The sequence below is a fragment of the Aedes albopictus genome, chromosome 2 (genome assembly GCF_035046485.1).
Source record: "Aedes albopictus strain Foshan chromosome 2, AalbF5, whole genome shotgun sequence".
NCBI classification, from domain to species: domain Eukaryota; kingdom Metazoa; phylum Arthropoda; class Insecta; order Diptera; family Culicidae; genus Aedes; species Aedes albopictus.
The window spans coordinates 189,409,177-189,535,090 of NC_085137.1; the positions used below are offsets into that span (position 1 = coordinate 189,409,177).

The 125,914-nt window shown below is 41.5% G+C and overlaps 6 protein-coding genes, 2 long non-coding RNA genes and 1 pseudogene across 9 annotated transcripts; 5 read left to right on the plus strand and 4 right to left on the minus strand.

Moving 5' to 3' along the window:
• Positions 1–1,136: 1,136 nt before the first annotated feature.
• On the minus strand, positions 1,137–9,275 carry LOC109408103 (alkaline ceramidase). Its single transcript, XM_019681316.3, has 5 exons — positions 8,931–9,275; positions 8,571–8,752; positions 2,288–2,544; positions 2,087–2,224; positions 1,137–1,957 (listed from the first exon to the last, which is right to left on the minus strand). Exons 2-5 carry the CDS (start codon positions 8,664–8,666, stop codon positions 1,642–1,644), a joined length of 807 nt encoding a protein of 268 aa, XP_019536861.2. The 5' UTR covers positions 8,667–8,752; positions 8,931–9,275; the 3' UTR covers positions 1,137–1,641.
• Positions 9,276–12,742: 3,467 nt separating this feature from the next.
• Positions 12,743–19,939, plus strand: LOC109429247 (U3 small nucleolar RNA-associated protein 6 homolog; annotated as a pseudogene).
• A 523-nt stretch (positions 19,940–20,462) lies between these two features.
• LOC134287834 (uncharacterized) lies at positions 20,463–21,402 on the plus strand. Its single transcript, XR_009997573.1, has 2 exons — positions 20,463–21,158; positions 21,262–21,402. It is a non-coding gene; the product is annotated as an uncharacterized LOC134287834 (long non-coding RNA).
• A 9,094-nt stretch (positions 21,403–30,496) lies between these two features.
• LOC134286295 (probable ATP-dependent RNA helicase DDX43) lies at positions 30,497–31,599 on the minus strand. Its single transcript, XM_062847900.1, has 3 exons — positions 31,244–31,599; positions 30,818–31,099; positions 30,497–30,761 (listed from the first exon to the last, which is right to left on the minus strand). Exons 1-3 carry the CDS (start codon positions 31,597–31,599, stop codon positions 30,497–30,499), a joined length of 903 nt encoding a protein of 300 aa, XP_062703884.1.
• Positions 31,600–43,008: 11,409 nt separating this feature from the next.
• On the plus strand, positions 43,009–60,311 carry LOC134287835 (protein shuttle craft-like). Its single transcript, XM_062850855.1, has 5 exons — positions 43,009–43,129; positions 43,518–43,867; positions 57,119–59,408; positions 59,492–59,840; positions 59,906–60,311. The coding sequence occupies exons 2-5, from the start codon at positions 43,633–43,635 to the stop codon at positions 60,032–60,034; spliced, it is 3,003 nt and encodes a 1,000-aa protein (XP_062706839.1). The 5' UTR covers positions 43,009–43,129; positions 43,518–43,632; the 3' UTR covers positions 60,035–60,311.
• A 13,385-nt stretch (positions 60,312–73,696) lies between these two features.
• On the minus strand, positions 73,697–96,765 carry LOC134287836 (DNA-directed RNA polymerase II subunit RPB1). The gene is made up of 5 exons (XM_062850856.1): positions 96,550–96,765; positions 96,159–96,466; positions 77,694–79,843; positions 74,279–77,625; positions 73,697–74,210 (listed from the first exon to the last, which is right to left on the minus strand). The coding sequence occupies exons 2-4, from the start codon at positions 96,325–96,327 to the stop codon at positions 74,281–74,283; spliced, it is 5,664 nt and encodes a 1,887-aa protein (XP_062706840.1). The 5' UTR covers positions 96,328–96,466; positions 96,550–96,765; the 3' UTR covers positions 73,697–74,210; positions 74,279–74,280.
• A 3,271-nt stretch (positions 96,766–100,036) lies between these two features.
• On the plus strand, positions 100,037–102,124 carry LOC109419070 (uncharacterized). The gene is made up of 4 exons (XM_019693281.3): positions 100,037–100,246; positions 100,336–100,650; positions 100,718–101,103; positions 101,173–102,124. Exons 1-4 carry the CDS (start codon positions 100,228–100,230, stop codon positions 101,836–101,838), a joined length of 1,386 nt encoding a protein of 461 aa, XP_019548826.3. The 5' UTR covers positions 100,037–100,227; the 3' UTR covers positions 101,839–102,124.
• LOC134286389 (uncharacterized) lies at positions 101,868–103,474 on the minus strand. 2 transcript variants are annotated; one of them, XR_009996888.1, is made up of 3 exons: positions 103,049–103,474; positions 102,714–102,782; positions 101,868–102,655 (listed from the first exon to the last, which is right to left on the minus strand). It is a non-coding gene; the product is annotated as an uncharacterized LOC134286389 (long non-coding RNA). The 2 variants fall into 2 exon arrangements; XR_009996887.1 differs by having other exon boundaries at positions 102,714–103,474.
• Positions 103,475–116,849: 13,375 nt separating this feature from the next.
• On the plus strand, positions 116,850–118,020 carry LOC134286390 (uncharacterized). The gene has a single exon (XM_062848002.1). It carries the CDS (start codon positions 116,904–116,906, stop codon positions 117,882–117,884), a length of 981 nt encoding a protein of 326 aa, XP_062703986.1. The 5' UTR covers positions 116,850–116,903; the 3' UTR covers positions 117,885–118,020.
• The last annotated feature ends 7,894 nt before the right edge of the window (positions 118,021–125,914 follow it).

Below are 125,914 nucleotides of genomic sequence, written 5' to 3' on the forward strand. Positions count from 1 at the left end.
CACCGATACAAGTTAATTATGATAAAGCCATGTGGTGATCCAAGTTAGGAAACAATTTGAGCTCACCTATTGAGTGTATCTGTATCCATTAAAGTAAGTTTCATTTTTATCGTCAAATCGTTTGACCATATAAATAACAGATCGGATTTATCGACCGATGGTGGAATCAATCTTCTTTGACACTACACTAAAATTGCTCAAACCTTCACGTAATACACACTGACTGACAACACATTTGGTATCACAAGAAACACAAATCCACACGTTCTCCACTTATTCATATACACGCCCACACGATGAATGGTGAAGAGGATTTTGAAAATAAAACCTTTCACTGGTCTTCCTTAAATCTGTACTCCTTATATTTATCGTTGTTAGACAAGTTCTGCATCACATATAATCCATTCGACACCGACCGTAACAGTTTACAACGCAAAAAACGCAATTTAACCACGAGTAATCTTTACGGACATTTATCACGTTTCTACGATGATCTCTTGTTTATGAATTCTTGTTGAAGGCTTATAAGCTACACCGCATACTATAGCCTTATTCTTCGCCTACATTTTTTCTACGTAGACCATAGGTTCCCAAACTTTTTAGGTGCGCGACCCCCTTTTGCCGGTGGACGTGCTTTCGGCGACCCACCATAGAAATTACCTCATTTGTTTTCTGTTACAGTAAATTATTCAACTGTCCCTCGCGACCCCCTGGATGAAGGCCGGCGACCCCCCCTAGGGGGTCGCGACCCACAGTTTGGGAAACCATGACGTAGACCATTGCATCATGTTTTACAAGTGCAGCAAGCAATCCTTCAAAATGCTGAATGAAGATTTGATCGATTCCGACGGATTTGTCCAAAAAACTTACACTATGCTCCACTCTAATGTCGTTTTTCTTTATTAACCTGGGTTGGAACTGGATTGGCGGAAAATGTGTAAACAAACGACGTCAAACAAACTTTAGTACAAGCGAAACCGAAATCGGGTTGGGGTTGAAACTGTGATCTTATCCAGTTCCAACCCAGGTTGGAACTGGATCAAAAAGAAAAACGGCATAAGACAGTACCGTCTGATGGCGAAATCGTTAGGTTCTAGAGAAGGCTATCGGATTCGAAAAAAAGTCATTTGAGCAAGTTTAATAAATTAAAATCGGCTTAAATCGCTTTATTTAACACCTTTCCTTAAAATCTTTTTCTAAAACTAGAAATAACTTTTTATATAAATCGACGATTCTATACACCATTCTAAGGCAAAAAGTAGTACAATCACTAGTTAGATCACTTCGATAGCTAATCGAGATTATTTTGTTTGGAGAGAGAATAAAGCAAGGATTTTCGCAATCTAAAACGAATTATTATACTACTGCTACTCTTGGTAAATCACTATAAATCTCGCTATTCTAGTATTAGTACCGCATTAATAAGCTCACTACAATTTTTGGAAACTTTATTTTTGGCTTTATGACACAATCTTCTTGTGGCAGTAATGAGTTTCTCCGTTTCCACTTCAATTCTCATTGCTGCTTTTGTACTTATCTTTCATACTATAATTTAAGCAGATATCCCATTACTTCAGCTGTTACTGTTATAATGCAATTAGTACGCTTTTCTAACACAGATCGTTCACCGCGCACTTAAACCTAAATGTGATCGTCCAGCTTCTTGTAGCAATTGACCGACACGTACGGTACGCCCAGTTCGAAATTGTTCGACGGCCAATACTTGAGCTGCGGTCGGCTCTCGGGCCGTTCGTCACTGACGAAAAAGTACGCAAACAACACGCAAGCCGTATAGGCCGAAATGAAGATCAAAATGTGCCAAAACCCGTGCAGGTATGGGAAGTTCATGCGCGACCACGCATCGCAAAACATCCGGTCGTTGATCCAGCACACGATGGCTACCACCAGGATTGTGGTATTGCGGACGCCCAACCGGTAGACCCGCTTATCCGCAACGCTACGGAAGTTTACAAAACGAAAGTGATTCGTTGCTACATAGACAGACCTCGCATCGGCCCATGTCAAATAAAACCAGGCCTGAATGTTCAAAGTCCTCTTTGTCATTGGAGATTTACATAATACTTACATTTGTAGTTCCTTGTACAAAAGATAGGTGGCAGGGATCGCCAGCAACATCAAAGCAAACGCATTAACTGCCGGGTAGCACACTGACAAGGCTGTTGCCGTAAGAGAGAACACAGACATAGAAATACAGAAGCGTTTCCTGAAAATAAAGAACCATTTGATATCAAGCCACCAATAAGAAAAACTCTCAACTCCCAACTACCTAGAATATTTGAAAATTCGCGGAAAGTGTCGCCTGGGGCAGAACAAACTCAGCGTGGCCATGAACACCCACAGAATGGTCAGCTCGTCCAGCAGCTGACCCAGTAGGCTAAGCGTGGCATGAAAGTAGGCGGAGCTGAGACCAACCACGATCAACAGGATCCATATCATATGGATGGCCGGCTGGATGAACTTCCCGTAGTCTTTGAACAGGTAGATGAGAAATGGCGGACCGACCAGAAACAGGATGTTGCTCACCTGTGAAGATAAGAAGATGTCATAGGCAGTGTTGCGAATACTCATTAGGGAAAAACTATACTCACTTGCTTCAATCTCGGTCCAGAAGCATGCTATCAAAAAATGATGTTTGAAGGACTTTTAGATTGTAGTTTAATCTACAAGTTTTCCGAATAAACTTAAGGTCTCAGATGCATACCAAAACCGTCAGAGAGATGTGAGCACAAGGTGAGTATGAATTACACGAATTTTACTCACCTCGTACTCACAGCTCTCTCACAACTTTGGTATGCGTCTGCGATCTTTACTTTATTCGGCAAACTTTTAGATTAAACTACAATCTAAAAGTCCTTCAAACATCATTCTTTGATAGCATGCTTCTGGACTGAGATAGAAGCAAGTGAGTATCACTCTTGCAAGTGAGTATTCTCAACACTGGTCATAGGGTATTGGTTCCCTTATTAAGTATGTGGCTCCCATTTACATCCTATATGAAAAACAAAGGATTGAAGTGTTGTTTGTTTTGTTTCTAATTTTTGTTTTTTTTTTGTTGGAAGTAAGCACGCTTAAAAACAAAAAGAACGGAGTCAATCGGTGCCGTAATCGTTTGTTTTCGATGGCACTCGTACCTTATAACCTCACATTTTGTAAAAATATAAACAGTATAACAAAAGTCTCCGGCTCCGGAAGCTCAGTCCAGTTATCAAGCGGAAGCTGTACTAGACGGAGCGGCTGACGAAATGTCGCCGTTCTATAATTTATTTCAATTGTATTCAATAGCGCTACACAGTAGGCCTGGCCGCTTCAATACTTGTAATGCATTTATGATGCGTTGCAAGTATTAATAATGACAATAAAAATGATAGAAGTAGAGGATTCTATCATTTTCCAGGACTTTTTGTGTAGACTAGACTAGACCACACACCTAGAAAATATCATGTAATTTTGTCCTGAACCTGACATATACGAGCATCCTCAAAAACACAAATTTAGAGGTTGAAACATGTAAATTTACGTCTTTCAAGACACCCCAAAATAAAACTTATTTTTTCTTAGCGTCTAGCAGCAATCGCTAGAACCGATTTGACAGATAAAACATAGAAAAGTAAAATTCTGCCATGCATGGATTCGAACACCGGTTCTGCTGATCGTGAGCCACATCTCTTACCTCTCGGCTATTTTATCGAGTTAGAAGGTGGCTGATGTACGTGATACTGATTCTACGTTTCTGGTGAAATGAATTTGTTGACACTTACATGATGCGCGTAAATTTGAGTCCAATGTGTGATTCAGTCTTGAAAACGTTTACGCTCTTTGGTGATTCCGTTTCGTGCAAATTTCAGAATTTTTAAATGTGGCCAAGTATTTCCATACAAACATCAAGCTCGTTGAACGCCCCCTTAGACTTAATCGATTTCACTCTAATTTTGAACGGAGCTTCTGGAAGTCCAAAAAATTTGATGCAGGAGGTAAGACTTGGCATGTTTCGATTTGTATTGTTCTACATATAAGTGTGGGCAACCCTAGACATATTTCCCAAAAATTCCACAATGGATCCGGAAGAGTATATTTACAATATTTTACAATAATAATAATCGCATGGAACAAACTCATCAATTCAAATGCATCTCATCAACATTCCAATGCTAGCAAAACGCGTAAATGGCGAAAGGTGTGTAACAGGGGAAAATCAAGCAAAACAACTTCTATGAAGGAAAGCCGAAACTATGCTGCACTGCACGAATTTATGCTGGCCTGCTTATTCTTACTCGAAATTTGACGTTTGAGCGGTGCCGACACTTCTCAAACGTCAAATTTCGTGTGAGAGTAAGCAGGCCAGTACAAATTTGTGCAGTGATCCATAAGCTTTTAATTTTTTATGAATTCAAGATAAAATGTTAAAAGTAATAAGAACCAGTTGATTCAGGGGGATGACAAAGGGCCCGAATCATCTACCCAGCATGCAATTTAACATGGCGTCCAATGTTTTTGTTTTGATTGCCTAATTTATGGAAAACATGCGCTGGAAACATCGACACTGCTTCGCTGCTACATATAATATCGTGCAAAGTGATAAGGAAAGAGAAACAATCATCAAAAACAACGATTTCGTTTGAAATGTGTAATTTCTGAAATAAGCACTAGCAACACACGAGCCACACACCCGAAAATCAGGAGCAAGTTAGGGTAAACCGACCAGAAAGTGGGTACCAAAACGCGCCGTACCAAAAATGATGTTGGGTCAACCCCACTGAGTTGATTCTCGATCAAACACCATTTGATTTTCAACAATATTGCTGACTGCACCCCAAATTGGACTGACACAATAGTGTGCACACACCTTCAAAGTGTGATTACAGCGCAGGGATACGTCGGATCGAATTGAGGTCTTCGGTGCACTTATTCCTTGTAAATGGAGGAATAAGTGCCCCGAAGACGTCGAGACGATCCGAGGCAAATGTGCACTTTTATCACACTTTTTAGGCGTACCATAAAAAGTGTGATAGTCCAATTTGGGATGTAGTCTGCAATATCACAATAACTGCATATTCTGAGGGCCACTATAGCTGATGCGGTAAGCGCACGGGTATTCAGCTTGACCATGCTGAGGGTGACGAGTTCAATTCTCGGTCGGTCCAGGAATTATTTGTAATGGAAATTTCCTTGATTCCCTTGGGGAACAGTATATAAGGCTTTTCTTGAATACGTTAATACTCTACAAAATCACCTAGGAATTGCCATATGAAATCTGTGCATAAATGTAATATTTGAACGAGCCCTAGGGAAATATTTTATTAAAAATATATTTTCGCCATTTCAACAGAATTATTTTAATAAAAAAAAATCATACTAAATAGGTACCAATCTTGTATCACTTAACCTTAAAAGAGAGATAAGGTGTGCAGAACCAAGTGTGGAATTATTTACAACGCAGATTAGCGGGACAGAGAAATAGTAAATATGTACATATGTAGATCGTGTTTACTCAAGTAACACGTCTCTCAAAGCAGCTGCTTAGCTTATCGCAGCAAGGTGTATCTTCTTCTCTTCCTGGACGTTCTCCAGCTTTTAGTGTAATCTGTTGTGGTGCAATATTTCAAGAACTAAAAGAACCCCATTCAAAGATGTGTCCTTAGGAAATAAACAGCTTTTCGTTAACTATGGTACTCGCCGAAGGTTGTACCACAGACAAACAGACGTAACACCCAGAACTATTTTCGTGAAAATCCATCGCCCACTTTACACAGCTATCACCTGGTGGAAATATTTCACGAAACACTGTGTTGTGCAATATCATCAATAGAAGTCGCTAGTGTGAAACGTCAAACACTAAGAAAAGCGTTGCTTGCGCCTCTAGTTGTGAAATCCAGAACCATGTATATTTAAAATGATCGTTAAAAGCGTGGTCGATGGAATTTTCGCAAGTGTTACGTCTGTTTGTCTGTGGTTGTACCGTTTGTCAATCTTAAATAGCAATGGAATAATGCACATATACACTCGTTTTCAGTAGGAAGCGTGTTTGTTTCGCATTGAAAACAAAGCCACAGACGTAACACCTAGAACAATTTTCGTGAAAATCCATCGCCCACTTCACACTACCATCACCGGGTGGAAATGTTTCACGAAACACTGCGTTGTGCAGTATCGTCAACAGAAGACGCTAGTGTGAAACGTCAAATGCAAATAAAAACGATGCGCATCGTTTGTTTGTTTTTTTAATTCACGACGCGCGCCCCTGGTTGTGAAAGCTACAACTATGAAGATTTAAAATGATCGTTAAAATGGTGGTCAATGGAAATTTCGCAAGTGTTACGTCTGTTTGTCTGTTCCGAGAAATACGACTAATATTCGAATGATCTTTCGGTGTGCTTCAGTGAAGCACGACTAGGACTAGCATCTAAAACAACAAAAATAACCGAAAATGGTTTGCCGGTCAAGCTATTAATCAAAGAGAAAATCGATGAAGAGAAATCGATCATCGTAGATACGCCTGTATGATAACTAAACGCGAGAAATATTCACCGGAATATGATCAATTTCATCAACACCATCTTGCTTCCCGGTTATAGAATAGGAACGCCCACGTCTTCCATCATGCTAGACACGAAATTTGGATCAAGCAAGCCGTGCTATAACCTTCACATTTTTTCAAGCTCTAAAGGTGAAAACCCGAGTTGTTGATCAAACAATTGCATTATGATTCATAATGTAACTGCAACCAAAATGAGTTGCATTATGAACCATAATGCAGTTCTTTAGTATAGGGGTAACTCTCGCTGAGACCGTCCCACAATTTACACCATGTCTTCAAAAATGTTTAAGGTGGCGATTTTCTGAAAGTCCTTCCCAAAAAAGTAAGGAAAATGCATTTGGTTAATCAAATTGGTGGACCCCCCGTTAGTTAGAGCCACAAGCTTTTTGGTGAACCCCTCGATTTTGGTCAATTGTTGGCTCATTCAAACCGTTATAACTCGAAAGTTTCACCAGAAACCACTTTAAAACTATAGGTTGTTGAAAAGAGAAAAGATAGAGGTACTCTTTGCAGTTATAAAAAGTTTGGTCGGCCATATTGATTTCGGCCGCCATCTTGAATTTATGTACCAAAACATTTTTTTCACCATGTTGGCAACCACCGATTTTCAAATTTCTTGCGTCAATCGAAAGCGGGGACATTTTTACACAGCATATCGAAAATTTAGAGGTGTATCTTTTTCCTATCAAAAGTTATCTGCACTTTTGTAAATCATGACACGTTTTCTCCATACATTTCCATGCACACCGGCAATGACACGCAACAGCATCAAAGTTGGCGCCTGCTTGTATACACAAACGCACCTGCAGCAAAATTAGGGCAAATCGGAGGATCGTTCTCATTTTTAACCGTTTCTCAACTATGCGGGCATTGCTTTTTAAACTTTTTTGGTGTTTTGAAAAGCTGAAACTTTCAACTTTTCATTAGTGGGTTCAGATTTAGAATAAATGTTCGTAAACACTGTGAAATAACGCTGCATTTATGTAAACAATGAGCACCTGGCCCAGTGCGCAAAAGTGGCATGATTCACAAAAGTACAGATAACTTTTGATAGGAAAAAGATACATCTCTAAATTTTTGATATGTTGTGTAAAAATGTCCCTGCTTTCGATTGACGTAAAAATTTGAAAATCGGTGGTTGCCAACATGGTGAAAAAACAGTTTTGGTATAAAAATCCAAGATGGCGGCCAAAATCAATATGGCCGACCAAACTTTTTATAACTGTAAATAGTAGCCCTATCTTCTCTCTTTTCAACAACCTATAGTTTTTAGGTGGTTTCTGACGAAACTTTCGAGTTATAACGGTTGTTTAAATGAACCAACAATTGACAAAAATCGAGGGGTCCGCCAAAATGCTTGTGGCTCTAACTAACGGGGGGTCCACCAATTTGATAAACCAAATGCATTTTCCTTACTTTTTGGGGAGGACTTTTAGCCACCTTAAACATTTTTGAAGACATGGTGTAAATAGTGGGACGGTCTCAGCGAGAGTTACCCATAGTGCAGAAAAGTAGGCCGTATCGGTGCCGAAACGGCAGGTATAAATTTTGATTTATAGTGCCGAGTTGCAAAAAAAAAATATTGTTCTTATTTGCATAATTGAATTTATCCCGAAATTGCAATTTCGAGAGAGCATTCTTAACTGCATTGACTACCGTAGCTGAAAATAAAATTTCCAACCACCCGAAGTGGATATTCTACTCACTACAGCTTTAGGTGGCACTAATTCACATCTGTTAAACTCGTTCAACTCAGCGATATGCAATTTAATCTATATAGCTACTAGCTTGATCTGTGTGTACTATTAAAGTATATCACTGCACATCGAATCGTTTGTTACATAAGGGTTTATGATTTCTGACTCTTGCTATTAAACCTTTTAGCTATGGCACACAGCTCAACCCAGCCAATGCGTATGGCCTTTGAAAACAACAAAGCAGGCATAGGTAAAGCCTTAAATCATATGCAATACTTCAATCATGAAACCCGCGCGTAAAGGTCAAAATCACCTACCGTGTTGACAAACTCGGCTATATCCGGCGAAATGAGATAGTTGCCTTCGCACCAATCAACGGGCGAACTGCCACGTTCCAAATGCTCCCAGGTCATCGCTTGCTACGGTTCCAGCCACCACACCACCACACTATACTGTTCCGTCCGGCCCTACTGTCGAATGAATGCGTATCTGCGATGTGCTGAGAGAATCGGATAAAGAAAGTTTAATCTCATACACAGTTCCCACGGTCATCTAGGTAGCTAGGTATATTGATGTGCACGAATGAAACAAAGATTAATTGACCTTGAAATGCTAGAAGAACTGTAACAATGGAATGATTGGCACATTAGAATCTTTGCTCCGGCTCTATGCCTTACCTTTCGCTCAGTAGGCTAGTCGCTCCGTCCTTCTGATGCGATTTCGAAACACTACCCTACGCAGCAACCACTGCACAGCTCAACCTTGGATGCACTCGATTTTTTTCTATTCAGCCTACTAATCTGTCCTCCGACAGATTAGAATGCACTTTACACCAGATGCAGTGCGCGAAAAAAGGAAAATCCACAAAATTCACTAAAGAACAACATATACGGGAAGGATAGACACGGCTTCAACCACCAAAAACTTGGCCCTCCTTCCGCAGTAGTTGGTTGCGCGGAGTGAGGTCGCGAAACGCGATGTAGTGAGTGTTTGATGCTTGCGTATTTTGGTTTGGTTGGGCGGCGGAGAGCGACGTTCTCGATCTCGCTTCGCTTCGCTGGTAGGGGAGAGTGACCCAGTACGCACTTATATGAGAAGGACATTCATATTATGACTTTCAAATCATAATATTTAGGTCATATTCGAAGTTTTTTTTAATTTATATGTAGTATCTATGCTTTTGCGTACATATGAGAGCTTCAACATTACAGGGTATATTAACTTTATTAACTCAGAAAATAGTATATTATTACAACTATTTTTTAAGCTTACAGTCTCGATTATAGCCCTAATAAATTGCTTTGAGATAGTCAAATAAATGAGGGGGTGCCAACTTTTTTTCGTTTACGAAATATGAATAAAAATGAGTATTTATTCAAGGCTAACCAGACTTGAGCAAAATGAACTATTTTAGCATTTACTCAAATCCGTATGAATGAAGTGTTACTTTACTCAGAGTGAGTTTGAATTTCGAACATAGTATTTGCTTTGTCATAATTGGTGTTTACGTTTTGGGTTTTGAATTGAAATCAGTAAATTTAGGACGAATATCTGGATTCAGCTGAAAGTAAGGAGAATTTGGAACAATCTGTGGCCGTGAAAGTATGCTAGAGATTTCTTCTGAGATTTATTTTACGACTTCCTATGAGTTTAATGGCTGTACTTGGGATTCCAATAGGATTTGTCCCTAGGTTTCCGCCACGAGTTGCTCCAGGGATTTCTTTTATAATTATTCATGGGATTCCTCTAGATCCATCCAAAAGTTGTTCCTCGGGTCTCCTCCAGAAGTTGTGTTTATTGGATTCTTCCAGCAGCTTTTCATTTTGGGATTGCTCCAAGATTTTCTCCTGGGACTTCTCTAGCAGTTGCTTCTGGAATTTTTCCAGGTGCTCTTAGGAGGATTCATTCCTACAGAAATTTTTTCTGGGATTCATCTAACGAGTTTATTCTAACATTTTTACAAGAGTTCCTCCTGGGATTCCTCTAGAAGTTCTTTCTGGAATTCCTCTAGCAGTTCCTCCTAGGGTTCCTCCTTCCTGGGATTCCTTCAGGAGTTCCTTCTAGGGTTGCTCCAGGAGTTCACCCGGCGGTTCCACCAGAGATTTCTCCAGAAGTTCCTCCTGAGATTCCTGTAGGTCCTACTGGGATTCCTCCAGGAGGTCATCCTGAAATTCCCACAGAAGTTCCTCCTGAGGTTCCTCTTGAAATTCCCACAGAAGTTCCTCCAGAAGTTCCTCCAGAAGTTCCACCAGAGACTTCTTCAGTACAGTGCATGAGGATTCGCTCGTTGGGTCACGACTGCGCCCCGATTAGCGAATCGTGTTCGCTCGTTGGGGTAACTGACATCTGATCAAAATGCTCTAGACACACGCGTGACGAGGAATACGTCACGATACACTCACATACTTGCACCAAAAGTTATGTATATACACTCAGAAGAAATAAAATATTAAATTTAAAAGTTCTGCACTTAGATTGTTACCAGTTGCTTTTGCACTTGGAAAATAAGTGCAGGGCTATCAAATCTTTGCCGATTCAATCATGATAGAATTTATGTGCGTCGCTATTGATTTTCAATCGTTCAGTACATAGTTTTCATTAGGACAAATAATAACATGATTTGCAAGTGGAATTAGCTTCAAAATGTAAATAAATCAAAATTTCGCTTAGTCTATGCAATCAATCAGATTTTATTGATCTTAACCGCCATCTTAACACTTGACTTAGATACTTTTAGCTGTCCATATAGCACGTCGTCACTGGTCACTGCAAGCTTCCAGTCGCAGCTGCATCCGGCAGCTCCCAAATCGTTCACGAGCTCATTCCTGGTGACGGTGGAGAAGTGTTCGATAAAGTGCGATTCTATAGAAAATACAAAAGGGATGCATGTAGTTTGATAAAGTTTCTGAATAACACGTTGACTTCTTACCTTCAAAAACAGCAGCGACTCGATCCACGGAGCCCACGTATGAAAAAGAAAATTTCTACGACAAAATGTATGTCGTCTGCGCGCGCCATGTTCGTTTCATGTTTGTTATGCTTGTGCTTGGGTTTTATGTTGAAACGGTTGCTTTTTATATTGCTATACTTCAAATATATAATAAAAAGAATGAAATATAAGAATGTAACTTTTAATTTTCATAAGTTGCACATAGAATGATTTTTTTCTCTCTCGTTCGTAATCTATGTGCTTTCTGCACTTAGATTCTATCAATAAATTAATTTGAGTGAGTAGCTGCGATGCGACGACGGTCAGACGTCAAACTCGTTTTGAAATCGATTTTGACATTGACAGTGCCTTTTAATTGGGTTTTGCCCCAACCAGCGAACATCCAACCATCGAGATATCCCATCTAACGAGCCGTCAACGAACGAATCAGAACTGTAGTTCATTCTGAGATTCCTTAAGGAGGTCCTCCAGGGATTACTGCAGGAGGTCCTCCTGAAATTCCCACAGGAATTTCTCCTGGGATTCCTCCAAGAGTTCCAACTGGGATTCCTCCAGAAGTTTCTCCAAGAGTTCCTACTGGAGTTCTTACAGGATTTCCTGCTGGAAGTCCTTGTGGGTTTACTCCAGGAGAATAGTTTAATACCCATATTTGAGATGATTATACCCAAAACAATTTTCAATAGCCATATTGGTTTGTTTTTGAAAATGATAAAATTCGATACAAATATATAGGTAAGCCTAAAGTCATGCACTTTTCATAAACATGGGCACTTGTGGCCTCGGACGGTCATCAGAGCTTCCCTAAGTGTGGTAATTGCACTTCAAGTAACATCCTGTGATCATAATTCGACGTTTATGTAACATCCCAAGTATTATGCCTCTCAAGAAAAATCAGAATATGGCGATTATCTGCCTCTGGCTTCTGATATCAGCGCGACAGTCACTAATCATAACAGCGTCACCAGATTTAAAAGTATCTAATTCCACTATATGGGGTTTAACAGCAAGAACACTCATTCCACTGAGCTACTCTTGCCGTTCGTCACAAATACATTCAAAAACATCTGTCACTTCGCGAAACCCACGTGCTTTTGTTTTTGGCGGGAACACTTTTTCTTTTGTTTTGCCTTGCGACTGTCATGCGGCGGTATGCCTTGCGAGCGTACGACCGCCGCAGGACTCTAATAAAAGATAAGCGCGACAATAACCAAAAGTTCAGATAAAAGGGGACTTTATAAGCTAAGCAGCTTGATCGAGGTTGCTCATTAGCCTTCTAAGCAGCTTCATTTTTAAGTAATTTTGAAACTTGAATGTTCACATAAGCACACTGGATAGCCTTCTAAGCAGCTTCTGACAGAACTTTGACAAAATTCATGCAGAAACAAAAAATGTGTTCTTCAGAATCACAACTCTGTTGATGGTTTGTAATAGACCATTCCCGTCGAAAATTTTTATGTGCTCTACGGCTTTCTGTTAATTTATTGAGCAAACTTTCCCAAAGAACCCATATCTTTTGGAGCCCCTAACTATTGAAAAACAATGAAAAACTTGCGAAGTAGTGATTAACCCTACAATCTCCTAAAATTTATTTCACCTCATTTTTCGTCGGACCCCTTTCTCTCCTACGGTTCGGCCGCATTGACGTGGTGAGTTTCTGATCAGCTGGAGAGAAACTTCTGACGTTTCATTTCAAAACAAACTGCGCACCGTACCGTCATCAGTCACCGTGTTTCGTTCGGATTATCGTAAAATTTCATCGTTTCGCGCGTTCAAAAGCGATAGAATTTATCCAAAAACGCCGCGAGTTATTCACGAAGCTGTTCACGGGCAATGAAATCCACGGGATAATAACCAAGCGCTTCCAGAACGAGCACAAAGTGGAACTCCTGGCCAAGGAGCTGCCGGACTTCATCAACTACGTCGTGTATAAAAACAATGTGCTGAAGCTGTTGGCCGAGCGGCGCAAGAAACTGAACTGCGAGTGTACAACGGGCGGCACAATCAGGAGAGTGTCATATTCAACCGGATTAGAAAGCTGTATAAATGGGCCATGGACCGGTTCCCAGCGGAATACCGACGTAGACGCATTATTTGAGGATCTACGAGAAGCCAAGCTCGTGACGGAGGTTCCGCGGAAGTTGCACAAGATGTTGAACTACCACGGGGATAAACCGAAGGCGTGGATCTCCGCGGCCTACTGGGAGTCCAAGCAGATGAATAGTATGGAACGGGCACGGCATTTCATGTTCCGGGGGCTGCAGAGATATCCGGAGTGCCGCGTGATGTGTGATTTTTTTGCAGCTGCAGCTGCAGGAGGTGGAGAAGATTTTGGAATCGTCGGAAGAGGATGTCGGCGCTGATGGAGAAGGATGAGTCGCCACTGAAACGAGCGCTAGATTGTTTGAAGGTGGTTTATGAGCATTATGCGAGTAAGGATCGTGATTTGGAGTTTTTCGTTGAAATTTTGGATAGTTTGAAGCCATGCGATGTAACCAGGGCGTCAGAAGCTTAGACGGAATGTTCTTGGAGTTTCCGTTTTTAAGCCTTCAAGACTGGTTATCTCGATGAAGATAAATACGTTCAGTACCTGAAGCTACACACCGACAGACCTCAGGATTTATTTGTTACTGATGTTTTGGATAAAGCTCTAGAGGCATGTCCCAGTCTCGGTCCCAGTTCCGTTAAACTTTGGGAATTACGTCTAATCTATTTAGCTCGTAAGCAAGAATCGACGGACGAATTCGATGGGGGTGTTCAGTCAATCTCTGACCAAATGCAGCGGGGACATGCTAACGCTTTGGATTGCCCGGTTCCAGTAATATCACACGCATCCGAATCACGCTCGAAATCATCGCGATCGAAGAGACGCAATCGAAGGCCCGGCGGCCTCGGGTGCATCAATTGGCACTGCATAACCATCGCGTGCATAATCGAACGGCTTTCCAAGGCGTTGAAACTGAACGTGACAAGTGATGAGCAGGAGCAACTGGCACTTCCCAACGAAAACTCCGATTTCATTCTTTGCGGAAACAGAATTTTCTTCCGTCATGAAGCGAAAGTCCATTGATAAGCCTATCGTTACTGAGACATTAAAAAGGTTGAACCGAAACCGGAATCAGTAGTTAAATCAGGTAAGATACACTTAAGGGAATCTTTCAGTCCTGTGATCATTATTCCCAGATCTGTTCCTGCAGATAAAGTTAAGGAAACACCGAATAGGGAAAGCCAGCAGACAAGGGAAAGGAAACCAAATCCAGGAAGGAAGGAAAACACGATAATCGTGAAAGCACACCCAACAGCCACAGAAACGTACTCGAGGATCGCTTGAACAGAATGCCGGCAGTCCTGATAGTCTACCACCGAATGCAAAAAGCAGCAAAGGACGACGAATTTTGGAACTGGCAGATTATTAATAGGATGAGTGCTTACATGAGGGTTATTTTAGGTAAGTTTATAGTGCTTCATCTATTTATCTATAGGGGAGACTGGGGAGACTTGATCCCTTTTTCTTAATTTGCCTGTAACATTAAGAAAAAACACAAAACTAGACCCATTTTTCGTACAGAATGGCAGGTAAACATCTATTGCAAGTTTATACACAACAGAAGGACTTTAAATTATTGTTAAAGTTTTCAAAACTGCGTTTTTATGGAGGCATGTCTTATGATGTATTTTTCAAAAATGGGTCACAATTGATCCCCTTTTGAGCACATGTTTAATTTAAAGGGAAAGCAACTCCAGAAGCTTCCTGTTCATTTTCTTTTCAAGTTTTCTTACATTTTTGATGAATATGGTGTATTTGAAATTATAAGATTTCCTTAAATTGTTAAGGATATGCCGTATTTTGAAAATGGGGAGACTTGATCCCCCTTTTAATGGTGTGTAATAAAATAATAATTATCTGACACGTTTTATCATTGAATATACTAGAATTCCGAGTAAATAGAGGCTTCCAATTAGAATTTTATTTTTCACATGTATAATGTGTGTGTAATCCTCGAGGGATCAAGTCTCCCCATGCCACTGTTGTGTATACTAAGCCGAATAATTTAAAATATGTTAACAACAGCCTTATTTGGATAAATAAGTTTGAAAGTATTTTATTTATGCTATGTGCTGTGAAATTTTGACACGATTTGGTTCAATTTTCACAAAGGTATTGAGATTTTTCGGAATCGCCTAAAAGATTTCTGAAGGACTGAAAACAAACCATCAGCCATTAAAAAATAAAGCAATACACAATTAAAATCAATTGTAGCCAAAACATTGTCGTCTGTCCAGATGTTGTTTTGGAAAAAAACATGCTAGAAGAAAACTGTTTTTGATTCCGAGAAAATATGGGGGGAACAAGTCTCCCCAGGGATCAAGTCTCCTCAGTCTCCCCTATCTATCTATCTATCTATCTGTCTATATTCTATTCTATTCTATTCTAGTGCTTGCACAGCCAGTATTGAAAAGCATCCTGGATCTATCTATCTATCTGTCTTGTAACGTGCTTGCTCATCGGGATGGATTTCAGGGTCGTTCGAAACTTACTTTCCTCATACACAAACCGTGGAGCCGTATCAATTCGAGCAGGAACGGGTGGTGAAAACCATGCCCAAATAAGTTGCTGTTGTAGAAGCACAGATGGCCAAAACGGCATAAAAGCAAAAGCAAAGGGGGGGGGGGGGGGGGGGGGGGGTGCTAACACCCTACACGAAAGATCTAACGAATAGCGAGGAATGAATGTCCCATGTTGGACTAAAACGAATACAGGAAGAAGTGAAATTCATATAATTCAGGGCTGCTTTCTTAAATAAGCTAACGCTGAGGCAAATACATATTTACAATTTTATTACATATATGTACTTATACTATGACGTCACATTGGGTGAATCTTACTTGTGTGCTGCAGCTTTAGTACTGGATCCGAAATACGGGTATGCGGAGCGGGCATACCGGCCTGCGAACGGCGAGGTTCATGGTTATGTTCGCCTTTAGATGGAAACCCAACCTTTGCCAGCGGGTCTGATGTTCGGCGTGAGGTTTCCGAGGTAATTTCGGCCATCAGACTTCCGAACCTAAGAACGGAAGAATTCCGGTGGTTGAACGGCGGAGGGTTCGACCGTGTCCCCAAAGCACTACATCCAGAGCATTCCCGGTATTGTTCCATAACAAACACTAGGCGGCTGACGTTGATCGGATTTTCAAAATGGCGGTCGGGGAATGTTGCCGCCGAGTATCAGTGGCCATCGACGCTCGTCCTTAGCGGAGACAATCCGTCCGGAAGTTCTGGAGCTCTGTCGCAGAAAAAGACGCAGAAAAGAAAAAGGCCCTTTTCGCTGGACCTGATCACCACATTAACCCTTTATAAGGCAGTGGCAACTATATTGCCACCTACTGTTTGTATTTTTTTCTGTTTTATAACAATTTATTTCGAACTTTTTTTTGGTTTACGCAAAATTGGGAGTACCGTCTACCCCCGTTGGTTTGACCTCATCTAATCTGAACACTTTTTAATTTGACCCCCTCTAATCTGCACATCGTTCAAACTAAAAATGGTTCAAACGTCATTCTGCTCATGGAACGGGGTGAAACGGAACGCTGAATCAAAACAAAACAGCGAAAAGGGTTACCATCAGTGTATTTTTCGATGCCCACAGGGTTACTAAAAGTTCAAATTAAAAATCAACCCCGTTGGTTTGCATGAGGTGTCGTTCAAACCAACGGGGGTAGACGGTACTAACAACGCCTGGTATTTTTTTTTTTTTTTTTTTTTTTTTTTTTTTTTTTTTTTTTTTTTTTTTTTTTTTTTTTTTTTTTTTGAAGAGTGACCAGGTGGAGCTGCAGGACAGCTGATAGCAAAGCCTGGACCCTTTCCCAACTTTCCCCCTACTAGGACTAATACTCACGATGGACTAGACGATGTCGTCAACTTGAGCAAAGTGTGTAGTTATTAGCATTAGGTCGTAGTAGTTTTTAAAAATACTGTTTTTAACTTTTCCCATCGCACTAGTGTTTTGATCGAATGGAGGCTCCAAAGATGATTTGATAATTGAACAATATTTCAATAATCGAAAATCTCCGAGGTCACTGGACAACATTCAGAGATAAAAAAGGATGTCTATGTCTATGTTAACGCCTTCAGAATACTATTCTTAAGAAATATACAAAGAGCAAAAAGAAAAAAAATGTGTCGTAGCTAATTTTTAAAGATTTGATATTTCTGAAAATTATTCGAAGACAGCTACCAGAACTAGCGTTTTTAGCCGATATGGGCAACTAGTTTTTCTGACAGCTTCCCCAAACAATAATCAGATAATATCCCCAGTTATTTTATAATACATTCTGAAAATTATTTCAAGCTGATTACCAATAGTGTCAATAACCGATGTTAGTCATTGACAGCACCAGCATCATCTCCAAATAACTCTCATATTAGTGTTAGATAACACTTTTTGAGCTTCCATTCGATATTGTAAAGAAATTTGTCAAACCCTATTTGTCAAAATATAGTCAATAATGTAACAAATTGTGTTTCTAATTTCGCTAGTCGTCTTTTGCATATCTGTGATCATCTCAGTCCAAAGTAATATTATATCCATCGTAACCCTTTACAATGTCAACCGTCCTAAGTCCTAACTAAATTCCTGCTTTTTTTGATCAGTGAAATAATACCGTCTAAGAAATAAAAACAAAAAAAGTTCAGTCAACTGATTTTTGTCAAAAATGAAAATGATAATGATTATTTGTCAACTTTTACAAATTCACAAAACCCATAAAAATAAGAAATACAAATACAAACTCCTATAATCAACAGTTTTATCTTAACCTAATCAGTACATAATCTTCTAATTGTAATGAATCTAATCTGTAAGGCTGTAAGTCAACTTATCCTAGCGTCCCCTGTCCTGTGTACTAACGAATTCAAGTAACGAATGATGAGTGTAACGCAGAGACCTCCAACGCCTGGTATTTTTTTGGTACTAAACAAAGCTTTAACAACAATTTAGGAGCCATTTGTAGTCTCAAAAATGACTAATTTTGACCACGTTAAGAAAATTAGCTCAAACTTATTGTAAAATTATAGATTTGGTAAATATTTTAAGATATAATCAAATTCTGGGTTGACATGAGCTGAACTACACAGTTTATATTATGGATTAAGCCCCAATCCACTCTAAAATCTCTTTTCCGGCTTTTTGTCGAAGTCAAAAGAAGAAAAGTACCCTAAACGGGCAGTGGCAAGAATATTGCCACCAGCGCTGGTGGCCTAAACGGGCAGTGGCAACTATATTGCCACCTCAAAAGCTCGTTTTTGGGGTTAACGGGCAGTGGCAACTATATTGCCACCAGCGTTTTTGGCCTAAACGGGCAGTGGCAACTATATTGCCACCTAGATTTTTGAGAGTTTCTTTTAAACAAAAATTGATTTGTATATGTAATCATGTATATAATCATTTGCATAATAGTATGCGATGATAACTCTTCTAGTTTTCTCGGCCTTATAAAGGGTTAATCACCTGTGACGTTATTCCTAGCTTCTATACCTTTTGGCACAATTGTACACTGAAAATTTACCTTTTTCTTGTTTTTAAACCGTTTTGTGTTTCGTTCTTTTGTTGTCCTTTGTCTAACTTCGTAGCTATAAGTTTTTAATCAATTAGTTTTAGGTTATAACTTTCCGTTTTCTTCACACTAACCATTTTTAGCATGTAACACAGTGATTTTAACATTTAACTAGTAGCTTTTACATTTACACATTTGCTTTTACATTTACGAACACTTGTGCTTGTACTTTTTAATCCTATTTTAAGAAAAGAAAACCAAGAATTAATATAACTTTCACTTCACGAGGTTCTATTGTTCTGACCTCAAGAAAAGATCTAGGCACGCGCACTGCACTGTTCGAGGATCAATCGTGGACAAAGAGAAAGATTTTGGTCAAATACAGCCTTTTATAAGAAATCCGTTTTCATATTTAAGGTTGTATTTGACCACTATGCTTTTATGCTGCATTTTGGCAACCATGATCTATCGGTGCACCATCTGTGGGTTGGTACAAGAATCGGTCTAGTAAATATTTTTAGACCTTGTTCACACTACTCAGGCTTTGACACACTCTGACCTGGCATGATTGGAAAGCGGAACGCTCACTCACTCGCGACGTATCGACTATAGTGAGTTCGATTAGTTCCTAGTGGTACTTTTCAAAAGGGTATATTGGGGTTCGGGAGGAGAATAAGGATTGATGGTGGAGCCAGCAAGAAACTATGGAACCACCGGTTACAGTCTATATGTATAAAAATGAGTTTGAAATCCCTTTGAGGCACCAAAACTCACAAACGGCTGAACCGATCAGGATGGCTCTTGCACGGTTCGATTCGTATTCATGGCGCCATTTTCACATGTTAGTCTAGATTTAATATTTTATGAGTGAACGTACCTGATAGTTACAGAAATATGTTTCTAGTCAAGGAACAAATCGTTTTAAATTCATTTCAGTTGTTCCAGTTAACCATCGCAGATAGCACCGGGGACTAAACCAGCTGCTAAACAACCGCCATTCATAAAATCGTAACATGTATGTCAATTATGTTTGAGTATTCAATAAATAAAAAGTTTTCGGGGGGAGGGGGACGATAATGTCACCAGCGAGCAGTTTCGCCGGAAGCTGCAAAACATCCGAACTAACCCAATAGCCCATTTAACGTATCGTAGGGACGCTAACTTCCATAGCGCTTTGGAAAGAAAACATATTGTCTATCCGGTTGGAATCAAGACAGACATTCAGTCGAAAATTGCTATTTTCTTGGTCCACAAGTGTCGCAACTGTTTCGCATCTAGTGCGCTGTGTTGCTGACAACAACGGGAAAGATGCGCACCACTTTTGACATGATAATAAAACGTCGCGAGTTGGGTCGCGTCGCGACTTGATTGTGCGAAGTCCGGTTTGGTGGCGGCCCGACAATATCTTATGAGCCCTCTGTTCCATTAGATATACCGTCTACCCCCGTTGGTTTGAACGACACCTCATGCAAACCAACGGGGTTGATTTTTAATTTGAACTTTTAGTAACCCTGTGGGCATCGAAAAACACACTGATGGTAACCCTTTTCGCTGTTTTGTTTTGATTCAGCGTTCCGTTTCACCCCGTTCCATGAGCAGAATGACGTTTGAACCATTTTTAGTTTGAACGATGTGCAGATTAGAGGGGGTCAAATTAAAAAGTGTTCAGATTAGATGAGGTCAAACCAACGGGGGTAGACGGTATGAACATTGAGCAATACGGTGTTTTTCGTCCTAGTCATCAGAACGTTGAGAGAAGGTTCACCAAGTCCTCCGAAGTTGTTTGGTGACACACAATACATCTGCTTTAAAATTAGATCAGTTTGCTTTGTAGTTATTCGTCCTAGTCATCAGAACGTCGAGAGAAGGTTCACCAAGTCCTCCGAAGTTGTTTGGTGACACACAATACATCTGGTTTAAGATTAGATCAGTTTGCTTTATAGTTATTCATCAGTACATGTCGAGAAATAGGTTCACTAAGTCCTCCGAAGTTGTTTGGTGACACACAATACATCTGCTTTAAAATTAGATCAGTTTGCTTTGTAGTTATTCGTCCTAGTCATCAGAACGTCGAGAGAAGGTTCACCAAGTCCTCCGAAGTTGTTTGGTGACACACAATACATCTGGTTTAAGATTAGATCAGTTTGCTTTATAGTTATTCATCAGTACATGTCGAGAAATAGGTTCACCAAGTCCTCCGAAGTTGTTTGGTGACACACAATACATCTGCTTTAAAATTAGATCAGTTTGCTTTGTAGTTATTCGTCCTAGTCATCAGAACGTCGAGAGAAGGTTCACCAAGTCCTCCGAAGTTGTTTGGTGACACACAATACATCTGATTTAAAATTAGATCAGTTGGCTTTGTAGTTATTTGTCCTAGTCATCAGTACATGTCGAGAAAAAGGTTCACCAAGTCTTCCGAAGTTGTTTGGTGACACACAATACATCTGCTTTAAAATTAGATCAGTTTGCTTTATAGTTATTCATCAGTACATGTCGAGAAAAAGGTTCACCAAGTCTTCCGAAGTTGTTTGGTGACACACAATACATCTGCTTTAAAATTAGATCAGTTTGCTTTGTAGTTATTCGTCCTATTCATCAATACATGTCGAGAAAAAGGTTCACCAAGTCCTCTGAAGTTGTTTGGTGACACACAATACATCTGGTTGAAAATTAGATCAGTTTGCTTTATAGTTATTCATCAGTACATGTCGGGAAAAAAGGTTCACCAAGTCCTCCGAAGTTGTTTGGTGAAAAGGGTTCACCAAGTCCTCCGAAGTTGTTTGGTGACACATAATACATCTGAATTAAAATTAGATCAGTTGGCTTTGTAGTTATTCGTTCTAGTCATCAGAACGTCGAGAGAAGGTTCACCAAGTCCTCTGAAATTGCTTGGTGACACACCAGGCTTATTCTGCGCGGCGTGTGAGGTGAGACGGACGGTTTCGTCTCACGTGACGTGAGACGACTAATGTAAATCAAATGGGGCGAGTCGACTTTTGTCACCTCGTTCGACTCGTCTCACCTCACACACCGCGCAGAATAAGCCTGAATATATCTGTCCTGAAAGTAGATCAATTTGCTTTGTAGTTATTCGTCTTAGTCGTCATCAGAACGTCGAGAAGAAGCTTTTACCAAGTCCTCCGAAATTGTTTGGTGACGCACGATACATCTGCTTTATAATTAGATCAACTTGCTTTGTACATGCTTTTCTGTAAATATTAGCAATTGTCTTCGAAGAATATTGTGCAATATGTAGAATAGGCACCTATTCTGAAATGATTTATATCAATCGACCGACCGGATTTAAAAGTAGCCGCCTATAGTAATCGATAAAGTAAGAGATGGTTATTCGAACTAACCTCCAGAGTAAAAAGAAAAATTCGGCTCGAACGTCGATAAAATTTATTCAATATACATACAACATGAAATAACAGAACGCGACAATTTGGTAAGTGTAGGAATTATGTGTGTTACAAAGAATGTTTATTTAGATATACCAAAGATTTAGATTTAAATATCTGTTTGGAAAACCTTTACAAAAAATATTAGAATTAAAATCAAATTCAATCACATGATTTGCGCTAGTGTGCTAGTTCACAATTGGAACGATTCGGAAAATGGACAGGCTCGAAGGATGAAGAGGAAAGAAAAGCGTGTGTTGCTGCACGAGCAAGTTTTCAAGAGCCGACCTGAACGACGCCGGCCAGCTAATGGATGGTACGCAATATGCGGAGAGGAGAAAGAAAAACAGGTAGAAAGAGAAAGATTCATTTGAATGGGCATAAACGGGAGAGTGACAACAGATGATGAGTTTGTAGAATGATGTTATGGAGTAATGATGTGCGCGTTGTTAGTGAGTTGAAAAATGTGTAGAATAAAAAAATGGAGTGTGCAAAAGTGGAATTCTACTTGGTATTTATTTAAAATTCACGAATCCCGACAATGGCACAGTCGGTAGTGTTAATTGAAATGTCGGTAGTGTTAAGTGAAATGATAAAAAATGTCCGAAAGATTGATCAGTTGGGTTTTATTTGATTTTGGTGGGTGCTTCGAATGGTTGGGTACAGCCATCCGGCGGACGGTGCTCGATGAGGTGAGTCGATATTTTGTTTAATTTGATGGAGGAAGTGATTGTGAGTAGGATTGCTCTCGGTAAGTTTGGTAGAAGCGAGGGTGCTAATGATGGAAAGTTATGCACATTTTTACTAGAGGCTGTAGAGTATTAGCTACGAGGTGATCTATTTCTATTTTTCGATGCTTTTGAAATCTTCGCTAAATAAGTAAAATATATAAATAATGATTTGAGAAATTATACAAGGGCAAGGTAGGGCTGTTACAGCTGGCGCGAATTTTGCGATTTTTAGCGCTTTGCGCGGGTTTCGTGCATTTTTTTTTACTAATCAACGACGCAGATTTTATGGAAATGGTTTTCTAATGGCTGGGCGCGGATTTTGCGGATTTAAAATCGACACTTATGTATCAGCCCTGGCAATGTAAATGAAAAACCAATGGATGAAGATGAAGAAGCTATTTTTTACAGGTGTTTACTGTTTCTCTTCGGGTACCATTGGGCAAAATGGTGATCATTTGAAATATTTCTGAAAAATATATAAAATTTATGTAACTTAACTCAATGTAATGCTACAGTTTCAGGCTGAATTTCTAAATTTCGCTGCATTAACCATGGGATCGTGAAATCACAGCTGGGGGAACATAGATCAGAGATAATAATTCGCTTGAAATTGAAATGTTTTGTTAGCGAAAGATTTTACGACAAAGAGACATGGAAGCAGTCACTGGAAAGTTGACAATCTTGATATTTGCCGGCAGTTATTCGTTGTCGAAATGGGTTGTCATGCAAATGGAAGAAAATACTATATTGAAGAAGTTTAAAAAATCGGCCACGATTGTTGAATAATATATTCCGTAAAGTCTGGGATGTTAAATCCAACTCTGCTTCGGAGTTGGTCAATGTGTTTGGATGGGTCAAGAAATCCAACTTTAGACCCGAATTGAAAAAGTTGGTCGTCGCTTCATTGGACGTAGATCCGGATGGATCAAAAAGAAGGTCAAAATCCAATTCTAGATCGGAGTTGGTCAGTGTGTCCAAGCTGAGCACTGGACCCGGATGGGTCAAGAAATCCAACTTTAGACCTGAATTGAAAAAGTTGGTCGTCGCTTCATTGGACGTAGATCCGGATGGATCAAAAAGAAGGTCGAAATCCAACTCTAGATCGGAGTTGGTCAGTGTGTCCAAGCTGAGCACTGGATCCGGATGGGTCAAGAAATCCAACTTTAGACCTGAATTGAAAAGTTGGTCGTCGCTTCATTGGACGTAGATCCGGATGGATCAAAAAGAAGGTCGAAATCCAACTCTAGATCGGAGTTGGTCAGTGTGTCCAAGCTGAGCACTGGATCCGGATGGGTCAAGAAATCCAACTTTAGACCTGAATTGAAAAGTTGGTCGTCGCTTCATTGGACGTAGATCCGGATGGATCAAAAAGAAGGTCGAAATCCAACTCTAGATCGGAGTTGGTCAGTGTGTCCAAGCTGAGCACTGGACCCGGATGGGTCAAGAAATCCAACTTTAGACCTGAATTGAAAAAGCTGGTCGTCGCTTCATTGGACGTAGATCCGGATGGATCAAAAAGAAGGTCGAAATCCAACTCTAGATCGGAGTTGGTCAGTGTGTCCAAGCTGAGCACTGGATCCGGATGGGTCAAGAAATCCAACTTTAGACCTGAATTGAAAAAGTTGGTCGTCGCTTCATTGGACGTAGATCCGGATGGATCAAAAAGAAGGTCGAAATCCAACTCTAGATCGGAGTTGGTCAGTGTGTCCAAGCTGAGCACTGGACCCGGATGGGTCAAGAAATCTTACTTTAGAACTGAATTGAAAAAGTAAGTCATCGCTTCATTGGACGGAGATCCGGATGGATCAAACGGAAGGTCGAAATTGTCAGAGATGAATGTCAGAATGAATAGCTCTTCAAATGCAAATGAAAATGGAAATCTGTTAGAAGAAGTTTTCAAGCAAATGTTGGATTTTTTTCTGAGCCTGATCACCTCAATCCAAGATAGTGTAAGTGAGGTCAGAGATTGTGAAGAGCAAGGACTGGAAATCTGTTAGAAGTTTTCAAGCAAATGTTGGAATCTTTTTCTGAGCTTCACGCTAGATAGGAGTAATTGAGCCTGAACACCTCAATCCAAGATAGTGTAAGTGAGGTCAGAGATTGTAAAGAGCTAGGATTGGAAATCTGTTAGAAGAAATTTTCAAGCAAATATTGGAATCTTTTTCTGAGCTTGACGCTAGATTGGAGTTATTGAGCCTGAACACCTCAATCCAAGATAGTGTAAGTGAGGTCAGAGATTGTGAAGAGCTAGGACTGGAAATCTGTTAGAAGTTTTCAAGCAAATGTTGGAATCTTTTTCTGAGCTTCACGCTAGATAGGAGTAATTGAGCCTGAACACCTCAATCCAAGATAGTGTAAGTGAGGTCAGAGATTGTAAAGAGCTAGGATTGGAAATCTGTTAGAAGAAATTTTCAAGCAAATATTGGAATCTTTTTCTGAGCTTGACGCTAGATTGGAGTTATTGAGCCTGAACACCTCAATCCAAGATAGTGTAAGTGAGGTCAGAGATTGTGAAGAGCTAGGACTGGAAATCTGTTAGAAGAAGTTTTCAAGCAAATGTTGGAATCTTTTTCTGAGCTTGACGCTAGATTGGAGTTATTGAGCCTGAACACCTCAATCCAAGATAGTGTAAGTGAGGTCAGAGATTGTGAAGAGCTAGGACTGGAAATCTGTTAGAAGTTTTCAAGCAAATGTTGAAATCTTTTTCTGAGCTTGACGCTAGATTGGAGTTATTGAGCCTGAACACCTCAATCCAAGATAGTGTAAGTGAGGTCAGAGATTGTGAAGAGCTAGGACTGGAAATCTGTTAGAAGAAGTTTCATGCAAATTTTGAAATCTTTTTCTGAGCTTGACGCTAGATTGGAGTTATTGAGCCTGAACACCTCAATCCAAGATAGTGTAAGTGAGGTCAGAGATTGTGAAGAGCTAGGACTGGAAATCTGTTAGAAGAAGTTTTCAAGCAAATGTTGGAATCTTTTCCTGAGCTTGACGCTAGATTAACGTTATTGAGCCTGAACACCTCAATCCAAGATAGTGTAAGTGAGGTCAGAGATTGTGAAGAGCAAGGACTGGAAATCTGTTAGAAGCAGTTTTGAAGCAAATGTTGGAATCTTTTTCTGAGCTTCACGCTAGATAGGAGTAATTGAGCCTGAACACCTCAATCCAAGATAGTGTAAGTGAGGTCAGAGATTGTAAAGAGCTAGGATTGGATATCTGTTAGAAGAAATTTTCAAGCAAATGTTGGAATCTTTTTCTGAGCTTGACGCTAGATTAGAGTTATTGAGCCTGAACACCTCAATCCAAGATAGTGTAAGTGAGGTCAGAGATTGTGAAGAGCAAGGACTGGAAATCTGTTAGAAGAGGTTTTCAAACAAATGTTGGAATCTTTTTCTGAGCTTGACGCTAGATTGGAGTTATTGAGCCTGAACACCTCAATCCAAGATAGTGTAAGTGAGGTCAGAGATTGTAAAGAGCAAGGATTGGAAATCTGTTAGAAGAAATTTTCAAGCAAATGTTGAAATCTTTATTTGAGCTTGATGCTAGATTGGAGTTATTCAGCCTGAATACCTGAATCCAAGATTGTGTAAGTGAGGTCAGAGATTGTGAAGAGCTAGGACTGGAAATCTGTTAGAAGAAGTTTTCAAGCAAATGTTGGAATCTTTTTCTGACCTTGACGCTAGATTGGAGTTATTGAGCCTGAACACCTCAATCCAAGATAGTGTAAGTGAGGTCAGAGATTGTGAAGAGCTAGGACTGGAAATCTGTTAGAAGAAGTTTTCAAGCAAATGTTGGAATCTTTTTCTGACCTTGACGCTAGATTGGAGTTATTGAGCCTGAACACCTCAATCCAAGATAGTGTAAGTGAGGTCAGAGATTGTGAAGAGCAAGGACTGGAAATCTGTTAGAAGCAGTTTTGAAGCAAATGTTGGAATCTTTTTCTGAGCTTCACGCTAGATAGGAGTAATTGAGCCTGAACACCTCAATCCAAGATAGTGTAAGTGAGGTCAGATATTGTGAAGAGCTAGGACTGGAAATCTGTTAGAAGAGGTTTTCAAACAAATGTTGGAATCTTTTTCTGAGCTTGACGCTAGATTGGAGTTATTGAGCCTGAACACCTCAATCCAAGATAATGAAAGTGAGGTCAGAGATTGTGAAGAGCAAGGACTGGAAATCTGTTAGAAGCAGTTTTGAAGCAAATGTTGGAATCTTTTTCTGAGCTTCACGCTAGATAGGAGTAATTGAGCCTGAACACCTCAATCCAAGATAGTGAAAGTGAGGTCAGAGATTGTGAAGAGCTAGGACTGGAAATCTGTTAGAAGAGGTTTTCAAACAAATGTTGGAATCTTTTTCTGAGCTTGACGCTAGATTGGAGTTATTGAGCCTGAACACCTCAATCCAAGATAGTGAAAGTGAGGTCAGAGATTGTGAAGAGCTAGGACTGGAAATCTGTTAGAAATTTTCAAGCAAATGTTGGAATCTTTTTCTGAGCTTGACGCTAGATTGGAGTTATTGAGCCTGAACACCTCAATCCAAGATAGTGTAAGTGAGGTCAGAGATTGTAAAGAGCAAGGATTGGAAATCTGTTAGAAGAAATTTTCAAGCAAATGTTGGAATCTTTTTCTGAGCTTGACGCTAGATTGGAGTTGTTGAGCCTGAACACCTCAATCCAAGATAGTGTAGGTGAGGTCAGAGATTGTGAAGAGCTAGGACTGGAAATCTGTTGGAAGTTTTCAAGCAAATGTTGAAATATTTTTCTGAGCTTGACGCTAGATTGGAGTTATTGAGCCTGAACACCTCAATCCAAGATAGTGTAAGTGAGGTCAGAGATTGTGAAGTGCTAGGACTGGAAATCTGTTATAAGCAGTTTTGAAGCAAATGTTGGAATCTTTTTCTGAGCTTCACGCTAGATAGGAGTAATTGGCTTCTTTAGCGGTGTTGAGATAATTCCATATTCTGAATCTGCATGCAAAACTGAGCCGAAATCCAAATTTTCATTAATTTTGGTGCCCGGGAACCTATTTAAAAATAAATTTGAAGTTTGTATGGTAGCGATTTGTCGAATCACCCCTCGTCGCATTTTGTACTGGGAGGAGCTGTCAAACAGTTGCCCAGCTGTCAAAAGGTGATTTCGAAAAATCTCTTTGAAATTGATTTTAGGTACCAAAATAAAGTTCTAAAAATCTGAAAAAAATCATAGTGGCTCAGAAAAAGGTGCTCTCTCGTATAAAATCAAAAAATCGATACATTTTTCTTAATTTAAAAACCCAATTGAGCCTGAACACCTCAATCCAAGATAGTGTAAGTGAGGTCAGAGATTGTGAAGAGCTAGGACTGGAAATCTGTTAGAAGAAGTTGTCAAGCAAATGTTGAAATCTTTTTCTGAGCTTGATGCTAGATTGGAGTTATTCAGCCTGAATACCTGAATCCAAGATAGTGTAAGTGAGGTCAGAGATTGTGAAGAGCTAGGACTGGAAATCTGTTGGAAGTTTTCAAGCAAATGTTGAAATCTTTTTCTGACCTTGACGCTAGATTGGAGTTATTGAGCCTGAACACCTCAATCCAAGATAGTGTAAGTGAGGTCAGAGATTGTGAAGAGCTAGGACTGGAAATCTGTTAGAAGTTTTCAAGCAAATGTTGGAATCTTTTTCTGAGCTTGACGCTAGATTGGAGTTATTGAGCCTGAACACCTCAATCCAAGATAGTGTAAGTGAGGTCAGAGATTGTGAAAAGCTAGGACTGGAAATCTGTTAGAAGAAGTTGTCAAGCAAATGTTGAAATCTTTTTTTGAGCTTGATGCTAGATTGGAGTTATTCAGCCTGAATACCTGAATCCAAGATAGTGTAAGTGAGGTCAGAGATTGTGAAGAGCTAGGACTGGAAATCTGTTGGAAGTTTTCAAGCAAATGTTGAAATCTTTTTCTGAGCTTGACGCTAGATTGGAGTTGTTGAGCCTGAACACCTCAATCCAAGATAGTGTAAGTGAGGTCAGAGATTGTGAAGTGCTAGGACTGGAAATCTGTTATAAGCAGTTTTGAAGCAAATGTTGGAATCTTTTTCTGAGCTTCACGCTAGATAGGAGTAATTGAGCCTGAACACCTCAATCCAAGATAGTGTAAGTGAGGTCAGAGATTGTGAAGAGCTAGGACTGGAAATCTGTTAGAAGAAGTTTTCATGCAAATGTTGGAATCTTTTTCTGAGCTTGACGCTAGATTGGAGTTATTGAGCCTGAACACCTCAATCCAAGATAGTGTAAGTGAGGTCAGAGATTATGAAGAGCTAGGACTGGAAATCTGTTGGAAGAATTTTTGAAGCAAATTTTCTGAGCTTAACGCAATATAGATTGGGGCAATTGAGCATGAACTGAACACCTTATTTCAAGATAGTGTAAATGAGGTCAGAGCTGGCGAATAGCTAGAAATGGAAATCTGTTGAAAGAGGATTTAGTTTGCGAAAGGTTAGAAATGAAAATCTGTTGAAAGAAGTTTTGAAGCAAATGTTACAATCTTATTCTGAGGTTGACGCTAGATTGGAGCTATTGAGTTTGAACACCTCAATCCAAGATAGTGTAAGTGAGGTTAGAGCCAGGGTCAGAGATTGTGAAATGGAAATGGAAATGTGATAGAAGAAGTTTTGAAGGAAATGTTAAAATCTTTTTCTGAGCTCGACGCTATTAATTACACTATCATTATGTAAATGCTCAGAGTACCCCTTAATCCAAGATTTTGCTATTGGCATTTTAAAGATAACTAGAAATAAGAAGATGATTATAATAAAAAAAACGGAGCGCAGTGCAGGTTTTTTTTTAATTGTTTTTTCTTCAAATTTGATTGGTCCTTTTTATTGTAGAGTGTATCAATATCTGTGGTAAGTATTATATCATATTGATTATAATGATTATTGATTTTCTCTTTCAGGATTTCATCAAACCTGGAAAATCAACTACCAACATATACCTTGATTAGAAGAATATCATTAAAAACTTTACAATGTATCTTTTACTAAAAAATGTTATTTCTTAAATTTATGTCTACGCTTTAGATATTTTTTATAAAAAAAATTTTCCTTATCAAGTAATTTTAGATACAGGAAAATCATTTGATATTTTATTATGTGAAGAGTAGGGGTGAAGGAAGATGTAGGAATTATGTGTGTTACAAAGAATGTTTATTTAGATATACCAAAGATTTAGATTTAAATATCTGTTTGGAAAACCTTTACAAAAAATATTAGAATTAAAATCAAATTCAATCACATGATTTGCGCTAGTGTGCTAGTTCACAATTGGAACGATTCGGAAAATGGACAGGCTCGAAGGATGAAGAGGAAAGAAAAGCGTGTGTTGCTGCACGAGCAAGTTTTCAAGAGCCGACCTGAACGACGCCGGCCAGCTAATGGATGGTACGCAATATGCGGAGAGGAGAAAGAAAAACAGGTAGAAAGAGAAAGATTCATTTGAATGGGCATAAACGGGAGAGTGACAACAGATGATGAGTTTGTAGAATGATGTTATGGAGTAATGATGTGCGCGTTGTTAGTGAGTTGAAAAATGTGTAGAATAAAAAAATGGAGTGTGCAAAAGTGGAATTCTACTTGGTATTTATTTAAAATTCACGAATCCCGACAGTAAGGTTCTAAAGCAGCACTATATTTACCATTGACCACCACCGCCGCCATCCCGTCGACCAATTTTTTCTTGGCCTTCTCGCTCATTGGCAGCGAACCGGTCAGCCATCTGGCGAATCTCGTCGGTACTTCCTGCTCGGCTTTCTTCAAAATTTTTATCAGGTCCGAAGCCACCGCCCAGTCGTTTCGCGTGAAGCTCAGGAAAACTACACTTCGCGACTTGTCCAGTCCAATCGGTGCACATACTCCTCTATATTCCACGGGAAATCGCAATTCACAACGTGTGAAATGTCATCGATGTATTACCCTCGTGAGGCCACATCCGTTGCGCAAAGGACCCAAACATTGTCAGATTTGATGTCCTCCAGGGTCTGCTCACGGTCAGCCTGTTCCCGATCGCCGTGTAAGCTGGTACAAGTTATGCCGGACAGAACAAGTTCGCTCGATAGTTCATCGGCCCTCTTCTTCCGGCCGCAAAAGATGATGATCTTGTCTTTGGGCTCTATGTTGATCACGAAGTTCGTCACCCGTATATACTTATTCGGTGACGGTGTGCATTGCGGCCAGATACAGCGTTCCGACGTACACCTGGACCGGATTGTTCATGTAGCTTTGGACCAACCGGCGGACACCGGGTGGCCACGTCGCACTCGTCATGATAGTCTACCGATCGAGCCGGATGTCCAGCAGGAGTTTTCGAATTTGCGGTTCGAAGCCCACCTCGTCCAATACCAGATAGGCAATGATGATAAAATATCGATGACGTTGGCAGCCACTAGATCGTTCAGCTGACCGGGCGTAGCAATGATGATCTCCACGCCACCTTTAACCTTCTTGTTCTGCGCTTTCCGACCGCCACTACCGTTCGTACAAATTGCTTCGATGTCCCGAATAGTTGAAATACTTCCTCGATTTGCAGGGCCAGTTACTTCCTCGTGGCCAGTGGCTTGAATACTTCCTCGATTTGCAGGGCCAGCTGGTGCCATCACTAGAACGTTCCATCCGCCCCGGGCTTCGGCTTGATTTCCTCCAACATTCACGTAAATCCTGCACTGGGTTTGGAATCGGTGCCGTCGGTGTGTCCGCATCCTCGAAGGTACGATCCACGACGATATTGTTATCCGCGGCTCGAAACTCACCGGCACCTATTTCGATCAGAGAAAAGTGCAGTTTGACATTTCTGAATGTAAACATAAGAAGGGGTGCCAGACGTTGCTTATTTTCTGAGGTGAAAAAAAAAAGATCACCATTTCAGGGTTGCCAAAAACAACCAAAAATTACTTCGCATGATGATTTTTATTTGAAAATGTGGTGAGTTTCTCAGTTTTTGAAAAATTGTAAGAAAATCAGGATAGCATACAAAAAAAATCTGAAAGCGGCAATTATCATCAAAAGCAATTGTCTTTCGAAGAAAAATATAAAAACCCGATTTAATCCACCTATGGTGAACAGAACCCTTCTTACACTTATTAAAATTAGTGTTGTATTATTTGTATTTAACATGTTTATTTTGTGTAATTGACCAAAAGTTCTGGAAAATACTGTGGATTTGGCATCTAGTGGATTGGTTTCCAAAATAGCATCATAGACCATGGACTAAGCTACCAGAAATGCCAGACACCTCCTAGAATCTGGTATGGAATGTTTAAAAAATAGCTTATACATTCTGGAATATTGTATCTTTTGTTAACTGCCAAAAGATCGATTAACAAATGGGTAAGAAAATCAGCGAGATACACTTTGTCTAATATATCTTAATCAGTCGATTAATTTAGCTCCGAAGTACTTAGTATTCATGGTTATGGTGTAGAAAGGACAAAAACGATATATCTACACTCAGAAGAAATAAAATATTAAATTTAAAAGTTCTGCACTTAGATTGTTACCAGTTGCTTTTGCACTTGGAAAATAAGTGCAGGGCTATCAAATCTTTGCCGATTCAATCATGATAGAATTTATGTGCGTCGCTATTGATTTTCAATCGTTCAGTACATAGTTTTCATTAGGACAAATAATAACATGATTTGCAAGTGGAATTAGCTTCAAAATGTAAATAAATCAAAATTTCGCTTAGTCTATGCAATCAATCAGATTTTATTGATCTTAACCGCCATCTTAACACTTGACTTAGATACTTTTAGCTGTCCATATAGCACGTCGTCACTGGTCACTGCAAGCTTCCAGTCGCAGCTGCATCCGGCAGCTCCCAAATCGTTCACGAGCTCATTCCTGGTGACGGTGGAGAAGTGTTCGATAAAGTGCGATTCTATAGAAAATACAAAAGGGATGCATGTAGTTTGATAAAGTTTCTGAATAACACGTTGACTTCTTACCTTCAAAAACAGCAGCGACTCGATCCACGGAGCCCACGTATGAAAAAGAAAATTTCTACGACAAAATGTATGTCGTCTGCGCGCGCCATGTTCGTTTCATGTTTGTTATGCTTGTGCTTGGGTTTTATGTTGAAACGGTTGCTTTTTATATTGCTATACTTCAAATATATAATAAAAAGAATGAAATATAAGAATGTAACTTTTAATTTTCATAAGTTGCACATAGAATGATTTTTTTCTCTCTCGTTCGTAATCTATGTGCTTTCTGCACTTAGATTCTATCAATAAATTAATTTGAGTGTACTAAGTTAATCAGTTTTGGCATTAACTAGTTATTTTGGCTATCCGGTTCTTACATTTTTCCCACAATATATAAATTCAAAGCTTTCATTTAACATCTTGTTAGTTTTAATCAGTCTTGCGAATAATCGCGACCATCGCGAGACAATCACTTAAACCGTTTTCTGGAGTCACCCTTCCCAAGGTGATACGAACCAGCTAGCATGTCACGACTGGAATGACAAACATGTTGTGGTTACCACCCTTCGCAGCTTTGCAGAGATAGCAGTTGCTGAGTATGCTTCAGGCTGGTTGCGAGAGAATCAATCTCTCTGAGCAACGATGCATAACGGGCGAAGTGAAAGCGTTTGCCATAGCCAGGGCGAACTGCGTGGTGCGCTCAATGTGTGCGTTTAAACTGAGCTATGCAAAACGAATAGAATTTATGACGTAGTACCGTGCTTGTGATAATACACATGCATAGTTTTACATGCTGTGTCGCGTGCATCTGCTTGAGGCGACGGAGAGAGTCATGACACTCGCATGAGCCGTATCCAAGTCAGGATGATTGTAGCAAAACAAGGGTGACCGGGTGACTTTGATGGGAATCTGTCTTTTCTGGTGTTTGCGACTGTAGAGAGAGCGAATCAGAAACCGCAGAGACAGGGTGATACAAGTTTGGTGTTTATCAGCTTTTTTGTAACTTGTACGCTGATGCTTCGCGACACTGGTTTTAATAGAATTCCTGTGTATTTGTAATTTGTTATTTATAATTTTATTGAAAACAATAACCTGCTAGTATACACTTTTCATGAGGTCATCATTATTTATTGAAAACAATTTTCCATAGACTGGTCAAAAACTAATGCAAGATAACAAGCGAATATAATAATAAAAAAGAATTTATTAAAATACTCTTCGTAAGATATCTCAGTAATCAAATGTCGAATCGACATAAAATTTCAGGGCCTTTTACAAGGATATTGTAGCTTTCATTTGGTGCTTAGAGAACCCAAATCGGTTGACAGACGGCTGAGATATTTATTATGGTACCCTTGGTCAAAAATCTCTCAAAAAGTTAACCTGTATTACTCCCAAGTACTCTTTGAAAGATATCTCGATAACCAAATGTCCAATCCTAATGAAATTGTATAGGGTTCTACTACAATGTTGTAGCTTTCATTTGGAGCCAGGAGAACCGAAATCGGTTGACAGACGGCTAAGATATTTATTATGATACAATTGGTCAAAAATCTCAAAAGGTTTAGTTGTATAAATCCTAAGTACTCTTCGAAAGATATCTCTGTAACCAAATATCCAATCGAAATAAAATTTCTGGGCAATCTACTAGGATGCTGTAGCTTTCATTTGGTGCCAAGAGAACCCAAATCGATTGACAAACGGCCGAAATATTTATTATGATACACTTGGTCAAAAATCTTAAAAAGTGTAGATGTATGTCTTATAAGTACTCTTCGAGAGATATCTCGGTAACCAAACGTCCAATCGAAAAAAAATTCAATAGCGTTCTACTAGGATGTGGTAGCTTTCATTTGCTTCCAAGAGAACTCAAATCGGTTGACAGACGGCTGAGAAACGTGCGTGACTTTTTTTTGTAACGCACATACACACACACACACACACATACACACATACACACATACACACACACACATACAGACATTTGCTCAGTTCGTCGAGCTGAGTTCATTGGTATATGAGACTCGGCCCTCCGGGCCTCGGATCGAAAGTCGGTTTTTCGAGCGATATTTATACCCTTCTTATGGGTGTAAGAAGGATAAAAAGGCTTTTCCTACATACATTCCGTGATATTTTTGCTACTGTTTATTAAGCTCAAATATTACAAAGAGATAGTAGCTTTTCTGTATTTGTTGCAATTGCATTTTCATGCAGAGCTCCTTGAGAAACCAAATATGATCATAAAAAATCTGTTGACAAACGTCTGAGAAATGTATTATGATACATTTTATCAAAAATCTCTCAAAAGCGTAAATTTCATTACTCCTTAGTACTCGTGGAAAGATATCTCGGAAACAAAATGTCCAAACGGCATGAAATTTAATAGCATACTACTTGGATGCTGTAGCTTTCATTTGATGCTGAGAGAACTCAAATCGATTGCACACGGCTGATTCATTTATTATGAAGCATTTTGTCAAAGACCTCTTAAAAAGTTAAGTTGTATTACTCCAAAGTACTCCCCGAAAGATATCTCGGTTACAAAATGTCCAATCGGAATGAAATTCAAAAGCGTTCTTCTAGGGTGCAGTAGCTTTCGTTTCGGGCCTTAAGAACCCGAATCGGTTGATAGACGGCTGAGAAATTTATGGTGATACACTTTGTCAAAAATATCTAAAATAATTAAGTTGTACTACTCCCTAGCACTCTTTGAAAGATATCTCGGTAACCGAACGTCCAATCAAAAAAAAATCAATAGCGTTCTACTAGGATGTAGTAGCTTTCGTTTGGGGCCTTAAGAACCCAAATCGGTTGATAGACGGCTGAGAAATTTATGGTGATACACTTTGTCAAAAATATCTAAAATAATTAAGTTGTACTACTCCCTAGCACTCTTTGAAAGATATCTCGGTAACCGAACGTCCAATCAAAATAAAATTCAATAGCGTTCTACTAGGATGTAGTAGCTTTCATTTGCTTCCAAGAGAACTCAAATCGGTCAACAGATGGCTGAGAACCGTGAGTGACATTTTTTTGTAACATACATACACACACACATACACACACACATACATACACACACACGCACATACAGACATTTGCTCAATTCGTCGAGCTGAGTTGATTGGTATATGTGACTCGGCCCTGCGGGCCTCGGATCGAAAGTCGGTTTTCCAAGCGGTATTTATACCCTTCTTATGGGTGTAAGAAGGGTAAAAAGGCTTTTCCTACATACATTCCGTGATATTTTTGCTACTGTTTATTAAGCTCAAATATTACAAAGAGATAGTAGCTTTTATGTATTTGTTGCAATTGCATTTTCATGCAGAGCTCCTTGAGAAACCAAATATGATCATAAAAAATCTGTTGACAAACGTCTGAGAAATGTATTATGATACATTTTATCAAAAATCTCTCAAAAGCGTAAATTTCATTACTCCTTAGTACTCGTGGAAAGATATCTCGGAAACAAAATGTCCAAACGGCATGAAATTTAATAGCATACTACTTGGATGCTGTAGCTTTCATTTGATGCTGAGAGAACTCAAATCGATTGCACACGGCTGATTCATTTATTATGAAGCATTTTGTCAAAGACCTCTTAAAAAGTTAAGTTGTATTACTCCAAAGTACTCCCCGAAAGATATCTCGGTTACAAAATGTCCAATCGGAATGAAATTCAAAAGCGTTCTTCTAGGGTGCAGTAGCTTTCGTTTCGGGCCTTAAGAACCCGAATCGGTTGATAGACGGCTGAGAAATTTATGGTGATACACTTTGTCAAAAATATCTAAAATAATTAAGTTGTACTACTCCCTAGCACTCTTTGAAAGATATCTCGGTAACCGAACGTCCAATCAAAAAAAAATCAATAGCGTTCTACTACACGGAACTACAAATGAACCCAAATTTAAGTTGTTTTGACGCAATCCCGGTCTTCCGTGGAATTACTCAAATTTGCGTCAAACAGCGATAGTGGCGAGTGAGTAGTTCTCGTTTGAGAGCTGCAAAAAAATTAACCCAGTGGTAAGTTATTTTCACCCAACGGAGGCCTCAATTGACGCAAATTTGGGTTAACTCAAGAAAACCCAAATTTGGCTTCTTCCACGGAAGAGCAGCGGATGAGTCGGTGCTTCTCTCTTTGTTTTCGAAAACATTGCGGTGGGGCGAGGGAGAAAACAACCCAACTTTGAGTTAAAACTTTAAGCAGTTTAGTCAAATTTGAGTTTTTAAAACTTATTCTTTGGGTTATAATATTTTTCCGTGTAGGATGTAGTAGCTTTCGTTTGGGGCCTTAAGAACCCAAATCGGTTGATAGACGGCTGAGAAATTTATGGTGATACACTTTGTCAAAAATATCTAAAATAATTAAGTTGTACTACTCCCTAGCACTCTTTGAAAGATATCTCGGTAACCGAACGTCCAATCAAAATAAAATTCAATAGCGTTCTACTAGGATGTAGTAGCTTTCATTTGCTTCCAAGAGAACCTAAATCGGTCAACAGATGGCTGAGAACCGTGAGTGACATTTTTTTGTAACATACATACACACACACATACACACACACACATACACACACACACGCACATACAGACATTTGCTCAATTCGTCGAGCTGAGTTGATTGGTATATGTGACTCGGCCCTGCGGGCCTCGGATCGAAAGTCGGTTTTCCAAGCGGTATTTATACCCTTCTTATGGGTGTAAGAAGGGTAAAAAGGCTTTTCCTACATACATTCCGTGATATTTTTGCTACTGTTTATTAAGCTCAAATATTACAAAGAGATAGTAGCTTTTATGTATTTGTTGCAATTGCATTTTCATGCAGAGCTCCTTGAGAAACCAAATATGATCATAAAAAATCTGTTGACAAACGTCTGAGAAATGTATTATGATACATTTTATCAAAAATCTCTCAAAAGCGTAAATTTCATTACTCCTTAGTACTCGTGGAAAGATATCTCGGAAACAAAATGTCCAAACGGCATGAAATTTAATAGCATACTACTTGGATGCTGTAGCTTTCATTTGATGCTGAGAGAACTCAAATCGATTGCACACGGCTGATTCATTTATTATGAAGCATTTTGTCAAAGACCTCTTAAAAAGTTAAGTTGTATTACTCCAAAGTACTCCCCGAAAGATATCTCGGTTACAAAATGTCCAATCGGAATGAAATTCAAAAGCGTTCTTCTAGGGTGCAGTAGCTTTCGTTTCGGGCCTTAAGAACCCGAATCGGTTGATAGACGGCTGAGAAATTTATGGTGATACACTTTGTCAAAAATATCTAAAATAATTAAGTTGTACTACTCCCTAGCACTCTTTGAAAGATATCTCGGTAACCGAACGTCCGATCAAAAAAAAATCAATAGCGTTCTACTAGGATGTAGTAGCTTTCGTTTGGGGCCTTAAGAACCCAAATCGGTTGATAGACGGCTGAGAAATTTATGGTGATACACTTTGTCAAAAATATCTAAAATAATTAAGTTGTACTACTCCCTAGCACTCTTTGAAAGATATCTCGGTAACCGAACGTCCAATCAAAATAAAATTCAATAGCGTTCTACTAGGATGTAGTAGCTTTCATTTGCTTCCAAGAGAACTCAAATCGGTCAACAGATGGCTGAGAACCGTGAGTGACATTTTTTTGTAACATACATACACACACACATACACACACACACACATACACACACACGCACATACAGACATTTGCTCAATTCGTCGAGCTGAGTTGATTGGTATATGTGACTCGGCCCTGCGGGCCTCGGATCGAAAGTCGGTTTTCCAAGCGGTATTTATACCCTTCTTATGGGTGTAAGAAGGGTAAAAAGGGGGGTTAGGTCAGACGGGAATGGTCTATTCACGACTGGAAATTGCTTCTGACAATTATATTTTCACACATGTCGCTGCTATGTAGATTTGAACTGGATCCTCCTGCGTGATAGCCTGCCGACTTACCGCTGCGCTGCTGAAGACACTTGACAAAGTCAAGCTAACTTCAATACTGTACAAATGTGCAAAACTAGCTGCGGACAGAAAATCGATTCAAGTCAGACTTTACCACCTGTCCACTCAATCGCAGCTGTAGTACGTGGTAGTACCGTAGTACTGTGGTAGAGCGTAGGATTCTCACGCAGCGACTATCGGTTCGAATCCGGTGGGTGGAAATTTTTTTTTTTTGCTCGAGCCTAGTATTCATTGATTTGATAAATTCATATTCGACTTTTATTCGTGTATGCTTAAACAGTTGATTTTTGTAAAAGAAATAAATTAATTCTTCATTGAAACACAATGCTACTGAACTGAACTTCTATGAACTTGAAAGTTCCGACAAAGTTCCGAGTAGCATCTTAAGCAGCTTTAAAGTTCCGCGAAGTTCAGATAAAGTTCCGAATGGAACTTTCTGGTTGCTTAAGAGGCTAACAATGAGCCTTGCCAGAACTTGTGACCGGAGTTACAGCAAGGCTCATCGTTAGCCTCTTAAGCAGCCAAAAAGTTCCATTTGGAACTTCATCTAAGCTTCGCGGAACTTGAAAGTGCATTTTGTCATGGGAAGCGGAACTTTTGGTTACTTGGGATGTAAATGTGTTCACTTTCAACTGAGCATGGTCCGTAGGTGACAAGCTGTTGTGAGCATTTACTCAGGTTTCCCAATTTTATTCATATGGATTACGATGTTCGAAAAGTTAATACTCATACTTTTAGTTTTATCATACCAAGCCGAGTAAATGTTCAAGTAAAAGGTTTGACACATGCATTTTAGCAAAGTAAAAGCATTTGCTCATTTTATTCATACAACTTAATATTTATTTAACCAATACAGTTAATAAACTTAGAGTGACTGGAAAGGAGAGTGGCTTCAATGTCAAAATTGGAACAGCGATCATCTGTCAAATCCATACAAATTCCCGTTCCAAACGAGCAGGAGACCTGTCAAAATTGGAACATGACGCTGCTGTCCCTTCCAGTCACTCTAAATAAACTATAGAGGACGAATGTCGCTGCTGCCGGGTATGTATCTGTATGTCAAACTGCTTACTTTTTTGCTTTGTCATTGACCAATCCAAATGCCTGTGTGACAGTGATTTGTGTTGAAACTTCCCGTGTTAATCTATTTGTTAGAACTTTGTAAACATCTTTTGTTCTCACGTATATGGATAGGCTTGCAGTAGGTTTCGTGAGACTTTTTTGGATAACACAATATATATCCCTCTCTATCTTCGCCATCGAGATGTTGCGGCGGCGACGCCAGCGACGTTCTTGCTCTATAGAACCTCTGTAATGTGGCCAACAGGGTACCCGGGTACCCAGCGCCCATTCAAAAAAAAAAACACGGTGTAGAAAAAAGCAAAAAAAAATCGGAAACCCAGGGTGGCCACTCAAAGCGGCAAATAAAATTCCCGAGTTTTTCCCGGTTTTCCCGATAGGTTTTTGAAATTTTTCCCGATTCTGAAATAGAATGATTTACAGTGAAAATTAAACGTAACTTATTAAGAAAATAAATAAGAGAATTGGCTTCTTTAGCGGTGTTGAGATAATTCCATATTCAGAATCTGCATGCAAAACTGAGCCGAAATCCAAATTTTCATGAATTTTGGTGCCCGGGAACCTATTTAAAAATCAGTTTGAAGTTTGTATGGGAGCGATTTGACGAATCACCCCTCGTCGCATTTTGTACTGGGCGGAGCTGTCAAGCAGTTGGCCAGCTGTCAAAAGGTGATTTCGAAAAATCTCTTCGAAAGCGACTTAGGTACCAAAATGAAGTTTTAAAAATCTGAAAAAAATCATGGTGGTTCAGAAAAAGGTGCTCTTTCAAATAAAATCAAAATATCAACACATTTTTCTTAATTTAAAAAGCCAATTGGCTTCTTTAGCGGTGTTGAGATAATTCCATATTCTGAATCTGCATGCAAAACTGAGCCGAAATCCAAATTTTCATGAATTTTGGTGCCCGGGAACCCATTTAAAAATCGATTTGAAGTTTGTATGGGAGCGATTTGTCGAATCACCCCTCGTCGCATTTTGTACTGGGCGGAGCTGTCAAGCAGTTGCCCAGCTGTCAAAAGGTGATTTCGGAAAATCTCTTCGAAATCGATTTTAGGTACCAAAATAAAGTTATAAAAATCTGAAAAAAATCATAGTGGTTCAGAAAAAGGTGCTCCTTCGCATAAAATTAAAAAATCAAAACATTTTTCTGAATTTAAAACCCCAATTGATATTGAATATTTTTAAATCCTTGGATTTAACATAGTATTCATATGAACTTGAAAATAAGTTATTAGTTGTTTGTCTCGTATCCAATTATGGGCAATGAAGTAACGACATCTTCATTAAACATTCCTTGAAATCATAGATGACCAACTAGTACAAATTATGCATTTGTTTAAGCAAATAAAAATAAAAAAGATAATCCTGAGAGGGTCGAAATTCTCAGTACGATTATAGGATTTACGAACTTATTAGTGGATTTCTTAGTAATATTCCAAAAATCTCTTCTGAAAAATTCTTGGTAAGTTCGTTTGGGAAACTATTTAATAGGCAATAGCAGAATGCCAACAAAAAAAAAACTTCTGGATGAATTTTTGGTGGAATATCTGGAAAGATTACTCGTGAAAGAATTTTGGAAACGATTTCTAGGGAAATCTTCAGTTTAGTATTTTTGATGGTCATTTTCAAGATATTTTAATAGAAAGCCAGTGGAGAACTTTATGATACCGTAAATGGCTACTGCAGCAAGTCAGGCAGGTTACTTAGGCTGGAATCGTAAATTCTAGGAGAAATTTGAGAAATCAAAGAAATCTTAGATTTTGTCTGATACTCGTCTAGCATTCAGTCATTCAGTTATGGGGATTGCAATATGAACCTCTCAGAGATTCAATTTCTGATCACATTTTCAGATATGTCCAGAATTTCTCCAGGAATTTCTGAAAGATTAGTTTTTGAGTAAGTATTTCCCCCAAAATGTAGAGGCAGAATCATTATTTGAGGATTATTTTTTTACATAAATCATACAACTATATTGCTCCAGATGCTTTTGAATACTCCCTGGAACTCCCGCGAGAATTTCAATTGGAAGTTTAACTAGAAACTACGAATACTCAAAATTCTCGAGAATTTGCTGAACCAGGAGTTTTACCAGGGACTTCTGCTAAGCTTCACCAAAAACGGATTTTCCCGATACCTTACTCCGATTTTCTCCAAACATTTTTAATCACAAGTACAATAAATGAGTACACCCAAAAACTTCATGAAAAACAACATAAATCTTTTAAACAAAATATTAGAAATACTTTTATGAGCTACAATAGGCGTGCTTTGAGGAATTCCATCGGATACTAAAAATCTCTTCAAATATTCTTTCAATGGTTTTTCACTAACTATTTTTAAATTTAAAAAAATTCACCAGAGTTACTCATCCAGAATTTCATAATGTTTAATTTAAATTTAATCTTGGGGCAATTCATTCATTCATTCATTTAAAATTTCATCAGCATCCTATCCGAATTTCTCAAAGACTTTTCGCTCAAAGGACAAAGCCTATATCAAATATTCTCCTAGAGATTGTACAAGGATATTTTTTTAGAAAGAAGTTATAATTTTTGTCATGTTTTATAAAACTTTTATATGACGCTTGATGTTTTCTGGAACATGTACATCCTGAAATGCATAAGTGACATATGAATCTATAAATATTTGAATGTGTCTCAACCAGTTTTTCCACCAGAATTTTCTTCAGAATATCTTTGAAATTGTTCAAATGGTGATGTTAGGTAACAACACGACGACAAGATATTAATTTCCAAGAATGGTTTTACGCCAGTTCACCCACTATGTTATATAGTTTAACAGTTGTTGGCTGCATTTTCCACAAATTCTCGTACTTATGCTTGTGGAGACTGTATAAATTTAAGAATTTTGGAAATTCCCGGTGGCTAGCAACAATTCCCGAGGTTTTCCCGACTTTTTCCCGGTGGTATCAAATTCCCGAGCTTTTCCCGGTTTTCCCGAAATTCCCGACTGGGTGGCCACCCTGCATAACGGTTAACCCCCTTTTCAAAAGCTGGCCCAGATTGCAGGACTGCATCCATGCCTGCCTTCACACCTTGCTTCACACAGTTCTTCACTAAAGCTGACTTTTCGCCAAGCGAACAAAACACCCGAAGCACCCCACTGTGATGGTCTCTGGTCTGACTGACGACCACCGTCAGCTCGTGCAGCACCCAGCTCATCATCGAAAGTAGTTTTCCAGTTTTTTTTAGTTATTTTCCTCATTTTCCCGGCGTTTTCCTTCGATTTTCCAGCTCAGGTAAGTTCCAAACAACAACGGGTGGTAAAATTTTCCCGTTTGACTCGATGGTGAAGCTATATCTTTCGATTGAAATTTCACAACATTGCACCACCATTGGAAAGTTTCTCTCCCCTGCTTGCCCTCTGCCAACCATCATGATGAGTGCACTCAGTGGTGGGGTGCTCCTCTGCCTGGTATTCAGGTGGCTGAGGCCCATACTGTTGCTACCTATCATCAGTGGCAGAGGAAGGGCGATATGCTGGTACCTAAAATTACCACTATTGAGTAATATGTAGGTTGTTGATGACCACTGATTAATTGAAAATCTTATCTCTCTTGGGGATTCTCATCTTTTCCCACGTAACATTTCACAATCAATCAGCCGTAACAAGTTCGTTCTTTTCAGGGCAGTCAAATATCGCCACTGAGAGTTGCGTTCCTTCTTCACCCCGAATCCCCCTCGCGGGGCAAAAGATCTCGGTTGTGCTACGGAAGAAGATAGCAAGCCGCCGCCGCAAGGAATGGCGGCTTCGAACGGCGGAAGTGCGGCTCCCGCTGGGCACCAGAGCTTCGAGCAGTTCATATCGCAGTTTTCCGCTCGGACTTCGCTCCAGGAACCGTCCAGTTCCGGTTCCAGACGGCTGCGGTTCGGTGCAGATGACGGAAGCTCAAGTTTGAAACCAACGGCGGCGGAGTTTGTACCCCGCTGGCAGAGACAGGAACCACAGGAGAACGGCCGAAGCGGTGGCGTGGAAGGTAAGGCTGATGATATCATTTTGTGTGGGGATGTTCTTTGTGCTTCATCAGGAAAATCAAGAATTCTTACAGGATTTGGATAATCTGATTTTAGTGAAATCAATACTATGTCAGGAAAACTGTTATTCTTTACTACCTTCAGGATTATGCTTCATAATCTTTGTAGAAATAATCCAATTCTCGGACAAATCCACGGCAGAATTCCGGAATTAATCGTGAAACTCTCAAGGAAATGGGAGAAGTTCTTGAAAAATCTTTTGGGATACTTGATATTTTATGGGCTACAACTGAACTCGTAGCGGTGAATCTACGCCGTGTGAAGCATTCGATTCCGCTGGTCTCGGTCCTGGGAAAATCGCCTCTAGTCGCCCTGAACGTTAAGCTTTAGGTCCTCCCCAACTGCAAAAAGCCAGCGAGTGCGTGGTCGACGATCCCTTTCTGATTTTCTGCTGAATATGGTTTTAGCTTGTCGTTTCTCCGGCATTAACCTTCCGTAACTCGCGCGGCTGGCTACCTACGTCAGCGCCACGCTAATGCTGAGTACAAAAAACGAGATTTTTTCGACGTGTTGTACAAAATACAACAGCGCGATCGCTCGAGGGTTAAGCTACGTGTCCAGCCCACCCTAGCTTGACGTGTTTTATTCAGTTTACTGCCCAGTATTGTTCGCAGTACTTTACGACTCCAAAGGCCCTATGATCAGTTTCTCTCATACTTACCTTACCGATCAGGCTAAGGCCGGGGTGGCCTCTGCTGTACATAGTAGCCGTCTCCATTCCACTCGGTCCATGGGTGTTTGTCTCCAGTTCCGCACTCTGCGTAGGGTCCGCAGATCGTCCTCCAGTTGGTCGACCCACCTAGCTCGCTGCGCTCCACGTCTTCTTGTGCCGGTCGTATTTTAGTCGGGTTGCTATCCGACATCTTGATGACGTGACCCGCCCACCGTAGCCTCCCGATTTTCGCGGTATGGACGATGGTTGGTTCTCTCAGCAGCTGATGCAGCTCGTGGTTCATTCGCCTTCTCCAAGTCCCGTCTTCCATCTGCACTCCGCCGTAGATGGTACGCAACACCTTCCGTTCGAAAACTCCAAGGGCGCGTTGGTCCTCTGCACGTAGGGTCCATGTTTCGTGCCCATTAGAGGATTACCGGTCTAATCAAAGTTTTGTAAATAGTTAACTTCGTATGAAGGCAAACTTCATTCGAACGTAGAGTTCTGCGGAGTCCAAAGTAAGCTCGATTTTCTGCCACAATGCGTATCTGAATTTCTCTGCTGGCGTCGTTGTCGGCGGTCACCAGTGAGCCCAAGTACACAAATTCTTCAACCGCCTCGATTTCACCACGTATGTTTCCGCGATCGTCTCAAATTTACGAGCTAATATCAATATCATCAGCGAAACCAAGCAGCTGAACGGACTTCGTGAAAATCGTTCCACTCGTGTTTATCCCCGCTCTCCTTATTACACCGTCTACCGCAATGTTGAACAGCAAACACGAAAGACCATCACCTTGCCGTAACTCTCTGCGAGATTCGAAGGGACTCGAGAGTGTCCCTGATACTCGAACTACACACATCACTCGATCCATCGTCGCCTTGATCAACCGTGTCAGTTTATCCGGGAATCCGTATTCGTGCATAATCTGCCATAGCTGTTCTCGGTCGATTGTATCATACGCCGATTTGAAATCGATGAACAAGTGATGTGTGGGCACGTTGTATTCGCGGCATTTCTGCAACACCTGGCGGATGGCGAACATCTGGTCCGTTGTAGCGCGTTCACCCATGAATCCAGCCTGATATTGCCCCACGAACTCTCTTGAAATCGATGATAGACGGCGGCATAAAATTTGAGAGAGTATCTTGTAAGCAACGCTGTTCCCGCAATCCAACTTGTCGCCCTTTTTGTAGATGGGATGGGACACACGATACCTTTCATCCACTCCTGCGGTAATACTTAATCCTCCCAAATCTTGATAATGACCCTGTGTAGTATTCTAACTAATGCTTCTCCACCGTATTTTAGTAACTCGCTTGGTAGGTAGTTGATCTACTCCAGCGGCTTTGTTGTTTTCAACCGGCTAACCTCCTCTTCAATCTCTTGGAGGTTAGGGGCTGGAAATCTTTCGTCCTGCGCACGTACTCCTAGATCTGTTACCACGCTACCTTCGGTGCTTGCAACGTTTCCATTGAGGTGCTCATCGTAATGTTGTCGCCACCTTTCGACCACCTCACGCTCGCTCGTGAGAATATTCCCGTGATTATCTCGGCACATGTCGGCTTATGGCACAAAGCCTCTGCGCGAGCGGTTCAGCTTCTCATAGAACTTTCGTGTGTCCTTAGTGCGGTACAGCTCTTCCATCGCTTCACGATCTCGTTCTTCCTGCTGGCGCTTCATCATCCGGAAGACTGAGTTCTGCCTGTTCCGCGCCTGTCTGTAACATGCCTCATTTGCTCTCGTACGGTGTTGCAGCGTTTTCGCCCATGCTGTATTCTTCTCGTTTTTTCAACTGTTCACATTCGCTGTCGTACCAGTCGTTTCTGTGATTCGGAGTCGCGAAGCCTAGTGCTGCAGTCAAGGTACTACCTATGGCGGATCGGATATCCCTCCAGTCGTCTTCAAGTGTATCTGCGCCAAGCTGCTCTTCCGTTGGTAGGACCACTGCTAACTGCTGCGCGTAATCTTGAGCCACTTCTACTTTACGCAGCTGCTCGATGTTGAGCCGTGGCGTTTGAACTCGACGCGTGGTGATAACTGTCGAATGTTTTGAGTGCATGCATACAGCGACTAAGTAGTGATCCGAATCTATATTCGCACTGCGGTATGTGCGGACGTTGGTTATATCTGAGAAGAATTTACCGTCGATTAGAACGTGGTCGATTTGGTTTTCTGTTTGATGGTCGGGTGATCTCCAGGTGGCTTTGTGGATATCTTTTCGGGGGAAGAAGGTGCTTCGGACTACCATACCACGGGAGACTGCAAAGTTTACGCATCGCTGGCCGTTATCATTCGATACGGCGTGCAGGCTGTTTCGCCCGATTACCGGTCTGTACATTTCCTCCCTTCCTACCTGGGCGTTCATGTCGCCGACAACGATTTTCACGTCACGCGGCGAAGAACTATCGTATGTTTGCTCTAACTGCGCATAGAACGCTTCTTTCTCGTCATCAAGTCTCCCTTCGTGTGGACAGTGGACGTTGATGATGCTGTAGTTGAAGAAACGGCCCATAACTGTCAACATGCACATCCTTGTGTTGTGTTGGCTGCCACCCGATCACACGTTGTCGCATCTTGCCCAACACTATAAATCCTGTTCTAAGTTCATTGCTGGTGCCACAGCTTTACTAGAAGGTAGCCGCTCGATGCCCGCTTTTTCATAGTTTCTGTCCAGTCCAACAAAGTTCCTGCAACGCCACGATGTCGAAGTTGCGGGGATGTAGTTCGTCGTAGATTATCCTGTCACATCTTGCGAAACCAAGTGACTTGCAATTCTATGTTCCAAGTTTCCAATCGTAGTCCTTATTTCGTCGCGTGGGTCTTTGCCCATTGTATCGAGACGTATTTTCTCCTATGTTATTCGCGATGGGGATTTTTACGGGTGGCTTATTTATTTATTTATTTATTTATTTGTGTTTACATCAACAGACTTTCTGTAGTCCCAATGATATTAAGAACTTAAAACTATTTAAAAATGTCACAAATCACAAACAGAAATTACATTACGAGTCACATGTGTACAATATTTCCTACTTAAAATTATGTCAAGTTATTGAAAAAGTCAGTGAACCTTCGCTTTATTACGTTCCTTGTCAGATGGAAGTCAAAGACTGATGCCACACGGTTGAAAATACGTTGCAAACCTAGTAGAGCACTTCTTATCCCGTAATTGTTACGGCGAAGTGGAAGCCTCAGCATCGAGCTGTTCCGCAGCAGCCGTGGATGAACATTGATGTTCACTTGTCGTAATATAGAATCACAATCTATTCGCCCTTGAAGAGTATCGGCCACGGTCAAGGCTCTACAAACATCCCTTCGTACACGCAGAGGTTGCAAATCAATCAACTGACACCGCCTTTCGTAGCTCGGAAGGCGAAGCGGGTCCCTCCATGGTAGCCTACGGAGCGCGTAACGGATAAATCGACGTTGAACTGATTCGATTCGCTCAGTGCCGTTATTGTAGTTAGGACTCCAGACTGCTGATCCGTATTCCAGCGTTGATCTGACGAGGGAACAGTAGAGCGTTTTCAGACAGTAAATGTCGGTGAAATTTTTCGCAACTCTGAACACAAAACCCAGGGTTCTCGATGCTTTATCTACGACAAAGGATATGTGGTGAGAGTATGTTAGATGCGAGTCCAACAGCACGCCCAGATCTTTAACACACTGCACTCGTCCGATAGGCGTGTCGAATATCTTGTAGTCGAAAGGCACTGATTGCTTTTTTCGCGAGAAGGAGATGCATGAACATTTTTCAGGGTTAACGGTGAGACGATTAAGGTTCAACTCACAATTTATGTGTATTGGTGATAGCGCCAACCGATCCGACAGAGACTAAACTAACACTCCTGCACGCGAATGTACAGATGAAGCAGGTTTGTTGGTGCATTTATTTTGTCTCTTTCCCATCTTCAACTTGTTCATAACGCTGTGCTTATGACGCAAGCAATATGCACACATAGGCCATGGGAGAATAAAAGAAACAGCATGTCAAGGAATGCCACACCATGTTTGCGCACTACATGGAAGTAAACACCGCGCCGGTTGGAAAGTGAGCCTCGATTTGGTGCAGTTTTCGCGATTGTGTGGCTATCGCCGCGGACTTTTTTGGGATGTAGTGATAATTATTCGGTTTGCGAAGCCGGTGAAACATTTTATAGTTCGATTACGTGATTATTTACGTTCAGAATAGCAATCAAAAAGTGAGATGGTTCCCGCTAACATAGTGTTTGTGAAATGGAGTGTGCTGGTGTGCGTTGGGGAGGAAATTCGAAAAGATAGCGCACGAATTATAAAATAGCAGTTTTGCAGTAAAATATTGTGAAAATGTTATGTTTTTTGGTCTCAATGAGAAGGTAAGTGTCCTGAGCCAGCGTTGAAGCAAATTTTAAAATAGCTCGATATCTGATAGTGGTGAATATTCGAGTATTTCTTCATCTTCAATTGAAAACCCACACTTGTTGGGAAATGTTTGCAAGTATGCGTTAGAAAATCGAAACTGATTTCCCCCTTAACTTTACACCACTCTGCGAAACAGTTGACCTGCTCCTGAAGTAAGCGGCAGTCTGTAGTTGAATGGATACGCAGGAATAACTTCAGGTCGTCCGCAAAGGACAGCCGAGGAACTTTGAGAACCAGATGCACGTCGTTGAAGTAGATAAGGAAAATCAACGGTCCCAGATGACTACCTTGTGGTAAACCTGACGTAGCGCAAAAACTCGACGAGCGAGAGTCTCCTATTGCCACTATCAATTGACGTTCTGTGAGATATGAACGGAACCATCTCAGGAGGCTACCACCAATTCCAAGTCTATCAAGCTTAGCAATCGCAATGTCGTGGTTGAGCTTATCGAATGCGGCAGATAGATCAGTGTATATCGCATCCGTCTGAGTGCGCATAGTCATACTATCGGTGATATACGACGTGAAACACAGCAGATTTGTGGTTGTAGAGCGACCAGTAGTAAACCCGTGTTGATCCGCACTTATATATTGTTTACAATGCGCATTAAGGAAACCCATAACAACCAGCTCAAACAGCTTCGCTACCGCATTGAGTGATGTGATTCCGCGATAGTTGTTAACATCTCGCTTGCTTCCTTTTTTGTATACAGGAAACATCTTAGCCGTTTTCCAGCACGATGGAAAAATGCCAGTAGACAGAGAGAGCTGAAAGATCAATCGAAGTGGTTCCAGCAAATGTCCAATGTTGTTCTTCAGGAAGACAGATGAAACACCGTCAGGCCCCGGCTTGAACGAAGTTTTTAGCTGTGATGCCGCTTTCGAGATAGTGTCCACGTTTACACTAGTAATAATGAGCGTTTGATTAGCCAAGGGAACGTTTCGTGCTGCGCTGGCGATGTGATCAGTGGAAAGCTGTTCGTTTTCAAACACACTTGCGAATTTTGTAGAAAACAGATTGCAGATTTCCTCTTGCGTTGAACCGATTACGCCGTTCAATACCATGGACGATGGCAACCCTGCTTCTTTACGCTGCTCGTTCACGTGGCTCCAGAAGGATTTCGGATGCGATTTAAGCCGTCGCTCTATTCTCCTCTGATATCGTTGGAAGCAGAAACGACTCAAACGCTTGTATTCGTAGTTCAATCTTACGTAATAGTGTTTCAGTGGCATAGTGCGAAATTTAGAAAATCGTTTAAGGGCTGCCTTTTTGGTCCTTTTCAGCGATCGAAGATCACTGGTCATCCACGGAACCTTGAAATCAGTTCGTACGACTTTCTTTGGAACGTGTCGATCAATGACATACCCCAAGATGTTGGAAAAGGTTTGCGCTGCGATGTTCACGTCGAATGCATCTAGGATGAGCTCCCAATCCAGGTCAGACAACACTTCAGCTATGCTACGTATATCAGCTCTCCGGAAATCGTAAGACACAGCAGATGGGTTGTTGATAAAATCGCGAACGACATTTGTTTCGATGGCGACTAATAAAGGTGGATGATGGCGAACAACCTTAACTAGAGGAGCTGGTGCCATCGAGATACTAGGAGCAGTACTGCGACCACTCACAAAACAGAGGTCAAGCACACGGTTGCTTTCGTTCAAAACGCTATTGATTTGAAATAGAGTGGCGGTACTGTAGCTGTCTAGAAGATTTACCGCTCCGACGTGAAAAGTAGAATGCTCGTGATCAGGACGAAGAAAACCACTGTGAGTTGGGAACCAAGCTATGCCGGAAAGGTTGAAATCGCCCAGCACCATCGTTTCGTCACAAAGATTTGCGATATTCGTAACAACTGCGACAGAGTTACAATGTGCATCGATAAGATCCGCATCTCGAACCCGATCCGGAGGGATGTATAACGCGCATAGGAAAAGTTGGCGGTCGCCAAGCTGGATTCCCAGTCAACCAGTCATCGTATAAGATGTTGCATAAGATGTTAAAGTGGAGGCGATATGCGTACATTTTACATGCGCCTAAATGGAGGCATGCACGTATAAGGCCTCCACTTTATCATCTTATGCAGCATCTTATACGATGACTGGTTGTCTGGGTTACCACCCAAACTTGTTCAATGATGTTCCATGAATCGTTCTCGATCAGCCTAGCTTTTAGCCTGGAATGAACTGCTACGAGGACGCCTCCTCCAGTAGCCTTTCGACTGTTATTTGCATTCCTATCGCAGCGGAAAACTTCGTATGCATCTCCAAAAATGCAGCTAGAGGTAGTACGGGGGTCTAGCCATGTTTCGATTAGGACGATGACATCGAAGCACTGGTCCAACACAGCTAAATGGTAGTCTTCCAGGAGGCCGTTCATCCCGCCTACATTTTGGTAGTAAACTGTAATGTCCGAGGGGTCAATTTGCCGAGGGGTCGCAGCACTGGAAATCGGGAAGCCATCATGTGGAGAAGTAATAACTTGTTGATTATACTTGCCGATAGCTGAAGTTCGGAAGACCCCGTCAACCATCAAAACACAGGACCGGGACGACTGCTGGTCGCTGGTGGGAAGGGCTCGACTGTGCTGGGAGGATCAGGGGCTTCCTCAAGACTGGCGGCAAATGTGCGTCCCGGTGTCGAATCGGAGACTACGTTGGTCGAAGCTGAGCAGTGGGTGGAACTGTGACGAGTTCGAGCAGTGTCGGATGTCGTTTGTCTGGAAGGAGTACCGTCGGTTTTCCTGCAAACCGAAATGCTTTCAGGTGGCGTAATGTTTATTGGTTCACTATACTTGCCGATGCTAGGAGCTCGGAAGACCCCATCAACCGTCCCAAACACAGGACCGGGACGACTGCTGGTCGCTGGCGGGAAGGGCTCGACTGTGCTGGGAGGATCAGGGGCTTCCTCAAGACTGGCGGCAATTGTGCGTCCCGGTGTCGAATCGGAGACTACGTTGGTCGAAGTTGAGCAGTGGGTAGAACTGTGACGAGTTCGAGCAGTATCGGATGTCGTTTGTCGGGAGGGAATACCGTCGGTTTTCCTGCAAACCGAAATGCTTTCAGGTGGCGCAATGTTTATTGGTTCACTATACTTGCCGATGCTAGGAGTTCGGAAGACCCCATCAACCATCCCAAACACAGGACCGGGACGACTGCTGGTCGCTGGCGGGAAGGGCTCGACTGTGTTGGGAGGATCAGGGGCTTCCTTAAGACTGGCGGCAAATGTGCGTCCCGGTGTCGTATTGGAGACTACGTTGGTCGAAGCGGTACTAGGAATTCGGAGGACCTCGTTGATAATCTCTATCTCAGGACTAGGACGACTGATGGTCTCCGGCGGGAAACGTTCGACTGCATTGGGAGACTCCAAGACTTCGTCAGGGCTAGCGGAAAACGTGCGTCCCGGTAGCGAATTGATGCGAATCACAGTAGAAGCTTGATGTAGCAGGGGTAACGGAACCGCTTGTCTGGAAACCGAAAAGCTTTCAGGCGATGCAAAACTTGATAATTGATTGTACTTGCCGGTTTCAGGAGTTTGGAAGACCTCATCTCCCAGCTCACACGCAGGACCGGGACGACTGGAGGTCGCTGGCAGGAAAGGCTCGACTGCGGTGAGTGGAATAGAGGCTTCCTCAGGGCTGGCGGCAAAGTTGCGTCCCGGTGTCCGGATATTAAGGATGCGATGGTAATTATTCGGAGAAGACGAAAATACATAGTCTGCGCTGCGTCTAGGTTGCGATAATAGCGTCTTGTCTGGTATCAACACATCGGTTCGACCCCCGTGGTTGGAGTTGAGTATTGAGATGGTCCAGGCACTGGAGAAATTGTCACGGTCGGCGAGTCCAGACGAGGTAACCACATGTTTTTTGAGTTTCCGTTTTCAAATTCGCGGAACAGAATTCCCTTAGGCCACGTTTCTGCACTCAGTGCAATTTCACGCAATTTAGGATCTAATCCAATTTTGTACGAGATGAAACTCAAGCGACTCATGTCAGCATCCTTTTTGATCAGCGGCACAACCTTTACAAGGTCTTCACATTGTACACAATCCTTGACTAACTTTTCGATAGATTCTGGTTTAACGCTTGGATGGATGCGAGAAAGATACAGCCAGAACAGTTCTTTGGGTTCGGGAACTGTAAGAACCTCGGTAAAAGCGTTGTCCTCCGTTGCCACTTTAGTGCCACCAACAAGTGGTTTACTAGGCGAGATTTCATGGCGGCGTCGTTTCAGTGGAGGTTGACGTGGGGGAAGTTCAGGCTTCAAGAGTGTCGGACTTGACAATGCAATCCCCTTTGACAACTGAGCAATCTGCTGTCCTTGCTTAGCTATTTCCTTCCTTAATTCAGCATGGGCCTGTTCTTGCTTCTCGGTAATCGCCTCGAGCGCACAGCCAAAAGACACCATGGCTGATTTGAACCGACAACATTTCATGAGCTTGGCGCATTCATCGCACATCCAAGCTAGATTTGGACAAGATTGAACAATGTTCATGAAAGGTTTGTTGAGCTTCGCGTTGGCAGAGCACCGTAAATGGATCATCCTGTCACAGAACGCCATACAAGTAACTGATTCTTCATCTGATTTAACAGGCTTAGCGCAATGATCACACGCAGTAGACATGATGAGACAGATTTTGTTACACCGGTGGAGATGCTCTAACTTGCACGCAAGAGTTGGATGCAACAGCGTAGCTATGTTTATCCGAAAAGTACGGTAGCCGGAAAAGTGCACAAAGGGAACAGCGAATAGGAAAACAGAGTTCACTGACGAAATCAAAACGACGTTTTCTCTATCAATTCACTATCAATACGTAAATTTTCACTGCACTAATGTTCACACAACCTTCAACTACAGGTCAGAGCAAAATGCGACTATATTAAAACTCTAGACCAACATGTGAAAAGGGCGGATATCCAAAATGTTAGAATCGAGAAAAACGCTTGCAAAGTTTCACAATCTAAAACTAATTCCCATTTAACATTTTGTGCGTGTGCACTCAATCTTTTTCGTTGTTTTAGAAGAAAACACTATCCTCTTGGTGATTTTATGTCAAAAAGTACAAACAAGCGTTTTTCCTTGAAGAAAATGAATGAAATGAAAATTACGCCCAAATAAAAACTCATTGGTCATTACGCCCGACATGCTACGCCGCTTGGTCGCCAGCACTGGAATTACGCCTGGTCGATATTACCTAGAATCGATCGCTTTTGTTGTTACGCCCGAAGAAATTTTGTATCGAAATTAGTGGAATGCAATAGATTTTGAACCTAATCCACTGCAATAAATTGATTTTGAAGCTTTCTTAACTGAAAGTAACTAATTGAAGTTTATCTGACATTGGACAATGGAAGAGGAAGGAAATTTTCTCTTGACGTTGCCTACGATGAGTGGTAAAAAAACAATGAGTAAAACGCAATGGAAATCAGATTGTCAGATTATATTCTAGCTCTTATCTATGAACAACAACTCTTTACAGTTTATCTAGTATCGTACAGCAAAGGAGGAAGTTGCCCCTGCAATTGTCCATAATGCGCGTTGAAAAAAAATATAGCTACAGTACCGATGGGGAAGCGCAGGCAGCATATTATGTTCCCAACAAGCCCGTGCACAACGGATGGGTTTTGGGGGGTTAAACTCCTCCCATTGCCGATACTCTATACACAAGGCCTCCTTCACCCTTTTCTAAAATTGGGTAAAACCCCTCCCTTGTCGCCTTTTCTGTGCACGGGCCTGGTTCCCAATATCACCTTTTGCTGAATCTACCTGCTGTGACCTATGCCGGTCAATAGATTATTGACCATTCGCTACCATTTTTATTACTGAAGCTTTACCAGCTGCATATCATCCAAATCTGGGTCCTTTGAAGAAAATATATCCTGAATAGACATTGAAGCCATATTATCGCCACTTATTGCAGTCAGTCAGCGACTTTATTGAATTTTACGATGAAAAACGCACGATTTGATCTTGGACGTAAGAACCATCCGTGCGCAACAAGAGCAATAAGTGCGCGGCGGATTTCCACTCAGACATTTTGATGGGCGCCGAAGCACGACGTAATGACGAAGGCTTTTCAATAACGGTGTAAGTAGTTAGGGGCGACTTTAATCAAAAGTGGGAGTAAAAGTTTTGTGTAAATTTGATAAATATGAATAGCGAGATGCTGTTCTCGACTGTTTATTCAACAGTGTTAACAATTTTGTGCATTTTTGTGCTTTTTTTTCAAAGGCGCAAGATCATTGGCGGAACAACCAAATGAAGTGATCAAAATCAGATGTGGAAATCCGCCTTTATTTAAATTATTGTTTTCCAGAAGTGGAAACTCATTTTTGAGCTAACGTCAGGAAAAATCATATGTTTATGAGTTGTTTCATCAAATTATGCTGAAAAGTAATTTGTTTACATTTTGGCTCTTCCGCCCTTTTCAAATGTTGGTCTAGAACTGTTTGACACGGGTAAACACAGTGGTAAAGTTACAGCAGAAAAATAACGATACGGAACGAAATCTAACCTTGTATTGGGCCTACGCCAACACTCTTGTCTCGCCGGAGGGCCATCGTGCCAGTTCTGTTTAACGTCCCAACTCCCAACCAACACTGGAAAGACCACGCTGATGGGACTACCACCTTGGATCTAGCTGGGCGCGATGCAGCATTTCTTACTCAGCCGCTGGATGCCAGAACAGACGCTGTTTGAGCCGCACCTCCTTGGTGAACAAACGCTCGAATCGTACCTCCTCAATCTAGCTGAATTCAGAAGAACAACAGTGCACAGACTGCACTACCAGCTAAGTACCGTCAGTGTACCAGTAGCCGCTCATGACCCAATAGCCGCTCACTGTTGTAAAAATCAAGTTTTCACGCATAAATACCCCTTTTCGTCGCTGATATTCTTGGACAATATGAATTATATGAGAGCAAAGCCATTTTATGCAATATTTACCAAATAACATAAGTTTTAAAATCAAAACAGTAGAATTTTTTGAGCGGCTATTGGACCCAAAAAAGCTGTAGGAATTTTTATGTGTTCCAATGACCGCTCACACAAAAAAATACGTTAAAATCTTAAAAACTGTCGATTTTAGTACACAGTGTATTTGATCAATATTATACACTCCCGCTGAACAGGAAAAAATAATTGTAAAAACATAGAGTTGCAAAAATAATTCACTTTTCCGCATAAGTCTATTTAAAAGATGACATACATTTGTCCGTGAGCGGAATTAGGTCCACTTTGGTCTCACACAAATTGTAATAAAATCATACTTTTATGAAAAGTTCTACATAAGTCTTGTTTTGTATCTGATTGTACTTAGATTAAACTAACTTAAAATGCAAAAACATTACAAATTGGCTTACCAGTCGTTTAACAGATGATGTTTTTCTGCATAACTGGCCTTAGATAAGCGGAATCTGGTACCCTGATAGTACACAATTCTTAGCTGACGGTCTTTGTCATCGATTGACCCCTGGAAGCATGAGGTAGGCACTTGTTGGGATGCCCGAATCCTTCGGGAGTTGCTGGAACAGTCCTCGATCGAACTCATAGAGGAATATCTAGAGAATAGCTTGGAGGATTTCTGGGACAAATCGTTGGTAAAAAAAAATTGGTGAAATTTTTAAAGGAACTCAAGCAATTCCAAATTCCTCGAGAAACCTATGCAAGAATTCGTGGTGGGAGCCTTGGAGAAAAGCGTTACAAAATTCTTGGAGAAATAGAAATCTCTTCAGTACCTTTTACAAAGTATTCGTGAAATGCCCGAATACTTTTATGGAGGAATTGATAGGACAATCCATGAAGGAAATCTTGAAGTTGGAGAAATTACATTCCAAAAAGATTTCATAAATTTGACATTCGGCAATTGCTTTAAACTTTTGGCAAATTTGTTCCAAATAGATGAGGATAATGTGCCTGTAGAGCCGGCCTTCTGATACCTACCTGATGGAGCATAGCCTTTGGCCAGATCCCCTCCTATTCCAAAAAAAAAAATAAACTACGTTTATGAACGACCCCTTTCGCCTGGAAAGTAATCACTACCGTTTATTCTGCAGCGCAACCTAAAGCTTGCTTCAAGGACCTTTCTTCATAGTTTTAACATGTTTTCTAAATTTCTTCTTTTCTCTACCTTACCCAGGTCATCACCAGCCTAACAATGGCGAAAGATCGACCGGCGCCATTCGAAAGCAGCAGTATGATCGACCGCGGTGGAACAACAACGGTCGCAAAAATAATCGCAACGGAGATCGTAATGGATTTGGGGCGCGCGGAGGACGAGGACGTGGCGGTGGTTTCAACGATTCACGGCCACCAGCACCGAGGGATCACGGTGGAGAGGACGGTGAGCACGATGAGCCACCGAGGGAATCCGATCGGCCTCGTAGATCACAGCAACTACCTCAACAACAGAATGGAAGATGGAAGGGAAACGCTGGAGCGGGAGGTGGAGGAGGAGGAGGAGGAGGACGATTCCGTAACAACGGTCGTCAGGGTCAGAGGCCGCCAGAGCAAGAGCGCAGCGAAGCTCAGATGAACGGTGGCAACCATTATCAAAGTAACGGATTTAAAAGTTCGGATGTAAAGGAGCGGAAACAGAGCGGATATCAACGGAATCGGGCCCGCCAGGAAAAGCTAGAAGCGAAGATCATCTCCAAGTGCTCGCAGCGCGAGAAACTCATCCGGGAGCTGGATTCTTCCAAGTTGGAGTGTCTCGTTTGTTGCGATCTGGTGCGGCCAGCGCAGCCGGTTTGGTCTTGTCCGAATTGTTACCATATTTTGCATCTGAACTGCACGACCAAATGGGCCAGCAGTTCCCAATCCGACGATGGTTGGAGATGCCCGGCGTGTCAGAACGTGTCCAAGAAGATTCCCAGGGAGTACTATTGTTTCTGTGGGAAGCAAAGAAATCCTCAATACAATCGAAGCGATGTGGCCCATTCCTGTGGAGAACTTTGTGGCCGGGAGGAACTTTGTGAGCATTCGTGTACTCTGTTGTGTCACCCAGGGCCGTGTCCACCGTGTCAAGCGATGGTCCAGCGGAGCTGCGGATGTGGAAGAACCACCAAGCCAATGCAATGCAGTCAAAAGGATGAAATTCTGTGCGATGCTACTTGTGGGAATCCGCTTAACTGTGGTATCCACACCTGCCAGAAAAAGTGTCACTGTGGCGCGTGTGAAGAATGTGAGGAAACCCTGGAGCATGAGTGTCATTGTGGAAAGGAGAAGAAACAGGTGGCTTGTACGGTCGATAACTTAGACAAAACTCGATTCTGTTGTGAAGCCGTTTGTAATGCCGAACTTGGTTGCGGGAATCACAACTGTACGAAACATTGCCACCCGGGGCCTTGTGGTCAATGTTCGCTTTCGCCTGAAGCTATTACGTCCTGTCCTTGCGGCAAACAAGCAATCATCAAAGGAGAACGCGAATCCTGCTTGGATCCAATCCCGGTATGCAAGGCCGTTTGTGGAAAGCAACTGCTCTGTGGTCCTCCGGGTGCCCACCACGTGTGCATTGCCAAGTGCCACCTTGGAGAATGCCCGCCGTGCAACAAATCAACCGTCGTCAAGTGTCGCTGCGGCCACATGGATCAGCAGATGAAGTGCAAACAGCTTCAGACCCGTGCCGATGACGCGCGGTGTAAGAAACGTTGCAACCGGATGCGAAGTTGCGCCAAACACAAGTGCAACCAGGAATGTTGCATCGATTTTGACCACATCTGCACCAAGACCTGCTCTCAGATGTTGTCCTGCGGTCGGCATCGTTGCGACAAACCGTGTCACAAAGGATCCTGCCCGGTTTGCCATCGCGTCTCGTTCGATGAGCTAACCTGCGAGTGTGGAGCGAGCGTTATCTATCCACCAGTGCCTTGCGGAACAAAGAAACCTCACTGCGATAAACCCTGCTCTCGGCAGCACACATGCTCCCACCCGGTCCTGCACAACTGTCACTCGGATCCCAACTGTCCACCGTGCGTTGTCCTCACCACCCAGTACTGCTACGGCAAACACGAACAACGAAAAACAATTCCGTGCTTCCAGAGCTCGTTCAGTTGTGGCCTTGCATGCGCCAAACCACTGCCCTGCGGTCGCCACAAGTGTATCCGACCGTGCCACGAAAACGAATGCATCACCGTCGAAGGGGAAATCTGCAAACAACACTGCACCGTCCCACGGTCGACCTGCACCCACCAATGCAAGGCTCCCTGTCACGATGGAGACTGCCCACCGGATCTGCCCTGCCGGGAAATGGTCGAAGTTACCTGCGAGTGTGGTCACCGAAAGCAGATGCGCACATGTCACGATTTTAACCGGGATTACAGGCGGTTCGCCTCGGCGCAGCTGGCCTCATCCATGCAGGAGGTGCAACGCGGCGGTTCGGTCGAGCTGAGTGACATCCTCGGATCCGGCAAGCCCAAGAGCAACAAAACGTAAGTGCCGTAGTTCATTTCGTTGATATTCGATATTTCGTCTACGAACTTTCCTAATTACCATTCCTTCCTCCCCTTTTCAGTCTGGAGTGCAGCGACGAGTGCCGTCTACTGGAGCGCAACCGTCGGCTCGCTATCGGACTCCAGATCCGCAACCCGGACCTATCGTCCAAGCTGCAGCCCAACTATTCGGACTTCCTCAAGACCTTTGCCAAGAAGGACCCCGCTCTGGTCAAGATGATCCACGAGAAGCTCACCGAACTGGTGAAGCTGGCCAAGGAGAGCAAACACACGCGCAGCCACTCGTTCCCGGTGATGAACCGGGAGAAGCGTCGCGTCGTGCACGAGATGAGCGCCATGTTCGGCGTCGAATCGATAGCCTACGATGCCGAACCGAACCGCAACGTGGTGGCCACAGCCGATCGTTTCAAGGTTGGGCGTAGTTGAAAGAAAACAAACCGCGGTATCAAAAGCTAATTGATATTCTTCCCTTTCAGACTTGGCTGCCCAGCATGAGCCTGATGGAGGTTCTACAACGCGAGAGCGGTCAACGGCGTGTGGTGGTTCCCAATTTGAATGCCTGGGGCAGAACGTCTGCCAGCAGTAATGCCAGTGCTAGCAAGTGAATGAACCACAAGAAAAAACATAAAAAATGATCGATTTTTGCCCAATTTAAATTATTTTTCATTTTTATTTTTCTCTAATTTCAAATGTTTCTTCTGCTATTCATTTATTACTTCTTATCTTATCTGTATCTTGTCCTTTTCAATTTTTCTTAGATGTTTTGCTCCACATTTCGGAGGCCCAATTTCTCATCGTATTCAGACATTTTTGCATACCTATTTATATGAAAACGAAGATTCTAAAATTTTAAGTCAATATACAGTCCATTCCGGGTAAATACGCCGGTTTGAAGTAAATCATTTTTGTCAGAGAAAGTCCTATCATATCTTCCACATGACGTATTGTAAGTAAACCTCCATGTTAGGTAAGTTTAGCATTTACTCCCCTAAGGCCATGCACATAACTAACTACATACCACAAGCATATTCGGTGGAAACTGATAGAGCAACCGAACCTGTGTTGCGCATAAGGGTCAATTTTTTTTAACTACAGCCTTTATAATAAGCATGTGTATAGGGCACTGCACTGTTTTGATTTTGTATAAAGTTTTGACGTTTCGTGGCCTTGTTGTGTACAAAATTTCTGTAAGAGTGAAAAAGAAGGAGAGAATTTCATGCAGTGCCCTATACGCCAGCAAACGATCAGCCCGATGACTTAAAGGATGCATTAAAAGAGTCTTGATAAGGTCTATGGAAAGTTTCCAAAACAAAAGGTTAAAATAGGAACCGGGGTCCCAAAGTAGACCGAGTCCCTTGATGGTCTCGTTCACTCTTCGTTCTTCCTAAGGTTTTTATATATTGTAAGGTTGTCTTCGATGTCAAAACTGGCTGATCGGCCATTATTTTTTCACCGTGAGAAATTCTGAAAACAAATCCCCCACTATACCTCAAATTCCTTTAAAATTTCGCTTCCTCTCCTTTTCTCCACAAACTAAACGTCATGCTCAACCTTACAATATATAATAACCTTGGTTCTTCCATTGGCAATTTTTTCTCAGTCTTCTTCGGAAATGTGCTTGAGAAATTCCTCGGAGTTCGAGCACCACTTGTGGATCGGGAATCCTCTCTCAAATTGTCGTTGGGCCTCGATGGCTTCTTCCACCCAGTCCGCCCCGGATAGCACATCGTCCATATACGTCTCGGCATCTAGTTTCAAATTCCATCCAGACCCTGCTGGCCTGTTTGAGACCGTACAAAGTCTTCTTCAACTTACAGGCCTTGGTTGGTGCTTGGTGGTCCACGAAGCCTTCTGGTGGTTGCTCCATAAATATTTCCTCCGTCTCTAGTTCGCCCTGCAAGAACGCCGTCGCGGCATCCATCTGCTGTACCTTCAAATTCATCCTGGCCGCCAGGGATATGAGGGGTAACGAACGGTGACGTATCGGACTCCAGGTGCGTAGGTCTCGTTGTAGTCTACCCCTTTGACATGAGAAAAGTCTTCGATCACAAATCGGGCATAAATCTGAATCGCTCCACTGAGCCATCGGAATTGGTTTTCACCTAATACACCCACGTTGACCACGTTGATACTCGACGCTACGTTCTCCGCATCCTTCCGAATACTTCGATTCCGGCACAAATGAGCGGTTGCTCCGGAGTCAAAGATCTAATTTTCCTCTGCTCCCGCCGCTGCCATAGTGCTCACTTGCATTGAGCGACGCGAAAAATACGTCATGCCCACTTCTCTTTCTTCTTTTCGACAGTCTGATTGGAACACTGGGATGCAATAAGAGACCCAAATTCCTTGCACCGGTAGCACTTCACGTTGGTCACTGCTAGCCATTGCACTAAGGGCCAGAATCGCAATCTAGCGGAACTAAATTAATTACTCCAAAACGAAGCATTTCTGACACATGGTGTCTTCGGCAAAGTTGTTTAACATCAGCAGGGGCATCTACTGCTTAGAACGTAATAGTTCGCAACTCGTCCACATAGGTGGCGCCATCATCTAACTTCTTTGTTTTACGTCCTAGAGACTTGGTTCCTTCGGCAAAGTTGTTTATTTTGGCAAAATAAATAACTCTTTCTCAGACGTCAAAATTCCACAGCCTACTGTTTTCGAGTTATTTAAAAAATAAAAACCAATCAATGAAAAAACAGTTGTTTAAGCTTATTTTGACATTTTTACTAGAAACCACGTGAGTTTTTTTTTTTTCCTAATGCAAGTGAGTCAAACCAAACACATTGTATGGGAATATGTTGAATATTATCATTAAAAACTCAAAATAAAAATACAAATTCGTAAAAATAGTGTGAATTTCAAGCCTTAATATCTCACAAAGCGCAAAAAATCGCAAGTTCAAATTTTCAGCAAATACGAAGCAATACTAGGTGAACATACTGTAAAAAATTCGGAGAGGTATTTTTTGGTGTTTTTGAGATAAGAGCTTTTTAGTAACAGTATAAATATAAGTAGTGTCAGCATGTAACTTTTTACTGTTACACTTTAGAGAGTTTATGTCTTCGAAAAAGTTGTTCATTTTGACTAAATAAACAACTTTTTCTTAGACGTCAAAATACAATGTTTTCGAATTATTGCATATAAATTAGATTATATTGAGAAAAAATTACAATTAAACACATTTTGATGCCATAGTATGAACTATTTTTATTGTTTTTACTTTTATGATAAATAGTAGGCCATGAACATGTCAGTTTCGTGGAGCTACAGTTTCACAATCTTCGACCAACGTCCTTTCCATCCAGGAACAGATCCACGAGCTTTCGACAAGATATTTCGCGCTCTAAAATTTAAAAAGGTTGACAAAATTGGTTAAGCATAAAACATTTTGAAAAAGACATGCCAAAAATTAAAAGATATCTTGACCCATGCTGAAATAGTTAACTGACATTTGCATGACCTACTATGTATCGTAAAAGTAAAAACAATAAAAAAAAGTTCATAGTATTGCATCAAAATGTGTTTTAATATAAGATTTTATCAATAACATCTAGGTTTTATACAATAATTCGAAAACAGTAGGCCGTGGAATTTTGACGTCTAAGAAAGAGTTGTTTATTTAGTCAAAATGAACAACTTTTTCGAAGACATGAACTCTCTAATGGGTAGCAAGCAGTAAAAAGTTACATGCTGGCACTACTTATATTAATACTGTTACTAAAAAGCTATTATCTCAAAAACACCAAAAAATACCTTTCCAATTTTTTGGCAGTATGGTCACCTAGTATTGCTTCGTATTTGCTGAAAATTTGAAGTTGCGATTTTTTGCGCTTTGGGGAAGATTCAAAAATTACGTCCATCGTTTTTCGGGATTTCTAGACCCCCCCTCCCCCCTGTGTCACGCAATTTTCCTATACCCAATACACGTTCTGTCACGCTTTCCAAGACCCCCCCCTCCCCCAAATGTTGGACGTAATTTTTGAACGTTCCCTTGTGAGATATTAAGGCTTGAAATTTACACTATTTTTTCAAATTTGTATTTTTATTTTGAGTTTTTAATGATAATATTCAACATATTCCCATACAATGTGTTTGATTTGACACATATGCATTAGGAAAAAAATTAAACTCACATGGTTTCAAGTAAAAATGTCAAAATAAGCTTCAAAAACTATTTTTTCATTGATTAGTTTCTATTTTTTAAATAACTCGAAAACAGTAGGCTGTGGAATTTTGACGTCTGAGAAAGAGTTATTTATTTTGCCAAAATAAACAACTTTGCCGAAGGAACCAAGTCTCTAGGACGTAAAACAAAGAAGTTAGATGATGGCGCCACCTATGTGGACGAGTTGCGAACTATTACGTTCTAAGCAGTAGATGCCCCTGCTGATGTTAAACAACTTTGCCGAAGACACCATGTGTCAGAAATGCTTCGTTTTGGAGTAATTAATTTAGTTCCGCTAGATTGCGATTCTGGCCCTTAGCGCATTGGTACTTGCTTAGACTTGCTCAGGAACGCTTCTTCGCCTTGTTTCGTATCGCTTGAAACTTTCACGTCTTGTAAGATCTTCGCTTTGACGATGCCCGCGGCTCGATTGATGCCGGATGACTCCAGGCCGAGGATCATCGAATCATAGGGGGGGTGGGGGTAAGACGGACATGCTAAGGAAACACTCTATTTTGACAGTATAAACAATGAGATAATTAAAATTTTACCTCTATACTATTTACTTCAACTAAGGTACTTTACAGTCTGCAAGTCGATTTTGCAACAAAATTTGATTTTCCATGACTTTTGAGATATTTAAAAAGTTATCTCCAAATGTATGTTTTTCAACAACAGTGTGGGTAAGACGGACCGGTAGGGTGGGTAAGATGGTCACGTTTGGAAAATTAGCTAATAAGCCATTAATTGTGTTAAATGATGTTCATGGCCGTTTATATTCGGTAGATCAATCATAGTAGAATCTAAATTTGGCTTTGAATCTCTTATCGAAACGTGTTTTTGCAAATTAAAGCCCATTTTGTAAATTGGAAACATCCATACACTGGTAAACGCCTAACGGTATGCAATGCTCTGGAAACTTTATGAAGTGCAAACTGTTCCAACAACAAAATCTTTATATATAAAAATGCAGTGACATACGTGGGACCGCGCATAACTCGCGAACGAAACGTCCGATTTGGGTCATCTTTGTTTTGTTCTGTTAGTTTTCACCCAAGGAAGGTTTATGAGCCGAAAAACATTGAAAAATTTGGAATTTTCGAAAATTGGGTTTTCAGACATTTTGAACGGGGACTGGGACTTGGCTAGGGAAACGTCAAAAAACGCAGTAGGCAAGACAAAGTTTGCCGGGTACAGCTAGTATCTAATATAATGATTTTTTAAACAAAAAATCAATATAAAATGCTTTACACAGCTTCCACAATCATTGTTGTACTCCAAAGATTTCAATCTGTGAACAATATGTGGGTTTTAATGTGTTTCTCATGGCACTATCAAAGTAACCCCAACACTGTCCGTCTTACCCCCACGCAACGCAAAATATTTATTCCACCACCGTTATCCATAAGCCATGAAATTTACCTGAATTTCGTTGTGTATGGGACGGAACAGTTTAAAACAACTGGGAAACTCAAAATAAAATGCGAAAACTTAGCAATTTAATGTTAAAAAAGCTTACCAGGTGGAGCTGCAGGACAGCTGAAAGCAAAGCCTGGACCCTTTCCCTACTTTCCCCCTACTATGACCAATACTCACGATGGACTAGACGATGTCGTCAACTTGAGCAAAGTGTGCAGTATTTAGTATTGGGTCGTAGCAGTTATCAAGTGTCGCTTACTGTTCCCATCCCACCCGTATTTTGTGAAAGCTCTAAATATGTAATGTTTTGATACTTTTGAAGACTACTCAGTGACAATATCAGAACTAGCGTTTGTAGCCGGTATGGGCAACTAGTTTTTCTGACATCATCTCCAAACAATAATCAAAAACATCCCAAGTTAATTCATTGTGCATTCTGAAAGTTATTTCAAGTTAATTACCAATATTGTTATGATGAACCGATGTTGGTCATCTACAGCACTGGAATCATCTTCAAATAACTCTCTTTTTGAGCTTCCATTTGATGTTGTGGGCATAAAACTTATCAGTCGAACGCCTTATGTTAATGTACAGGGGATGGCCAAAATGTTTGGGATAGGCAACTTTTTTTTCTCCCACAAAAAAATTCAACATGCTGTAACTTTTTATAGAGTGCATCAAAGAATCTCAAATTTTGACTGTTTGTCAATCTATTATGTGTGCATCATTGGTACAAATTTGGGCTCGATTGATTAATTTTTCGCGAAGTTAGAACCGTTCGCGTAAAACACTATTTTTTAGACAACTCATTTTTGAGCTGTCATAACTCGGAAACCAGTGAACCAAATTGAATGAATTTTTTAACGTTTATCAACAATATATTGATACTCAATACGACGTTATAAAATGTAATATTTTCTCACGGCGAATTAAGTTATATCGGGTTGAATTTTTTACCCATATAGAGGAAAATAAGCAAAATTAACAATACCACACAAAAATTATTAAATGTGTTTTTCCTTCAATCTAAATAGGCTCTAATATATCTGATTAGAGATAATTTGAGAACAGAAGTGGAAAATCTTTGAATATCAACACTAAAATTCATTCACATTAATGTAAAAAAATTACATTTTTTCGAGAAAAGTCCAAAAAGTGTCAATCCATGATAACTTTTTCAACGTTTAATAAGTATCTATGTTTTAATAGTTTGTGAAGCATTTACATATTGTTAGTGTACGTTCAAAATTTCATTCAATTCGGTTTACTGGTTTCCGAGATATGACAGCTCAAAAATGCGTTGTCTAAAAAAAGGTGTTTTACCCGAACGGTTCTAACTTTGAGAAATATTAATCAATCAAGCCCAAATTTGTACCAATGATGCACATATAATAGGTTGACAAACAGTCACAATTTGAGATTTTTTGATGCGCTCTATAAAAAGTTATAGCATGCTGAACTTTCTTGTGAGAGAAAAAAAAGTTGCCTATCCCAAACATTTTGGCCATCCCCTGTACAGTTAATGCATCCTATGTCGTCGCTAGTCGTCTTTTGCTTATCTGTGTTCATCTCTTGTATCCCTATGAAGTCTGAATTATCCTTATGTCCACTGTATCATAGCATAGTTTATACTACATTCAAATTACTACAGTTTTCCATGTTTCTGGATCCTGACAAAAAAATAAGATTAAGTTTTAATTTTGATCACATCATAACTCCTGCTCTTTTGCTTTTATTGTCATAATATCGACTAAATCAGGTCGTAAGGTAAGGTCGGTTAGTTGGTTATTGTATTAGCAATTGAAACTAATAAAGATCATTAATCAGCTATGGTGTACTCATCCCTAACAGAATCTATAAAAATTAACAAATCTCATTTAAAAGTAATAATTTCCTTCATAATCTTCTAATAGCAGTCAATTTGAATGTTAACATAAAAGCTTCAACTGTAAGCAAACTTGTCTCGGCGTCACAGTGCTTGGAGTAAACTTATGATTAATACACCTAAGGGAGCCCCTAGGATTCTCAGCATCGGTCATGTCTATAACAACATTTCCTACTCTCACGTTATTCTTATAATGCCAACTACATTGAAAACGTCAACGTATAGAACCTGTCACGATGTCCACCTAGTCAAGTAGTGAACCATTTCTGTCGAGTTTAGTCAAGTCACGACGTTCCGGCGTCAAAAATACGTCTTACACGTGACCAGTGGATCTATTTGATGGTTGATCACACGTTGGAAACAGAATAGTTATGTTCTTACCTTAGGTGTTTTTTATGATTTTTACTCACGATTCCTCTTCATTTGGGCTGCAAAACGGTGAGTCGATAAAGAGAGCGTCCAACATAGCTCTGGTCCTCACAAGTTCCTACCTCATGCTTCCATGGGTCAAGCGATGACAAAGGCCGCCAGGTAAGAGTTGTGTGCTTAGCTGGTAGTGCAGCCTGGGCACTGTTGTCCTTATGACTTCAGCTAGATTGAGGAGGAACGACCCGAGCGTCTGTTCACCAAGGAGGTGCGGCTCAAACAGCGTCTGTTCTGGCATCCAGCGGCTGAGTAAGAAACGCTGCACCACGCCCAGCTAGATCCAAGGTGGTAGCCCCATCAGTGTGGTCGTCCCAGTGTTGGTTGAGACGTTTAATAGAACTGGCACGAAGGCCCTTCGGCGAGACAGAAATGTTGGCGTAGGCCCAATAAGCCATCCGTAAAAATCCCCATTGCGAATAACATAGGCTACTATGTACAGCAGAGACCACTCCGGCCTTAGCCCGGTAAGGTAAGTCCTCTTCATTCGATTCCGTTGTTTATGATGAATGGTGTTTTGCTTTCACTTTCTTCCGTGGTGATAGAAATACTCGGAGTAGTTATTTTGCTCATGTAAAAGGAAGGGAAAAGAAAAGAAAGGAAGGAAAGGATATGATTAGTAGTTGATATTCGGTACAGTAGTTTGAGAGGTTGTGGTGATACGCTGGGTTCAGTTTTTATATGGCTGGTCGATTCGCAAGATGAAAATATGTAACAATCCAATGTATTCACTCAATGGCTGTTCAGAATGGTTCCACGGACATGGATAGCAAATCATTAATTTTTCAACATATCGGATGTGTTTTAAAAATCGTTTATTTATGTAATGTACTTTTTCCCTGAAGTACGAAAATGCGCGATCGCGAGTTAATGATTTACATTCCATCTTCAAGGGATCCCTACAAGCTCAATGCATCATTCTAGCACTTTAGAATATCAGCGTTGATGAAGCTGTTCAAATATTACGTAACATGTTTGGGGAAAAAAAATAGATTTTATTTACTCAAAATAAATTACATTACATAATCTTTCAACAACCCTTTACTTGTTCTCCCAAGAACCCTGCCTCGACCAAGTTGGCAGGACGCTGCCCAAACCCTCTCTGAACTAAAGGGCAGGGAAAAAGCTTATTTATTGCCGCCTCAAAATTAGATCCCATCACAAAAGCGTGTAGCCAGGTAAATAATTGTTTATTTTTTGCACTTTTGACATGTGTATTCTCTCATGGAGTGGTTTAATAATCATCAACTGATAAGAAGACAGAGGCAATCGTAAAAGCACAGATAACAGATGTTTATGCTAGTACAAATTTTTCGCAGAATCCTGTGTAAATGTTCAAAACGATATACGTTGGCTCACTACCGCCATCTACTCAACTGATTGCGGCATTACATCTAACTTGAATGCAAGAATAGTTCAAAGTTCCAGTTTCATTCAAGATCGAATACAATCTTGAATGTAAAATTGCGTAGTGCATGCAATCTTGAAAGCGATCACTGACTATCGATCACTGCGCCATCTCTAAATGATTGCCACTTGAGTTTCAGCTGCTCGTTACATACGAAATGGCTGTTGAGCATTTTTACACACATTGCCAATATAAGCATAAACGTCTGTTATCTGTGGTAAAAGAAAGCCAAATTTCAGCTCTTCACGCTAACCTGAAACTACTCATCGCCTGGGTCGATTCTACCCGGATTTTCATGTTGTTAGCAGTTGTCAAAATCCGGGTAACCCGAAAACCCAGATTGGTTTAATCTGGGTAAAGATCTGGGTAATCGGCACTTTGTCACTTTTCGGCTTGAGAATATGGCAGCGGTCAGACAAACGTTGGCAATTATGAATGTTTCCACGAAAAATATGAGGATAAATGACGGGAAAACAGTGGAATTCTTCCAGGGAACTGTTTTCCTGCATCAAGTAAGTGAACAGCACATGGGAGTTGGGAGCTTTTTATCAAAAGTCTAAATTGGAAATAAATTAACAAAATCAAGGTCCAGGAGGAGCTGGGTACCGGTTACCCACATTTTGTCACCAACATCGGTAACCCAGATTTGAGTAAAGGTGCCTTTACTCAGATTAGAGTAACTGCAGTTTTGCTCAATCTGGGTCGCTTTGACATCAATCTGGGTAACTGAGGGTTAGCGTGTTAAGTGACAGAACTAGTCAGTGGTCCGTCTTACCCAATCAGACCTGTGCACCAATTTATTTTCCATAACAATTTCTATCACAAAGTACCTGCTTTAATATTTCCGAAAACAAATGTATGTAAACAATAGAGTTAATAAACTATAGAGGACGAATGTCGCTGCTGTTCCCTTTGTTCTCGTTCGCAAACATCCCGGGTATCTATCTGTCAAACTGCATACTTTTTCGCTTTGACACTTATATCCCTCCCTATCTTCGCCAGCAAGAGATGTTGCGGCGGCGACGCCAGCGACATTCTCCCTCTATAGTTTATTACCTCTATTATGTAAACTTGTTGGACCTCTTCTCTTTCCCAACCCGGCGTAGAACGAGCTTTGTCAATACGTGAAATCGTCTAGGACAGAACTTTGGAAATGATTAAAATTTAATAAATAATAAACCGACGGTATACTCTGTGAATTGATTGTATGACCAAAATTAAATGTCAAATCAACATTTTGGAATCACGTTTGTCTATGTACTGTTTCTGCATCACTACATTAAAGAACATAGATTGAGTATTTTACATCGTGTACATTTTATTACATAATTTTATTGTTTAGTCAACCACGGATTTGATTCCAATGGAATGTACCTTGCAAGGTACCCGTGGGAATACACAGCTATACCGTTAAGGACCCCTATCGGGTGACAATTATCTTTCTCAGTCAACTATATGTCGTTCACACCAGGTTCGATCTGGTACTAAATATCCCGAACGAGCCAGAGCTTTGTGAGAACTAGGGGTAGGCGGGGCATAATGAGCACCTTGTATTTTCTCTTTGAATCTTCAAATTAACAAAACAAATTGCTTGATTGTAGCCTAATTATCTAAAATCAAATGAGTTGATGACAAAACATCAGTCAAAAAATCTGTTTACCTTGAAAAATTAATCAAAATGCGTAAAGTGGTCATGTACTGGGAAAATATTATAAGAATCAGGTGACCTAAAATAAGGTTTTGGGAATCGAAATCACAACTTACTGGGCATCTATCGATTTTCTTGATATTCCATACGCCAATGAAATGTATTTGTAACACTTTTCAACTATTTGTATAATTATTTTGTTGAAAAACCCAGATTAATCCACCTAGTGGTGATGATAGTGCCTTTCTCGTCGAATATGTACTCATAAACTTTTCTTCGACGCAACAATTTTAACAAAGCCATCATCGATTTTCGAAACTTATTGACGATACATATTCCGATGTTATGTTCAACAACAAAACAGAGCAGAAAAAGATCAGACCTCTCAGTTGACTGCTTGACCACCTTAACCCTAGTCGTGTATTGGGGTCATTGTGACCCAATTCCATCCACTACGGCAGCGGGGTTAGCGTCAGCTATGCTTGAAGAAGGTTAACTTTATTCACAATCACAGATCACTTTGTGATCTTCGCCAATGTTTATTTCAGCACACTTTAGGCTATATTTTATTATCATTGGTAACACGATTAATGTAAAATTTGACCTTCCTACGAGGAAAATGCAGAAAATGTAGATTTTCCATTCAAATTTCAATCGCAGTGAGAAGAGTGAGGGCTCAACCAGCCGCACCCAAACTGTGAGCAGTAATTTTCGAAGCATAAGGAGATTGGAGATTGAAAAACTGTATAAGGTTGATGCGATTAAATTATATTTTTATATCCCTTTCGTGACGAACCAGCACAATTGTGCTGTTAAGCAATAACAGTTTTGTGATTTTTTTTCAACTGTTTAGTCTTTGGTTTACCTGATGTAAATTATTTTGATGATTGAGCCATTACATATACTTGTATGTGTGCAAACAAACTTTTGTTTATGTTTTGTGTGAAATTTACCACAACAAGTTAAACAAAAAGTGAGCAAAAATCGTAAAACATGAAAAAGTTTTATCCGTCACAAATTTTTATTTTTTTAATTTTTCTAGGTTGTCAAAGTTAGGAATCGAAAGACAAGGAGTAGTTGTGGCAAATGCTGAAGAAAAAGTGTTGATATTTTAAAAAGTCTGAGAGTTCTGGAGAGCCAAATTTGAGCAATTTGTATGGAAATTTCACTTTTTTGAACACCGTCACGAAAGGGATATAAAACGTTGATCCATCCTACTATACATTTACACCGCAGGAATCTGAAATGGTGTGATTTGAAGAGATCGCTTTGGTCACGATTTCGTTCTCTCGCATATATGAAGACTTTGATCATTTCTTCATTTATAATCTTACCCAACGTTTACATGCTATCAAAAAAGCCACAATTTGATTTATCGCGTCGCCATTTATTTTTTTAACCTTCATAATTTTGCTATTTGATGTGCAGCTTGCATGGGTTTGGTTAAATTTTACGTTTGACTACTTCCGGCGGGACACCTGGAACTGATTCCGGTTGTCTAAGATATGGTCTTAGACTACGTTTTTGTCAACTGTTCATCACGTGACCTGAAAAGCCGGAAATTGATGTGATTTGAGGCTATTTTCTTGCTAACCGTTCGGCAAATTTTTGAAAATGCCGCGATTTTATGTATCGCATGCATGGTTTTGGTTCACTTCTATCAAATCACACCCGCAACCGATTCCGAACTACTGTGGCATGAGACTATTTTCTTGTTGACCGTTCAACAGATTATCAAAAACGCCGCTATGGTTTAGTTCTTTTCTATATTTTACCACTTCCGACGCGTTACTCGTCTTGTCACCAATTCTGAAACACTACCGGTTCTCCCAAATATGGTCTGAGATTATTTGTTGGTTAACCGTTTATCTTGTTACTGAATAAGTCATCGATATGTCGCATGTATTGGTTCTCTTTTACATTTGATCATTTCTGGCGGGACACCCGTAATCAGTTCCCTAACACACTGATAGGGCTTGCGTCTATTTTCTTGCAACTGTTCATCATGTTACCTAAAAAGCCGTGATTTGAGGTATCGCATGCATGGGTTTGGCGTCACTTCCGGCCCGGATCCGGTTGCGAAACACTACCGATAGTCTCTTAAATAGTCTGAGCCTATTTGCTTGCTAAAGTTTATTAGCTTATCAAAAAAGCCATGGGTTTGGTTCAATTTTATATTTAGCCGCTTCCGGAGGGAACTAGTTTCGGCACTACTGACAGTCCATAATGTGGTCTTAACCTACTTCCTCAATAACCGGTCATCAAGTTGTCGAAAAAGCCGTGATTTGGTTTGCCGCTGGCAAGAGTTTTGTCAACTTTTATATACGGCCACTTCCGGCGGAACACCTGGAACCGGTTCTGAAACTCTACCGGTTCATATAAGGTCTGAGACTGTTTTCTTGCTAACTGCTCATCAGGTTATCGAAAATGCCGTAGTTTGATGTGCCGCATACATGGGTTTGGATCACTTTTATATATGACCACTTCCAGCGGGACATCCGGAACCGGTTCCGATACACTGCCGGTTCAGATATGGTCTGATTTTTTTTATGCCAACCTTTCATTGGGCTATCAAAAAAGTCGCGCTTTGATATATCGCATGCATGGATTTGGTCCATTTTTATATTTATATTTGGCCACTTCCTGCGGGACTCCCGGAACACTACCGGTTCATTTATGGTCTGAGACTGTTTTCTTGCTGACTGTTCATCAGGTTATCCAAAATGCCGCAATTTCGCAATGGATTTGGTTCACTTCTATATTTGGCCACTTCCGGCGGGACTCCCGGAACACTACCGGTTCAGATATGGTCTGAGACTGTTTTCTTGCTGATTGTTCATCAGGTCATCCAAAATGCCGCAATTTGATGTATCGCCTGCATGGTTTTGGTTCACTTTTATATTTGGCCACTTCTGGCGGGACTCCCGGAACCGGTTCCGGAGCACTACCGGTTCAGATATGGTCTGAGACTGTTTTCTTGCTGATTGTTCATCAGGTCATCCAAAATGCCGCAATTTGATGTGTCGCATGTATGTGTTTGTTACATTTTTATGTATGGCCCCTTCCAAGGGTACTGGTCCGGAACACGTAAATGGTCATAACTCCGGAACGGCTGGACCGATCCGAACCATTTTCAATAGGAAACAATGGGACCAGATTCCGCGTCGAATGAACCGTCGGTCATTGAAATCGGTTGAGGTTTACTGCCAAAAAGTGATGCCCTACCCGTGGGGCAAATAGATTCTATGCAATCTATGACATGAAATTTGTGGAATATCGGCTTTCGGACATTTGAAGTTAGGTACCATCAATCGCATACCTTTCTAGATGTTTATTGTTCATAAATGAATGTCTTCAACAGATAAAATTTATAATAATGATTTGTTGTGCTCTTAGCGATGTTTTAGCATATTTTTTACATGTTAGACACAATCAGCATTCCAAATGGAGTTCTGGAAAAGTCTAAATGCAACTTAAACAAAAACTTTTCTTGCAGGACACACATGTGTTGATAAGAATGATCATTCTCAATCGATTAGTCCTAAAATGCATTTATCCATTATGTTGAATTATAAATATTGTTTGCATCTTATTATAGTTCTACGTTTGAAATAACTAGAATCATCAGGATTGAAAGAGCAACAATGTTGGATTGGAATGCTCTTTCTCGGTTTCATCGCTTAACCCCTAAGTAGAGTAACGTTAGATAAAACTAGAGCATCAGCGGGTAGCTTCCTTTACCAAGCAAATCCTTACATTAGAATTCCGCATACCTTACACGCACACAGTACACAATCCCGGCCAGCAGCTTAGCGTTTTTGTGACGATTGCTGTAACCAAAGATTTGTACATAAGATTTCGAGATCACAATAGACACACCGTAGGAACTCATACATACCTTTAATCGTCCGGGCTATCCTCGTAGGACGGGCTGGTCGGTGAGTAGGTTGGACTGGCCGGACTCGACGGGCTGTAGCCCTGCCCAGTTGGAGAGTAAGCCGGACTGGATGGTGAGTAGTTCGGCGACGTGGGTGTGTACACCGGACTGGTGGGGGAATATTTCTGACTTCCCGGGGAGTAGGAGGACATGTTCGGCGAGTAGGTCGCCGACGGGGAATAGGTCGGTGAACTGCTCATGAAGTTGTTGCTGCCACCAGGCGAATGCTGTGGAGAGCTTGGTGAATAGCTCGGGGAAGTTGGGGAGTATTTCGGGCTGGTCGGGGAATATTGCGGACTGGCGGGAGTGTATTGAGGACTTCCTCCGTACGAGGGCGAGGTTGGGGAATAACTTGGAGATGTTGGGGAGTATTTGGGAGACGATGGAGAGTAGGATGGTGAGGTTGGAGAGTAGTGCGGCGAGCTGGGTGAATAGTTGGGACTTGTCGGGGAGTATGAAGGGGTTGCTGGGGTGTAGTTGGGGGAGGTCGGTGAATAACTTGGAGAGGTAGGAGAGTATGATGGTGAAGTTGGGGAATAGGAGTTACTGGATGGTGAGTAGGATGGACTGGTTGGGGAATAAGCCGGAGAGGTTGGTGAGTAACTTGGAGAAGTGGGTGAGTACGGGCTGGTCGGGGAGTATGAAGGGGAGGTTGGAGAATATGCAGGGCTTGAAGGGCCGTATGGTTGCGAAGGAGAGTAGTGGGGCGAGGTCGGCGAATAGCTTGGAGATGTGGGAGAGTATTGTGGTGACGTTGGACTGTAGTTGGGGCTTGTTGGCGAATATCGTGGACTTGTTGGTGAGTAGGTTGGACTGGTGGGCGAATAGCTGGGACTGGTCGGTGAATATGCCGGGGAGGCTCCTCCTGGTGACGCAGCGGCATAGTTTGGACTGCTTGGAGAGTACGATGGAGATGCACTAGGAGATGACGGGAAGTATGGTGACATCGATGGTCCCGGAGAGCTTGGAGATCCTGGCATTGGTGACCACAGTGGTGACATTCCAGAAACGTCAGATTGTGCAGACGGTGAGAAGCTAGGTCCTCCTGGAGTCATTCCGCTGGGTGGTCCCGATGGAGACCAATCGCAATAACCAGGAGTCTGAGATTGTTGCCAAGGAGTCATAGCTGGGCTCATGCTTGGAGTTGCCCCAGGACCGAAGAACATTCCCGATCCTCCCATGATGGATGTGTGCGGAATTTCCATGCCCAATTTACACTTTTCGGCATCTAACAGCAAATCGAAACAGCCGGTACCCATTCTGGGCAGTTGTCCCATGATAATATTCTCGGACACTCCTCTCATAGGATCCACTTCGGCGTGAGCAGCGGCATCGTTCAACACGTCCACAGTTTCTTCGAAGGAACATCTCATAAGAGCACCGGTGTCCTGTCTGTTGATACCGTGACGTGTGATGGCCATCAAGTGACCCTTCGCAGTCATGACGTCACAAAGCAAGGCCAGATGACGATAGTTTACGTAAAGACCGTAGAACTGCAGAACGTTGTTCATTTCCTTCTCGACAGATTTTCGCACAGCTTCGATACCCAGCACTTGGAAGATTTCGCAAATGTCGTTACTGGCCGTTCGCACCGGATCGACATCTCTTTCGCTCAGTACTTTCATCATAGCAGTTCCGTCAGTTTCCAGCAGCCACTCTCCGATAGCTTTGAATTCGCCTTCCGGAGTGATGACGATCCTTCTCTTGGCATCCGTCTGGGGCAAATGCATGTACACCTTTCCGATGGCCTCGATACCTTGCAGGGTCATGTCTGACAACATGTTCGCTTCAATGCACCTCAGGAACATGTCGTCCTCCATCTTGTCCATGTTCTCTTCCTCGTTTTCCTGGAACTTGCTGTCGTCTCCGTTCATGATACGGATTCGAAGAACCAATTTGTCGGCGTTATCGTCGTTGAAGATACAGTTCAGGTCGTCACCGAACCCGGCGTTAATCTTCTCAGCAATCTGTTCCATGGTCAACTTCTTATCCGTCATACGCTTACGATCCAGCTCGATACGCAGCAACCACGGTGAAATACGGGTTGGATCAAAGTCCGGCATTTCGTAGTAGACGTTGACGAATTCCTGATCTTCGGCAATGACGGTGCGCTGTGGATCCGGGTCGTAGTAGATGGCCGTATTGGCCGTGACCTTCCTCAGAGTGGTATGTTCCAGACGACAGAGAACGTTCTTGGCCTTTTCAGCATCTCGAGCGGCTCCGCCCGTGAGGAATACCGTTAGGGAAGGAGCCTTCGGACGTTTGGAAATATTGATGATTTCCTTCAATCGGGGTACACCCAGGGTTACGTTCTTCGAGGACACACCAGCAAAATGGAAAGTGTTCAGTGTCATCTGGGTGGCAGGTTCTCCAAGTGACTGGGCAGCCAAGGCACCCACCATCTCACCCGGATTACACTGGGCCTGTTGGAACCGAGTTTCGATTTCTCCGATCAACCACTCAAACGCTTCGTTGTTCAACCGGAACTCCTCAGCGACGTACTTTGTGCACAGCGTTGACCGCACCAAACACTGGAAGAGCAGCGTGGCGTTTTCGTTGGCCTGTTTGGACAAACGATCCGTTCCGGCCACGATGACGCATTTGGTCAGCAGATCTCTCACGCCGTGAATGACCTTTAGCGGCGACAAATCCGTTGTGCCTCGTTTGTTGATGTGGAAGATCTTCTGCACATTCCAAATCATACGCTGCAAATTGCAAGGCAATACGACCTTCGAATCGCCGTTCGGGAAGATCTGTCTCAGTGCTTCACGATCCCGCAGCAACTGTTCGTACTCGGCTTCGATCTCTTGGATGACGTCCGGCGATTCCGTCAACTCCTTGATCACATCCTCGTTGAACACCCGACGCAGATTCCTCTCGTTCGTCGGATCGAAGCGATATCTTTTCTCAAACACCTTATTCGACAACTTGATCGTGGGCAAATTCTGGAACTCCACAGTCTCTCCGCACAGTCCGTCCTCTCCGTAACGCAACTGAATCAGCTGCCCGACAGAGTTTCGCACGGTTCCATCGTAGTTCACCATAACCGACTCCATAGCCTTGATCAGACGACGCTGGATGTAACCGGTTTCGGCAGTCTTTACAGCAGTATCAATCAAACCTTCGCGACCTCCCATAGCGTGGAAGTAGAACTCGGTCGGTGTCAGCCCGGCAAGGTACGAATTTTCCACGAAACCTCTTGATTCGGGACCGTAATCGTCCTTGATGAAGTGCGGCAGAGTGCGCTTGCGGAAACCGAACGGAATTCGCTTACCTTCGACGTTCTGTTGACCCACACAAGCAATAACCTACGGAGGGAAGAGAAGCATTAGATATTGAGAAAGGTGAAACACGAAAGGAAAAAATTCTTCCCTACCTGAGAAATATTAATATTGGATCCCTTGGAACCTGACACCACCATAGCCTTTAAGTTGTTGTATTCAGTCAACGATTTCTTAGCAGAGCCACCAGTTTTGTCTCGAGCATCGTTCAGAATGCGGTTCACCTGATTCTCGAAAGTCTGACGCAGCGTGTTACCGGGGGTCGGTTCCAGTTCCATGTTGTGAGCCTTCTGGATAACGCCAATGACATCCTCTTTGGCTTTGCGGATGGCCCTCTGAATTTCGGCGTAGGTCTGAGGATCGGCAATGGTGTCACCGATACCGATGCTGTGACCCTCCAACAGCAGCCAGTTGTTGACCACAGTCTGAATGTTACCGTAGAATCGACCGGCGATTTCGTGTCCCAGTTCGAGGAAAACGATGTGAAGCAAAGATCCGGCGGATGTTCCGAGGGTCTTCTTGCAGAGAATGCCCATGATCAGTTCGCCGTGTTCGACCATGACCTTGGTATCTCCGGGAGAGATCCACTTGTACGGACCGTCATCTTCTTCGTCCGGATGGGTCGAATGGGTACGAATCATATTGACGTTTCCGGGGATGATGAGGGTGAAGATCTGCTTTCCGGTCCAGAGAGGCTTAGGTTTGAGAATGCAAGGTTGTGGCATTTTTCCGTCCCAAGTGGGCAAGAACATCAGCAGGTTCATCATCTGCTCCTTCTCCAGGAAGACGTCTCGTTTGGTCATTTTTCGCACAGCTGTCAGCGTATCCTGCACAATACCCATGACGGGTTTGTTGGCCTGCGGAGTGATAATCTGTCGAGGGGTGATGTGGATGTTTTCGATTTCGGCACGCGTTTCCATGGACTGTGGTACGTGAAGATTCATTTCATCTCCGTCGAAATCAGCGTTGTACGGTGAGGTACAACTGAGGTTCATCCGGAAGGTGGACCACGGGAGGACTTTGACACGATGACCCATCATACTCATCTTGTGGAGAGTGGGCTGACGGTTGAAAATGACCAGATCGTCGTCGCGCAAGTGACGCTCTACTTTGTATCCGCACTGGAGATGAAGGTCACTGGACTTCGGGTGGAACCGAAGGTCAATACGTTCGCCGTTATCCCGGACGATGTATTTGGCGCCGGGATACTGAGAATTTCCTCTTCGTACAAGTTCCTGCATTCTGTCGATATTGAACGGCGTGACCAACTCCGGGAAGGTCATGTTCTGGGCAACCGAGCGAGGTACACCGACCTGGTCAATACGCAGATTCGGATCTGGAGTGATGACAGTACGAGCCGAGAAGTCCACACGCTTTCCCATCAAATTACCACGAATACGACCTTCCTTACCCTTCAAACGGGACTTGACACTCTTTAGAGGCTTTCCACTCTTCTGCATGGCCTTCGGCATTCCGGGCATGTCGTTATCCACCAAAGTGGCCACGTGGAACTGTAACATTTTGATGTTTTCTGCGATAACGTGAGCGGCGGCTCCGGTAGCTTCGTTCTTTTTCAATTCGTTGTTAGCTTTGATAATATCCGACAGCTTGTGGGTCAAATCGTCCTGATTCTTGGTGGCTCCGAACATAACGACAGCGGGCCTCACAGCCAGCGGAGGAACCGGCAAAACCGTGATGATCATCCAATCAGGGCGAGCAAACTTCGGATCCATACCCAGTACGTAGCATTCTTCGTCGGTAATGTGCTTAAGGATTTCCCAGACTCGTTCTGCCGTTACGGCGATCTTCTTTTCCTGTGAGTCCTCATTAACATGCTTCCATTCGGCAATCACGTCCAAACCGGTTCTCCGGAGCGATGGCTGGTAGTGACCGCAACCTCCGTGACCTTGCTTTTTGTTCGGATCCGGTGCGGCGCCATCCTTTGTGATATCCATGTCTTCACCGCCCTCGCAAATCTTCTTTCCCTTGCACAGATCGTAAACGTAGGCCAGCCGTTTGCGGGGTTGTCCTTTGGATTTCATAACGATTTCCTTGATCTTCGGGTTACTGGGAGCGACCAACATCTTCGAGCAGTAGAAGCATACGCAGCGCAGAATCTTGATGGTTTTGGTGACGAAACCGATGTGGAACACCGGCTTGGCCAAATCGATGTGACCGAAATGACCCGGACATTCGGTCATGTTACCGGCACACGTCTGGCACCGAGAGGTACGTTCGATGACACCTGGAACACGAAATGAAAAGAGAATGTCAGTTTTGATTTCATAATTCACTTTAATACTGCCACATCGTTGCTAATATTTGTGTTGTATTATCAGTCTACAATAGAATATGGTACCGATGGATGACTACGATATGAAGACTAGAGAATTTCCATCGGGAAGAACTTCAAGCACTTTTTCAGAGAATCCCCCCGAAGTTCACAGGTTACCTACCTATAAATATAGTTTCTTACAGAAATCTTACAGTCTGTACATTAGACAAAACTTTCGCTGGATACGCTCAATTCGCTGTACGCTGTTTTCATAAGAAAAAGGGACCGACGACTGCCAAATATTCCAGGACAAGACGTAGAATTGGGCAGTATAGCGATTTCAAGCAATAGACGTCTTGAACTTCTTAGAAAAGCGGAAGAGGAAGCCCAGCTGCGACGATGCTTACTTCACGACGTAAGAAACGTAGTCCATAAATATGATTTTGGAGTCAAGGTGAACCCCTCGGTTCTTCACTGTCGATACACGATGCAGTTAACTGTATTGTTCTGTTAACAATAACACAGATCGGTGAAGTAGTAGATTTGTAGTCATAAGCTGAACTTTAGTATGGTGAGAAGGTCAATTCTCCGTTTCTGCAATGAAATGGTGCAAAAAGCGTGGGTATTATAATTCCTTGTCTAATTTGATGCTGTTTGGGCAAAACTTTGGATAACTATGTTGTTTATGTTGCAAGAAATGGAGAAAATAACAACACTGTTGCCCAAAGTTTTGCTCAAACAGCATCAAATTAGGCAAGGAATCATAATACCCACGCTTTTTGCAATATTTCATTACAGTAACGGAGAATTGACCTTCTCACCATACTAAAATTCAGCTCATTACTACAAAACTAGTACTTCACCGATCTGTCCTATTATGATACCTAGCTCTTCAAGGAAATCCTCCAGGGAATCACCGTGCAATGTATAGTATGGTGAAACTTTCAGGAAGAATTCCTGGAGGAATCTCTAGAGGATTTCCTTGATGTATCGCAAAAGGAATACCTGTAGGAATTTCTGGAAGAATTCCTAGAGGAATATCCCGGACGAATCCTAAGAACTTTCAGAGGAATTCATGCTGGAATTTCCAGAGGAATCTTGGGGGACTTTCTGGAGGAGAGTGACGAATTAGCCTAAGTTAAAATACACATAAATAAAAATTTAAAAAAAAACTGGAGGAATCCCTTGTGAAATTCTTGGACGAATCCCAGGAAGAATTCCCGAAGAAATCCAAGGATCAATTTCTGAGAGAATTGTAGTAGGAGTTTCTAAAGAAATCCCAGAAATCCTAAAAAGAGTAAGCAGAGGAACTTTTGGAGAAATCCCTGAAACAGTTCCTGAAGAAACCTCACGAGGAAGCTTGAAAGCAATCCCAAGAGGAATTCTTAAGGGAATCTCTTAACAGATCCTGGAGGAATTCTTAGATTAATTGCTGGAGAAGTTTATGGAAGAATTCCGGGAGGGATTCCTGAGGGAATCCTAAGAAAAGCTCTCGGAGGCAGTTTCAAAGCAATCCTGGAAGTTGTTCCCGAAAGAATCACAGAAGGAATACCCTGGTGAATCCCTGGATGAATCTTGGAGAAATTTGTGACTCCATGATGAATCCCGGATGCAATCCCATGTGGAATTCCTTAGGGATTTTTTTTAATCTTAATTAACGAGATTTTTAGCCCTAGGCTAGTTTATCTAGGGACCCACGCTTTTACTTCCCTTCCGAAGGAAGAACTCACATTTTGTGAGTTTGTCGGGAGTGCGATTCGATCCCAGGTCCCTTCTTAGGGAATCTCACGAGAGCTTTCTTAGCGAATTCCTGGAAGAATTTCTGTAGGAGTCCCAGAATAAAAATTTGAAGAAATTCATGTCTGCAGTAATTTCTGGACGAATTATTAAAGGAATACTTGGATTTACCCCTAATGGAATTTTTAAGAAGTTTCTGGATTATTTTAAAATAATCTCTAGTGAAATTTTCTGCAAGAATTTCTTGGCGATATTCCTACAGAAATACTTCGAATAAGTCCAAGTGGAATTATTGGAGCAATCTCCAGCGGAATTCTGGAAGGAATATAAAAGAGACACGGACACGTTCAATACTTCCAGTAAGCTATTCGCTCTATACGTAGAAATCCTTGAAGAAATCTCTGAAGGAATACCTGCAGAAATACCTTAAAGGATCTCTGGAGAAATTCCTGACGGAAAACTCGAAAACAGCACTTGAACCATCACTGGAGGAACCTTTAAAGATATCCCAGGTCAAATTCCCGAAGAAATGTCTGGTGGAATCCCTAGATGAATTCTTAAAGGAATCTCTGGAGGAATTCAAGATGGAATCACAGCAGCAAGCTATGGAAAATTCCTGGAGGAATTGCTCATACTCATATGGTTTACGGAACTAGAATGAAAACTTAACAGTCATTTTGATTCCTCAAAACTACAATGCCTATTTGTATATTCACATATTCTTTTTTTTAGTGAATTAAGTGTGCCGCCCCAAAGAGCGCAGGCGCGGCGGAAATTTTCTGAGGATGACCGAAAAATAAAAGTAGGTTGAAACGTAAAACCAAATTACGATATTAATTTAATCCAGCTTTCCACGCTCGCCATAATGGCGGATGCTATAAAACAATATGACAATATCTGTGCCCCAGCTAACGCAACGACTTATTTCATCCATAGCAACCTTTGATAAACAATTATTTTCCTTGTCAACGGAAAAAAACAAACTCTGAATTTTATTATTATCATCAGACAAAATTGAAACTTTGAAATAATCATCCCGTTTATCGTTAAAATACCACTTCGTAAGGTAATGGATTTATTGATCCTCATTTATGTTCTCTGCATGTATCTCTATAAAATCAGTTTTATCTTCTAGTCTGAAAAATTGCCATATGTCCACATCATTATGTTGTTCCCGTCTAACAGTTTTGGTGGGAGGCCAGTAGCCGACCGGCTATGTCGAGGGTGATGACTTTGAGGCGTCGGAAGCCGCGACCGCGGTGGATGATCGGGAGCCATCTGGATACTGTAATGGCGGCTCGTTATGTGGTGTTTAGTGTTACGGACAGTCTTGTCGGTACGCGACGATACAACCAGTTTTCGTCAGGGCGTCTTGCGGGGGAGTTTTTCGTGGAACGCGTGCGACGTGGCCTAAGTGAGGGATTGACCAACAATTTGACGTTCCAACAGCAACATGACTCGTGGATTCGGAGATGTTGTAGGCTATGAGCTCTTGCCTGTCGCAACAGTGGGCCAGTATCCCAGCAGCGGTGCCCACGAGCGGCCATCAGGCGGTCTGAAATGGCGATTCACAGTGGACAGGATCAATGCCGAGGTTGCGAGCACAGCAGAAACAAGCGGGAAACTCTCAGGCGATTATGCAGGGCAATTCCTGATCGTCGTGAACAGGAATTCGGCAAACAGTTCCGGATTTCCCGGAGCTAGAACAATTGCCCTCAGACAAGATACTAGTGGCAATGTATCAAAGTCTATATTCAAACTTTACCACATAAATATGATCATAACTTGTGACAATGTACCCCGAAGAAATTCCTAACAGTTTACTCCGCTCCTAATAATAAATAGTCAATTTGGTTAGATTGTTAATTGCATTTCAATGAACGACTTCGCAGTACTAACCCAGCCCAAAGGGTTATATTTTACCACAGACCAACATACGTACCACTAATCATTCCCATATTACACCGATTTAATGACCAATTCCAATATTTGATAGTTGGCCAACTGTCCACCCGTGGTGCTCGCATGAGTTTTGCTCAAGTTTGACGTTTGCTCACTACCGCAACCTAGTTCTTGGTTGGCCAAACTGTTTTTTTAGCATCAGTGACTACATCGAAAAATGTTCAGAGTGTTACGTCTGTTTGTCGGTGGTTTTACATTCTAGGTGAAATCAACACATTAATTTTGTTTTCGACGGGTTACATTTGTCGAAACGTATTAGTTTGTGGAGTGTGGGAATTTAGGGCAATAAGTTTGAAGTTGGCGCTAGCTCGCAAAGTTCAATTTATTTTCTGCGCCTGAAGGTGGTTACGCGCATACGCCTGAGTGCGATGGGTGGCGGTCTTCATTGAACCGCAACTGGGTGTAAGGGGCTGTCCATAAACCAACTGGTGGTCATGTGGGGGGGGGGGGGGTTCAGCGAATGACCATTTTGTATGGACGAATAGAAATTTTGTATGGACTAATGACCACAACGGGGGGGGGGGGGGGGGGGGTGGGGGGGTTGAGAAGTCCCAAAAAATGACCACGTGGTTTATGGACAGCGCCTAAAGCGGAAAAGACTGACCCAACAGAGTGAGCGCCCCTTCGAAGGGGTGAAGGTTTGACGAGAAAAATCATCGAAACAATTGAAAGATAGTCGTAAAGGGAAGAGATGATACAGATTGAATACCACTGTGCTAATTCGCCAAGTTTTGAACGGATAGGAGTTTGTTTGACCTTCCAAAGCCAGTTAGTTATCCAGCCGTTGATTTAGTGATTCGGCTGGATATCCGTGGCAACCCTTGAAGCGTGATCGAGAACGGATTCAGGATTTTACCAGGCACCGTATTTCGGCGCAATCCCAAACCTCGTGACCCGTAATCACGACTGGCTGCTTCAGTTGTCAGTGTACACCAACGGCGGTTCGGGAAAAGGCCCAAGAAATCGACGCACCTCGGGCGTCCAGCTTCCACAGGTCATCGTCCGGACGGTCCTCGCGAAGTGCGCGACAGAAAGTATGATTCAGTAAGATAGTTAACGTTTGTCGAAGTGCATAAGCGAAAATCCCATTCCGGTGGTTTCCGGCCATGACAAACATATTTCAAGTTTTCAGGCTAAAAGAAAAATAAATGTTATAAAACTGATTAATTTTGTTTAGATACGATAACGAAACGCAGAAATTTTTCCTCTTTCGTTTTCCTCTGGCAGGGAAGAAATGTGTTTATCAAAGGTTGCTATGGATAAAATAAGTCGTTGCCTTACCTGGGGCACAGATACTGTCAAACTGTTTTATAGCATCCGCCATTATGGCGAGCGTGGAAAGCTGGATAGCATCACCGAGAAACACCAATTAAAATCGAACAAGATATTCACATATTGGGCGCCCATGCCGCCCAAAAGTCATCTCAAGTCAGCCTTCCCCCTGGGCCCCTCCAGAAGAAAATCTTAACTACACCAATGATTGAGACAATGCATTCTGAAGAAAAATTTAATACTTTTGAATCGGAAAAAATCGAATGTAAAAAATCGATTCGGTCGATGTTGTGGCACTTCAACATCGATCAAAAAAATCGAATAATCGAAACAAAAACGTCGACGTTGCGAACATCGATTTAGGGTCTGTGTCAATTGGCGAATTAAAATTAATTTTCACTTAAACTTGACAGTTCGATAATTATTTCCTTAGGTGAACTGTCAAGTTTAAGTGTTGAACTGTCAAATTTAAGTAAAAATTAATTTTAATTCGCCAATTTGACACAGACCCTTAAAATTATCCAACGCCAGACAAGTCTCTACGCAGAAACAGTCTGCCGGAGTTGAGGCTAGCAGCCCTGAAATCAGTCGAACATATCCAGACCAACAATTGAAAAGGCCACATCAACATTGCGTAAACAAATACGTTTATGTCGACTTGAGGCCTTTTGAACTCCACCCACGCATCTCACCACCACTATCAGAAAGCTTGTTGTTTGCGCTTTCTGTTAGTGGTGGTGAGGTGTGTGGGTGGAGTTCAAAAGGCCTGAAGCCGATAGAAACATGTTTGTTTACAAAATGTTGTTGAGGCCTTTTCAATTGTTGGTCTTGATATGAACTGTAGACGAGGCTGAGGACTTGAATCAACATGTTGATGGCATTTTGAAGTCCGTATACTATATTTAGTTACCGGATTGCGTACCGGTCGTTGCCAAATACTGTTGCGGTATAAACAAAATATTTTGAAAACCTATTTTGGAAGAATGTCTTCTGGGATTCCCCAGGAATTCCCTCTGATATACTAGCATGAATTTTTACTGAGTATCCTCGAGCAATACGTACTAAGATTTCCCCAGGAGTCTCTTCCGGGATTTTACCTAAAATGTCTACTGGGACTCCTCATTCTTTTCAGGATTCCTCCTTGAATTTCTCTGTGGATTCCTCCAAGAGTTCCTCCGGGAATTCATTCAGGAATTTCTCCAGGGTTTTTACTAGGAATTCCTTCGGGGATTACTCACAGAATTCCTCCGATGATTCCTCAAGGAATTCCTCCGAGGATCCTTCCAAGAATTCCTCCGGGGATACCCCCAGAAATTCTTGCGGGGATTCCTCCAGGGATTTCCCCAGGAATTCCTCCGGGGATTCCCTCAAGAGTTCCGCCGGGAATTCCTCCGAGGATTTCTCCGGGATGCTTCCGAGGATTCCTCCGGGAATTCCTCCGAGGATTCCTCCTGGAATTCCTCCGAGGATTCCTCCGGGAATTCCTCCGAGGATTCCTCCGGGAATTCCTCCGAGGATTCCTCCTGGAATTCCTCCGAGGATTCCTCCGGGAATTCCTCCGAGGATTCCTCCGGGAATTCCTCCGAGGATTCCTCCGGGAATTCCTCCAAGTATTTTTCCGGGAATTCCTCCGAGGATTCCTCCGAGAATTCCGCCGAGGACTCCTCCGAGAATTCCTCCGGAAATTCCTCCAGGAGTTCCTCCGAGAATTCCTCCAGGAATTCCTGCGGGAATTCCTTCAGGAATTCCTACGGGAATTCCTCCAGGAATTCCTCCGGGAATTTCTCCAGGAATATCTCCGAGGATTCCATCGGAAATTCCTTCAAGGAATTCTCCGGGAATTCCTCCTGAAATTCCGCCGAGGATTCCTCCGGGAATTCCTCCGGAAATTCCTCCGAGGATTCCTCCGGGGATTCCTCCAGGAATTCATTCGGGAATTCCTCCAGGAATACCTTCGGGAATTCCTCCAGGAATACCTCCGGGAATTTCTCCAGGAATACCTCCGGGAATTCCTTCAAGGAATCCTCCGGGAATTCCTTCAAGAATTCCTCCGGAAATTCCGCCGAGTATTCCTCCGAGGATTCCTCCGGGAATTTCTTCGGGAATTCCTCCGAGGATTCCTCCAGGAATTTCACTGAGGATTCTTCCAGGAATTCCTCCGAGGACTCCTCCGGGAAATTTTCCAAGATTTTCTCCAGGAATTCCATTAGGAGTTTCTCCAGGAATTCCTCCGGGGGTTCATTCAGAATTTTATTCGGATGTTTCTTCAGGAAATTCCTCCGTGATTTTTTTAGGAATTCCTCCGGGGATTCCTTCCAGCTATTCCCCGAGGATTGCTCCAGGCATTTCCTCGGGGAATTCACCTGAGGAATTTTCGGATGAATTTCTAGGGGAATCTTCGAAGGAATTCTAGGAGGAATCTCCACCGAAATTTTATATGAAATTCCCGGAGGAACTTCCGGATTAATCCCCGGATAAATTCTTTGGGAGTTATATTTTCTTTTGATTCTTCCAGCACTTCTCTCACCCGAACGCTGCGACGGGTACTCCTGGACATTTTCGCTTGTGATATTCGCAGATTTTATCTAACTGCAAGTGATTACAAAATTTGTTGCTTACCACTGGTGCGTTTCGTTCGAAACAAACAAATAAAAACAATACACCACTTTTGACATATTTGAAATAGCAATCGTTTCCCGCGCAACTATCGGGCGCCTAAATTTGTGCGCCCGATGTTTCCCGAAAGCCTCGCTGCTATTTTACTAGCCCGGTTAGTAGCCCCCGATAAGGTATAGCGCTATGATACTGCGCTATGTAATTTAGTTTAGTCGCGCACCGGTAAAGGTGCTCTTAGCAGGCCTGGTAGCTCACTATTTAGTGACTTGGTCACTATTTTCGTGTAAGTTACTATAAAGTCACTATTTTCAACACTTTTCAACTAAAGTCACTTTTTCTGTTAAAAAGTCACTAAAAATAAGTTGAAAATTATTTTCATCGTCCTGCAATCTTGTCAGTAAGTTGATATCTAGAATAGTGTCTAAAGCATTGTGTTATTGGAGACAATAAAATGTGTAGTCCATAAAGGTATGTTCGCAAGTTCATTAATCGCCTTTATAGAGTAACTTATTAGTATCGCTTTTTTTAACATATGATTCAGGTGACTAAACTTCAAACAGGAGTTTGTAGTGGTCCTGGAAAATAAAAAAAAACTGATTTTTTTTCTTTAAATTAAATTGCATTTTTAGAACTCTTGATGAAACTTTTGGCGGAGTTTACTTTAAAATGTTCAGTGAGCATGCTGAAAGCCTTGTGTTTATTTACGGATATGTATGAACTTCTGTATGTATTCCTTACAAGATCTTGCATGTGATATTGTAGTGCAGTTCCTGGATGAAATTCCGACAGATTTCGTGAGCCTGATAAAATTCGTTAAAATATATTTAACAAATACAATCCTGAAAAATGATGGTTTTTAATTCCATTAGAATATGTGGAATATATTTTTTACTGTACTCATCAATTTTTTTCTGAAAAAAATACTTAAAAAAGAAAGCCACTGCATTTGGAAAACATCTGTTAGTGAAAGTCTTTTGGTATGCTTTTGTAGTCATTGTATGTCCTGAATGATTAATAATAAAACTCTTTGAGATATCTCCGAGATGATACCTCCCTAAAATCTATCCAGAAAATCAGAAAATCATCCAAAAATAGTCCAATAACTGGAACAGAAATTATTGTAAATTGGCTGCACTTTTCGAAAGCAACAAAAAATGTTGTTGTAATAGATTTTTGATTGTTTATCAGTAGTTCTACTATTGAAATAATTCCGTTTATCTCGAATTCGTCGAAAACCGATTGTGCTCTAGAGCAAACATGGGAAGTTTAGAGTTAATGTTGATCAACACATCTATTGACGTTCATCAGCCTTATGCTCATCTAGTTGTGCACACTTTCTTGCTAGAAAATTGAATATACATGCAATTTCGTACAAATTTTGAAATAATTGGAAGTTTTTTCTTGAAAATGTTCATTATGGGATACTCTAGGGTTTTCTGAATCAAGTTCGTCCAACAATTTTCAATCACTGTCAAATATCACTATTTAGTCACTTTTTTGCTATCTGTAAGTCACTATTTGGTCACTATTTTCGATGAATTGGTTACTAAATTAACTATTCTGACCATCAGATGTTGCTACCAGCCCTGTCTTAGGGGCTGTCCATAAACCACGTGGCCATGAGGGGGGGTGTTCGGCCGATGACCATTTTGTATGGACAAATAAAAATTTTTGTATGTGTGCCGCCAACACCCCTCGGTGCAGCGACGCCGCTGCTTGTGGAGACACTTTCTAACAGGCCGCACATGAACGATTTGTCAAGTGTGACACTTGGTGTGACAGATGTGTAAAAGCGACTGAAACAAGTCATGAAAGATTGATTTTCTTTTCCGTGAGTTTACGATACGAGAACTATTAGCCTATTAGCTTAAAATCCTAAATAACTATAAGTTTATTTCCAAATCCTACATCTAAACGGTGAATTTGTACTTAAAACTAGTGATCTGAATTGTTGTTATTGTAAGTGAATTAAGATTGAAGCTGATTGAACTTAAAAACTAATATGTACACATTCTTATAGCTAAACACAGATTCACAAGGATTGTCGATACAAACATTTACAAATTTCCACCTGAACTTAACTGTAAGTAAACTAAAAGTTAATTCTAACGGAGCTTAACATTAATATGTACAAAACATTTGTAGCAAACACAAATCTAAGGGATCTTCGATACGATTCCTCCCTATTCTGTAGCGCAATCACTAAAATCGTAAGTTGTCTATATGATGTTTTTCTATCGCTATCTTAATAAAATTAAATTTTGTAGCTTGAAGCTAACACCACCGAAAATCGTGTTTGCTGTCGAGAATTAGTGATTATCCGTCCCAACCAGGGTTGACAATCGTCCTTCTCGTCACCACTGCGTGAAGATAACAAAAAAACAATCTTCGTCCAAAAGAACAACGGTGACGATTAGCCGTTTCGTCGCCGACTGCGGGCGTCACGACGAAGCTCAATCATAAATAGTCACCCACCAACTTTTCCGTCGTCCTCTTTGTTCCCTGGAAATGAGCGACGACGGGCCAAGCGAACGCCAACTGGGAATAGCTTTTATTGGCGTTTCGGCACTAACGGTGATGTGAAACCTCACTAGCTCAGGTGGTAAGAGTGCTGGATTGGCAATCTAGAGGTTCGTTGTTTGATTCCGGGTGCAATTATTTTTTTATTAAAATCTGTTTTTTTGTGTGTTGCTGGTGGCAACATTGACTCCGTCGGCTAGATGCACTTGGACGAAGAGCGAAACGAAGCGAATGAAGATTTTGTTTTCGTCACGACGCAAGCCCTTCACGACGATTCGCTGGCTTGAATGAGTCATCCGATGTGGAACGAGCAACGATGACGATTTAGTTTTCGTTCTCGTCGTCGACTTTTTTGGTCGCACGGCGACGATTTTCAGCCCTGGTCCCAACAGTATGGACTAATGACCACGCGGGGGGGGGGGGGGGGGGTTGAAAAGTCCCAAAAAATGACCACGTGGTTTATGGACAGCCCCTTATTTTATTGCATCAAATATTCCGTTCTTCGCCACGAGAAAGAGTGCCACTGCCAAGACAGACCCTTGTGGAACGCCAGCTTTTTCAGCGCAAGAAGACGATTTAGTGTTGTCAATAACGACCCGGAAAGACCGCCAAGAAAGAAAGTTACGAACGAAGTACAGCGTATGTCCGCCTATGCCGTGGCCTATGCCCCAGTTTTCTAGTTGACCTAAAACAAAAGGTGTCCATGTACATATTCGGAACAATGCTCCAGGTTAAAAATTGATAAAAAGAAACAAAGGTACTTACCCGATTTTGTCTGCAGACAAGGGCTTGACAAAATCGGGTCATCGCCGTCATTGCAGTACGTACATATATCAAGGGTGAACGGTTGTCATCATAGGGTAATTCATGTAATTTGGACAGGCTGAGGACAACGTTAGAAAAATCGTCTTCTAGCTTCCTTAGAAAACAATTAATTATTTTGCAAAGTTACTAATACGCTTATAATATGATTGTACTTTGCATTCCTGGTGACAAAAACCTTAACGAAAGCATTTTAAGTTAAGAAAATCCCAATTTCCAATCACCTGTTAGAATTGCATTTTGGACACCAAATATATGTTTTGGACATCCTCAGGTATATATAAATTGGACAGGGCAATTATCTCAATGTTTAGCCATGAATACTGCTAAATCATGGAAGTAGCATAAATTAACAATATTTTCCTGCAAGGGGCTGTCCATTAATTACGTAAGGGAATTTTCGCGATTTTCTGACACCCCCTCCCCCCCTTATAAGATTTTTTGTATGAGAACCCAAAAATTTTTGTATGGCGCGTAAGATTTCTCAACACCCCCCTCCCCCTATAAACCCTTACGCAATTAATGGACAGCCCCCAATAAAATTTCTCCGCTTAGCAGGCATCTATTTTGATAACTATTACAGATTTTGTTAAAATCAAGGAAATATCACCAGACCTAAAGAATACGTCTCCAAGTATGCAATCGCACAGCATCCCCATGTAGTTCGTCAGATGACCAAAATATAGGGGTAGGCGGGGCAATATGGACACCCCCATGGGGCAATATGGACACCATGAGACTTTTACGAATTTCGTATAGTTTCTACACCTATAAAGTCATTTCATTACAAAACAACTATTATGGATGAAAAATACGCCGAAGTAGTTCATTTTTGTCAGCATGTAGGGGGGGGGGGTGGGGGTAAGACGGACCGGGTGGGTAAGACGGACCACCGACTAGTTCTGTCACTTAAGAGCTGAAATTTGGCTTTCTTTTACGATTAACTGTTTCTTATTACCAGTTAACGATTATTGAACCATTCCATGAGAGAATACATATGTCAAAAGTGCAAAAAATAAACAATTCAGGCGAAACATTTCAATAGGTCCTATCTGCATTTGAGAGGCTCTCTTTGTTCACTTTCTCTTTAAATAATTGCAATGTAATGGTACACTTTTCAACTATTTTTGCAGTACAAATCAAAAGACGATTGTTTTGACCATCGTTCAATGCAAGGAGACAATCATAATACAAATAAACAGCTGAGATATTAACGAAAGAGAGGGAAACCAAAGAGAGCCTCTATTTTGCAGATTGGACCTTTAGACATGTTTGGCCTGAATTGTTTACCTAGCTACACGCTTTTGTGATGGGATCTATTTTTTTGGCGGCAATAAATAAGCTTTTTTAACATTAAATTGCAAAGTTTTCGCATTTTATTTTGAGTTTCCCAGCTGTTTTAAACTGTTCCGTGCTATACACAACGAAATTCAGGTAAATTTCATATGTCGTTTTCGTTTTTGCGGTGGTGCTACACCGGTGTAGCACTTTTGCACCGAAAACGTTCGTTTTTGATTTTCGTGCTACACCGGTGCAGCACTTTTTCTGCACCGCACATGATAGTGTAGCACTCAAAAAATCGGGAGTGTAGCTGGTGCACACCGTGTCCACCAATCAGTGTTTGCAAAGTTGTAAATATTTTGGTGTTTATACACGCACACCAATGCAACTACACCGAAAATGTTCGTTTATTCAACGAAAAGTGTAGCACGAAGCGGTGTAGCACCGCCGCAAAAACGAAAACGACAATAGATTATGAATAACGGTGGTGGAATTAATATTTTGCGTTGTGTGGGGGTAAGACGGTCCGCCTTAAGGGTGGGTAAGACGGACAGTGTTGGGGTTACTTTGATAATGCCGTGAGAAACACATTAAAACCCACACATTGTTCATAGATTGAAATCTATGGAGTAGAAAAATGATTGTGGAAGCCGTGTAAAGCATTTCATATTGATTTTTTGTTTAAAAATTCGTTATATTAGATGTTTTGTTGTTGGAATAGTTTGAACTTCGTAAAATTACCAGAGCATTGCATACTGTTAGGCGTTTAATAGCGTATGGAGGTTTCCAACTTACAAAATAGATTTTAATTTGCAAAAACACGTTTCGCTAAGAGATTCAAAGCCAAATTTAGATTCTACAATGATTGATCTATCGAATATAAACGGCCATAATCATCATTTAGCACAATTAATGGCTTATTAGCTAATTTTCCAAACGTGTCCATCTTACCCACCCTACCGGTCCGTCTTACACACACCGTTAAAAATCATACATTTGGAGATCACTTTTTAATTATCTCAAAAGTCATGGAAAATCAAATTTTATTGCAAAATCGGCTTGCAGACTGTAAAGTACCTTAGTTGAAGTAAATAGTATGGACATAAAATTTTAATTATCGCATTGTTTACACTGTCAAAATAGAGTGTTTGCTAACCATGTCCGTCTTAAAACCACCACACCCCCCCCCCCCCCCCCCTACAGCTGTACCTAGAACAACTATTTTCCACTTCTGTCGTTTTTTTGAACAATTTGTTTCACCCTTTGTCTACTATAGTGAACATTTAACCGAAAATATACTGAAATCGAAGAATTGGGTTGGTTTGTGATTTAGGTTATATTTTTCTCTTGCCGCTTCTCTCAAAAAGGTGAGTGTCCATTTTGCCCCGGCAGCAGAAGATATTTCCAAACTTGATTTTTGATATAATATAGAAGAAAATATAAACATGTTAAGCATGTAGATACAGCAAAACTACTTGCATGTGTTCTAGAAATATCAGGTTTTAATCGACCTGCAATAAATTAATCACTAAACCTTATTTTAGATGGCGTGAAAATTATAATTTCCATGCACAAAAAACGGAGGACGCAACTTTTTCGTGTAAAATCAAGTATAATTTTAATTTCGAATGTTTATTTCCTGAAACTACGTTTTAGACAAATGGACTATATTCTCCATTCATCAAAAGTTCAAAAAAGTTCGCATATTTCAAAATATTGAGGGTGTCCATTCTGCCCCGGGTGTCCATAATGCCCCGCCTACCCCTATTTACAGTTAAAAACTTGTAATGTATTTTGGACACCATCTATTTTAACCCACGAGCGATCGCGCTGTTGTATTTTGTACAACACGTTGAAAAAATCTTGCTTATTGTACTCAGCATTAGCGTGGTGCTGACGCTTGTAGTCAACCGCGCGAGTTATGGAAGGTTAAGCGTTCTAGATGAATGTTGAGAGATTGGGTGCCTAATGCTTATTTATTGAACATTTTTAATTGCAGTAAGGCTTTAAAATTTCTTACAATTGTTAATTCAACGATTTTGATGTGTGTGAAGTGTATGTCGTTTTGCATACCTGTGCATTTGAGGGGTTTTAGTGAAACAATTTACATTTTCGATAATTTTGATGTAAATTCTTAATTGTTAAGCGTATTTTCAACGTAAGTCAGATTAGGGTCTGTTTGATCCAAGGTTTTTTTTTTTTTTTTTTTTTTTTTTTTTTTTTTTTTTTTTTTTTTTTTTTTTTTTTTTTTTTTTTTTTTTTTGAAGAGTGACCAGGTGGAGCTGCAGGACAGCTGATGGCAAAGCCTGGACCCTTTCCCAACTTTCCCAACTTTCCCCCTACTAGGACTAATACTCACGATGGACTAGACGATGTCGTCAACTTGAGCAAAGTGTGTAGTAATTAGCATTAGGTCGTAGTAGTTTTTAAAAATACTGTTTTTAACTTTTCCCATCGCACTAGTGTTTTGATCGAATGGAAGCTCCAAAGATGATTTGATAATTGAACAATATTTCAATAATCGAAAATCTCCGAGGTCACTGGACAACATTCAGAGATAAAAAAGGGTGTCTATGTCTATGTTAACGCCTTCAGAGTACTATTCTTAAGAAATATACAAAGAGCAAAAAGAAAAAAAATGTGTCGTAGCTAATTTTTAAAGATTTGATATTTCTGAAAATTATTCGAAGACAGCTACCAGAGCTAGCGTTTTTAGCCGATATGGGCAACTAGTTTTTCTGACAGCTTCCCCAAATAATAATCAGATAATATCCTCAGTTATTTTATAATACATTCTGAAAATTATTTCAAGCTGATTATCAATAGTGTCAATAACCGATGTTAGTCATTGACAGCACCAGCATCATCTCCAAATAACTCTCATATTAGTGTTAGATAACACTTTTTGAGCTTCCATTCGATGTTGTAATGAAATCAGTCAAACCCTATACGTCGAAATATAGTCTATAATGTGTCAAATTGTGTTCTTAATTTCGTCTAGTCGTCTTCTGCATATCTGTGATCAGCTAAGTCCGAAGTATTATTACATCTACCGTAACCCTTCAGATTGTCAACCGTCCTAAGTCCTAAAGAAACATGTAACAAAATTCCTGCTTTTTTGGTCAGTGTTATAATACCGTCTACAATATAAAACAAAAAAGTTCAGTCAGCTGATTTTTGTGTCAAAAATTAAAATGATTAAGATTATTTGCCAACTTCTATATATTCATCCCTACAAAACCTATAAAAAGAAGAAATACAAATATAAACTCATTTCTAAAATCAGCAGTTTTGACTGATTAGGGTCCAGAATTTTCTAAAGGTAATAAATTTAATTGTTAACGTTACCTAATCTGTAAGGCTGTAAGTCAACTTATCCTAGCGTCCCCTGTCCTGTGTACTTTCGAATTCAAGTGATGAATAATGAGTGTAACGCAGAGACCTCCCCTACCCACTCTTGCGTTACGTTAAATTCAACAATTATTGTTAAATTTGAGAAAATTTAAAGAATGTAAAGATTAGGTCTATGCAAGCTGAATTATAACTTGTGATAAATGCACTACGGATACTCCTTTGGTTCCCATTAGCACTTACGGCCGATTTCTTCACTTGCGCTCAACTCGTAAACCAGATATATCTAGTTCAAAGTCCAAGCAGTGGAGAATAAACTGGCGCTAAAATGCTAATGGGTTAAGCCCTCCCATCGCGTCAAGATCGAATATCCAGGGGGAGGGAGGTCTGTTTGATCCAAGGTTTGATCCAATAATCGATATTGAGAAGTATCCACTTGTATTAGCTCTCCGGAACAAGACATACATCGCCGTGCATGTATAAATTACATACATGTCCAAATTATATTTTTTTACCCTTCACAATTTTTTAGTAAACCGTTGATTAATGTCCAGTGAAATCAGGAAATTACTTCCATGCGAACCTATTTTACTTTCCGCAAGGACTGCCTTTCGCACACCTTATCATCTCTCTGAGTTAAGGTAGTTCCCAACATACTGCGCATTACAAAACATACAACCCCTCCTCCCCCTTCCCACTTCATCACGTCCAAAGCAACACTCACCCTGACGGGGATCCATCAGACCGCACAGCTTCGGTCGGCCACCTTCCATCGTTTCCGCATACTGAATGCCACCCTCCGTCACCGACATGCGACGGATTTCGTCCGGCGAAAGGATCCCGAACTGGACCTTTTTGACCGTCCGAAGCGGCGCCTTCGAATCGCCGTTCATTTTGGCAGTCGCTGCCTACTTCGCTTACTGTTGTTGTTCTTCTTGTTTGTTCTCTTTCTCCTGCTTCCGTTCAGACGAAAAAAGTTTTCTTCTTCCCGTCGTCGTCGTCGCTCGACACACAGGGAAGTGGATTAGTCAGCTGCGGAGGAAAAAAAAAATCCAAAATTTTCAAACGCTCTTTTCCACCAACAAACACATCCAATTCCTCCGGAAAACACTCACAATCGATTCCCCGCGGCTTGGGGAACAAATTTTGCACGGTTTTAGCACAATTAGCGCACAATGTCAACACTATTCGAGCGAAATAAAATCAGCCCAAAATTTTCCGTCACAAAGCACACGCGTCCATTTGCTAAAAGTGGGCCTCCTCACTTTGGCTGATGGCGGCCAACGAGCGACGTCAATGTGTGTGGTGAAATCCAGCGAGCCGCGAGCGAACTGCCGAACAAGCGGAGCCATCAGTGGTGGACTCCGAACGAGCAACGGTGACACAGTGTTGCCAAGTGTTAGCATTCGTTTAATATATTTGAAATATTCGTATAATGATTGCTTTAGACAGAGAGAAGAGCTGATTTTTCAGTAATTCGTAGTAACAAAAATAACTGATTTCAAAGGAAATATGCGTTTTTTGAATCCACCTTCGTAATATTAACCGACATAATAACATTAAAAACAGTTAGTAAGCAACGCAACAAGATCTGGCACCGCTGCCCCAGCTGAACGATGCGCGCCGAAGACGAAGCCGAATGTTGACAGATCGACAGACAGTTTGTTAAAATGAGCTACTGTCATCGTGTTTGTTTACCTCGCAGCGCTCAGTTTGCAGGGGTGGAATGGAATCGTCAAGGTTATTATATATAGTAATAATTGTGTAGATTACGGTGTTTATCGATTGGTGGGAAGCTTGGCCGCACCGCTTCCCCTTATAAACCCAAGGAGGATGACATACCTTTTCTAACCGGAAGATCCGCATTTGTTCGTTCCTAAAGTGTCCCACACAATGCATACGTTTGCGTGTGCGTGACAGTAGTTTGACACATTTCCCATGGGAAAACTGACAAAAAAAACGCAAAGCTCGACGGAACGGACGCTATGTGTACCAGGTTTTAGCAACGGATAAATGCGGAATTTTCCGCTTAGCAAAGAAAGTGTCTTACCCCTTGGCCTGAGAGTAAGGTTGATCCACAAACAAACAGATGTAACACCTAGAACAATTTGTGAAAATCTATCGCCCATTTCACACTACCATCACCTGGTGGAAATGTTTCACGAAAGACTGCGTTGTGCAATATCGTCAACAGAAGGCGCTAGTGTGAAACGTCAAACACAAAGAAAACCGATGCGCGCGCCTCTAGCAAGGTAAGTTTAAGAAAAAAGGTTAACTAGATCGCCAATTTGGCCAGGCGGTCATCTTGGATTTTGTTGTTGCTGCAACCAAACGTTGCCCGTTGCTGTGTTGCAGTGTTGCCACAACAAAAAACACCAAAAACAAGACCAAACAACACCAAAACAACACCAATCAATAAAAAAACAACACCAACAACCTACCTCCTCCCCACCCTTCCCCCACGTGTCCCACGCCTATAAATGATCAACTCAAACTCGAACTCAAACATCAACTCAGACAGCATATCTTTTTACAGCAACCTTGTGCCTTGCCCTGTGCGCCTCTAGTTGTGAAGGCCACAACTATGAAGATTTAAAATGATCGTTGAAAGCGTCACAGACAAACAGACGTATCACCTAGAACAATTTTCGTGAAAATCCATCGCCACTTAGGCGCCATCCACAAATTACGTAATGCTCTAGGGGGAGGGGGGAGTCCGGCCGAGCATTACGGTCCATATAAAAGTTTTAGGGTTTTCATATAGGGCACTGCACTGTTTTGATTTTGTATGGGATTTTGACGTTTCTTGGCCTTGTTGTTTACAAAATTTCTGTAAGAGTGAAAGAGAAGGGGAGAATTTCATGCAGTTCCCTATAGCCGAGGCGGTAAACGCACGGGTATTCAGCATGACCATGCGGGTCTGGTACGTTTGGCATAAGGCCGTTTGGCATAATGCCATTTGGCATAAGGACGTTTGGCATAAAGACTTGGCATAAAGGACACTTGGCATAAAGGACATTTGGCATAAAGGACGTTTGGCATAAAATGATTTCAGTAAAAAAGTGAACTACATACTTAACGTAAAAGAAGGATAAGTATACAAAAGAAGGATAATACATTATAATGCATTAATTTTTATGGATATAATATGCAGACTAGGATGATTTGCTGGAAAGAACCATTACCGGAATCTAAATTGCTTGTATCGATGAAGAACAGCCTATATACAAAAGAAGGAACATTCTCCTTCCGAAAAAAAAATCAAATTCACGGAAGCAAAATGTTATTTCGAAAATAAGAGATCCAATATAATGCACCAACAACAAGTTTGCCTTCTTTCCCTTGAAGGCTGTTCTTTGATTTTTCTCCAGAGGGAAAATATATTTCACATATTCTTTATGCCAATCGTCCTTTATGCCAAACGTCTCTTATGCCAAATGTCCTTTATGCCAAACGTCCTTTATGCCAAATGTCCTTTATGCCAAACGTCCTTATGCCAAATGTCCTTATGCCAAACGGCCTTATGCCAAACGTACCAGATCCTGACCATGCTGAGGGTAATGGGTTCGACTCCCGGTCGGTCCAGGATCTTTTCGTAAAGGAAATTTCCTTGACTTCCTTTGGCATTAAATGGTCATTGGCAGAGGAAGCTCTCAGTTAATAACTGTGGAAGTGCTCATAGAACACTAAGCTGGTAAGCAGGTTTTGTCCCAGTGAGGACGTTACGCCAAGAAGGGGAGAGAGGAGTAGGGTTTTCATACAAAAAAGCGTTACGAAGGGGGAAGGGGGTCGAAAAATATCGATTTTGGCGGTACATAATAGATGGATGCTGCCGAGGATGCTGCCTTAACACTACCATTAACTCCAAAATAGGCCTTTTCATGTGACAGATCCGTGCATGCATTTGTTTACAAAGCTTGAACAACAGCTGCTAACACGAACGTGTCATCTTCATAGAAGAACTGTCAAACGCCCGAAAAATCAGCTGATTTAAGACGTCACATGAAAAGGCCTATTAGTTGAATTTGATTTTCCGTGTGGATTTCACAATTTTTTGAGCTACACACGCTAACCTGAAACTACTCATCGCCTGGGTCGATTCTACCCGGATTTTCATGTTGTTAGCAGTTGTCAAAATCCGGGTAACCCGAAAACCCAGATTGGTTTAATCTGGGTAAAGATCTGGGTAATCGGCACTTTGTCACTTTTCGGCTTGAGAATATGGCAGCGGTCAGACAAACGTTGGCAATTATGAATGTTTCCACGAAAAATATGAGGATAAATGACGGGAAAACAGTGGAATTCTTCCAGGGAACTGTTTTCCTGCATCAAGTAAGTGAACAGCACATGGGAGTTGGGAGCTTTTTATCAAAAGTCTAAATTGGAAATAAATTAACAAAATCAAGGTCCAGGAGGAGCTGGGTACCGGTTACCCACATTTTGTCACCAACATCGGTAACCCAGATTTGAGTAAAGGTGCCTTTACTCAGATTAGAGTAACTGCAGTTTTGCTCAATCTGGGTCGCTTTGACATCAATCTGGGTAACTGAGGGTTAGCGTGGCAAGCAAGGCTACAACACAGCCCTGCACCAGTTTGCAAATGTGTGCGTGAGACTCGCCAGTGTTTGACGTTTGTTTGATGGCAAAAGTTTCGTGCAAAAGTGCTTGAAAATCTGAAAAATTTTGCATTTCTTGTGAAAATTGACTGATTTTTGTTCAAATTATCAGTCATTGTTGCATAAAACTTACTTCGGAGAAAATTGCCACGCTAGGTGAGGCATTTCGTTGCGAAAATGCCTACCGCAAGTGCCGGTAAGTTGATTTTCGTGAAGCTTCGGTATTTTCCTCTTTCGTGGGGAAAGATTCTTAACCAAAACAACTTTTTTCCGCTTGTCCGCCAGCGTCATGGGTAAAGTTCTTCTCGAATGCCGGCATCCCGTCGCAAGCGGCCGCTGGTTACGCCCACGTATTCGTTGAAAACCGAATACAGATGGACATGCTGATGGATCTCAACAAGGAGTATCTGAGGGAGATGGGCATCACCACGATGGGGGACATCATTGCCATCCTGCGTCATTCGAAGGTGGTCAGCGAGCAAAGTGCTCGGGATAGAGTACTGTCCACACCGGGTGAAGAAAGCAGTAACGGAAGCTCTTCCGTGCCGGTGGCTGCGGTTTCGGCGACGCAGAGTTCCGCACCAAAATCGATGGTTTCAAGTGAGGAAGATTGAGAAACAGAAGGGGGGAACGTCCGACGGAGCATTAATGGGTATTATCGTTACAGGACCCTCTTCGACAGTATCGCTTCCCAGCAAACCACGTCGGGTATTCCCTGAGCACAAAATCACACTTCCTACCAGCGGCAACAGCGGGCGAACAGTAAACGAGGTCCCCGAAAAGAAAGCTTCTGTGCCGATGATGTCATCCAAAAAGGCGGACGTATTCAAAAGGCTCTCGCACAATTCCGACGAGGAGGATGACGATGAGGACGAGGACAGAATTGGTGGACCGCCGCCTTCCAAGCTGGCATCCAAAGTGAGCCTGAAAGGCATCGAACCGATCCGGGTTAGCAAAAGCACGACGTCGATATTTTCCCGGCTCGGTGGCAAAAGCAAACGGGACATTACGGATGGTCCCACCGGGATACTGAAGAAGTCGCCCAGCAGACCAGTAAGTAGAGTTGGACGAATCTTACATAAAGCAGTTCAGAATCAATGGTAAAATGATTGTATATTCTAGCTTTCTTCAGAACGCAAAATCACCACTACCTCTCAGAAGGTGATCCTGGTGAAGAAGATTCCTGCTAAAGCGGTCACTGCCCTGGATGACGACGACTACGGAAAGCGCAGGAGCCAGCACACCCGTTCGAGATCTTTCGACAGGATGGACACGGGAGAACCCCTGAAGTCCGTATCGTTCTCCGAGGAGGACGAAGTCCTCGAAATAGATCCTCGTCCAGCTGGAGGTAAACCCTCGCCCAAAAGTGGCGCCCGCATGCGATTTCACGAGCGGGAACCCGGGCCCGTTCGGTCCAGACTGGGACATTCTCCAAAACGCAACCAGACCTCTCCGCTGCGCGGACCTCGCAAAACTGTTTTCATGAAACCACAGAAAATGTCAGCAGGAAACGTGACGACCCTGTCGCCGGCGTCGCTGTCCCGATCGAAGATGAAGTCCGACGCCATGCTGATGCGGAACGAGCTATCGGTGAAAAATCGACTGAATCTGGCCGCCCGTAGTGGAGGGCCTGCGTCTAGCAAAACCGATAGAAGTGAACGGTTCAGTCTGGATTCCAAGCTAGCTAGCTTAAAACTGAAGGGATCCGGAAAACCGCCAGGCAGCGGTGGTAGAAAAAGTGTCCCCAGTGCAAGCGTTTTCGATCGGCTGGGATACAATAGGAAGTGAAACGGGATGACGCCTTTTCCCCCTAAGGACTATAATAACGATGATAGTGAATACATTGTATTTATGCTAAGTTTGATAGACTGTTCCACACAAAAGAGGAAATTTGTCTATGACATTTTTGTTTAACAAAAAACTAACACGAGTGAGTCGGTGACCATTTATATCTTGAGCATATTATAACGTTAGTGTTTTGGTACCCGCAAACACACGATATTTGTGAAGTGTTGAACATCGTTTGAATATAGCTATGTAGAACTGAAATAAAACTCATCTAACATAGAAAGAAGTTCTTTTTCGATGTTAAGACATTCACTGCCATTTATTAACTTGAAAGATGGACAATTTTTTTTTTATTAATGCACAAGCAGGGATGGGACCATTCATTTGCAAAGAGTTACATTCGCTTGCTATTATCTCAGTTCAGAAGCATGCTATTAAAAAACAATCATGGATGAATTAAACCTTGTAGTTTTATCTTAAAATTTGTCGAATAATATTGGGGTCGCACACGCATACCAAAGTCGTGAGCGAGCTGTGAAGGCAACTCTCTACGCGGTGAATGTAATTTACATTCACTCCGTGGATAGTTGCGTTTGTTGCCTTCTGTTGACTAAACTATTGATTCTACGCTTACAAAGCATAGCAGTTAAAGCGTATGCACCGAGCGAACGTCTACTGTGTGTGGGGCAGTCTCCGTTGGTGGCGTTGAGGACACTTAAATCCTAAACACACGTGAACTCCATTACTTCCATGACATCTTATGTTCGGATAGGGAAAGAGTCTAGTACATAGCAGCAATTTTGTTTGCAGCTCAAAGCTAAAAAGAGTGGTTTTTATTAGAAAGTGCGTCGAGAGAGTCATGTGAAATTTAGTACATTTAGTCTTGCCTATGCATATGCGCGGTTGGTCACCCTGCAAAACGAGCCTCAGCCACTGTCACGACTCTACAAATAATAATAGAACATTCGTCTGTTCAGCTAACGTGGTGCTCAAACTGCGGCCCGCGGGCCGCATGCGGCCCTTGAAGCTCTTGAATGCGGCCCGCGGAGTACTGCGGAAAAAAATACTGATCGTTCAAAGTGATGAAAAAAATTTATGTGAGCATTACAACTACAGCTTCTTCTGTATTTTGATGCAAGATTTTGAAAATGGTGTGTAGATAATCCAGCCATAAGTAGGAATAAATGATTCGATATAACAAATGACTCACAAACAATTGGATAGAATTTCCGATGTTCAATATGTTTTCAATGGTCAAACTTAGAAATCCTCTACATAGAGATGAGCGGAAGTTACATACGTCGATTCGGCAACGCTGTTTGTTTTGTTTACAACAGCTGCCAACACTTGCTACAAAGCTAGATGTTCAAACTTTGTGCGTGACTTCGTTGTGGTTCAAGTTGTTTTGTTTACATTTTCTAACTATGGTAGAATTTTTTTTTTTCAAAATTTTGTTGAAATAGCAGAGCAATCGAAGAAATCTGAAATTCATTGCAAAAGTGTTACGCTAATCATATCGGCAGAAGTGAAGCAAGAAGCAGCAATGGAAGTTTTTTCGACAAGTTCAGCAACAAAAGTGTCGTCATAAGCATGAGCTTTTGAAAGCAGAATTAATATTTTTTTATCTTTTTACTAAACATACTGTGAATGCCGGGCAACTCACTGGAACAATCCGTTCCTAGCCATCTTAGCAAACTGCAGTAGAATCACTTGGCATAATACGGAACCTCACGGTGATGGCGACTTGCTCCGCCAACAGTCCAACAGTTAATGGCACAAATGTCCCAAATGGAGGATAACGTGCCTCTGGAGCCGGCCTTCTGATACCGCCAACAGTCCACTCGTCAAAGAGGCAGCATCACACTGACGACGACCCCGTCATGGTGCTGGCTGTCAATGATGCTTGCTAGGGGAAATACACGCATGGGAAATGCTACTCAGCTTTGTTCATACCCCACATTCTCCCTCTTCTCCGAAAAAAAAAAAAAAATTTCTTACTAGCAGGCTTGTTATTTTTACGCTCAAACCCTCAATTTCGTTCTCTTCATCCTTATGGCACCAATGCCTAGACCAATGCAACAAGATATTGTGTATTCAGTTCAAAGTTGGATTATCCCGACTGTTTGTGAAACTGTTCAGAACAGTCGTCGAATATTGAGGGGGTTCTCGATGTATTCTATAGAAATCGATCAATCAGCAAATTGATTTCGAGCACACCATTATTCCAAACATTCAGGTCTTCAAGAACTTCAAACATAGGTAATTATCTTGGTTCTTATGTAAATTGCCTTTATTACACCTTATTTTAGAAAATGCAAAACATTTATCGCGGAAAAAATATCCTCATAAATTTATTAATTGATAAACATTGCATCTGAACACCCATGACGTCCGCGCCAAAAAGCTGGCGGCTTGGCTGCCGGCAACAGCTGATCAAGGAATCAGTTGGCGCCCGGTCAGCTGTCCTTGTTTCACCAATTGAATGTTTTTAAATACGCGTTTGCGCGCGAAATCTTTCACGTTCATTTTTGCTGTCAAATCCGTCAGCAACCGTTCACCGACCGTTTGAAACGTCGACTGTTTCAAATGGTCGTGAACAGTTTGGAACTGGACGGTCAATACACTTCAAGATACAAGAATTAAGACGAATGGCCACATTTACTTTTTTTGTTTAGTAAACGCACTTTTGTTAATATCGAACCTATATCATTTGATTGATAACTTGCAATGCTAACCGATCATCTATGGGGTTTTGCCGAGCTCCAATAAAAATAACTACAACACACGCAGTTGGGTGATGCGTCTTCTCTCCTTCAAACGCACGTCTCGTTATGTAGCCGGCCCTGTTTTTCTCTCAAATCACGATTCACGATTGCAAAAATTCGACGCATTCAACGAAAACGAACATATTTTGTAAGAATTATTTGTCAAAAAAGAAAAAAAAAACAAGAGATTAACGAATTTGAGATTTATCAGACTAAAGATTCCGTATATCATACAACTCCACTTTCAATGCTTCAATGTGATGGTACAGATGGACCATATATAACACACAAATGTCCTTCATTATACGAAAATAGATTCTACAAAACGAGTTCGAAAGAGGTTCTACAACATATTTTCAGTGGATATGTTTTCATTGCGTACTTCGAATTTTAAACTGTTTTACGATATGCAATTTTTATGGGCGGTTTTCATTACACGTCCCTGCATTTTCCTCACGCACAACTTTCGGCAGTTATCACGCAACGCCATTTCCTTAGACGGGTTTCTTTACACATCGCTGCATTTTCCTGATGCAAACAATTTTCGGCAGTTTTTCAATAACGCCATTTCCTTGGACGGATTTCATTTTGTTGGAAATAAAAACAAGCGAGGCTTTGTTCTCCAACCCAGGCACTGACTGATATCGCTACCAGCTCAGCGCCTCTCCTTTATTCAATCTAGGTATAACTTATTTACAATTTATTTCCATTTACCTACCAGTTGATACCTAGCTCTCCACTGAGCTGTGTGATGCACCTCCAAGAATGTACCTACCATTCAACACTCCTCCTCATCACACACTCTCAGATCCGACGCGTCCCGAGCTTCACCTGGCCACGTACTCCTCCAGCCTACCGAGCTCCTCTTTAGCAACCGAGCTACCAGACTCCTCCTGGCTCCAAGCAGACTCTGCTACCAGGCCCTGGCTCCAAGCTACGTCTGCTACTAAGAGGCTACCAAGCTCCTCCTGGCTCGAAGCGTCTTCCGCCTCAAGTACCTTCTGCCATCCAGCTCCAGCGTCCATCGATCAGCCAGCACCCTCTGCCTCTTGGTTCCAGCGCAGGTCCCACACGGCTATCAATCCTCACCGAGTGTTGGTCCCCTCACCGCATCTTGGTGTCTCAACGAATATTGGCACCAGGCCTCATCGCATCTTAACACCTCATCGGGTATTGGCCTCCTCATCGTATCTTGGATACCGCATCTCGGTCTCCTCGCTTCCCGAACCACCACCAGGGCGTCCCTGGGCCCATAACCTGTTGGAAATAAAAACAAGCGAGGCTTTGTTCTCCAACCCAGGCACTGACTGATATCGCTACCAGCTCAGCGCCTCTCCTTTATTCAATCTAGGTATAACTTATTTACAATTTATTTCCATTTACCTACCAGTTGATACCTAGCTCTCCACTGAGCTGTGTGATGCACCTCCAAGAATGTACCTACCATTCAACACATTTCACGTCCCTGTATTTTCCTTATGCAGAAAAATTGTCGGCGGTTATCCAACAACGCCTTTACCTTGGACGGTTTTCACTACACGTCCCTGCATTTTCTTTATGCAGAATAATTTTCGGCGGTTATCCAAAAAATGCCGTTTCCTTGGACGGTTTTCATTACACGTCCCTGCATTTTCCTTATGCAGAAAAATTGTCGGCGGTTATCCAACAACGCCTTTATCTTGGACGGTTTTCACTACACGTCCCTGCATTTTCTTTATGCAGAATAATTTTCGGCGGTTATCCAAAAATGCCGTTTCCTTGGACGGTTTTCATTACACGTCCCTGCATTTTCCTTATGCAGAAAAATTGTCGGCGGTTATCCAACAACGCCTTTACCTTGGACGGTTTTCACTACACGTCCCTGCATTTTCTTTATGCAGAATAATTTTCGGCGGTTATCCAAAAATGCCGTTTCCTTGGACGGTTTTCATTACACGTCCCTGCATTTTCCTTATGCAGAAAAATTGTCGGCGGTTATCCAACAACGCCTTTACCTTGGACGGTTTTCACTACACGTCCCTGCATTTTCTTTATGCAGAATAATTTTCGGCGGTTATCCAAAAATGCCGTTTCCTTGGACGGTTTTCATTACACGTCCCTGCATTTTCGTTATGCAGAAAAATTGTCGGCGGTTCGACACGCCATTAATTTGCCCAACCAAAAACCCGAGCAAAAAAAACCAACCCAACCAACCAATGCCGCGAGTATTTTACGGCAACATTCACAATAGTCAAACACCTCTACCATTATGCACATCAACCTGTTTGCATTTACCGTTCAACCGAGCGACAACACGAGCATGTACGATCCGAGGAATCAACGAATGCGCGACCATCTATGCCGAGCAAGAACATGAAGAAACATGCATGCAATCATCGACCGACCACCTATCCACAGCGTGCTACCAGTCGACAACAAAAATCAACCACGTCACCGCGCCTTCGTTCATGTGTTTGTGCTAGAACCAAGACTAAAACAGAACGCGGTTGGAAAAACAAAAACTTTCCGCGCTCTAGCTTTCTCCAGGAACCGCATAATTGCAACACCCACTTCACTGTGTTTGCAGCACCACCACACACTTCACACACCAAAACGATTTGTTTTCTCTCACTGTTTTTATGCCAAGTGATTCTACCTATTTTATGATTAACTTGTTATTGATTATGATGCACTCCTGGCAGGATCGCCAATATGAATGCCGGGCAACTCACTGGAACAATCCGTTCCCAGCCATCTTAGCAAACTGCAGTAGAATCACTTGGCATAATACGGAACCTCACGGTGATGGCGACTTGCTCCGCCAACAGTCCAACAGTTAATGGCACAAATGTCCCAAATGGAGGATAACGTGCCTCTGGAGCCGGCCTTCTGATACCGCCAACAGTCCACTCGTCAAAGAGGCAGCATCACACTGACGACGACCCCGTCATGGTGCTGGCTGTCAATGATGCTTGCTAGGGGAAATACACGCATGGGAAATGCTACTCAGCTTTGTTCATACCCCACACATACATATGCCGCCAATAGGGTCCTAAAATGAAAAATATTTTCCCGGTTTTGCTGCATAACACGAAGGAGCATGCTTTTCTGATCTCAATGGTAATTTTTCCGAACACATTGACAGAATAGTTATATAATAAACTCAAAAATAAAATAATGGTGAGCAGGTCTTGTTTGACATTCGAGGTCAACCTTGACGTAACGAAAGTGAAACGGCGGGTTGCAAAAGACATCACATTGGTCATTAGGGAATCGTTGTGACGGGTCGATCGTGTGCAGTCGCGTGCTCGCGTTGGGTTGTTTTTTTTCCGGATTAAAGGCGTGAAATTTGTGCGGATTGTGGGAGCGGTGAAGCGGAGGAGTGAATAGTGGTGCCACTCGATGATTGAGACGGAAAAGACCGTTTTTATCGTGAAATTTACGTGGGGAAATTGGTGAAAGTGATGTTGGAGGATTGCAAATGGCGTCGTCCAGAGCAATCATAGAAGAAAAGTGATCGAAGAAAAGAAGAAAAGTTCAGGAGCGGTTTAAGGGTGATATTCAGCCGGAAAAAGTGAAACGGAAGAAAAATAGAATTTGGTTCGAAAGTTGTGGTCCGGTCGCCGTGATCGCCGTGCTCAAGGTATCGTGTCGGGTTAGTCGGCTAACGGTTCGCGTTGAACTTCGATCCGCGATACGAGTCGGAAGCACGTCCGAAAATCCCGCAGTCGCGTCCCCAATAGATGGGTAGTGTCCGACGCCGCGTAACAAAAAGCATAGTTGGTGATAGCAAGGTGTGATACGTCAGCAAAATGCCGCAGGCTAGCCAGCGGATGAAAACGAGGTCCCAGAAGGACGGAGAAACAACAGCAGTTGGAAGAGGGAAGATTGGATCAGCTGCTCCAGCAAAGCCTGGAAGAACAAAACAGATGACGGTAACGAAGAACAACACTCAACCGGTTGGTGGAGCCTCGAAGGTGGTATACCTGGAGCCGACGGATTACGAAAAACCAATCCCGAATCACCCAGCGGAAGTCGGAAAGTTGCTCCACGACAACGGATTCACCAAGTGCAGCGAAATACAAAAAATTGGGAAGTTCCGGTACAAGCTGGAGTTGCAGAAAGCCGAAGATTATGCACAGCTATGCAAAGTGAACCTTGCGGAAAAAAACTTGAGGCTTTACGCCCCGAAACTACGGAATGAAACATTGTTGTTTATTCCGGATGTGCCGTTAGACTTCACAGAAGATTGGCACCACGGCCTCCGTACCAGTAAAGAAGGTGGAGCGGATAAGGAGGAAAAACAGAGCAGGTGACCTGGTGGGCTCGAGAAATGTGAAGGTGACGGTAGAAGGAACAGAGGTACCCGCATCGGTAAAGATATAGGGGACTGCATGAAATTCTCTCCTTCTCTTTCACTCTTACAGAAAATTTGTAAACAACAAGGCCAAGAAACGTCAAAATCCCATACAAAATCAAAACAATGCAGTGCCCTATACTCGACGCCCTTCAGGGCGGAGTTGAACGTCTTTCCTGTAAAACAATGCAGTACTTGCTGGAGATTTGGACACACAACGCGGAGTTGCATAGGAAAGGCAAAATGCGCCAACTGCGGGAGACACCACGAAGCGCAGGATGCTTGTGATAGGCCCACTCGCTGCATCAATTGCCATAAAAACCATGCGGCAAACAACAGGGAATGTCCGGAACGGGAACGTCGAACGAAAATTCTCAAGGCGATGCAAAACAAGCGAGTACCGTATGCCGAAGCAGAAAAAGAATACCCGATGACGCAGAACCGGTTTCTGGACGAATCAGACTTTCCAGCTTTGGGTGTAGGGGAGACGCCAACCTCTCCAAATAGAGGAGTGCCGGGGGTGAGAAGGCAGAGCAGAACAAGTCATCGTGCTCGTCGACGCAGCAATTAATCTAGAGGAACCTATGGAGAAGGAACCAGCCAAATCATCAGCTGGCAGCAGCAGAACAGCGCGGACAGCGGAACGCAGCACAGACCCAAAAAAGGACCGGAAGGTTTTTCAGTTGTACAACATGGAAATCCATACAAGGCTACGGAATTCGAGAGGTTCATGGGCCGGCTGAGGGAGGATATCAAGCGGTTCTGCTTCGGGAATGATTGGATGACCCCCGTAGCTGAACTGCGGGAGAAATTGGAGACTAGATTGCAACAGGAGAGAACGGAGATCGAAACAGACCAGCTTTTAATCGAGATCGGATTATAGCTGGGAAGGATACTACAAGGAGAAACAGCATCCGGCATGGATCACCAGAATAACGCAACAAGGAACTACAATGGTTTGTAAGACGTTGAAGATAATCCAACACAATATACAAAGTATTAGACAACCAGAAACACGCGAAGAACTATATGCATACATGGTCTCCAATAATATAAACGTAGCGCTCCTACAAGAAATTTGGCTGAAGGAGAATGAGGCATTCAACCTGAAAGGCCACAAACTAATTTCAAAAAGACGAACTCAAGGATACGGGGGAGTAGGAATCCTGATAGCGGACAGCATCGGAGGGGACATAATCGAGCTTCCAGACTTCGACATCTTGGAGGTTGTTGGCTTCAAGATAACGAGAGGATTCGACCCAATCAATCTTTTCTCCGTGTACTTGCCGCCGACGAGATCTGCAAATAACGGAGTGAGACAGGAGTTGCTGAGGTTTTTCTCCGTAATTGATGGCATTGAGGGTGAGACAATCATTGGTGCTGATTTCAATGCGCATCACGTCTCGTGGAGCCCGGAATTCCCTACTTGCAGTCGGGGCAAGATGCTTAACGATATGATAGACGAATCGCAACTCATACTGCTGAATGACGGTTCATGTACGATGATAAATCCACCGAAAAGTAAGGGATCTGCCATAGATCTCTCTCTGGCAACAGCGGGATTGGCTAGAAAAATCACGTGGGCAGTGAAGGAAGAAGAGTTCGGAAGCATTCACCTAAGCATACTCCTAGAGGTGAATAGTAAAATCCCAATCGTGGAACGAACGGTCACTAGGATCAACCGGAATATCCTGGTGGAAGAACTGAACCGAATCAGGCCTCAATACATATACTCACCTGAGGAAATGGTGGCCGTTTTTGGCGATGCGGTAGAAAAAGCATCCTATAGCTTCAAAAACAAAAAGGCAAATTTCTTGGAGACTTGGTGGACGGACAGGATTGCAAATCTATATGCAGGCAAAAGAGAAGCACTTAGGGATTACAATAGGAGTAAAACAGAATCCAACTACGTTCTGCTCAAAAAAGAACGGGCAAAATTCAAGAGAGAGGTGAGAAGGACTAAACGGAATTACGTGAAGGAGATGACGGAAAAAATCGATGAAGCGACACCGGCAAGACAGCTGTGGAATATCGTGAAGGGAATCGATACGGCCTTAGCGGGAAACCAAAGGAAGGGAATTCAGCTTAGTGATAGAGAAGGAAGGAAATTCATGGACCACTACTTTGGAAACAAGTTACAAGGCGTGGTCCGTCCAAACACGTCTACGGAAGTGGAGCTGGGAGTATACGAGATGGCGATCAGAGAAAGCGAAGTTCTGCCCGTGCTGCAGGATAGGAAAAACTACTCGGCGCCAGGGTTAAACGGAATGTCATATGCAGTGTTGAAACAACTGAATTCGGGCATGCAACCAAACACCATGAGACCGATAGCTTTAATTAATGTTGAAATAAAGCTTATCAACTCAGCGATCAAAAACAGGTTGATGGAAATTGCCACCATCAAGGACATGATCCCAAAGCTGTCCTTTGGATTTAGAAAGCACGTTTCGGCGTCAACGTGCATCAATTATGTGGTGAATTCGGTGCACGCAGCAAAAGAAGAGAGGAAAGAAGTCATCGTGGTGTTCTTGGATGTAAGCATGGCGTATGACTCGGTGAGTACTTCCACCCTATTGGAAATCCTTGGAAAATTGGGGGTGCCCGACAAACTGGTTAGCTGGCTCTACGAATACCTGAGGTGTAGGCGGATGATCCTCAAAACGGAAAACGGATCGATCGAGGTCGAGGTCTCTGAAGGATTGCCTCAGGGTTGTCCTCTCTCCCCGATACTTTTTAACCTGTACACGGCGAATCTACACGGCTTATCAGACGAAAATTGCGAACTAGTACAGTTCGCAGATGACTTTGCGGTGGTTATCAAAGCCAACTCTCTGGAAGAAGCGGCAGAATTATCTACAGGGTTTCTACACAAATTGTACGATAGCTTGGACAAGTTAAACCTGAAAGTTAGTATAAACGGTGATATTTACGGAGCAGTAAAGAAACGCGTGTGTTCTATACGAATGATACAACTGAATGAAATTTTATTGTTTACCTTCTTGGTTACACGTTATCATGGTATTACTCATTATCCCTTTAGTTTATACCCAGTACACTGTGATCAGTTTATAGTCAAGTATAACATCCCTCCTTAAACTTATCACCCTCTAATACCCAATGCAGAACGATGTTTCTCGAACGATGCGGCTGGCAATCCTTTGGTAAGGATATCAGCTGTCTGTTCCGCAGTCGGCACGTAGCTCACCTCTATCTTACCTTCTCGTACACACTGTTTGATAAACGACAGCTTCACCTCGGTGTGCTTCATCTTCTTCGAGGGGCCATCAGATTCAGCGACGGCTATCGCGGACTGATTGTCCTCGAATATCTTCACCGGACGACGATCCAGCAACTTCAACTCTTCAAGCAACTTGCAGGTCCATAACGCTTCGCATATGCAATCAGCCAGGGCACTACACTCTGCCTCGGTTGAGGACAGTGCCACGGTTCTTTGCTTCTTGGAACTCCACGCCGTTGTTGATCCGTACAGCTGAAGCAGGTATCCGGATGTCGAGTGACGATCGTTGATGTCGGTTGCCCAATTGGCATCCGCGTACCCGACGATCTGACGACCAGTCTCACTTTTTGCGTACACCAACCCGAAGTTCGCCGTACCCTTCAAGTATCTCAACATCCTCTTTGCATGTCCCCAATGTTGCTCCGACGGATTACACTGGAACTGGCTGAAGAAGGATACCGCCGCGCTCAAGTCCTGCCGTGATGTCACTACCAAGTATGTGAGACAGCCGATGAGTTCACGAAAAGGCTTATCCAGGTGTTGAGCTTCCAGGGACTTCTCGAGCTGCAAGTTATTCTCCATGGGAGTACGCGCCGGTTTGCAGTCTTGCATGCCAAATCGCTTCAGGACTGCGTTGATGTAACACGGCTGGCTTAGCTTCATGGTACCTTGACTCCGATCCCGGTCGATTTGTAAACCCAAGAACACTTTAGCTTCTCCGAGGTCTTGCATTCGGAACTCCTTCTGAAGCGTTCGCTTGACCACCTCCACGCTGTTCAGATTCTTCGCGATAACCAGTACGTCATCTACGTAGAGTAGCAGGTAGACAGGACCGTCGCTTCCGTATCGTACGTAGAGGCAGTTGTCCTCTTCACATCGTTGGAATCCGCACTCAATCATGAACTCGTTGAAGCGATCGTTCCAGGCTTTCGATGCTTGACGCAGACCGTAAATGGATTTGAACAGTTTACACACTCTATCTCCCTCCTCAAATCCTTTGGGCTGCCTCATATAAATGTCCTCCGTTAGTGTACCGTTGAGAAACGCAGCCGTTACGTCCATTTGATGAACGAGCAAGTCATGTTGATGGGCGTATGCAAGCATGGAACGTACTGTAGACATCTTGACAACGGGCGCATAGGTTTCGGAGAAATCAAAACCGTATCTCTGCGTAAAGCCTTTGGCAACCAATCTTGCCTTCCGCTTCTGCACTGAGCCATCCGGGTTGAGTTTCGTCCGGAACACCCACTTACAGTCGATTGGCCTGCATCCTGCCGGTAAATCTACCAGCTGCCACGTTCCGTTGTCCGTCAATGACCGCAGCTCATCATCCACCGCTCGCTTCCACTCCGGCCAGTCGTCCAACTGTTTCAGCTCCTCGATTGTACTCGGAATACTCTCCACGTAGTTCTCCGCGTTGAGTGCGAAGGCCATGCACATGTAGTCGCTTAGCTTTGCAGGTGGCTTTCTGATTCGTTCGCTCCGACGTACATTGGGAGTCTCCGGTGGATCTGAGCCCCGCGCCGGCTCCTGTTCTCCGTCTGTATCAGAATCTCCATCGCCAGGAATGCCATTTGTTGCTTCCATGTCGTTGATCTGGAATCGCGGTCCAGCCAATCGGCGATCGTCACCCATCGAAGAACATTCCTCCTGGCACTGACCAACTTCCGGATCGCTACAGACGCCTCGGCCGAGCGGAGGTAACGGCACTTCCTTGATGACCACGTCGCGAGCCATGAATATCTTCTTGCCGTCCCACAGCCGGTATCCGTTTGGCCCGTACCCGACGAAATAGCTGGACCTGCTACGCGCTTCAAGCTTGCTACGCTTCTCCTGTGGAATCAGACTCATAGCCAAGCTCCCGAAGATCCGCATCCGAGACACATCCGGTTTGTGGCCGTACCACAGTTCGTACGGGGTTTTGTTCGACGTCACCGCTGCTGTCGGGCTCCTGTTGATAAGGTATGCGGCCGTTTGGACAGCCTCGTTCCACAGACACTTGCTCAATCCCGAATCAGCAATCATCGACCGCGCTTTATCGAGAATAGTGCGATTTAAGCGTTCGCTGACCCCATTCTGCTGCGGGGTATAGGGTACAGTGTACTCGACACGGATACCCTTAACGGCACAGAACTCAGTGAACGCTCTACCCACATATTCGCCCCCGTTGTCACAACGCAGGCGGCTTACGCTGCTGTCAAAGTGGGCCTCGGCCATCGCCACGTAGGATTTGAACGAATCCAGCACCTCGTCTTTCGTGTGTAAGATGTACACCACGCAAAAGTGAGTATAATCGTCAGTGAATGTGACTAGATATCGCTTACCATTCCAAGACGCTGGCTTCATCGCGCCGCAGACATCGCTGTGTATCAGCTCAAGCGGCCGGGAGCTCCGTGGCAGTACCATATCCTGGAACGGTTTTCTGGTCTGCTTGCCCTCCAAACACGGGCCGCACATTCCCATTTTTAGCACTGCACTCTTGTCAAGCGAAATTCCGTTCACCATTTCATCACTAATCAGTTTAGCCAGTCCACTTCGACCGATGTGGCCATATCTTCTATGCCACATCTCCACATTGTCCATCGATTGCACGGTTGCCAAGCTCTCCGAACCCATCACTTTCTCCATGTCCACATTTAGCACATACAGTCTATCCGTGCGACGTCCAGTGCACAACACTTCACCGTTTCTCTTAATCACAGCGGCATTTTTGGTAAACACTACCTCCATACCAAGCTCACCACACCGCCGGATCGAAAACAAATTGTAGTTCAAGCCGGGCACATAGAGAACGTTTTCCACGACATATTTCACTTGCCGCTTGCCGATTCGCGCAATGATGTCCACTTTTCCTTTGTAATGGCTTCGGAGAACTTGACCCGAAGCAATCTTAATCAACACTGCACTTTCCAACTGTTGCACGTCACGCAAATATTCTTCGGAGCAGATCATATGATCTGACGCCCCTGAATCCAAGATCCACTCAAAACCCCCATCACTCGGAGCAGATTTATCACCGCCCACGCAGCTGCTGATGAACGTCACTTCCGAAGACTCTCCGACGTGTGCCTTCTCCTTCTTAGTCGGCTTCTTCGCTGGCTTTCCATGCTTCGCTGTGTCGAATTCCCGCCGATGAGGACAATCAGCGCGTTTGTGTCCCACTTTTCCGCAAGCAAAACACTTAATCTTCATTTTATCACTTTTGCCCGCGAACGCCGTCGACGCGTTGCTCCCTCCGACGTCGTCACTGTACTCCCGCTTGACGCTCTCGCTCAACAAGCGAGCTTTCACAAAATCCAGCGTGCATTGCTCGGTCGAAAGGGTCTCCAACACCGTAACCAGCTGATCATATGACTTCGGCATCGTTTGGAGGAGGTAGAACACCACCAAATGCTCCGGCAACTTGATCCCGGCCGAATCCAGGTCTCGGACCATCCGGTCGAACGCCAACAAGTGGGCCTGCATCGGTGTTCCCTCGTCGAACTTCATGGCAGACAGCCGCTTCATCAGGTAGAATTGCCCGGAGATTCCTTTCCTCGCGAAGGTGGATTCGAGCGTCCTCCAAATTTCAGCTGGTGTGCGTTTGCCCTTTATATATTCCAACTGCGAGTCAGCGATGTTGCGAACGAGCACTGATTTACATTTGACATCCTTCTTGAGACGACTCGCCAGCAGCCTGTCCTTGCTCCTCCTCACATCGGCATCGTCGCCGGGAAGGACCTGCAATTCCGGAACATCCTCTGCCTCATCTCGTACACATTCCACGAGCCCCAACTCTTCGAGGTGAACTTCCATCCGGAAGCACCAGTTGGCGTAGTTGGATCCATCAAAGAGGTAAATTTTCTTGTCCTCTTCCATCGCTGCAAAAAACTTCTTCCGACCGCCGCGAAACTTGTTTAAACGTGTTCGAACGCGCACTCGTGTGGGGCTAGGGCTGCGCCCATAACCTATAAACGGTGATATTTACGGAGCAGTAAAGAAACGCGTGTGTTCTATACGAATGATACAACTGAATGAAATTTTATTGTTTACCTTCTTGGTTACACGTTATCATGGTATTACTCATTATCCCTTTAGTTTATACCCAGTACACTGTGATCAGTTTATAGTCAAGTATAACAGTTAGTAACCAAAAGTCAGCAGTCATCCCCTTCACAAGGAAAAAAGTAGGAGGACTGAAAGTGAAGGTGCGCGGCGAACAAATCGAATTGGTGAACACGCATACGTATCTGGGCTACGTATTGGACAGAGGACTGACTCACAGGAAACACATCGAAGCGGTGAAGGAGAAAGCTGGAGCCAAGCTGGGTCTACTTAAGATGTTGTCGAGAAAATCAAGTGGCGCAAACCCCGAGACTCTAGTGAAAATCGGAAACGCTTTGATCCGGAGCAGAATGGAATACGGCGCAACCGTATATGGAAATGCGGCCAAAACAAACTTGGATAAACTGCAGGTACTGCAGAATGCGTACATTAGAAAAGCCATGAACTATCTGAGCAGCACGCCGGTTCATGTCATGCTAGCGGAAGCTGGACAGCTGCCAATGGAGCACCGGATTGAGAACCTGACAAAGAGGGAGTTGGTTCGGACGATTTGGTACAGAACGCCGTTAATGAAGTTTGTTGGCGCAACCATGGATAGGGAGATCAGCAACGAATCGTTCCTCACCTGGACTTGCTCTTTCAAGTACATCCATCGGACAAGGAGACTCCACTGTTGAGAAGAATGCAGACCTTCGACAGGGTGGAAATGGATAGAATAGTGAAAACAACGCTGGTTGAAGCAAGGCCTAAAAAGGAACGAACCCCACCGAGTGTTTGGCAAAAACTCTTCAAGGAAGCAACGCACACAATGTATAAAGAGTACAGTAAAATCTTCACCGATGGGTCGAAAACTTCATCTGGAACGGCCCTGGCAGTCTACGATGAAACGGATTCGACCAATATCGCGGAAAGCATTAATACTAATTTCTCGATAACAAATGCGGAGCTGCTGGCCATATTAAGAGCGATTGAACTGGTCAAGCTAAAAGGCTACAAGAAATCGATAATTTTTACTGATTCGAAGAGCGCCTGCGAGATGCTGCTAAATCTACGAACGATAAAGGACAACTACCTGTTGGGTGAAATCTACAAGGAGCTGCAGAGCATGGCAGGAAGCGTGTGCAAGATCCAGTGGATCCCGAGTCATACAGGAATCCACGGTAATGAAACGGCAGATCAACTAGCGGTAAGCAAGACTCGCGAGAAACAAACATGCTGCAGAGGGATAACCGCAGGTGATGCACTGAACCTGAGCAAACTGGAAACATGGGAGGAATGGAGGCAAAAGTACAAAAACATATCGAAAGATAAAGGAATATGGCACTTTCAACTAATGGAACGACCAGGACAAAAGATATGGAGCAAGGACCTGATCCTAAATCCAGATGAGGTAAAAACACTCAACAGAATACGAAGCGGTCACTGTTTGACCAAAGATAGGAAGGCGAATTGGGGCTGGGAGGATGATAATTTGTGTGAATGGTGTGAAGTCACAGAAAATCTGAAGCATATACTGTATGACTGTCCGAGGTACAACCAAAGTAGAAGCCAGTTTCCACCACTGGAATACATGAAACCCCTAGAGATGATACTGCAGGAAGGATGCGAGGAGGAGTTGAAGCAAATTGTGAAATTTCTGAAAGCTAACGAAGTACACATATAACCCGACTATACTTTGAAAAGCAAACACAAAAAGGAAGTAAAACGAGCCAAGGCACTCGTGCCTATCTTCAGTGGCGAGATGGATCAACTATGGTCTTAGCCTGTCTGAATGACAAATCCAAAGAAAAAAAAAAGACATCACATTGGCTCACTTTTGACAACAAATGCACAGACAAACAGACATACTACTCAAATCACAATCATCGCACGATTTAACGGTCATTTTGAAAATATAGTGTGGTTCGGACTGTGCTCGCATGTGTCATGGTGGCGCTGCTGTGCCTACATCACCTCTCAATTTTGGAGAGAAATGAACGCGACGCCGATCAATGTTTACATAAAATGAATCAATCATGAACCTTCATTCATGTTTTATGAATGGATGACGGCACGAGGGAGTCGTCACCTGCAAAATTGTTACATCGAACCGGGGGAAACCACACCTGCAAATGATTACTTCGGATTGAGCATTATAGAGGGTGCTAGTGAGATGCCAAACGATGTTTTTGAAGCAATTTTCTTCTAAGTAGTATGTCTGTTTGTCTGTGACAAATGTTCCTGTTTGACATACACGTTAAACAAAATTTACCCAAAATTGAATGCTAAACAAGGAGTGTTGTAAAAATTATTAAAATTTTTGAAAATATATTTTATGGCCTTTACCGAAGAGCAATACTTGAAAAATGAGTAAACATGTCGTTTTAATCAATGCTCGATCGAATTATGCAGCAATTGGGATAGGCCTTTAGGAGCCTATTTCTCGATATTAAAAATAAATAATTTTTATTTATTTAGTTCCGATTGCAATACCATTCAAACGACGCCTTCCTACGAACGATAAGCATGTTCATTTGGCTCACGCTTTGACAGTTCTCTCTGCACGATTGGCTCACAATGGCCGCCTCCGTAGATCTCTATAATGTAGGATTACTAGTCAAACTGATACCCGACTAGATGGGAAAAACAAAATTATTACAGGTTGTGTTGTTTTGTTATTATGTTTCCAGTTTAAAACCGAATTAGCGACATTTTTTCTTTTACTTCCGCTGCTTTTGCCTTACGTTAAACACAATGTCGGAAGGGCGCTGTATTGTACACCTGGTACTCTATACAGCGCCCCACTTCCGACATAGTGTTTAACGCAAGGCAAAAGCAGCGGAAGTAAAAGAAAAAATGTCGCTAATTCGGTTTTGAACTGGAAACATAATACAATGATTTTTGTAACAACGGCTCAACATGTACTGTTAGTAGTTAAAGTAATAAAAATTCCAACAAAACTCGTTCCAGTTTGAACAAAAATATAACTAGTTGAGATAGAATCATAACAAGATTATATCACATTTTGTTAGACTAAACTTGCGAAATCATAACAAAATTATAACAAGTTCCGTTATTTGTATATAACAGAACAAATTTGTTACATGTTTTGTTTTAAATCTCTTGGCACGAGTTACCAAAATGACAAAAAATATCAATCTTTTTCGCGACAACACAAAAAATTTAATAAATTCTGAAATTACTTTGTTACAAAAAATATAACAAAGATTGCAACAAGTTTTGTTATAATTTTGCTACTCAAATATTAACATAATTTTGTTATGGATATTCACATGGAAATATTCTTGTAACAAAATTATATCAACTATTGTTTTTTTTTTCTAACAACAGTTGTCATAATTTTGTTATAAATTTGTTATGTACTTCTGGTCGGGATATCTTTGATACTTTTGAAGTCCAAAAGATACTTGTCGTAATTATCTAAAAACATGTGATTTTTTAATACAAAGTTAGAACACTTTTAATATTGCTTTTTTCACTGAAAATTTTCTTTGCTTCGCTGAATAACATGACGTTTTCTTCCAGCGAAGGCTTACGCGATACAGAAAATCGCTGAATTTCACACTAACACTGCAGAAAATCTGTCAACAATAACTCAATAGACATGCATTTTCAGCGAAAAGATCTATTTGCGTGACAACAATCCACTCACATGACTACCAGGCGGCCGCCGTCAAGTATCAGGATTGCCAACTGTCCGGCGACTGCTGTCAGTTTTCTTTGTCGCCGAATCTGGCGCTGGGTCTTCGGCGCGGAAACCCAAAGGTGGGAATAAAATTTTGGGGTTTGCTCGCAATATAATATTCACGATGTTTGTATCCTGCGGCCCGCGGCTCAGACGTAAAATCTCAATTTGGCCCGCGGTATACATCAACCTGAGCACCACTGAGCTAACCTATAAGCAACTGGAATATACAATCATACCTAGGGTGGGGCGGGGCAAGATGGGTCGCGGGGCAAGATGTGTCAGTGCCTTTTTCGGGCGCATAACTCATGTTTTGATTATGTTAACAATTTTGTTAGGTGACCAGCATGAATATACAAAAGTTTAGGGTATTGATTGAAAAATTATTCACTCTCATTGGAAATAAAAAATAAAATGATTTTAAGCTATATTTCTTACGCGATACATTCCATATATTCTCCATATAAACCTCCGCGGGGCAAGATGGGTCACCTTCAATTTTGAACTTATTTTTGGAGCATTCAAAAGTTATTTATTTTTTATTACTTTATTAAGACTATCTCATAAATGACTACAATCAAGCGGAATGAACGCTCAAAATTATTACATAAAATTATGATATTTTTTAGTAAAAACATCAATTTTCAAGTTGCCTTAGGACCACTCAAATCGTAATTTTTTTATATTCCAAATAAATTTATAAAATGTTTACTAGTAGCTCTTGTTTGCTCAGTATGGATATGGAGCATATATGAATGCGGAACAAATCTTATCTTTTGACGTTTTTCGTTGAGAAAATGTGAATTACTTAAAAGGTGACCCATCTTGCCCCGCCCTTTTTTCACGGCGCAAAATCGATCACTTTTCAAAACTGCTTGTTTAGCATCATATTTTGTATTTAAAAAACTTTTTATCGACATTTGGCATAGCTTGTATATTCATGCTGGTCATCTAACAAAATTATTAACATAATCAAAACATGAGTAATGCGCCCGAAAATAGCACTGACCCATCTTGCCCCGCCCCACCCTAAATTTAAATTTCACTTTTTTTTCGATAAGGTACTTAATTTGTAGTCCGTTCAAAGTCTAACACCGTACATCAAACCGTTTTTAATTAGATTTAGTTTTAGATTTTATAGAGGCATTTTAAAAACTTCCCCTGTGTTATAGGGATAGGATTTTTTCAAAACACCATCGTTCTTCTTCTTCTTCTTCTTCATGCAACAACAAATCACCAATACGATTTGTATCTACAAAGTTATGATGATCTGTCCTTAGGTGATCCATCTTGCCCCGCTCCACTCTATATCCACTCAAAAATAAACGAATTCAAAAGTATACTACACGGAACTACAAATCAACCCAAATTTAAGTTGTTTTGACGCAATCCCGGTCTTCCGTGGAATAACTCAAATTTGCGTCAAACAGCGAAAGTGGTGAGTGAGTAGTTCTCGTTTGAGAGCGGCAAAAAAATTAACCCACTGGTAAGTTATTTTCACCCAACGGAGGCCTCAAATGACGCAAATTTGGGTTAACTCAAGAAAACCCAAATTTGGCTTCTTCCACGGAAGAGCAGCGGATGCGTCGGTGCTTCTCTCTTTGTTTTTGACAACATTGCGGTGGGGCGAGGGAGAAAACAACCCAACTTTGAGTTAAAACTAATAGCAGTTTAGCCAAATTTGAGTTTTTAAAACTTATTCTTTGGGTTTTAATATTTTTCCGTGTATAAGTAAAAGCGCAGACAGACGTTCAAGTTTGACTCAGCAGCTTGTGTAAAAAACATGGCCGCCACAAATTGCCAAGTGGCAATCAGCGAACAGATGGCGTTAGCGACGTTCATATTCAATCGCTGCCTCACATGTGCGTTGCGACCAACAACTGTCACCACGGTCGTCTTCCAGCCGGATGGCGGGAAAAGATCGCACGTGTTGCACGCTAATAATGTTTCCACATAATTTGTGCAGAGTAAATGACTTTTATTTAATGTCTAAAATCTTTTGCACAAATAAGCGCAGGACTCTTGTAATAGTAGTTTACGCAACAAGGTGCAGAATGAGGATTTTTACAGCACGAGTCGTACATTTATCCAACGAGGCTTGCCGAGTTGGATAATTACGACTAGTGCTGTAAAAATCAAGTTCTGCACCGAGTTGCGTACAACGTTTTTTGCAATTTCATAAATTACTGATTGAGGATAGTTTTTAACAAAACTTTTCCAGCAAACTGCACACTGATGTTCATAGCCTTATTTAAGAAAATCTGACCGTAGCAGGTTATGCTGTATAGTTGTCACAATTTTTCAAAACTGCGTCCAGAAAGAAACAAGATCTTGATCAAAACTGAAAACAGTGCTGTAATGGTTCATCACGCAACGCACATCAGTGTTGTAATGAACCATTACAGCACTGTTTACTTGGTGTGGGAAAGTAGGCCTTTTCCTGTCAGATTTGAGTGGGGTAAAACAGCCTATTACGATGAGAAATTGCAAAAAATATTTTACACATTATTACTTTTATTTTACATAGATTTTCTTGAATAAAACTGCATTTGGATGAACTTCACTCGCATTGGGAAATCTTTGTGAATGTGACGCAAATGTAGGAATGATTTTGACAGTGTTTGTTTTGATTTTATTGTTCGGTGGGTGGTGAATTGGGTGGTAAGTAAGCGGCTGGAAGCACGTGGTTTCTCAAACTGTCAACTGCACGCAACTTCACTGTGGCAATCGGTTGCCTAGGTGTCGCTAGTGAAAATTTATATAGAAAATTTGAATAAATTTGTTCGAGCTAGAACGTCTGTCTGCGGTAAAAGTATATATAATCGGCTTAAACCCACGGTGGAACTATCAATTAGCTAATCCATAAGCATTAATCCATACTGCACAATTTGTCATAAAAAATATCAAATTCAGTGAATCAAAATTCAACCATCGCGCAACAATAATGGCAATGTCGCAACCTGTATTTGTTGCGACAATCCACCCAATGCGACATAAGCTTCTTCCAACTTGAAAATAATCAGTGTACGCAAAATACACCGCCGCAAGTGAAAAATAGGCAACAAAGAAGGCACGGCAACAACGCTTTGTTTTTTCGTTAGAAGATAATGACAAAATCGCTCCCGAGTTTGTTCACAACAAAAACGGTAGGAATATTTGTCTCGTTCTATTCACATCGTGATTTTCGCATTGTATTACAACTGAAACTCGACTCTGAGGATGGCAAGAATCTTATTTCGTCCAAATGCTCATGAATTCGATGATGTGGGTCGAAAATTTCAGCAGAAAGCCGAAATATTGGCACACGCACGGCAGGCGGTATTTGTTTTATTGCTCTCATCGCTTGACATGCGTTTGTTGCGGAGCGCCTTTGTTACCGACATACACCGCTTAGGACAAAGCGTTTGTTTTTCGGCGTGATCCGTTTTTCGTACCCTGAAAATAATAGGATAAACATCGTACACCACGAGCTTAGCGATTTTTAAGCCTTGCATTGTGATTTTCGAACGGTAACTTCGAGTCGGTAAACACTGCAACTCTGTTGAAGATCTATCATCAAACAGTTTCGACTTTGGGTAAATAATTGATTATTCACGAGTTAAAAAGTACGCAACAAATTCAGCTTCCGTCTTGGCTTCCGTTTTGTCTGCAACAAAAAAGTTCGAGATCATGTCATTATCTGTTACCAGTAGGGATAAAGAGTAATCGTCGTGCCTTCTTTGTTGTCTGTTTTGTGCCTCGTTTGTCTGACAATTCTCTTCACTAATCAAATTTCAATCACGTTGCACAATAGCAACCACACGTTTATCGGCATCTGGGTCTGTGCAATGTCAAGTCATTGTTGATCGTAGACATCTGTCCGATGAGTAGGACTCTGTATTCGGTGCTGGCAAACGTCGTCCGTGCTGCCAGAACATCTTATTCCTACAACACGATTTCGACGTATTTTTTTTCTCGCTTTTGGCGCAGACCTAATGATGGTCCATAACAACCAAGTCTTGTATGTGTGACTACATAGCGTCACTAAAACCCCAGCACGGAGGAAGTTAGGCGTTCGACAATGTTAGGCATTTGTTAGTTATGTTGCTCATCGAAAATTTTTGGAGAGCATAAATCATAACCCCGAATTTATGCTGAATGTTCGATTTTTTTCGCGCATCATTGACAGTTGAGCAAATGGCAGTGGAAAAACACTTTGTTAGTTGCGGCAGCTTAAAAATCGCGTTCGTCGGTCGAGAAAAAGAAAAAAAAATGCTCGTCTCAAGTAGTTAAACCCGTAGGAACCATTTCCGTCGTTGCGTTGTCCAAACCGTCAGTTAATCGTCGCTGCTCCTGGCCACTAAGTCCGTTTCGTTCGCGTCGTACCGTCGCCGGAACCAGTCATCTCCAAAACAGTGACCGATTCCGTTAAGTTTGGCACCATCGTGTCGGTGAGTCATTTTATTTTCAATTTAATTTATTTTTCATTTAATTTCAATTAAATTTTATTGAAATTTTAATTAAATTTTAATTAAATTTAAATTAAATTTTAATTAAATTTTGATTATTTTTTAATAAAATTTTAATAAAATTTTAATAAAATTTTAATTAAATTTTAATAAAATTTAAATTAAATTTTAATTAAATTTTAATTAAATTTTAATTAAATTTTAATTAAATTTTAATTGAATTTTAATTAAATTTTAATTAAATTTTAATTTATTTTAATTTAATTTTAATTAAATTTTAATTAAATTTTAATTTAATTTTAATTTAATTTTAATTTAATTTTAATTTAATTTTAATTTAATTTTAATTTAATTTTAATTTAATTTTAATTTAATTTTAATTTAATTTTAATTTAATTTTAATTTAATTTTAATTTAATTTTAATTTAATTTTAATTTAATTTTAATTTAATTTTAATTTAATTTTAATTTAATTTTAATTTAATTTTAATTTAATTTTAATTTAATTTTAATTTAATTTTAATTTAATTTTAATTTAATTTTAATTTAATTTTAATTTAATTTTAATTTAATTTTAATTTAATTTTAATTTAATTTTAATTTAATTTTAATTTAATTTTAATTTAATTTTAATTTAATTTTAATTTAATTTTAATTTAATTTTAATTTAATTTTAATTTAATTTTAATTTAATTTTAATTTAATTTTAATTTAATTTTAATTTAATTTTAATTTAATTTTAATTTAATTTTAATTTAATTTTAATTTAATTTTAATTTAATTTTAATTTAATTTTAATTTAATTTTAATTTAATTTTAATTTAATTTTAATTTAATTTTAATTTAATTTTAATTTAATTTTAATTTAATTTTAATTTAATTTTAATTTAATTTTAATTTAATTTTAATTTAATTTTAATTTAATTTTAATTTAATTTTAATTTAATTTTAATTTAATTTTAATTTAATTTTAATTTAATTTTAATTTAATTTTAATTTAATTTTAATTTAATTTTAATTTAATTTTAATTTAATTTTAATTTAATTTTAATTTAATTTTAATTTAATTTTAATTTAATTTTAATTTAATTTTAATTTAATTTTAATTTAATTTTAATTTAATTTTAATTTAATTTTAATTTAATTTTAATTTAATTTTAATTTAATTTTAATTTAATTTTAATTTAATTTTAATTTAATTTTAATTTAATTTTAATTTAATTTTAATTTAATTTTAATTTAATTTTAATTTAATTTTAATTTAATTTTAATTTAATTTTAATTTAATTTTAATTTAATTTTAATTTAATTTTAATTTAATTTTAATTTAATTTTAATTTAATTTTAATTTAATTTTAATTTAATTTTAATTTAATTTTAATTTAATTTTAATTTAATTTTAATTTAATTTTAATTTAATTTTAATTTAATTTTAATTTAATTTTAATTTAATTTTAATTTAATTTTAATTTAATTTTAATTTAATTTTAATTTAATTTTAATTTAATTTTAATTTAATTTTAATTTAATTTTAATTTAATTTTAATTTAATTTTAATTT

Bases quoted from the DNA above. Each gene is read 5' to 3' on its own strand.
- LOC134287835 (XM_062850855.1), top strand. From the start codon at position 43,633: ATGGCGGCTTCGAACGGCGGAAGTGCGGCTCCCGCTGGGCACCAGAGC. The intron at 43,868-57,118 runs GTAAGGCTGATG...TACCTTACCCAG, and splicing joins CCGAAGCGGTGGCGTGGAAG to GTCATCACCAGCCTAACAAT. The intron at 59,409-59,491 runs GTAAGTGCCGTA...TCCCCTTTTCAG, and splicing joins AAGCCCAAGAGCAACAAAAC to TCTGGAGTGCAGCGACGAGT.
- LOC134286390 (XM_062848002.1), top strand. From the start codon at position 116,904: ATGCAGACCTTCGACAGGGTGGAAATGGATAGAATAGTGAAAACAACG.
- LOC134286295 (XM_062847900.1), bottom strand. From the start codon at position 31,599: ATGCGGACACACCGACGGCACCGATTCCAAACCCAGTGCAGGATTTAC. The intron at 31,100-31,243 runs GTATTGGACGAG...AATCCGGTCCAG, and splicing joins TTATCATCATTGCCTATCTG to GTGTACGTCGGAACGCTGTA. The intron at 30,762-30,817 runs GTAATACATCGA...CGTGGAATATAG, and splicing joins ACGGATGTGGCCTCACGAGG to AGGAGTATGTGCACCGATTG.
- LOC134287836 (XM_062850856.1), bottom strand. From the start codon at position 96,327: ATGAACGGCGATTCGAAGGCGCCGCTTCGGACGGTCAAAAAGGTCCAG. The intron at 79,844-96,158 runs GTGAGTGTTGCT...TTCGTGTTCCAG, and splicing joins TCTGATGGATCCCCGTCAGG to GTGTCATCGAACGTACCTCT. The intron at 77,626-77,693 runs GTAGGGAAGAAT...TTCCCTCCGTAG, and splicing joins CCAATATTAATATTTCTCAG to GTTATTGCTTGTGTGGGTCA.
- LOC109419070 (XM_019693281.3), top strand. The intron at 100,651-100,717 runs GTGAGGAAGATT...TTATCGTTACAG, and splicing joins ACCAAAATCGATGGTTTCAA to GACCCTCTTCGACAGTATCG. The intron at 101,104-101,172 runs GTAAGTAGAGTT...TGTATATTCTAG, and splicing joins AGAAGTCGCCCAGCAGACCA to CTTTCTTCAGAACGCAAAAT.
- LOC109408103 (XM_019681316.3), bottom strand. From the start codon at position 8,666: ATGACCTGGGAGCATTTGGAACGTGGCAGTTCGCCCGTTGATTGGTGC. The intron at 2,545-8,570 runs GTAGGTGATTTT...TTATCTTCACAG, and splicing joins TAGCCGAGTTTGTCAACACG to GTGAGCAACATCCTGTTTCT. The intron at 2,225-2,287 runs GTAGTTGGGAGT...CTTTATTTTCAG, and splicing joins CGAATTTTCAAATATTCTAG to GAAACGCTTCTGTATTTCTA.